This window comes from Electrophorus electricus, chromosome 10 (genome assembly GCF_041902795.1).
Source record: "Electrophorus electricus isolate QZ-2024a chromosome 10, ASM4190279v1, whole genome shotgun sequence".
In the NCBI taxonomy this organism is placed as follows: domain Eukaryota; kingdom Metazoa; phylum Chordata; class Actinopteri; order Gymnotiformes; family Gymnotidae; genus Electrophorus; species Electrophorus electricus.
Window position 1 is genome coordinate 10,888,477 of NC_137506.1, and position 144,179 is coordinate 11,032,655.

A 144,179-nucleotide genomic window follows, 5' to 3' on the forward strand; every position below is an offset into this window, starting at 1 on the left:
GCTGGGTAGCTGATCTCCTCACACATGTAGGAGCAAGACACATACAAGCATGTGAGCAGCACGGCCTGCAGCTCCTCCTTGGTGGCCACCTCAGCTGAAATGATGTCACGGCACAGCATGAAGAGAAAGACCACGGTGCCTGGAATGAGGAAGCTTTGCTCCTGCCATTCTGTCAGTGTCACGTAGCGGTCCACAATGCGCAGCCACTGCACGGACTCGTCAGCAGTCAGGTCCTTCAGCAGGCAGCAACGCCGGCACAAGAACGCACCCAGGCATGTGAGCAGCTCGCTGGTGGAGGACTGCATGAGCAGTCTAGGCATGCTTTCAGTGCTGGCCTGGCCCAGCCTTTCAGGCTTACTCGCAGTGGCGGACTGGGTTAAAGAAACATCACTAAAGACAGTTCACAACTGGAACCGGATTATGAGTGATAACAGTGGGCTCAACACCTTCCTGTCTTTTGTCCTCATGTTGGTTGATAACGGTACTCACAGTAACTCCATCCATGCCTTCGCCAGAGGCAAGCTTCATGGACCGCTTTGTCTTGGGTGACAGAGCTTTGCCAGAATGTCCTCGGAAGAGCAGGGTAAAGAACTGGCATTTCTTGACTCTGGTTTTCTTTTTCTTTTCTATCTGAGATGCTGTCAAATCCAAGACGCCATAATCCTTAACACAGATTGGTATGGACAATGCACTACCCATATTGTATGGACTATTTCGGATCAAGTGGAATGTGAACAGAAGAGAGTAAGGTGGAATTAGTATTTGAGGAGAAAAACGGTATATCGATATTAGTACATCCATGGCTTATTAAATTCCATTTAATTAAATTCCATTACATCCATGGCTTATTAAATTCCATTTAATTAAATTCCATTTAAATTCCATTATGTATTCAACACTGGCTACAGATGTTATGTAACAGTCACCCCAAACGCAATCCACACGCTGTCTTTTCCCCTTTACCGGCACGTGCGCACTTAAACGTTCCAGTGGAGCAAGGAGTAAGCATAGTTTAGAACATGCGATGCTGATCCTTGCATTCCGTGGATCAATGCCTTTGGGACAAATATGTTAAATATGTCATACATGACAATGTGTGTGCTGGTTTTCTAATCAAACAGCAGGCTCCAATGGATAGCAATGCTGACCACTTTAAAATGCACCCATTCTCTTGTTTGACGGCACTTGTTAAAAGGGTTGAACTAACAGAACAAATGAGGGCTGACGTTCAGGTAGTCTGCCACATTAATGTCTAAAGAGCCAGTCACAAAATGCGACAAAATCTGTTCCTCTTTGGCTAAATTGACTGACACTGAACTTTAATTTTTCTGTTGAGTTATCGTTAGCTAGCTATCTTTGCGAATGAACCTAGCTTGACTATCATGTTAGTGTTTTATTTTCTTTATTTACTATAATTTTTTAACCAACTAATTGTTGCCAGCTTGCTGTGAGACACCAGATCTAAAATAATGGACTTGCTGCGTTGTATTTGTAGAAGCAATGGCAGATATGACGGAAAACTCGCTAGTGCACCCGGGTTACCTTGCCTACTGATGAAAGTACAATCGACCATGGCAGAGACAGAAAACTAGCAATCTAGTTAGTTATCTGATAATATAACTTTACCCCTCTAATATTAAGGGATTACCATCACAGATGCCTGTATGTTCAGAAAACCCATCCCCAATTAGATAGTTTTAAGATTAAATATTTCAATAGAAAATAAAGATGCAGACTCCAGAATTAGTTGAAGTGAATAGCTGGTCCTGTCCTTTATTGCAACTTAAATATAAACATGCTTTTGAGGGACCCTCCGGAGACTGTCTGAGGGGGAAACAAGAGTTTAATTCTTATAAATTTTTTCAAGGGCAATTATGGAAACAACCCTCCTTTTTTTCCATATTGTTCTTTGTAGTTTCTACCATTATGCTCAAATTACACATGACATTATAAAAGCTAGTCACCTATTAACCTGCGGGCTTATATAGAAGGGAAAATAAACTATGGACTATTCCTGCTCTGCATTCTTGCGTATTTATTTATGCTAGGCTGTACATAACGCAGCCTTAAAAACATGGGATAAAAATCCCGATGTAACACAATTCAGGTTCTGTCTAAATACATGGCTAGCTAGCTAGTTATTTTACAATCCCATTTAGCACATATATCGTCGCGAATGTCCTGAACAAAACGCGCTGTACCTAATCCCCATAAATGACATATCTCTCACTGAATAAAAACGTGTATGGTTCAACAGTATACAGTGGGAGAAATGGCGATCACCTTTAAAAGGATTTCTTACTGTAGGCCTATTATAAACAACATGGAGGAAATAAAAATAAAAATACTTGAGTCAGACCGTGGGCACAGGCTGCTAATAAATCAGGGAAATGAAACTGGATGGACTGCTTAATTTTGTAACAACACAACATTTATGGTGACAAGGATGTTTCACACATACACTCTTAAGTGATGCTGACCTCAATATCCATATTTCACATTGTTACTGTAACACTATAGATGAACCTAAACCTCACATTCTCGTCACCTTGATAAGCTTTTTGAAAGTTCCGCTCTGCACGTCTCTGAAAGGCAGGTGAGTTAATCTCCTGGAAACATAAAAGCATGACCCTAAATCTTTCACTTTGTTCTCATATGCGAGTTGTCAATAAGTCAAAATTCTTGTTAAAACTCTGGAACTCTGTTGCAGCTCACTCTCTCTGTTTTGCATTGCCAGATCGCTGGACAGGAGTATGTCCAGCTTTGACACACGTGCCCTGCGCTGACCAGTACCGCCAGCAACCACAACACGTGGAGACGTAATCCTCTTTAACTACTTGTCCTTCCTCCACGTATATACACTCAAAACTCCAGTTTAGAGTGGTTAATGGCACTAACAGCAGCACACTGTACCGGTTTGTTCACCTGTAGTCAGAGATGCACGGACCCGTTGGTGCGTATGCGTAACTCGGAGCAGGTGCTGCTCTACAAGGTTATGCTGCTGCTTATTGTCACTCTCTCACCAGCACAAGCCCTCATCTACTTTAACAAGGCTAAGTCACTGATAATCTAATAACAAACATGTTTGACAAAATACTAGGTCATGGTTTGCAGTCTGAAGTACTTCTGACCTGCTGAGAGTTAGCCTGATTTGATTTAGCTTGTTCTTAACCTTTGTTTAGTATGTTACGTAAAAGCTCATGGAATTATTTCAGATGTAACATACATGTACCTGACCATTTTCACTGAAAGAGACTGGTAGCTACAGGATTACATGAAGCTACAACCAAAAATGATTTCTAGTCACCGAGCATTATTGGTGTGAATAATTAGAATTTAAATTAATTAATATTTTGTTAATTATGTAAATATGTTGCAATCTTGGAAGACAGTTTGTATTCTGTTTCTATATGACAGTTATATATTTTTTTGTTTGTTTGTTTTCTTAATGTAATTGACAATCATGATCTTATAGTTTGTTTTTTAAGTGTGTTTCCACATTACCTTTGACTGTTGTATGCCTTGTATGACTGTTGCATTTAGCCCCTCATTCCATCTCTAATTTTTGACATGTACTCTTGACATAAGTCTTGCATAAGTGGAAAGTCGATCAGCCCCCGTTTAAAAATGGTGAGCTTTTACTGTCACGTTAATAACATCACGCACGCGCACACATAATGCTTCGACTGTCCAGCACATTAAATATCTTCTGAACATTATGGAGGGTGTGCATAGTTACCAGTTCCCTTCGTGCAAAAGGGTTGTCTTAGGTTATTGTAAAGACTAATGCATATTTGGAATCCTATCTTTTGCTGAGATGTTACTAGCTCACACGATACTCAAAAATGAGCACAATCATTGAAATGCGGATATCATTGGGTACAGGGGTGCCTAGCCATAGTCATGAATAACTGAATATAAAAGGCTGAACAATCTACTATAAGCAATTGCATATTTCATTAGGGTTTTTTTTAATAAGCTGTAGTAATTTCAGGAGCTCAGGCAGGGGCATATTTATACTTATGAGTGGCTATGCAACGCCCACTGAAATAAAAGCTGAGGATGTCATTGCAGAGGTAGGAGGAGCCAGAGCAGAATATTACATTGCTTGAATAGTGGCTCTGTCTGCCCTGGGGGTATTATTGAAACCCAAAGGATGGAGAGAGAGAGAGAGAGAGAGAGAGAGAGAGAGAGAGAGAGAGAGAGAGAGAGAGCATGTGTGAACACAGTACGACCCCCCCCAAACGTCTCCCCGTGTGTGTGTTTGCTTGTGTGTGTGTTCCGTGTGGCCACGCTCCCTTGTGTTTCATGCCTGCTCTTCGTTGTGTTGTTATTGTTTGCACATATAAGTCATTTGTGTAAACGTTAACATTGTCAGTGTTTGATCCCACGATAGCCTTAGTGCTACGTTGTCTTCCATGTCTCTAAATAAACATCGTTGTATGCATCACGGCTCCTTTTTTGTATCCTGCCAAGCCTCCCTGCGTTACAATTATGATAAAATTTGATAAAATACTAGGTCATAGATTGCAGTCTGAAGTACTTTTGACCTGCTGAGAGTTAGCAGAGTTTAGCCTGTTCCTAACCTTTGTTTAGTATGTTGCGTAAAAGCTCATGGGAATATTTCAGATGTAACATACATGTAACTGACCTAGTAGAGCAAAATTACAGAATTGTAAGGAGGAAGTGACGTTCTTGGGGCATATCATTAAGGGAAATACACACAGGCTGTCTCAAAACCGAGCACAAGCCATAATTTCGCTAACTAAACCATAGTGGCATACTCCCCTCTTACTGTTTTAGTCCCACACGCAGTACACCGAATACTGCAGGACCAAAGAGTGTCACACTTATCAGCCCAGTGGTAGCTGAGATACCACACCACCCTCTTAGATATGCCTAATATAACTGTCAAAAGGTGTATAACACTGAACTCAGCTGCACTCCTTCCTACGGAGGAGGATGGAGATCCACAAGACTGCACAGCAGTCTTAGCTGAAGTATATATACCGCGGATTGATCTCTTTGAAGAAGCCATAAGTAACTCAGACCTATGCCTCTATGTGGATGGGTCAGCAAGCAGGGATGACACAGGGGTCAATAGGGCAGCATACGCGGTAGTAACAGATCATGAAATACTTAAAACAGAAGTATTACCATCCTCCTATTCAGCGCAGGCTGCTGAACTAGTAGCACTGACGGAAGCATGCAAACTAGCTGCAGACAAAACTGTTAATGATTTTGGAGCCATATGGAAACATAGGCAATTCCTGACAAGCTCGGGTAAATATATTAGACATCACCATCTTGCTAGAAGCCATTTCGCTGCCAAAGACAATTGCAGTTGTTAAGTGTGCAGCTCACAGGACTACAGAAGACCAAATCAGCAAGGGGAATAATTTTGCAGATAGAGTAGCAAAGGCAGCTGCAACTAAAACCGCTGTGTAAGCAATACAGGAAACCGCTGCTACCCCGCAGGCCACATTACGGGAGATTCAGTCAGGGGCCACAGAACTGGACTGGTTGTTGTTATCCAGCTGTAGTGCGCCCAAGGACGCAGGTGTATACACTTCCCCATGCCAAGCAGCACAGGGTGAGGAGAGACATAACCAGCACAGACTATTGTGGTAGAATTCTGAGGGACCCATGGACCACTCCGGGTGAAACCATTGGTTGGTCCCTTTTCCTGGGCGGTGGCACAGTAGCAGACCTGCAAAAGATCAATGGCTTAGCTTATCAGTTACTGCAAGTAGTTAATGACACCTTAGCAGCAATAGGTGCCTTAAAGATAGAACAACAAGTGATAAGGGCAGTAGTGCTTCAACATAGAATGGTATTAAATCTCCTAACCATGAAGGAAGGAGGAGTGTGCAAAATGATTAACACTTCCTGCTGTTTTTACATTCCAGATCTCAGCGCTAATATTACTGATTATATGAATCATATGCGATCTGCCTTCACTCCGCAGCCTACAGTTCCAGGTGGTTTCTGGGACTGGCTGACGGCCTGGTTGGGCAGTTGGGCAGCGAACCTAGCAGCTGTAGCGTTGCCCATTCTGCTACCCATTCTTCTTCTTCTTCTGTGGTTACCTCCTTTTTTGTCATTGCGTGTCAGACGTATTTCTAGTGATTTCACCATGCCAGCGCTCAGCGGTCAAGCCAATGACCAACCCCAGCTCTGTGAAGACATTCCGCTCCCCAAGATGGGCGGTGCTGGTGATCCACATGAAGACATCGTAGTACTATTTGCTGAATAAATGTGTGATAATGTGTGATATAGAATAAAAGGGGGAAATGTTGTGGAAATTTACTTTGTTTCATTTTGTGGAAATTTACTTTGCTTTATTTAACTTTGCTTTATGTTTCTATAGTCACAGCATAACAGTCTGCAGATAAGCATGTGAGTCAGGGACACCAGCTGCTCACATACCGTTCTAACCATAGAGATAGAAGAAGCCTTCAGCGCTCAGGCTAACCAAAACATGAACTAGCAGATACTCTGTAGGAGTCGTTTTTCTTTTTTTCTCTTTCTTCTGTTCTGTGTATAAGGGGAGGGGGACCGTACTGCGGGTCAGTTCTCTTACTCTGTTATACAGGGGACAGAACCCAATAAACTTTTACTCTTTACTACTCAATGCATAAAGCTGTCTGTGTTTGATATGCTCTCATTTTCCCACCACATCCATTTAGCAGTACTTCTGAATAACCAAAATGGCTTAAAAGAGCTGAGGGGATGTTTGAAACTGAGTGATAAGATGTTCAGCAATTTATATATAATACAAGGCAGTAAATTAAATTGGGCTGAACTGGACAATAGTACCTGGCATGAAAAGTATGTCGTAGAGAGAGTAACAAAAAACTCAACCTCTCACCTCGCGCTCTGAGATGTCTCTGTCACTGTCTGTAGTGTCCTCTAGGATACTGCTGCCCTCACTAAAGTGTGTCACCCTGACCGGGTCAAACATCTCTTGAACATAATAACTACACAATGGAAAATCAGCTTCAAGTGCTGCATTGAGCTAGAGTGCACTGTAAATGGCCAGATACAAATGGCAATGTCAGTAGTAAATGTATATATGCAGTCATGGAACAGGACCTAGCTGTAGAGCACAGCTTTAAGGTGCATATTATGATTTGCTCTTACCAATCATCCTCCTGGCTGTGTCTTGCTCTTTTGGCCAAATGTTTCTCTTCCAAAGCAGACAGACCAGACTTGCTGCATATTACTCCGTGCACTATAAATAAACCACATGTATAATGCCTTGTAAACAATGGAAGAAGGGAAATTTGAATTGTGACTACTCTGTTAAAGGAGCGGATAAGGCAACCCACCCAAACCCCCCGAAAGCTGTATCCTTAATTGCTATGCAATAGTCCTGTGATTAACTCAAAGGCTGGAGAAGTTTCACCTTTCTCTACTTGAATCCTGAAGGCTGTTCGGTTCCGTCGCCCACAATCCATCCTGTGTAATTAAACATTCACATCATAACTTGACCCCGTGTAATAGGGCAAACTCACTCGGATGGGGGAAAGGATTACAGACGACCTGTACTGCTGCCGCAACTCTGCGGCCATTTCAACAACATCCACATACATTCCAGCAACATCCTATTATAGGACACAGTGGGCTTAAGTACACCCATTTAATAGCATGTTGGACCTTCTTTGGCCTCCAGAACTGCAGCAATTCTTTCTGGCATAGTTTCCACTATGTGCTGAAAATACTCGGCAGGAATCTTGGTCCAATCTTCATAGGATATTTTCTCTCAAATTACATGGAGGGACTGACATGTTCTAAACTGCCTGTTATACTCTTACAGCTGCTTTGAAATACAAAAAAACATATTTATCTTCCACTCCACTCAAGAATGGCCACACTTGGAATTTCCCTTGGCACATTTAAAACATTGTGTGAGCCAGATAGCTTCTGTTTTCAACCTTCCAATGCTCTGAGTAGTAGTGTTCCATGCATATGAGATGCTTCAACACGTCCATGCGTGTTGCAAAGAAACACAGTGTAAGCAGTATTAATGAAAGTGCATCTCTACCTCAAACTCACCAGTGTAACAATTACAGTGTGTGGAATCTAATTTTAAATGGCGATCAGCCTTCTTAACAAATATCCAATAACAAATAAGCAGAACTCACCTTGTTGAGTGTTTGTGTTTGTTTGTGTGTGTGTGTGTGTGTGTGTGTGTGTGTAGTTTTAAGCATAGCAAGGCACTTCAGGGTTGCCAGGTGGAGCCTTCCTGAAGACCCTGATACTGAAACAGCATTAAAAGCTGCAATGGCACTGTAGTTGTATTTATCTGCACTAATACAGCTTTGAACTATTGCACTCTTACATACAATAAGTTTCTGTGTACCTATGTACATTTCTGTTTACCTTTAGTAAATAAAGGGATTCTATTCTAATATTAAAAGTGCTAGAAGTGCTGAAACTCCAAACAGTGAAGAAACCAGTGGAGCTTAATGACTGGACAGATGAAGAGAGTGAAGTGAGGAGTTTCCTTCAGTGTCTGCCATGTCCCAGCTGAGGTGAGTGTGAAGCTTTTATTAGTACTATAGGAGTTGTGTTTAACTTTGAAACTGATGGTGTCACAGCCATTTGTGGCCGGGAGTCTAAAAGAGCATAATTGGCTGTACTCTTAGGGAGAGAGGCAGTGGCAGACGCTCTCTCCCTTGTTAATTACAGAGACACCGTGCAATCAAGGGCGTCTATTAGTTCACGCATCAGAAGGGGGAGGAAAAGACTATTTTCCGAGTACTTAGAATAACATTCCGTACTTTTTGGAGAAAATTTTCTAGAGTGTTTTCATGTAGAGAGAGAAATGAGTGGCTAAAATTTCAGAAACATTAAGGAGACAAATGGGGAATATATAACAGCTCTTTCCATGTGTTAGTGACACCAGCGTTCCCTCTTTTCGCAGATGGTAGAAAAGAGCCCTGACTCTTGCAAACTTCATTTTTTTGAAGAACAAAGAGAAAGATGAATAACTCGCTTTATGGCCTTTTTCCACTCATGCATACCAATTCCAGTATGCATCCAAACACTGTCAGAATAGTAGGAGTGCAGACTTTGAAAAATGGTAGTGTCAGGTAATCTCTGCGGCTTTGTCCCTGGTTGTCTAGTGGTTAGGATTCGGCGCTTTATCAAAAAATCTCTTTTTTTTGCTCATATAAAATGACAGATTCTGCATTAAAACATAAAGTTTGTGGGTGTCGGAGTTGAACCGACAGCCTAAGGATGACAGTTTTAACTTCTACTCTACCAACTGAGCTATTGAAAGTGACGTGCAAGTAATCCCACATGTCCAAACACCAGTATGTTGGCAAGAAACACAGCCAGTTTTGGATGTTTCAATTGTTAAGTTCATTTGACACAAAGAAGAAAGATCGCATTGTATAAGTTGTTCAGCTACAAACAGATATATCTTTTGATGACATATGGAATCATACTGGACTTTGTGTACATGAATGGAGAAAGGCCATAAATGGTTAGAATAACATTCAGTGCTTTTGGAGAAAAGTTTCGAGAGTTTTGTCATGTAGTGAGAGAAATGAGTGGCTGAAATATCAGGCATTAAAAGTGCAATTTGCAATCATGGAAAGAAAATTGCTTTCATGTGGACTGCATTGAGATATCGAACTGCCCGTGGAACATAACACCTCTTAAGAGGCTAGATTTGTGCTCTCAAGCTGCGATGGTGGTTTTATCATGGCTTCTAAAAGAAGAGGCTGTGGTCAGGGTGGAGTGAGTCTTTGATAACCAAGATTGTTGTTGTTTTGGCCTTCGAATAGACAACGGCATTACCCAGTGTCAGGTCTTTCTCAGTAAACTGCAGAGAATGATATAGAGGGCAAGAAATGGTCAAGCACAGTTTAATTGGCTGTGTTTCTCTAAAAAACACTACAGCTCTCTGATACATTTTTGGTTCAAGATTTAATCATTATGCAAATGATTGTAATTGACGCTTTGTCTGTTTAATTCAAATATTATACTATAAACCTAATATTTTAATAGGGTTGGCAACTTTCTAGATCCGATTACTACATGTGTGTGAAGTATAGGTGCTGTAGCTATACGGTATTCAATTGTTCACAGTAGCCTAATTATAATATATACAACCAAAAATGCATCTAAAATAAACACCAGAAACCTGGACTAAGGGTGATGTAAATAAGTGCATTAATTCTAGATAGGACTGCTCAATAGGTAGGATAACAGCAGAACAATTGTCCTGCCATATAAGCAAAATGAGAGCCTGCTAAGGCCACCAAGAGGGTGCCAAAGACCATGTATTTATTTCTATTTGTTTTTTTACCTATGTTATGTCAGTGGCAGCTCAGATTTCTTCATAGGGCCCCACACAGGCTTGGGCCAGCCCTGGTATCACAGTGTCGTGCACTGGAAAACCATCAAGCCTGTTGACTATGCTACCAGTGTTGTTCATGTAACTGTGCAAATAACCTGCAAACAGAATTACTTTTAGAAGTATCATCCAGTTTGTTTTCGCAATTGCCAAAATGTAATGAATCACAGTCAGTGTTCTAAAACAGACCTGGAATGTATTCCTGGCTGACGTGCCCTGTTTCTGGTTACAAAAAAAATAATAATAATAATAATTGGTGGATGAATTTTCAATGAAAGTGCTTCACTCTGCAGCCATTAATGATTCTTCTGTCCAGTATGAATAAATTGGAATTCCTATCCTTGTATCGGGTGTGGCAATTATGTGTAACAATTGTGAAGCAAAAAAACAATAGTGAAATTTTAATATAACAATATAGGTACTATAGAACATGATCTGCATGCATATTAATTAGGCTATGCAAATAACACAACTACTTCTGTAGCACATCATTCATGCCTGTTGAATAGGCAGTTTTCTGCTTTGCAGATACTTGAAATCTTTTACTAATCTTTCCCCAAATCCACTAGGAGCTGCCTTTTACATTAACATGCCAGGAAACACACTGACTGGATTTTTAATCTTTCTAATGGGTAAGATATATTCGTATAGTCAAGAAATATATTTTTTTAATTATTAATCAGTTAAGGAAGTCAAGCTATTGCATTTTGCTGAGATGAAGAAATATTACATAACCCTGTATTGGCCAAATAATTAGATTTGATGTGCTATTTTGTGGATTAATCCCATAACTGAATTATTCACATGGTTTTATAGCCATGGTTAATACTTGCTGTCAAAATGCTGAGGTTCATAAGAACCTCTTTCCTTCATAAAGAAGCTTCCTGTTTTTGAAACTGTTTCAGCATACTAGCTCTTACTGTTCTCTATCTGTTTAACAAATTTTTCGTTGGATTTAATTACTTTCTACCTGGAAACTGGCAACTTCCATGGAAAACTACATTATCATCACAAACTATATCTAAGGAACTACCACAAACATAAGTAATGTTAACATTTTGCTTTTTCATCATGACTTATGTTCTGCTTCAGAGCACTGAATGGAGCATGTCTATTCTTCGTCATTAGTGGCAGTTTTATCTGTGAGAAGTGTAGATGAATTGCTAGTCTGACAGAGAAGACTTTAGCACTAGAAGTACGCATCCAGACAGCAAGGCAAATGGGTGACGTTACGGCAAAGTAGACGAGCTTCGACCAGCTCATGGGAGCACTACACATCCCCAACATTAAGTAGCAAAACCCCAGAGACCTTCTGCCTGTACTGGCCAGACTTCAGATCAGAAGGTGAGAGAATACAGTCATGTGTTGTGTGGCTCAGATTGTTCACACAGTTAGTAACAGTCCAAACACTTTAATTATACTGTACAGCATGAGACCTGGAAATGTGTGTCTGTGTCTGTGTGTGTGTGTCTTCTCCCCAGGCTGAGCTCCAGCTTTGTACTGTCCATCAACCGAGAGATCTATCAGACTGGCTCTGCTCACTGTGTGTCCAGCTTGTTGAGTTCAGCAGAGAACTGCATCAGCCTGAACAGCAGAGGGCTGGACTCTGTCCACTGTGCTGCCCTGCGCTTCACCCTCCAGCACTGCACAACAGTCTCTCTCAGCCTGCTGTTCACCTCCATACCAAAGGCAGAGCTGTAGAGCATTGAGCCACTGCTCAAATACGTCTCCCGTCTCAGGCTTGAACTTTTCTCACAATCTGAATTTTAACACAGAACTGGTCTGTTTAGGGAGTGTTATATAAACGTTTATGTACGTTTATGTGTTTTTCACGAGTTTCCTCAAAAGTCATTTTGTGCCAGCATCATTTAGGTTTTATTGAGACTCCTGTCAGGTAATCAGCAATATCCATGGATATTTACCTAGAATAAAATGACTTTCTGGAGGAAATTGTTAAATTTAGGTGAAATATTTATATTAATCCGAAATTAACTGCCCTGCCACTGTCTGTGTGTGTTTTGTTTTCTCCTTGTTGACAGGCTGCTGTTGCTGAGGCTGCTCCACTGCTACAGTGTCTCTGAACTACAGCAAGGGGCAGCAGCAGCAGATCTGCTCTTCGCTCTGCAGCACAGACTGGATTTCTCCTGCTGCTCTGCTCTGGAACTCACAGCAGACAAACAGACACACACACTGACTCTAAGCACTGAGGACTGCAGAGTCGTCTCCATGGTCATCCAGAGAGCGAGCTCACACACACACACACACACACACACACACACACACACACACACACACACACACACACACACACACACACACACACACACACACACACACAGCTCACTCTACACAGCTGTGATGGCAACTCTTCCCCATTTTACACACAGTCACCCTTCAATAAACCACTGACTCAACACCACACAAACTAGGGAAACATTCTGGAAAAGGGAAAATAATTTTATCATTTGAAACAAAATGTGTGTAAATAGCATTAATGTTAGTAGCTATGTGAGTGTGTTAGTGTTTTGTGACTCTACATGTTGGTGAACGTTGAGTGTGTTCAGCTGCAATAAAGCCATGCTGCTCCAGTTCCTGTCTCTTCTCTGTGTGGGGACTGATATGGAGTGTGTGAGACGCACTGTGGCTCTCTCCCGGGCTCTGGGTAAGATGGTGGACCTCAATCAGACCCGGCTGGACCAGCAGGCCTGTAGGTCACTGGCGCTGTTTCTGGAACATTCTGAAGGGCTGTCAGAACTGGACCTTAGCCACTGTCAGCTCACTGACCACTGCCCGCAGCTGCTGTTCCCACACCAGCACAAAGCCCACATCCTGGAGTGAGTGGACAAGCGGGAGGAGGGATGTGTAGAGAGTCTTGATTGTTGAGTCCACAGTGAACACTAACATAGATATAACACATTTTACTCTTTTTCTCACAATTTAACACAAAATCCGGCATGTGACTGAACATAGAAGCTGTGTGTGTTCATTGTAAATCATTGTATGTTCCTTGAAAGGCTCTATATAAATGTAACTTTGCTCATTCAGTCATATCCTGTGTTCCTTCAAGGACTTAATTTTTTCAAAAGCAAACAGCAAAAAGCTTGATTTTCTTGGTGATTTTATTTGGAAATGATGACCTCTCTCACTGGCTGCCTGGTTCACTGATCACTGCCTGTACTTGGCAGGATGGACCTCTGTGGTCTACAGCATATCCAGACTGCTTGTAGAAACACATGTTCTCATTAAAAAGAGAAATAAGGCATAACAGACTCTTTATGATTTACAGTTTCATGCCTGATAGATAACAAGTCATGTGTACAAGAACTGAAAGAAATGATATTTTGTTTAAAATGTCAAAATGCATAATTATCTGGCCATTAATGACACAAATTTACTATTTATTTATTTGCTTATTCATTCATTTGCTAATTCAGTCATTCGTTTATTCATTCATTCGTTCATTAATTGAATTCATTGATATATAAATCTACAGGTGTTTGTACTACTACACGGTGATTTAGTAGAGGGAGGTGTGTTTGGCAATCCTGAACAATGTGGTAATTATAATCCATCTAATTTCAGCCTCAGTCACAATGACATCACTGATGTGTCAGCAAAGAGGATCTATGATACTGTCTCCACCAACAACAATATTCACACTGTGAGGTAACTGTGTGTGTGTGTGTGTTTAGGCATTTAAAATAAGGCTGTATTTATTTGAGTTTAAAATTTCAAATTTAAAAGCCTGTTTTGATTTTATAGGCTCTTCAACAACAGAATTACAGGCATACAAATCTTCCTCTCAGACAAGTGCTTTGAAGTCTGGTGATGTTGATGTGTTGTTGGCACTGTAATGATGAGATTTGATTGTACTAGATTATTGGGACTCTCCAAATTATATTTTTATTTTACGTGAAAAAAATGTAATGATTAAAAAACAAATTTTAGTTATCTTATGAATTTTAAGATTACATATAAAAATCAAATACTCAAAATTTATTTATAAAGTGCTTTTTAAATTTTTATTTTATTTTATTTTATTTACAACAGGTGTTGTTACAAAGCAGCTTTTCAAATGTCCAAGTCCAAGCCCCCAGTAAGCAAGCCAAGGGTGACAGTGGCAAGGAAAAGCTCCCTAGAGCATGAGGAAGAAACGTTGAGAGGAACCAAGACTCAAAGGGGGCCCATCCTCCTCTGGCTGTTAAAGAGAGACATAAATTAAAAAATTAAATAAGCATTTAATGTTTAGTCGAACTTTCTGGAGGTTCTAGTCTTGTCCCGATAGTGTGCATGTGTCCGAGACCCAAGTCGCAAGAGAACGTCCATTAAGGTCAACAGAGAGTAGCTGGTTGGGGTGGAGGTGGTGTGGGCTACAACAGGGGACATCAGGGGATGATGGGAGTAGCCAAGGCATCTGAGACAGGATGAGGCTCAGTAACATCACGACATCAGGGGTAGGCATACCTCGGCAGAGTCCACTATCAGTCCAGTGTATTAGTGCGATGATGTTTGATTCCTACTCAAAGAACATGTGATACTTTCAACATTCACATTAGGTATCAATGAAGTTGTGACATCAAGCAAAGGAGGACAGTGAGACATGAGTAGACAAGCACAAGTTGGACTTATTAGGGACAATGAAACAAAACCTGAAGACAAGAAAACAGAAATGAAAGTCTGAGTGAGCTGAACTGAACTGAATCAAACTCCTACCGCTATATGGACCTAGCTCTGTAATATAGTTGAAACTGTAAGTTGCTATAGATAAGCGTGTCTGCCAGATGTAAACAGGAGATCACATTAAGCAGTGAAGTTGTACAGTGTGAACATGACATCTGTCTTTTACAGCAAAATCAGATTATTTTATTATTCTTTAAATGTCTTTAAATGTCTTCATGGTCTAGCAACTCATAATGGCATTAGCACTTGAAAGCAAAAACAAAAAAAAACAAAAAAAACAAACCAACAGCAAAACAAAAACATCTCAAAACACACTTATTGCATTGAGTTCTGTTTAGACGACTTTTGATTTTATATTAACACATCTACTGTTATCTATTTACCTTTTCCTTTTATCATTATATATGTCATTTTATTTTTTATCCTTTGGGCAATTAGTCTCTTCTCAATGCGTTTTATTTTTTGTGTGCAGAGAGAAGGGGTAAGAAGATGCATACAGAGGTCTGGAAAAGCTGTGCTGTCAAAGGTTAGGGGAAATTAAATAAATAAATAAATGTTCCAAAATGTTTTTTAAATAGTTTAGTAACCAACATTGTAAATTCTAACATTTATGGTTGCCCCCAGCAGTGATCAGTGGTAGCTCAGTGGTTAAGGTACTTGACATGTAGTCAGAAGCTTACCAGTTCCAGCCCTACTGCTGCCAAGTTGCCACTGTTGGTTCTCTGAGCAAGGCCCTTAACCCTCAATTGCTCAAGATATACTCACTCGTAAGTCACTTTGGATATAAGTATCAGGTAAATGTATGATTGTGTTTTTTATAATCTTGTACACATAAATGTCATATTCAACCAGAATATGTAAAACACACTGTCAAATCGTGTTTATAAAAATACGTTTTAGTTTTCTATAACTTGAATTTGTAGTTTTCTATAACTTGAATTTCTATAACTTCATGTCACTTATGTTGATATGGTTGTTGGCTAAGACAACAATGGCCACAAGAGGGAGACAAAGAGCTTCCCTAGTAATCAATGAAAACAGGCATACCCTGTAACTGTATGCTATACTATTCTTTTATTTTATATTTTTCCTTGATGTCCACTTACAATGTTTGCATGGCTTTATGTTCCAAAAATAATCATAATCTATTTTACACAAATATTTTCCAACCTGTTTATCTTGTAGAATTAAATAGGACATGTATTACATTACAAATAAAGAATTCTGCGCTGCATACACTTAGACATCGGTAATATAACTTGCAGTTATATAACTTCTAGTGAAAATCCTTGAAGCAGTCAACACCATCATCTGAGCGAGCTCCATTTAACCCTCTGAAGTTAAACAAAGAATTGCAGCTAAATTCTACTGTCTTTGTTTTGATTTACTCCCTTGTTGTGGTTCCATTCCTTCGTTTCGTTTTCTGCACCCCTCATAATTTGCACTTGTGTCTGGTTTAATGCTCATTTGACCATGTTTTTAAGCCCTGTTTTAGTTTAGTCTTGTTGCTATTTATTTTAAGTCCAGCTGCTGTTTGTTAATCGAGGCTTTCGTGCATGTGAATATAAGCCTGAATGTTTATCCTCGCCCCTTTATTATAGCCTGCATCCCTAGTTTGTCTTCGTGCACTGCACTTTACTTTAGTTTATCATGAGTTCTCGGACTCTCCATGTTAATAATTTGACCCTGGACTTTGGATTTGCCCCCTAATAAATCTCACTCTTTTCCACACACTGCGTCCGCCTCCTTACCGCTCATCGTTACACTTCCCCAACCTACTATATTTACAGGTTTTTTTGAGGTTTTTTTCAATCTGTGTAAAATTACATAATTTCTACTGTTTCAGAAGTGAAGGATTTGCGTGCTCTAAATTTTCATCATGCCAATGCACAGAGGTTTTGGTATGGAGATTTTATCCCGATCTATAGGAGCAGGTGTAATGGACTATAGAGTTGACGAGAAAGAAACCATCCGTTTCGCCGCCGTTTATGTCCATAGATGCTGCTATTACCAAAAATACTACTACGCTGATTCTTAGAGGACAGTTGATTTGACCGGATGTCGCAGCAGTACGGCCGACTACTCCTGATCATAACGCATTCATGACAACTCAGCCCTTTTTACGACTGAGGTGCTCACACGACAACGCGTGATCTTGCACCTTTTATGTGTTTTAAGAAAAACGCTCAGTGTTTTAAAGAGCAGCAGCGAATTTTCCTCTAACGCGTTACTAAGCTCTGTGAGCTGAGTAATTTCTCCCTTTGTGTTGAAATGAACAGGTGTCTGTTAAACTCATTCATGAGCGTATTTTAACGCGCGTTCAATATCGTCCGAGCTGTAATCTTTTGAATTCTGTAACCATGCGGCGTCATACGTATAACATTCTAGTCGCGTGGTGTGATAGCAACTGCTAGTCAGAATAAACAGAAGACAAGCAGTAGTACAAACATTTCAAAAAGATAAGATTACAAAAGTGAGATGCATTTTTGGCAGAACAGCGTTCATCCTTTTGAAGTTAGTTGCAGCAATTCACACAATTCTCCGACCTACATTGTAAGACATCCTCCTGTTGAGCTGGATATCAGTGTGTTAAGCAGGTTTCTGTTTTGTAGGAGGACGGTAAGCAGCTGGAAGACTCCACCGTGTCCGCGCATCGTAGAGTGAGTTATCAACACAGCTGGCGACTGTTACAACTAACACACCACTTTAAATTTTGATATGAGGCCCTTTTTAGATAGAGATTGTTAGGGATTAGAATGAGGCTCTGCAGCATCTCAGATTGAAAAATATATATATAGAATCTTTGATGGCCGAAGATCTCTAGGGACCGAATACACATTGCTGGGTCATATGTCTGCATGTTTCAAATGGGAAACCATAAGGTGGAGGAGGAAGAGACCCTGGGTGAATGTCGGAGGAAGACAAGGGAGGACAACCGACGGAAGGCTGCACGTGTGGGGCGGTGTCTTGGAGGTCTAGACCTCGAGCTAGCAGTGCGAGAACTGCAGAGGGAGAATGTGGAGATCAAAGCTGAACTGAGAAGGCTGAGAGCACAGCTTGAGAAAGTAGGAAAAGTGAAACACTTAGTTACACTGCAGTGCACATCCAATGAAGCAATGTTCTGCTATACACAGGAGATGATTTTAGATTGAAATAAGGAACTATAATTAAAATCCAGGTAAATAGTGAGCATAAATGTGTTAGGGCAAATCAACAAATGGATTGCCTATGACACTACAATATCACAGTCTAACTTATATTATATTTTTGATAGTATATCAAAGTGTGTGCACATGCATGTATTTAATAGTGATGCTAAATTAAATGCTTTTTTCACAGTTGGAAAGCGCAAGGCCCAGTTTCCCCCTGGAGTCTCCCAAACCACGAGACAACAGGTTTCCCTCACTCTCCCTCAGACAGCCTACCAGATTTGCTCCTGGTGAGCCCCACTGGCTCCAAGAAGCCCCATCATCCAGACCCTACAGGCCTTGCCGTCCACTACTGCCTCCCCTGTCCTTTCACTCAGATGTGAGGGCAACACCAAATGCACAGGAGAAGCTGTTCAAGGAGACACATGAGAAGACACATGAGAAGAAGAAACTGAAACATCAGCAAAAAGACATAGAACAGACAACGAAAGAAGCAAATGGAGCCACGGAAGCAAGAAAATGTGAGAAGAAGAGATTTCGTATTACGATTGTATGGAAAGGATTTAAAGGAGTTAAGTCTTTCTTTCAAAAATAGCTGTGTGGTTTAGAATTTCATGTCCTTTCCATATTAACATAACTTTACTCTTTTCCTTTATGCAATAAGCCTGCCAAAAATCATTTTCCAGGCATTTTTCATAGATTTTGAATTGATTTAAATATGAACGTCTAATTTCTCATTTCAAAATGTGCTTATTAGTTTATGTCTGTTTTATAATATAAATAAAGATATTTTATTAAATAAGTGAAAAGTCTGGCATCAGCTTAATAGGTACAGTTGGACCATTTAAGTCCATTTAAGTGTTCCAAGTAAGATCATGTCATGATTTATTGACAAAATATTAAAAATGTATAATTTTGAAAGAATTAACCGCCCTACATTTATTCATTAAGAGGTTCAGGAGTAGAAAAAATGTTAAGAAGCCCCCTAGTCCCCCAGTCCCAGAGTCACATGCGAGGTTTAACCATCAAATATTAAAACCCTGAGAAATGTTCAGTCTGAGATCTGAGTGAATAGTTTAAGGAAGAGATTTGTCCAACCATCCATGTTCTGTTACAAAAATGGGGTTGCGGTCTGGACCACCTTGACACCAAGAATTGTACAACCGTTTCCCTTTGTAGATGATGAATCTGCCCAACAACATTCCCAGTGATGTGGACTGTTATCTGTTCCCTCCCACTTCCACCTGTAGTCTGGTACATAATCTTACAGGATTTGTCATGGACCAGTGACAAATCCTGTCTCATCTACATTGTAGATATTCTGGGATTTTGTTGTGAAATCTGTGAGATAAGCATATCAAAGCAGTGGGTGAATATTCCAGTATCAGCTGAGGTCCTCACTGTAGCCACAGGAAACTGTTCTGATTTGTGAATGGTCTGCTCAGGATGAGCTCACATAAAACAATAAAATCATTTTCTCCCATTGGGGAAAGGGCTCTGAATTCCACTAGCCAGATTATAATCCAGAACAAGATGTAAAACATTTGTTTCAGTGAAGCTCAAACCCCAGTCACACATGACCTGCCAGGATTGTAAGAACACATGGACACATTAGCCTAAGCCATTTTATGATCACATCGTAAATTCATATTTGTCATTCATTTATTCCATCAAACAGCATTTATTTTGCGCATCATAATTTCTTACTTGCAGCCAGTACAGTGAAAACTGATGCAAGTTTGTACTTGAAGGAACTCCTCATTAAAACACTCTAAGGTCATCTTAAATGGAGTGTAGTGGGCTTAAATGGTTTCAAAGTGACTAGTGGTGAAAAAAGACAATGTGTTCATTTTTAAATAAAAGATATATTTACATACATGGAGCCTAAATATAACATGGACTAAGAATCATATTATTATTTTGCCCACGTACAGAAATATTAAGTTATTCTAATTCAAGGATTGCTTGTTGCCTATGGTTGTCGTGCTTTTTGTAGTGCTGTATCATTTAAACCCACCTTTTAAAGAATCTAATTTTTGAAAATATTCAGATGTCCAGAAACTAGATGTCTGCTTATTTGTTAATATGTAAATGTAATTAGAAAACTGTGTACATACGTGGTAATGCTTAAATATAGTTGTATCTGCCAGTGCAGTTTATGCTTTGACCTTTAGATTAGCTGTAATGCTGAGACAGGCAGGGCAAGACACAAGCGTGTTGTCGAACTTTGTTTATTAGGAGGAGCAGAAACATTATCCAAGAGCAGGTTACCAGAATACATGATAAACAAAAAACAAAGTGAGGCTAACCAGGAAGAAGAAAACACAGAGGTAAAAGTAAGATAACACAGATATTAAGAACACGGGAACGGAGAACAATATGGAAAATGAACAGGCAGAGCAAGAATACATATGGTAGAACTCCACTGTAGTGATGGGATGTTAGATACTGAGGCATCAAAGCTCACTATTGCAAAGCACATTGATTCAACACTGTATTGAAGATTGTACCAAAGATACTATTAGCATATGACTAATGAGGTCTAAGCATCAAACCTCATCTAAACACTGGATGAAGTGGCACTGTTTCACAGGTCTGACACTGTCCTATAACTTGCAAGCTATAAGAGAGTGTAAAATCTCCAGACATCTTTTTCCCACAAAATTTGAAATATGGAAAATATGGAAGCAAATCTTTCCATATGAGGATAAATAACATAAATTGATCAAGCACCATTTCTTAATACACAGAAATTAAAGCATTAAAATCTCATTTGACATAATATAAATGCAGTTACCAAAAAGTGGCTGAAAATAAGCAGGAAGCCCAGTGAATTTAAATGAAAGAAGTTACACCGAGTTGAGATTTTATTTTATTTTTTTTATGTAACACTAAACAAGTTTGATAATTAAACAAGTTTGCCGTGTTGTCCATTTGGTTGGAAACCAAAACACTGTCTAACTGGCATATTGATCCCCTTTTTCTGATCAAGCTCGTCCATTCTCACTGTCTACTGGAGAGGAGGTCACTGGTACCAGAGTCTCTGCTTCATCTGCACAGACTGCAGCATGCTTTGCCAGACTGAAAAATCTGTTATGTCTTTAAGTTTCTTTTTAAGAAATGTATCAATTTTGTGTTGGTGTGGGCTATATTCAAATGCAATCTTTTCTACCGTATACATGTTAACTAGCCACAGATGAAAAAGCTTGTACAAGAAAATGATTAAATAAAAGCAAAATCTTTAAAAAGTGGTCTTGATATGTGACACAAATCAACAGAACAATCATTTGCATTATATTGTCACAAATTTAAAAATTATGACAATATTCAATAATGTCATTTATCAGCCCAAGTTAAATTGGTGACCAGGTGAATTAATTTACTTTATCTAGCAGATAGTTAACACAGTGATAATCATGTAGTGTAAGCAGGATAGGTAACATGAATTTGATGTGATGAAACTATATTGAGGTTTCTGTAGCTTGTCACCCCTGAATAATGATAAATCGGCTTATAGAAGGAAAGTGATTGTTGTTTGGTGCTGCACACTTAAGATGAGTTAAAACTTTTTGTTTTGTTTTAGCCATTTGACAGTTTTTCAGTGTCAGGTCTGCCCTCATTCATCAACCTGGATGCACCACCAGCTATAACCGCCAAAGATCCTCTGAATTCTAACCGTTTCCAGAACTGGTTCAGAGGTGAGTCTACCTATTAGTCTACAGTCATTACCCAGGCCTAAACCCCTATCTTTGTGGAGTCTTGCCATCCTTTCATTGTGGGCATTTCTGAAACTTTTTTTCCCGGTGTTTTGTTTGCTACCTGTTTTTTTTTTTGTCTCTGTCTGCTTTTGATTTTAGACTTGCTTTATTTTAGTACTGTTGCTGTCTCCAATTATTTCCTGACCCTTTTGGTCTGTGCCTCTGATGGCGTTTTGCTGAGGGTTTGTATTAATCATAGGTTCTATACCATTAGGTCTAGTGGGTTTGTATTAATAATAGGTTCTGTACCATTAGGTCTAGTGGGTTTGTATTAATAATAGGTTCTGTACCATTAGGTCTAGTGAGTTTGTATTATCTACATAAGGGATAATGTTTGTCTCTGAAAATGTATTATCAGTATGTGCCTAACGCTCCTCTCTATTCCAAAGATGATCCGATTTCCATAATTCTCGTATTGCATAAGACATTTATTTCCATTAAATGTTTTAGCATTCAGGTGGTTGTTTTTCTTAGCAACAGTTATTGGCATGAAATCTACTGTGCCATATACTCAAGATCCAAAGTCAAACGAGTCCGCACATCAGGTGTTGAACCCATTCATAGTATTGTTCTGCTTATCTAATATGCCAGTATTTTCTCGTAACCATCCCACCAAGTCCTAAAAACACCCAAACCTAAATGCTTAGTAACTACAGTAAAGCTTGTGTCACTGTCTTAATTTACATTCTGCATTAGTTCATCAAATGGTTATTTATTGAGAGTGAGTCTGTATTTTTTAATTGAAAAAAATTATACTTTGTCAGCATTAAACAGGTTTGTTGTCTGGTTTGAAGGCTGTGGTTGTGCTATTTTTCTGGCCTTACTGGTCAACTAGTTTCTGTACCCAGTCATTCCATCAAGGGAGGTGTGTTGCTATTGAAATGTCTAATTTCCTTTATCTATTGAATTCATGACATACATTAGAATTACATTTATTATAGCTGCAGGTAGCAATTAAGGGGTCCAATCATTTTATCACAGCTGCACAACTTGGTTGCTGAGGTTTTGTTCCCAGGAATGTTGTATTTTAAATTTAATCTCTCAATATATATATATATATATATATATATATATATATATATATATTATTTGTTCTGATTTGACATGAGTAAGAAATATAGTTCCCCCAGAAGGTCAGTTCACCCCAAATATATTTGCATTCACAGTATGTTCATATACGCCATTGAAGTTTGGTGATAATCTAACACTCTATGGCTAAGTTTTATGCTATTAATTAAGAAAAATCCTGCTCTTGCGGATTGACAGTTAAATACACATATTTTTGATCATTATTTACAAGATCTGCATTTTTTACATTTAAAAGGTCTCTCTAGATCAAAAGGCCACTGACTTGTTTAAAAGGTACATTTGACCAACCAATTTAGCTATCAAAAAACAGGCTAAAAGGGTTTACGAAACATATTGAACTTATTTGTGGAATAGTCACAAAGTATTGCACCACATTTCTCATGCACAATTTGAACACAATGGGATTGACTAATTTTTCTGTTTTTAAATACCTTTTCATATGTCAGAGGGGCTCTATTGGCAAAAATGTCCTATAATTGCCATGCTAGCTCAAAGTCCATAAATTGGTACTCATGTCAAGTTTCATAAGAATTACTCAAAGAAGTCTTAATTTTTTTCAGCTGTTTTGAATGAATCAGTGCACTATGGAAGGATTGATAGGTATGTAGGGGCCATATACCATACAAATATCAACATGTTTCAGTCTCATCAACATTTTGATACCAAATTTGTGAAGATTGGAGAAAGGTCCTACGACTAGTGTGTTACTGTTCATCAGCAACATAAAAAGCAGTAGGATATTTAAATTCAAAGTAATTTCTACAAGAATCAATGTTATAGCAGTCCACTGAAGCCAGTTCTATGATTAGCCAATTACCTGAAAAACATTAGCCAATGTTTGAGTCATCCTTAGGAATCCTCCAGCTTGCTTACAGAAGCAGTATGCAAAGTTTCATCTTGATCAGAAGAGCAGTTGTTGAGAAACAGTTATTTGCATATTATAATGCCCCATATTGACAAAACTGCTACATTTGGTAAGCTACCTCAAAGTCAATACTGGTATAAGTCTTTTAAATTTCATGAAATCTGAACATGTCCTTCAGGAGTGACAGCTAGTTAAAGTTAAAGTTAAAGCCTGACCTTTGTACTACTACTTTGTACTACAAATATTAGACTGGAATAGGACAGCTGTATTTTTTATGTCAGGTTTTTGTTTAAATAATTATTGAGATTCAGACTCTTGCAAATATTTTGACACCAATTTCACTCAGAATGTGTGAAAATCCTAGGACTGGTTTGAAATTAGCAAAAACAAACAAAAAAAGGTGAAATCTAATGGGCAGAGCCTATCTGAATTTAGGAGAAGCTAAGGAAGAATAAAATAAAAATAAATAATATTATTTCTATATTCACCTCTGCCTTTTGTTTGGAACATCTGCAAATGTTAAATATAGTTTTATCTGCAGTTCATAAAGGAAAAAACAAAAATACATTAGAGTCAGAACTTTTGTTTCTTTGTCACACAGTTTTATTATTGTTTTGAATTATTATATTGTCTTTTAGCAATTGTCAATTGTCCTTGGACTTGTCCTCGGCCTCGCACAGCCAGGTGAAAAAGGCTGTCACGGATATGAGGGCCACACCTTTGCCTCTTGTTTTGCTTGGCCAGCAGCTGCTGGTGCACCTTCCTCTGCTCCTCGTGCTCCTCAAGTTTGGCCTCCTTATGGATTTGCTCGATGGTCTTGGGCCAGTGGTCAGCTTGCTGCGACACCCAGTTATGCTAGAAAAGCAAAATCAGCAGATGCATACTTTTGCATCACCATGCGCTGGAATGGCAAACACAAACACACAAACACAGGCAGAGTCTCTAACCAGTCACAGGTCGATGACGTCCTGGAGCAGGAACCGAATGCGTGAGGAACTGCTCCTCTCCTTCACTGTCTTTTCTATATATTTAAAGTAGTGATCCATTTTTGGCTGAGAGAGAGAGAGAGAGAGAGAGAGAGAGAGAGAGAGAGAGAGAGAGAGTGTAAGAGAAACGTAGAAAAAGTTCAGGTATTCTACCCCTTTCGATTCGATCAGGTGTGCTCTCAGCTGAACTCATGTCGCAAGACGTTTATGACTCTTATGTAAACCCTGCTGCCTTGCACGTTGGTCAGTGCTGTAAAGCAGTTCACTGCCACTGTGGGTGTAGCTGTGCTGTCATCAGCTGCACTTGGCTTTGGGGAATCCAGGGTGCAGCAGCAGGAGGCGGCAAACGTGGAGGAGGCTGTGAGAGCAAAACCTTCTAACAGCTGACCAGTCCTGAATAAAAGCCTTTCATTTTGTCAGCTGCAGTAGGAGCAGAGCTAACAACCACACTGACAACTTCACTAAACAACATGAACTTGGACACTTTTAAAATCATTGCCAAGGCCTAATAATACACTGATATCAGCACAGCATGCTAGTCGCACTATAGATGATGATCCTAATTAGTTGGCTACCCTGTAGTCAGAGTGCAGGCAACAGGCAAGCAACAGAAAACGCTGACAGCAAAACTTTTATAGACAACATTTCAACATGCTTGTTTTTTGGTTAAAAGCGTGCATGGAGAAAAAAATATACAATAAAAAAGACCAGGAAAATTAAACACAAATAACTGTCACACTAGGTGGTGACTGAACTGTCAACATTACAACTGTTGTTCCTACCAGAGACAAAATGGACAGTCAAGATACAATATTCAAAACATCTTCATTCAGTTTTGTTGTGTAAAGTACTTGCTGTGAAAAACACATCATGGACAAAATCCGGAAAAATGTGCACAGTCGCTGCACTGCACACTAGCACTCATCTACACATGCACCGTAAACCTTTACATGACATATTAAAGATAAACCGATGCAAGTGCTGAGCATCTGCTGAGAATATTAAATCAACCCAGACCAGGCCCGCGGCCTGCTTACCCTGGCCTTCTCCAAGTCCAGGTCTTTGCCGATGGCTGTGAGGAGGTGGCACAGACGCTCCAGGCTCTCCTCGTTGTGGTTCATGAATAATTTGACCACGCAGTCGTGCATGATGGCCTCCGACAGCATGCGCAGCTTGAACAGCTCCCCGATGAACTTGATGTTGCCGATGGACCTCCTGTGGGCCTTGTCCTTCGCCTCCTCCAGATCCTCCTCCAGCCTCTCCCGCTCGCTGGCCTTGCGAGGAATAACCAGAACAAAGACAAAAGCAAGAAACAGCGCGTTTGGACCCGATAACGACCTGTCCGCCTCCCAGCACTGCTGCTGATTTCAGTCCCCTTTCTCCTGATCTGTGGGTTGGTGAGTCGGGTAAACTAGACAGGAGTGCTGCTTACTGAAGTGGCCGCTTCCAGCTGGTGCCGCAGCTTCTCCAAAACATCATTGTTGACCTTGTCCTTCTCAAACTCCTTCTGACAGCGGTTCAGCAGCAGCTTTTGGAAACTCACAGTGCTGGTGGGCTTGTCTGCCATGGGCACTTTTAACTACACAGGAAAGACATGTAGGAGAAACACTTGGGTATAAGACAGTGTTAAGAGTTCTGTTACTAAATAGAAACTGATTAAAGCTCCATGTCAGTTTAGAGTGGTTCGAACAAAGTTCACTTCTGTGTGGCATTTGCTTTTGTATGGAACTTCAGCAGCAATGTATGGGAACATGTTACTCACCATAGCCAGGCAGCTGCACATATTGCCATAGGCCATAGAGAAGCTGGGCTCATCGATGGCTTTTACAATTCCTGCCATCATATTACATTAATAATTTCATTTTATTACCTCACTTGAGTACACCTCTGGCTGGATATTGAACCACTTGGTTGTAATCCTAAATGAATCATGAATGATGCAATCAAAGGATCACTGCTTGAAGCCAAGCAAAAAAGTTTGATTTTTCACATTCACAGACATGAAGAACCAGCAGGACGAACCAAGACTCATGTGAACTGTGTGGGAAAGTAGACTTTGCACATACTGTAGAACAAAACCGCTTTGATGAAGTTGTAAGCAAAGAGCTATTAAGAACATAAGCCTGTGTAAATCCTGATAAGCAATTGTAGTTCAGAAGTGTTTGAATATGTGTATTGTTTGTTTCTATTTTCACAGGCCAAATACAAGTACTGATTAGCAAGATTTACTACCTCCCAGTACACCATTTCTTTTTACTGCCTGAGTAGATGTTGATGGAAGTCAAAAGGCCAATAGAAGCAACAGCCATCTGGTGGTTGCTTCCAGACTACCAGATCAGCTTGATATTCTCTATTGCCTCTCTCTGGCAGAATACCCACCAGGTCATTCCACATTTGCATAGTTTTGGTGATGCTCTTTGCTTTGGCTTCAATGTCACTTTGGTGGGCTTCTTTGGGTGGGATGATTCCCCCGCTGAGAGTGTGCGGGCTGTTGTGGAGAGAGGATGTGTCTCCAGAGTCACATCCAGACCCACATATGGCCACCGCAACCAGAAAAGCACAGGTGAGGAAGGCAAGGCTTCTGAAAGCTACCAGCCAAGCAGGTGTGGACAGAAAAGAGGTGCTCTGTAGCAAAGAGAAAGGAAGCTGATTGCTTGGTATGTAAAAGGAGAGAAACCTGGAAGCTGGTGTGGATAGTATGAAACCCATCAAAAACGAAAACAACAGCTTCATTTGGAAAAAAAACAAAAAAACAAAACACCCCGCAAAATGCAGCAAGAGAGAACAGGTCTTTGCTTATTTTAGATAAATCAATGTTTGAGATAATCAATGCCTAAAAAAGCATGGTAGCCAGGAACAAAAAAGTAACCAAAAGTATTCAAGGTGAAATGTGCAGTGTATTGGCTCAGTCATTTCAACTGTTACCCATTTTTTTTTATATCAATTTTCATCTCTGACAAGGAAGATGTGGAGGGGAACCTGGGAGCTTGTTGGACAGGGTAATGAACTGGATTGCAGGCTCAAACACTGTATGCACTTATATGCACTTGAAGGACAGTGTTCAATACCAGTTCCGAGTACGCCTTTTTTTCTATCGTCACTTTGTATCAACCGGGAAGGAGCAACTGTCATTCACACCGAACAGGAATGCAGCTTGTTGTGACCTTGAGAATTCTTGGCTATGGAATCGCCAAAAAGTATCTTAAGCACTTCAGCACCATTCTAAGACAACCATTGACAATAATTACTCACCTTAATGAATGCTTTGTCCGCATCTTGGCTGCATCTGAGCTGGTGGTTGAAAAGCAGGGCCCGCAGCTGTCGATTCTGGTGCTGGATGTCATACTGCTCAGCGGTCTGACAGGCACGCACAACTCATAGGTCTGTTCAAGGTGGCGCTTGTACACCTCAATTTCCATTGTAATTGTCCTGTACAACCATTAAAAATTTGACAGAAGTTAAAAAACAGCAGAACGGTTTGTTACAACTGGAAAAAAAATAAATAAGAAAAGATTGTTTGTTGTTGTACATGAAAGTCAGTGAGCCATGAGGATAAGCCCTCTTGTCCAAAGTTCTGATCAGCAGTTATGACCTCCTAACACTGCAATCAAAATGCACGGGCAAAAGATGCATTACTGAAAAAAACACTCTGCAGATCTGGAATTCATGTCACCACAGTCAAGGTTGAAGGCTTTGTTCAGTGAAAAGAAAACAAATGCATCAAAGTTGGCGTTAAACTCAGTAAGAACTCAGTACAGTAAGAAACTGCAAAATACTCAGAAAACTCTGTGCATGAGTCAGTGGCTCAATAGTCCAACTAAAATCAGCCAGGACCACAGTTTAGTTGGGCTAAACATGAGTCAACTAAATCCTTAGTCAGAGAATGATATTCTGTCTTTGCTGCTTACATGATCAGCTTCTTTCAAATAGCCATGTAAACTTAGTCAACTTAGTTATTTAGGAATAATATCAAACTACATGTGGGCCATCAGATCCTGTTTGCCCTTGAAGACCCACTCACAGTCTCTGCCCAAGTCAGAGACTATTTACAGCTATGATCTTAATTCCAGCACTGGACATGCATTACCTTGCATAGTTTCACAACTCTGGCACTGCAATCAACCCTGCATATGTCTTAACTAAGAAGGCAACAGTTCAAATGGAAAACCTACTTCCTTTCTGGGAGTGAAGGAAGCCAGCTGCTTGATCTTCAGTGTCTGGTTGAGTCTTGGATGCATCAAGCACAGGGACACCAGCTGATACCCCATGGTTGAGGTGCTCCATATATTGTGCAAGGATCGGTTCGTTATAATCACCATTCTGCATTTTTTAACAGCAGCAACAACAAAAAATGGTTCAGTTAAGGGTGCATCATTGGAAGACTTTCACTAAAATATGTCCTCACCATGTCTCAAATACAGCAATACCTCTTAGAAGCCATTGTACTCCACACAGAATGGACAGTCCCAGCAGTTTCTGTTCCCATATGGAACCTCAGTGTTTTGATTACAGAACCAGCAATTCACAATGACATGAACTGGAAAGTGACAAATGTATGTGACAAATAAACCAAACTTGAAACTTTATATAAATAGCTTCATGTTAAATATACACAGTTAATCAGTCATTAAAAAAACACATTCTATTAATTAAGAATGTTTATGAAAGTTAATTTAATCTAACTAACAATAAATGAACAGTCGAATATTGTAGTTCAAACAGTCCGATAGCTGTAGTAATGGCTTAACTCATTTTGCTTATTTAGAGAGAACGATAAATTTGAAAACCCACAGGTTTGTGAATTTGGGTCTCTAAATCAGACAAAAGTAGGTTTTCTATTTCTGAACAGCTAGCTAGCTAACAAACTACCAGCACCTAAACGATCAAAGTTGAAAGATGAACAATGAAATGGTTCCACAAGGAATGGTTTATAGCCCCGAGTTAGACACTCGCTGACCTCAACTATTAGCTAGCTAACTAGCTTATCGCTGCGATAAAGCGATACAATTTTTAACAATGAGCACATGAATAAAGTATCCTTTACAATTTTCACAATATTGTTAACGTAACTGTAATATCTGAAAACGGACCACACAGGAAGGTGTAAAAATGAACAACTGCAAACACCCCGTTCCTTATCTTACCTCGTTAGGTAGCTAAGATAGCTAACCTAGGTTAGACCCTTTAACCATTTAAAGGTCTGAAATGTCAAACTGCGTTTCCGTTAGGCAGATAAATAGTTTGACGCCGTTTGGTGAAACTTATGCAGCCATAAGAATGATTTGATCGCCGATACCTTTAGACATCATGGAATAAAAGAGGCTTATTTTAGCTGATGTGTACGTGGAGTTGTTTGGGGGCAGCTATGAGCTGGAAGCTAAGCGTTGGTTCAGTGGCTTCTAGCATGGACTAGCTACGATCATAATTCTGCTACAAAATGTATAAACGAGGAAATATACAATTATTTACAGTATTACAGCATTTACAGTATTAAAAGCGTGATTTAATGGGATGAATAGTTAACTAGCTAACGTTAGCTATCCTAGCTTGATGGCTAGCTTTGCTCACTAACGGTTACTGCATCTTAGGGCTAACTTTATGCTGCACTTCGCCCCCTAGCGGGCCCGCGGGAGAACTCACACTGGCATACTCAAATAAATCACTTTATAACGTCCAATATTCTTAAAGTGCAGTACATTTTTCGAGATAACATTTCTTAGGAATAAAACAATTACCTGCTTACCGATTTTCAGATGTCTACATGCAGCCTAATTTGGTCTTTTACACTTCCTGCCATCATATTATTACATAAATAATATCATTTTGTTACCTCAGTGTCAGGAATTCTGTCACTGAGCCACAGTTCTGTGAAAACTAAAGCACAACAGTCTCTACACTCGCGTTGGGTGCTATGCTAGAGTTGACCTGTTGACCAGGGAACAGACATTGGAGAGCAGGATGGACAGTAGAGCTGGTCTGCTAGGGTTAGCTTTTTTTTTTCCAGTGGTAGCTCAGTGGTTAAGGTATCAGAAGGCTGCTGCTTCAAGCCCCCCCACTGCCAACTTACCACTGCTGGGCCCCTGAGTAAGGCTCTTAACCCTCAATTGCTCAAGTTGTACTCAGTCATAATTGTAAGTTGCTTTGGATAAAAATGTGTCAGCTAAATGCCATAAATGTAAATCCAGCATGAACTCATGCCCTCTATGGTTTGCTTTTATTCAGCAGTGACTCCTGCCTCTAGGGTTTCTGATTTTTCATTTGTTAACTGTTCTATGTCGTATGAATTATGTGAAGCAACCTCGAGTATGAGAGAAACATTATATATATATATATATATATATATGGTTATGTGCAAGTACATGTATGTTGGATTGTATATGTACATGTATTAGAGTGTGATATTTATCGTTTATGGATTGGCTCTGTATGGATTTTATCAAAGGTGTCCAGTCTAGATTATTGGTTCTGTTATTGATTAATTCTGAGAATTATTCTATTGATATATAGTCTATCAATAGATTTTTCTATTGGGTGACACTAATATTATTTTTTGTTTTCCAGTTCATGAGTATGTTTTTTTTGTTTGTTGTTTTTTTTGCAATAATATTTTTATTATATCAATATAATAATGTTATACATAGTATCCTGTCATATTGGTTGATGATATGTCTCCTAGGAGACATAAAGATGGTGTTGGATGGATATTGTTATTTATTTAAAGCATGGGATATGTAATAACATATACCACACGACAGCTGTCCTGCTCTTCCAGGTCAAACAGCTCAGGCGTCCTCACACTCAGTTCATCCAGGTCAAGTAAGAGGGCTCTACTGTTAGCTTCATCCAGGAAGGTCCGAGATTTGGCTGGCTCAGAAGGACGAACATCGTGTGGCAGAAAGTCCAAAGCAGAGGGCAAGAGAGCAGCTCTGCGTCCAGCCGAAGGCGCAGATGCACACTTGCGGCTTTGTGGATTTGTGTCCATTTTAAGATCAGGTGAGCAACTTCTAGCTTTGTCCCGGACAGTCAAAGTGTGGTCCAGCTCATAAATGGGCACACTAGGTAGGTCAAAACACATCAGTGAAGAAGTAGGGCTGTTTCTAGTTGAAAATGAACACTTGGAACTTCGTGGAGTGGCAAATAGGGTGCCCAGATTCAAACAGATTTCCTCAACAGGCGTTATCATAAGGCTTCTTGGTGTAGTCATTGCTGAATTTCTTGATTGCCATGTCGGGAATCTCTGGGTTTGGGAAATAGCTGTCCAGGAGTCACGCTCATTTTCAGTAACCAGATTCTGCACTTTTTTAGCTAGTCCACTGTGCTTTCTTTGGCTGGTTGAGTGAGTCTCCACATGTTCAGCACTCTTGCTGAAATCGATAACCGTATTCACAGGACAGTTTTCCATGGTTCGGGACGTCGGTCGCAAAGAAGCTGATCCAGGCCTCTGAGTGCTCTTGCATGAAGACTGCCTGCTACAGCTGACTGAGCAGACATCCTCTGCAACGGAGACGCTTCCCTTGACGCTGCACAGCAGGGCAGCTATCCTGAAGTAGATGGCTGGCAGAGAGAGTTCCTTTTTCTTCTTCCTCTGCTGCTCTGACTTATTTTGTTCAGTTGGCAGAGGGCTGATTTTCATCTCGCTATGTTTTTGTCCCATAGCGATACAGTATGCATTTAATTGTTCTTTATAAATTAAATGTGGTATCACAGACCAAGAAGTGTCAAATGCACTAAAACAGACAGATCTTGTTTCTTAGTGGTTCTCTGGACTTGTGATGTCAGCAAGGGTGTCACTGCAGAACAGTTCTCACAGTTCTAGATTTCAGCTGGATAGCTACATCACTGCGCACTGCTGAAGCAGCTGGCTGGAAGTATAAAAAGGCATAGAGAGATCTGGCCTTAAAATCTGATTGGCTGAGCTGAGTTGCCAAGTTGATATACATACAGTATCAATTTAAATGCTATGACACTATGCTTCACAACAACAGGATTCTGTATTAATACAACCCTCCATTTACATTTACATTTTTGGCATTTATCAGATGCTTTTATCCAGAGTGACTTACAAAAATACTTTGTCATCTACTGTATCCTAGCAAGTACAGTAGGTTAGAGACAAAGATACTGCTGAACTAGAATACTGCTAAAATACCTAGAAGAGATGCAAAATAAGCATAAGTTTGAGGTAATAAAAAGAGTGTTAACTGGGAAAAGAGGCATAACATTGCATTAGACATATTAATACCATAAAACATAAGGGAGTATAGGGAGTCTTTGTCCTTTCCGAATAATTTGCGTACAGGGCAGAGGCCTCTGCAGGCTTCAGCAAAGGATCCTGAGTAGACTTTGGTGGAGCTCAGGGTAAGATGTATTACCTCTCCACTAGGCTCAGGACCATATAGACAAACAATCTTCTTTAGGACAAGCTTAAGAGAAAAGAGTATAAATAGAGCATAAAATAATAGTAGATTGGTTTGTGACAAAGTCAAAAAAGGGGGGAAATGAAGTAATAGAGTGTTAGCAGGGAAAACAGGCCTATTATTTGTATTAGACATTTTACATTTACATTTACGGCATTTAGCAGACGCTCTTATCCAGAGTGGTTTACAAATGTTCTTTGTCATTTACTCATAGAATATCCTAGTGCAGTACAGTAGGTTAGAGTCCAACATACCAATGAACTAGAATGCTGTAGAATACAGGGATCAATGCTGATACTTAGAAGTACAAAATACATAAGGTCTATCTTAAACAATGATGAGTGCAATAAACAATAAGTGCTAGAGTGTGTTAAACAACATCAGTGTAATAAACAATACCCTACAATAAGTACTAATTTAGTCAGTCAATATGGGAGCAGTGTCAGTTGTCCTTTAAATATTCTGCAAATAGATGGGTCTTCAGTCTGCTTTTGAAGACTGCAAAGGACTCTGCTGTCCGGACAGCAAGTGAGAATTCATTCCACCATCTTGGAGCCAGGACAGAAAATAGTCTCGAAGCTTGTCGTCCATGAAGTATTTCAAGCCGAGCAGTACTTGAGGTTCGAAGTACTCAAGGTACGGATCGGAATTTGACCATTGACCTCATGTATGAAGGGGCTGGTCCATTTTTGGTTTTGTAGGCAAGTATCAAGGTTTTAAATCTGATGCTTGCAGCTACTTGTTGCCAATGAACGGAGCGCAGCAGAGTAACAAGTGTAAACTATGTGACATATTAATAACATAAAACATAAGGGAGTATAGAGATTCTTTGCCCTTTCAGAATGATTTGCGTACAAGGCAGAGGCCTCTGTAAAGGCCTCTGAAGGCTTCAGCAAAGGATCCTGGGTAGGCTTTGGTGGACCTCAGGGTAGGATGACCTCTCCACTAGGCTCAGGACCGTATAGAAAAACAATCTTATTTAGGACAAGGTTAAGAGAAGGGAGAGGAGAGTGAGTTCTAACAGCAGGAAAGAAGCGCAGTCGGGAGAGAGAAAAGTAAGCTCTTTCAGACACACCCACACAACGCCTCCCAGCTGAGGAACAGGGATCACCTTACACTCACGCATACAGCCCCTCCCAACTGACAGAAGAGACAGTCACACACGCACAGCTCCATCCAACTGACAGTACAACTGTAACGGCCTGAGTGCCACAGGGCGTGGAACAGGATGCACAGACTCCCTGGACTTTGTGCAACATTTAATGACATTATACTAATGACGATTAACATGGGCGAGACAAACAAATACAATGGCTACACAAACCTGGACACAAACATACTATGTCAGATGCTAACAAACAGTGACCAACACCGAGGCACGCACCGACGGGGTTTTACATAGACTGACAAAGACTAACAATTAGCCCCATACAGGTGCGTGCCACGGGGGTGTGGCCACAAACAAGAGTGAACCCCCACTGCACGCGGCAAGCCGTACCAAGTGACTTGTGGGGGGGGAGCGTCCCGTGACAGAACCCCCTCCCAAGGGGTGCGGCTCCCCACGCATCCTCTCTGGGATTGCGAGCTATGGCTTGAGACATACACAGGTTAACTAAGATTTTGTCCAATGCAAAAACAGACAAGCAAACATATAAATAAATATTTTTCTTATGTATGTTTGTGCACTGAATCCAAATAGGTTTTTTTTTTGTTCTAGTATACTGGAATATCATGTATGATATGGAAAAGAGGTAGCGAAGACAGGGGCAACACTCACACACCTGTCCATTATAGAAAGTAATCTTGTATATATTTAAGTGTAATAACACTTATTTATGAATATGTAATATATACTTATTGGAAAATTGAATTCCTCTCACTTAAAAACCTTGCATGACAGAACAATTCTAAAAACGTGCAAATTTTGTTGCCCGTTGACATTGGGATGACTTAATATGTCAGTTCTTACTTTGCCATGGTTTCGGTTATTCAGCTGACATTTCTGCAATGGGAAAAGTTATAATGGCAGGAAGGAAGAGTGTTCCAGTACAACAGCCTTCATGCAACACCTTGTTTTGAAATGATTAAGATTGAATCATACAGTGTGGCAAATGTCTGATTTGGATTTGGACATTTTAAGATTAGTTTATCCACAGTCAATTAGGTAACAGTTATCTGTTTTATACTTTTCAATTTCTAAATGTAAATCTTAGATAATTAAAATATGTACCACTATGAGAAAATGACAGAGCACTTTTTTAAGCCCCTCTGGATAAGAGAGTCTGCCAAATGCCAGAAATATAAATGTAATTTTAAATGCTTTTTGACTATGTGGAATTACCTGTCAATAAACAAAGTACAGAATAGAAAAGCAAAACTATTCTGTTGCATCGTCTTTGAAATGACTCTGCAAGGAAAATGTTGATATGAATAAATGCTTGCATTCCTTTCTGATACAAGTCAAAAAATATCTTTAAAGTGGCTCAAACATAAGAACTATGTGCATTCCTTCACAAACATATACAAACCAATGGAAAAAATCTCCCCTAATATGTGTATATACACAAGTGTCTGTGGGAGCGCCAAAGCTATATTATGCATTCAAATAACAAAATATATATCACAGTCCCTACAAAAAATGAAAGTAAAAAAGCAAACAAACAACAAAAAGGGGAAAAATCATAAATGAAAATATCCCAAAAATAATTTACTAATGTCATGTTTGTAAGCAGCCGTGCTTTCCTGCTTCCTAAAATGGTGATATTTTAGGTACTCAGGCCACTGGAAACAAAAATATACACAGCAGTTCTTCCACACATTTAGAGGAACCTGATTTTTTTGTTAGATAAATATGTGTCGGTTATGACTGTTAAAAAGACCTGAACCAAAAAAATGTTTGGATTTTTATTCGCTGTCACCTTTCATCACAGGCAACATAAAAATTCACACTACTGCAATATCACTAACATGTTACTGGCATGCGAATAAGACACCTGAGCACAGAGAGAAACCCAGTGTTATGATTACAGTTGACATTGGAACTAGCTAGATAGCTCATATTAAGACACTTCTTTGGAGAACATGTGCTAAAGTGTTTTCCCCACAATCTATATGCATAATTTATTTGCCAATTGTGACCAGTGAGAGAACATAGCTAGCTACCTTACTCACAGCCTAGGACATGAATGGATTTTGATGAGGACTGCATATGCCTGGGATCAATTCAAACACGTCATGACGATGATATAAAACCTGATGAAACAAGCTTGACAAGCAGCAGTTCCGTTTTTCCGTGAAAGTATCAAGCACAGATGAAGACGTTTCTATGGTTATCTCGGTTTTATAAATATTAGCCTATAGAGTTGGGCTTAGTACGTGAATAAAAGATGGAATTAAACATGCATAAATTACAGTGTCCTGGAAAACCCATCATGCTGCAAATACACAAAGCATATTCATCAAAGTGGTAACACACTTTAGAAATGCGGTGCAAATTTAGAAAACGTATACAAGTTCAGGAACAAATCCTGTCACAACACAACGGAAGTGCTGTTTCCGGAGGACACGGAAAGGGGTGGACTTCTATGAGATTAACGCGAAGTCTATTGGAAGTAGTGACAACTGAGTAAAAAGGGTTGTTTTTTTTTCCAGTTACCACGGTGTTATCAAGGGTAGGTATGTGATACAGAATGGAAGACCGACCTATTCATGCTCTGCATTCTTGCATATTTATTTATACATAAGGCAGCCTTAAAAACATGGGATGGAAATCCCATTTAACACAATATGTACTGTTTTACAGTCAGAGTGAAATAAGTAACATTCTCCTTTTAATATATATATTTTAAATGTTAAAATTCTTAACTATGTCAGTTAAGCTGCCAAAAATGCCCCTTTTGAAATTTGTATTTCTAATGTCACAAGAACACTTTATTTACCTATCTCTGCCTATTCAGCCTATAGAGGTTTAGCACACCCACTTAAATTGCCTTTCTCAGGCATTTCAGCTCTGAGTACCTTTTGAATGAAGCACAATACAGGGCAGCCAATCATAAAGGAGCTCATTTATCTTACATCCGTCTTAAAGGTGCAGTAGCAACAGGTGTCTGTTGAATTCCAAGCGATATCTATAGAGGTTGGAAATTGGTTGTGTAAAAAAAAAAAAACAGGCTGAAAACGAGTCGTTTCCGCTCTGTGAATTGGGAGAAAGGGACAGTGTGTGGAAGCCCAACCCCAGTCATATAGGTTTGCTTCTAACAGTACCATTACCATCACCCACTCTGGTGCACTAGTTTGAGTGTATTAGAACTAGTAGCAATGCTGAAGCATTACATGTATCTATAACAAATATTCTGACCATGATGATGTGATAGGTTTGTTAAGGCAAACTGTGTATGCAATACATGTTGCTTAGGTCACTTGCTCTAATTGTACACAACTCTAAAGCTACACAACTGTACATTAGTTAAAGTCTACACAGTGTCAGTCATGTGAAGTACCACTGAAAGTTCCCCTGTTGTATTCTTCCACCAATCAAGTTCTGCGTAAGTGGGGGCAAAATAATATGAGCTTCACATCAATGAACATTTTAAACAAATGGACTGTATGTACATCTTTTTTCAAATGTTACAATTGGAGTCTAAAGTTATATATCTTATCAGTGGAGGATGCACTTGCTCAAACCTTTCCTTTAGATTCCTTTTGTACACACTACAGACTGTGACCTCGAGATGCTTGAATGAATGTTGAACATTCACACTTGTGTATGAGTGCCGACTGTTAGCTAATGCATCATGATGAGCCTATCCTTTTTGAGTTACTTACTGAGATCATTCTCATAGCAAGTTCATTACACCTTGTGTACTCGATGTAGTGCGGTGAGCAGTTTCAATCTTAGTTACAATCTTAGTTATCAAAGACTCACTCCACCGACCAAAGCCTCTTCTCTTAGACAACATGACAAAACCATCGCAGCTTGAGAGCAAAAATCGAGCCTTGTAAGAGGTGTTATGTTCCATAGGCAGATTGACATCTTAATGCGATACACATGAACTCAATCATGTATTCTTTGCATACATGTACATTGCACTTGGAATGTTTCTGATATTGCTTCTATCCTGAATAGCTCAGTCAGTAGAGCATCAGACTTTTAATCTGAGGTCCCTGTTCAAGTGAAAATATTGTTCTTTGCCACTAAAATGTGCTTGAGAAGTTTCTTGAAATACCTCTAGATCAACCTCAGTCAAGGGACAGGACCCTATTGCCTTGAGCCTTGCCGATTAAACTGACATTTCACATCCGTTTCCCCCAGCTGTGATGCTGTGCATTGGCTGTCATCCCAGGTTAGGCTAGCTAGTTCTGCTGGCAAGCTTGAAATATCAAAATCCTTCCGACTTTAAAAAAAATCAACACTTCTGAGCCTATCATTTTTGAGTTAATTACTGAGATCATTCTCACAGCAAGTTCATTACACCTTGTTCAGTTATTGTAGTTCGGTGAGCAATTTCTATATTGGATGAGAGAAGGAGCAGACTTGTTCAAGTCACAGAATCTATTTACACTTAAACAACAGGAGCTTGTCAGTGGAGGGTGTACTTGCTCACACCTTTATTTTCGATTCCTGTTGCATAAGGGAATAAGGGATAAGGGAAGTCATTTTGGAACAAACCTGTGAGGCAACTGTCTTTGAGGCAAAGTGTCTGTATCCAGGCAAGAACATGTGCATGTTCAAGTGCTTGCCCTGTACTTCATTCTCTGAAGTTTACTGAGAAAGACCTGACAGTAGTTGAACACCTTTGGTTGTTGTCTGCTACCTTGTCTCTGTCTCTCTCTGTGTTCGCATGATAGGCACCACTGCATGCCATGCACCAGGCCTCCTTTCTTGTGAGGCTGTCCCTCATGACATCTATGGAGTGCATAATTGAAGACTAAGTAAAAGGATTCCCTTAAGATCTGAATACCTTTGGTTGTTGTCGTACATCGTCTCTGTCTCTCTCTATGTGTTAAATGCAGTCTGCTCAGGTCATGGTGTTGACAGCTTCTAGTATTTTCACTAGATCCAAAGCAGTGTCAAACCTGTTTTTACATTTAAATGTTTTCACTTGGTTTTACATTTTAATGTTAACAATATAAGAAAAAACACACATTATAAATGTTAGGTAGCTACATATTTGTACTTCTTGTACAAACTAAGAAAATAATAGAACACTAATTTAGTTGTGTGACATATTGACACCTGAGCAAGACATGAGTGAGGGATAAAAAGGCAGGATATTAGTCACACAAAGCACTGGCAAAAAGTTTTAAAAACACAAATGTGGGGAAGCTCATGAAGACAGGCTCAGCTTTACTCCACAGTATGCTAAATGGGAAACACTGGAGGATGGTACGTGAGGGGTTTAAATAGGGAGAGAGTTAATTAGTAGCAGGTGATCGTGATGGTTGATAAGTGTGTGATTGTCAACCGAGCAGTGGTCGTGGTAGGTGATTTGTGCGGATATGTGTGTACGTGTCTGTGTGTGCGTTCCTGGTTGGGTGCGGACCAGAACCTGACAACTTGTTTCCACTTGATATCAGAATTAGTTGAAGAGAATAGCTGGTCCCGTCCTTTATTGCAACTTAAATAGAAACATGCTTTTGAGGGACCCTCCGGAGAATGTCGGAGGGGTATACAAGAGTTTAATTCTTATAAACCTTTTCAAGGGCAATTATGTAAACAACCCTCCTTTTTTTCCATATTGTTCTTTGAAGTTTCCACCATTATGCTCAAATTACACATGAAATTATAAAAGCTAGTCACCTATGAACCTGCGGGCTTATATAGAAGGGAAAATAAACTATGGACTATTTGTGCTCTGCATTCTTGCGTATTTATTTATGCTAGGCTGTACAAAATGCAGCCTTAAATACATAGGATAAAAATCCCCATGTAACACAATTCAGGTCTGTCTAAATACATGGCTAGCTAGCTAGTTATTTTACAATCCCATTTAGAACATATATCGTCGTGAATGTCCTGAACAAAACACGCTGTACCTAATCCCCACAAATGACATATCTCTCACTGAATAAAAACTTGTATGCTTCAGCAGTATACAGTGGTAGAAATGGCGATCACCTTTAAAAGGATTTCTTACTGTAGGCCTATTATAAACAACATGGAGGAAATTAAAATAAAAATACTTGAGTCAGGTGTCTGTTGAATTCCGAGTGATATATATAGAATTGGAAATTGGTTGTGTAAAAATGAATTGTGATTGTTAAGCCACATAGATGTAAGTGGACATGTAGGGAAAAAATAGTGTGGGTGCCAAGTATGGTGATTGTATCTTAAAAGCTGTAGGAAATGTTACATTCAGAATGTTTGTGAGACAAAAAAAATAAGATATAATTACTATCCATGGTTTAATTGACTGTGTTGCAGACAACATAGGCAGGAATTAGACTGAAAAATGAGTATTTTTAATGCTGTTTATTGCTGTCATCAGAGGTTATGCAGCCATATCCTCCCGAGCAAGTACGGCTTCTAATCCTAACAGTTTGGCCACCTGCAGACACAAATACCGTGTTGAGCAATATTTAATTACATCTACTTGAAATGCATATTTAATTACATTGTTACTATTTATGGAAAACAAGTGTTAGGACTGCTCTGCTGCATTGCAGACTTTCTCACTCTAGCAATCATGGCTTCCAGGTCCTCAATACATTTATCCCTCTCATTGACATTCATATCTTTAGGTTCCACCTGTAGATATGAGTAGAAATATTGTTGAACAGTATTTAAATACATTTAATTGAAATATGACTTTAATTACATTTTGATACATTTGTAATGTATAATTTGTATTGGACTGGAAAGGAAACAAATACAATTTTTATTGCATAGCCGTTATCACATAGCCTGCAGGCCTAATGATGTAAAAATGTGCCCCCAAACATCAAATGTTCAACAGAAATAACAGGACCTGACGCACTAAGGAACCGTAGACCCATTCAAATTGTGCTATTGGAATAATAAATTCCAATGCATTCAGTCATTTTAGCTAGTGTTGATTTTAATTCTTGCCACAATTATACTAATAATCAGTGTTACAACTCAGCATGCAAAGTCACCGAACAGTCGACTGTTAATTCTATAGTAAGGAGAATGTAAAACAAACAAACAAAAAACCCACCAACAGTATTTTTTTTTCCTGTAACTGAAAAAGATTGCATATGCTAAATGTATGTGTCCTAAATATATTCTGAATACATTTACATTAGTGTTTTTAATTAATTTCTCAAACATTTGTTGAAATGCATTTGTAATTTATATTCAGAGACATTTCAGTGTACTTAAGTACAAGCATTCAATTAGCATCACTGTTCACCATAGCTGTTTTTCCATTTTTTTGTGGCTTTTGTCCATTGCCACAGTATGGCTTTAAATCATTTGTCTTGGTTCTACTTTACTTACTATGGCTGATTGAGTTCTCTCAATAGTGAAGTCATTCTTCATTAAACACTTTGTTCTAGTATCTGATTAAAAAGTAACAGAAAATGTCTTATTAGCGTTGTATAGATACTTAGAACACTTCTATGTAGATCTCTCTCTCTCAGACAAACACACACACACACATTTCATCCAAGTGGTGGCTGTGGTCAGAACTTACCCTTAAAGAAGTCATCCTCTATTCTAGCAGGGATCTGGGCTCGTGTTTTTTCGTTTTTCTTTTTCCCATATTTAGCAAATATCCCGTGCTTTTCCTTTTCATATTTTTCAGAAGGAACATGTTCCTTGCGTCTTGGATTGCAATCGTAACTACCGGACTGACCCATAATAAATTTAGTTTTGAAAATCCAGGTGTAACCGTTATCTGTGATCTGTAGACCAAAAATGGTTCACAGAAATTGTTCATTTGAAAAATCTGTTCTTTGACTACATCATAATCGCTTAATTGATGCGGCTGCATTATGACTTCACACGTCACGTCTGCAATAGTTTTCAATTTACACCAACCTTAAAGAGAAAATGATTAGCAAATGTAGTTGCTAGTGATTGTGTAGTGATTGCAAGCAACGACTATTCGTGCTCTGTATTCTTGCGTATTTATTCATGCTAAGTATTTTTTGCATTATGCTTACTACAGAATTAACAGTCAACTGTTCAGTGACTTTGCATGTAGAGTTGTAACACTGCTTATTACTAGAACTGTGGCTAGAATCAAAATCAACGCTAGTGTCGTTCCTAAATCCCCAATCAGCTAGTCGTAAAGTTAACATTCAAATAGAAAATAAAGATGCAGACTTCAGAATTAGTTAAAGAGAATAGCTGAGAGAATACAATAAATTATCCGTTACTACCCCTGTCTTTTATCATCCCTCCATCCCTCCATCCCATGCCATCTTCCTCTATTATTTGCTTTTCTATTTTTTTCTGGTATCTCCTTATCTCTTTTAAAAAAAAACATTGGCCAAAAGACTAACTAAAACAATAAAAGGAGAATGTTACTTATTTCACCCTGACTGCCCACTTATATATCTGTTTTGAGTATGATTTTCCTTGTTCAAGTGAAAACAGTAACAAATGTAGCATGTCACAAATATATACATGACTATGTATGAAAAATGAAAGACATCAACATGAAACACTAGAGCTGATTTCAGTTAAGCACCTAGTTATGGAAACTATAAAGACTAACATTGTCATAAAAATGTTGTGAATGTTAATGCTTAGAAGATTACAAGTGGCTAAGACATACCTTGTTATAGGCTGTGCTTACTGATGTACACCAGGTGGACATAGTGTCAAAGCAGAGGGTCTGATGGAGCAGGTGGAACATCAACATTTAAAACAAAAATTAACTGCTTGTATTTAGTGAACTAAATAAAGCATAAGCATCCTATGCATGGCATACAGATCCATATAAGCTTTGATAAAATCCATCCTCATGTAAAAGATATATTGTCCCAATCATAGTAAGTGAAAACTATGACATAAAAAACTTTGCTTACCTAATATAAGCAGGCAATTACCTTTTAATTTGACCTACCCCAGTAAATCACGGTACCTAAGTTGATGAATAACAGGAATAATCACAAGCGTCTAATGAAGCAAAGTAATATATAATTACAATTATAAAGGGCTAATTTGGTTCGTCTCCCCCAAAGCCATTAGAATGTTCTTTATATAACAGGTGAAAACGACCTACACCAATGTGATATACAAACCAATCCTGCTTTTATTACACAGAAGAGCTGAGCAATTATGGGGAGGCACCCTAAAAAGTTGAGGGTGGAATTACCTGTCAATAAACAAAGTACAGAATAGAAAAGCAAAACTATTCTGTTGCATCGTCTTTGAAATGACTCTGCAAGGAAAATGTTGATATGAATAAATGCTTGCATTCCTTTCTGATACAAGTCAAAAAATATCTTTAAAGTGGCTCAAACATAAGAACTATGTGCATTCCTTCACAAACATATACAAACCAATGAAAAAATCTCCCCTAATATGTGTATATACACAAGTGTCTGTGGGAGCCCCAAAGCTATATTATGCATTCAAATAACAAAATATATATCACAGTCCCTACAAAAAATGAAAGTAAAAAAGCAAACAAACAACAAAAAGGGGAAAATCATAAATGAAAATATCCCAAAAATAATTTACTAATGTCATGTTTGTAAGCAGCCGTGCTTTCCTGCTTCCTAAAATGGTGACATATATTAGGTACTCAGGCCACTGGAAACAAAAATATACACAGCAGTTCTTCCACACATTTAGAGGAACCTGATTTTTTTGTTAGATAAATATGTGTCGGTTATGACCGTTAAAAAGACCTGAACAAAAAAAATGTTTGGATTTTTATTCGCTGTCACCTTTCATCACGGGCAACATAAAAATTCTCACTACTGCAATATCGCTAACATGTTACTGGCATGCGAATAAGACACCTGAGCACAGAGAGAAACCCAGTGTTATGATTACAGTTGACATTGGAACTAGCTAGATAGCTCATATTAAGACACTTCTTTGGAGAACACGTGCTAAAGTGTTTTTCCCACAATCTATATGCATAATTTATTTGCCAACTGTGACCAGAGAGAGAACATAGCTAGCTACCTTACTCACAGCCTAGGACATGCATGGATTTTGATGAGGACTGCATATGCCTGGGATCAATTCAAACACGTCATGACGACGATATAAAACCTGATGAAACAAGCTTGACAAGCAGCAGTTCCGTTTTTCCGTGAAAGTATCAGGCACAGATGAAGACGTTTCTATGGTTATCTCGGTTTTATAAATATTAGCCTATAGAGTTGGGCTTAGTACGTGAATAAAAGATGGAATTAAACATGCATAAATTACAGTGTCCTGGAAAACCCATCGTGCTGCAAATACACAAAGCATATTCATCAAAGTGGTAACACACTTTAGAAATGCGGTGCAAATTTAGAAAACGCATACAACTTCAGGAACAAATCCTGTCACAACACAACGGAAGTGCTGTTTCCGGAGGACACGGAAAGGGGTGGACTTCTATGAGATTAACGCGAAGTCTATTGGAAGAAGTGACAACTGAGTAAAAAGGGTTGTTTTTTTTCCCCAGTTACCACGGTGTTATCAAGGGTAGGTATGTGATACAGAATGGAAGACTGACCTATTCATGCTCTGCATTCTTGCATATTTATTTATACATAAGGCAGCCTTAAAAACATGGGATGGAAATCCCATTTAACACAATAAGCACTGTTTTACAGTCAGAGTGAAATAAGTAACATTCTCCTTTTAATATATATATTTTAAATGTTAAAATTCTTAACTATGTCAGTTAAGCTGCCAAAAATGCCCCTTTTGAAATTTGTATTTCTAATGTCACAAGAACACTTTATTTACCTATCTCTGCCTATTCAGCCTATAGAGGTTTAGCACATCCACTTAAATTGCCTTTCTCAGGCATTTCAGCTCTGAGTACCTTTTGAATGAAGCACAATACAGGGCAGCCAATCATAAAGGAGCTCATTTATCTTACATCCGTCTTAAAGGTGCAGTAGCAACAGGTGTCTGTTGAATTCCGAGCGATATATAAGTTGGAAATTGGTTGTGTAAAAATGAATTGTGATTGTTACGCCACACAGATGTAAGTGGACATCAAGGGAAAAAATAGTGTGGGTGCCAAGTATGGTGATTGTATCTTAAAAGCTGTAGGAAATGTTACATTCAGAATGTTTCTGAGACAAAAAAAATAACATATAATTACTATCCATGGTATAATTGATTGTGTTGCAGACAACATAGGTAGGGATTAGACTGAAACATGTCAGAGTATTTTTAATGCTGTTTATTGCTGTTGTCAGAGGTTATGCAGCCATATCCTCCCTAGCAAGTATGACTTCTTCTTCTAACAGTTTGGCCACCTGCAGACACAAGTACCGTGTTGAGCAATATTTAATTACATCTACTTGAAATGCATATTTAATTGCATTGTTAGTATTTATGGAAAACAAGTGTTAGGATTGCTCTGCTCCATTGCAGACTTTCTCACTCTAGCAAATGTGGATTCCACCTCCTCAATCAGTTGGTCCATATCATTTTCACAGGAAACATGTTGCATCTTTCTGTAAGAATCCAGTTTCACCTCCAACTATGAGTAGAAACAGTGTTAAGCAATATTTAATTACATCTACTTGAAATGTATAGTTCATAGCATTGTGAGAATTTATGGAAAACAAGCGTTAGGATTGCTCTGCTCCACTGCAGACTTTCTCACTTTAGCAAACATGGCTTCCAGGTCCTCAATACATTCATCCCAGTCATTGTCATCGTAAATCTGATTCAAAGGAGTCTTTTCAGGAAACATCATCTTGAAATTCATATCTGGAGGTTCTATCTTCTTGAAAGACTTCAGTTCCACCTGTAGATATAAGTAGAAATATTGTTGAACAGTATTTAAATACATTTAATTGAAATATGACTTTAATTACATTTTGATGCATTTGGAATTTATAGTTTGTATTGGACTGGAAAGGAAACAAATACAATTTTTATCGCATAGCCGTTATCACATAGCCTGCAGGCCTAATGATGTAAAAATGTGCCCCCAAACATCAAATGTTCAACAGAAATAACAGGACCTGACACACTAAGGTACCGTAGACCCATTCAAATTGTGCTATTGGAATAATAAATTCCAATGCATTCAGTCATTTTAGCTAGTGTTGATTTTGATTCTAGCCACAATTATACTAATAATCAGTGTTACAACTCAGCATGCAAAGTCACCGAACAGTCGACTGTTAATTCTATAGTAAGGAGAATGTAAAACAAACAAACAAAAAACCCACCAACAGTATTTTTTTTCCTGTAATTGACAAAGATTGCATATGCTAAATGTATGTGTCCTAAATATATTCTAAATAAATTGACATTAGTGTTTTTAATTAATTTCTCCAACATTTGTTGAAATGCATTTGTAATTTATATTCAAAGACATTTCAGTGTACTTAAATACAAGCATTAAATTAGCATCACTGTTCACCATAGCTGTTTTTCCATTTTTTGTGGCTTTTGTCCCTTGCCTCAGTATGGCTTTAAATCATTTGTCTTGGTTCTACTTTACTTACCATGGCTGATTCAGTTCTCTCAGTAGGCAAGTCATTCTTCAATAAGTACTTTGGTCTAGTATCTGTTTAAAAAGTAACAGAAAATGTCTTATTAGCGTTGTATAGATACTTAGAACATTACTACGTAGATCTCTCTCTCTCTCAGACACACACACACACACACACACACACACACACACACGCACACACAGTTCATCCAAGTGGTGGCTGTGGTCAGAACTTACCCTTAAAGAAGTCATCCTCTGAGGTAGTGTTCCTTCTCTTAACACCCTTCCGACAACAGCAAGTGAACAATAGCACAAGCTGCGTGAATATTCTGGCAGGGATCTGGGCTCGTGTCTTTTCGTTCTTCTTTTTTCTATATTTACCAAATATCCCGTGCTTTTCCTTTTTATACTTGTCAGAAAGAACAGGTTCCTTGCGTCTTGGATCGCAATCGTAACTACCAGACTGACCCATAATAAATTTAGTTTTGAAAATCCAAGTGTAACCGTTATCTGTGATCTGTAGACCAAAAATGGTTCACAGAAATTGTTCATTTGAAAAATCTGTTCTTTGACTACATCATAATCGCTTAATTGATGCGGCTGCATTATGACTTCACACGTCACGTCTGCAATAGTTTTCAATTTACACCAACCTTAAAGAGAAAATGATTAGCAAATGTAGTTGCTAGTGATTGTGTAGTGATTGCAAGCAACGACTATTCGTGCTCTGTATTCTTGCGTATTTATTCATGCTAAGTATTTTTTGCATTATGCTTACTACAGAATTAACAGTCAACTGTTCAGTGACTTTGCATGTAGAGTTGTAACACTGCTTATTACTAGAACTGTGGCTAGAATCAAAATCAACGCTAGTGTCGTTCCTAAATCCCCAATCAGCTAGTCGTAAAGTTAACATTCAAATAGAAAATAAAGATGCAGACTTCAGAATTAGTTAAAGAGAATAGCTGAGAGAATACAATAAATTATCCGTTACTACCCCTGTCTTTTATCATCCCTCCATCCCTCCATCCCATGCCATCTTCCTCTATTATTTGCTTTTCTATTTTTTTCTGGTATCTCCTTATCTCTTTTAAAAAAAAACATTGGCCAAAAGACTAACTAAAACAATAAAAGGAGAATGTTACTTATTTCACCCTGACTGCCCACTTATATATCTGTTTTGAGTATGATTTTCCTTGTTCAAGTGAAAACAGTAACAAATGTAGCATGTCACAAATATATACATGACTATGTATGAAAAATGAAAGACATCAACATGAAACACTGGAGCTGATTTCAGTTAAGCACCTAGTTATGGAAACTATAAAGACTAACATTGTCATAAAAATGTTGTGAATGTTAATGCTTAGAAGATTACAAGTGGCTAAGACATACCTTGTTATAGGCTGTGCTTACTGATGTACACCAGGTGGACATAGTGTCAAAGCAGAGGGTCTGATGGAGCAGGTGGAACATCAACATTTAAAACAAAAATTAACTGCTTGTATTTAGTGAACTAAATAAAGCATAAGCATCCTATGCATGGCATACAGATCCATATAAGCTTTGATAAAATCCATCCTCATGTAAAAGATATATTGTCCCAATCATAGTAAGTGAAAACTATGACATAAAAAACTTTGCTTACCTAATATAAGCAGGCAATTACCTTTTAATTTGACCTACCCCAGTAAATCACGGTACCTAAGTTGATGAATAACAGGAATAATCACAAACGTCTAATGAAGCAAAGTAATATATAATTACAATTATAAAGGACTAATTTGGTTCGTCTCCCCCAAAGCCATTAGAATGTTCTTTATATAACAGGTGAAAACGACCTACACCAATGTGATATACAAACCAATCCTGCTTTTATTACACAGAAGAGCTGAGCAATTATGGGGAGGCACCCTAAAAAGTTGAGGGTGGAATTACCTGTCAATAAACAAAGTACAGAATAGAAAAGCAAAACTATTCTGTTGCATCGTCTTTGAAATGACTCTGCAAGGAAAATGTTGATATGAATAAATGCTTGCATTCCTTTCTGATACAAGTCAAAAAATATCTTTAAAGTGGCTCAAACATAAGAACTATGTGCATTCCTTCACAAACATATACAAACCAATGAAAAAATCTCCCCTAATATGTGTATATACACAAGTGTCTGTGGGAGCCCCAAAGCTATATTATGCATTCAAATAACAAAATATATATCACAGTCCCTACAAAAAATGAAAGTAAAAAAGCAAACAAACAACAAAAAGGGGAAAATCATAAATGAAAATATCCCAAAAATAATTTACTAATGTCATGTTTGTAAGCAGCCGTGCTTTCCTGCTTCCTAAAATGGTGACATATATTAGGTACTCAGGCCACTGGAAACAAAAATATACACAGCAGTTCTTCCACACATTTAGAGGAACCTGATTTTTTTGTTAGATAAATATGTGTCGGTTATGACCGTTAAAAAGACCTGAACAAAAAAAATGTTTGGATTTTTATTCGCTGTCACCTTTCATCACGGGCAACATAAAAATTCTCACTACTGCAATATCGCTAACATGTTACTGGCATGCGAATAAGACACCTGAGCACAGAGAGAAACCCAGTGTTATGATTACAGTTGACATTGGAACTAGCTAGATAGCTCATATTAAGACACTTCTTTGGAGAACACGTGCTAAAGTGTTTTTCCCACAATCTATATGCATAATTTATTTGCCAACTGTGACCAGAGAGAGAACATAGCTAGCTACCTTACTCACAGCCTAGGACATGCATGGATTTTGATGAGGACTGCATATGCCTGGGATCAATTCAAACACGTCATGACGACGATATAAAACCTGATGAAACAAGCTTGACAAGCAGCAGTTCCGTTTTTCCGTGAAAGTATCAGGCACAGATGAAGACGTTTCTATGGTTATCTCGGTTTTATAAATATTAGCCTATAGAGTTGGGCTTAGTACGTGAATAAAAGATGGAATTAAACATGCATAAATTACAGTGTCCTGGAAAACCCATCGTGCTGCAAATACACAAAGCATATTCATCAAAGTGGTAACACACTTTAGAAATGCGGTGCAAATTTAGAAAACGCATACAACTTCAGGAACAAATCCTGTCACAACACAACGGAAGTGCTGTTTCCGGAGGACACGGAAAGGGGTGGACTTCTATGAGATTAACGCGAAGTCTATTGGAAGAAGTGACAACTGAGTAAAAAGGGTTGTTTTTTTTCCCCAGTTACCACGGTGTTATCAAGGGTAGGTATGTGATACAGAATGGAAGACTGACCTATTCATGCTCTGCATTCTTGCATATTTATTTATACATAAGGCAGCCTTAAAAACATGGGATGGAAATCCCATTTAACACAATAAGCACTGTTTTACAGTCAGAGTGAAATAAGTAACATTCTCCTTTTAATATATATATTTTAAATGTTAAAATTCTTAACTATGTCAGTTAAGCTGCCAAAAATGCCCCTTTTGAAATTTGTATTTCTAATGTCACAAGAACACTTTATTTACCTATCTCTGCCTATTCAGCCTATAGAGGTTTAGCACATCCACTTAAATTGCCTTTCTCAGGCATTTCAGCTCTGAGTACCTTTTGAATGAAGCACAATACAGGGCAGCCAATCATAAAGGAGCTCATTTATCTTACATCCGTCTTAAAGGTGCAGTAGCAACAGGTGTCTGTTGAATTCCGAGCGATATATAAGTTGGAAATTGGTTGTGTAAAAATGAATTGTGATTGTTACGCCACACAGATGTAAGTGGACATCAAGGGAAAAAATAGTGTGGGTGCCAAGTATGGTGATTGTATCTTAAAAGCTGTAGGAAATGTTACATTCAGAATGTTTCTGAGACAAAAAAAATAACATATAATTACTATCCATGGTATAATTGACTGTGTTGCAGACAACATAGGTAGGGATTAGACTGAAACATGTCAGAGTATTTTTAATGCTGTTTATTGCTGCTGTCAGAGGTTATGCAGCCATATCCTCCCTAGCAAGTATGACTTCTTCTTCTAACAGTTTGGCCACCTGCAGACACAAGTACCGTGTTGAGCAATATTTAATTACATCTACTTGAAATGCATATTTAATTGCATTGTTAGTATTTATGGAAAACAAGTGTTAGGATTGCTCTGCTCCATTGCAGACTTTCTCACTCTAGCAAATGTGGATTCCACCTCCTCAATCAGTTGGTCCATATCATTTTCACAGGAAACATGTTGCATCTTTCTGTAAGAATCCAGTTTCACCTCCAACTATGAGTAGAAACAGTGTTAAGCAATATTTAATTACATCTACTTGAAATGTATAGTTCATAGCATTGTGAGAATTTATGGAAAACAAGCGTTAGGATTGCTCTGCTCCACTGCAGACTTTCTCACTTTAGCAAACATGGCTTCCAGGTCCTCAATACATTCATCCCAGTCATTGTCATCGTAAATCTGATTCAAAGGAGTCTTTTCAGGAAACATCATCTTGAAATTCATATCTGGAGGTTCTATCTTCTTGAAAGACTTCAGTTCCACCTGTAGATATAAGTAGAAATATTGTTGAACAGTATTTAAATACATTTAATTGAAATATGACTTTAATTACATTTTGATGCATTTGGAATTTATAGTTTGTATTGGACTGGAAAGGAAACAAATACAATTTTTATCGCATAGCCGTTATCACATAGCCTGCAGGCCTAATGATGTAAAAATGTGCCCCCAAACATCAAATGTTCAACAGAAATAACAGGACCTGACACACTAAGGTACCGTAGACCCATTCAAATTGTGCTATTGGAATAATAAATTCCAATGCATTCAGTCATTTTAGCTAGTGTTGATTTTGATTCTAGCCACAATTATACTAATAATCAGTGTTACAACTCAGCATGCAAAGTCACCGAACAGTCGACTGTTAATTCTATAGTAAGGAGAATGTAAAACAAACAAACAAAAAACCCACCAACAGTATTTTTTTTCCTGTAATTGACAAAGATTGCATATGCTAAATGTATGTGTCCTAAATATATTCTAAATAAATTGACATTAGTGTTTTTAATTAATTTCTCCAACATTTGTTGAAATGCATTTGTAATTTATATTCAAAGACATTTCAGTGTACTTAAATACAAGCATTAAATTAGCATCACTGTTCACCATAGCTGTTTTTCCATTTTTTGTGGCTTTTGTCCCTTGCCTCAGTATGGCTTTAAATCATTTGTCTTGGTTCTACTTTACTTACCATGGCTGATTCAGTTCTCTCAGTAGGCAAGTCATTCTTCAATAAGTACTTTGGTCTAGTATCTGTTTAAAAAGTAACAGAAAATGTCTTATTAGCGTTGTATAGATACTTAGAACATTACTACGTAGATCTCTCTCTCTCTCAGACACACACACACACACACACACACACACACACACACACACGCACACACAGTTCATCCAAGTGGTGGCTGTGGTCAGAACTTACCCTTAAAGAAGTCATCCTCTGAGGTAGTGTTCCTTCTCTTAACACCCTTCCGACAACAGCAAGTGAACAATAGCACAAGCTGCGTGAATATTCTGGCAGGGATCTGGGCTCGTGTCTTTTCGTTCTTCTTTTTTCTATATTTACCAAATATCCCGTGCTTTTCCTTTTTATACTTGTCAGAAAGAACAGGTTCCTTGCGTCTTGGATCGCAATCGTAACTACCAGACTGACCCATAATAAATTTAGTTTTGAAAATCCAAGTGTAACCGTTATCTGTGATCTGTAGACCAAAAATGGTTCACAGAAATTGTTCATTTGAAAAATCTGTTCTTTGACTACATCATAATCGCTTAATTGATGCGGCTGCATTATGACTTCACACGTCACGTCTGCAATAGTTTTCAATTTACACCAACCTTAAAGAGAAAATGATTAGCAAATGTAGTTGCTAGTGATTGTGTAGTGATTGCAAGCAACGACTATTCGTGCTCTGTATTCTTGCGTATTTATTCATGCTAAGTATTTTTTGCATTATGCTTACTACAGAATTAACAGTCAACTGTTCAGTGACTTTGCATGTAGAGTTGTAACACTGCTTATTACTAGAACTGTGGCTAGAATCAAAATCAACGCTAGTGTCGTTCCTAAATCCCCAATCAGCTAGTCGTAAAGTTAACATTCAAATAGAAAATAAAGATGCAGACTTCAGAATTAGTTAAAGAGAATAGCTGAGAGAATACAATAAATTATCCGTTACTACCCCTGTCTTTTATCATCCCTCCATCCCTCCATCCCATGCCATCTTCCTCTATTATTTGCTTTTCTATTTTTTTCTGGTATCTCCTTATCTCTTTTAAAAAAAAACATTGGCCAAAAGACTAACTAAAACAATAAAAGGAGAATGTTACTTATTTCACCCTGACTGCCCACTTATATATCTGTTTTGAGTATGATTTTCCTTGTTCAAGTGAAAACAGTAACAAATGTAGCATGTCACAAATATATACATGACTATGTATGAAAAATGAAAGACATCAACATGAAACACTGGAGCTGATTTCAGTTAAGCACCTAGTTATGGAAACTATAAAGACTAACATTGTCATAAAAATGTTGTGAATGTTAATGCTTAGAAGATTACAAGTGGCTAAGACATACCTTGTTATAGGCTGTGCTTACTGATGTACACCAGGTGGACATAGTGTCAAAGCAGAGGGTCTGATGGAGCAGGTGGAACATCAACATTTAAAACAAAAATTAACTGCTTGTATTTAGTGAACTAAATAAAGCATAAGCATCCTATGCATGGCATACAGATCCATATAAGCTTTGATAAAATCCATCCTCATGTAAAAGATATATTGTCCCAATCATAGTAAGTGAAAACTATGACATAAAAAACTTTGCTTACCTAATATAAGCAGGCAATTACCTTTTAATTTGACCTACCCCAGTAAATCACGGTACCTAAGTTGATGAATAACAGGAATAATCACAAACGTCTAATGAAGCAAAGTAATATATAATTACAATTATAAAGGGCTAATTTGGTTCGTCTCCCCCAAAGCCATTAGAATGTTCTTTATATAACAGGTGAAAACGACCTACACCAATGTGATATACAAACCAATCCTGCTTTTATTACACAGAAGAGCTGAGCAATTATGGGGAGGCACCCTAAAAAGTTGAGGGTGGAATTACCTGTCAATAAACAAAGTACAGAATAGAAAAGCAAAACTATTCTGTTGCATCGTCTTTGAAATGACTCTGCAAGGAAAATGTTGATATGAATAAATGCTTGCATTCCTTTCTGATACAAGTCAAAAAATATCTTTAAAGTGGCTCAAACATAAGAACTATGTGCATTCCTTCACAAACATATACAAACCAATGAAAAAATCTCCCCTAATATGTGTATATACACAAGTGTCTGTGGGAGCCCCAAAGCTATATTATGCATTCAAATAACAAAATATATATCACAGTCCCTACAAAAAATGAAAGTAAAAAAGCAAACAAACAACAAAAAGGGGAAAATCATAAATGAAAATATCCCAAAAATAATTTACTAATGTCATGTTTGTAAGCAGCCGTGCTTTCCTGCTTCCTAAAATGGTGACATATATTAGGTACTCAGGCCACTGGAAACAAAAATATACACAGCAGTTCTTCCACACATTTAGAGGAACCTGATTTTTTTGTTAGATAAATATGTGTCGGTTATGACCGTTAAAAAGACCTGAACAAAAAAAATGTTTGGATTTTTATTCGCTGTCACCTTTCATCACGGGCAACATAAAAATTCTCACTACTGCAATATCGCTAACATGTTACTGGCATGCGAATAAGACACCTGAGCACAGAGAGAAACCCAGTGTTATGATTACAGTTGACATTGGAACTAGCTAGATAGCTCATATTAAGACACTTCTTTGGAGAACACGTGCTAAAGTGTTTTTCCCACAATCTATATGCATAATTTATTTGCCAACTGTGACCAGAGAGAGAACATAGCTAGCTACCTTACTCACAGCCTAGGACATGCATGGATTTTGATGAGGACTGCATATGCCTGGGATCAATTCAAACACGTCATGACGACGATATAAAACCTGATGAAACAAGCTTGACAAGCAGCAGTTCCGTTTTTCCGTGAAAGTATCAGGCACAGATGAAGACGTTTCTATGGTTATCTCGGTTTTATAAATATTAGCCTATAGAGTTGGGCTTAGTACGTGAATAAAAGATGGAATTAAACATGCATAAATTACAGTGTCCTGGAAAACCCATCGTGCTGCAAATACACAAAGCATATTCATCAAAGTGGTAACACACTTTAGAAATGCGGTGCAAATTTAGAAAACGCATACAACTTCAGGAACAAATCCTGTCACAACACAACGGAAGTGCTGTTTCCGGAGGACACGGAAAGGGGTGGACTTCTATGAGATTAACGCGAAGTCTATTGGAAGAAGTGACAACTGAGTAAAAAGGGTTGTTTTTTTTCCCCAGTTACCACGGTGTTATCAAGGGTAGGTATGTGATACAGAATGGAAGACTGACCTATTCATGCTCTGCATTCTTGCATATTTATTTATACATAAGGCAGCCTTAAAAACATGGGATGGAAATCCCATTTAACACAATAAGCACTGTTTTACAGTCAGAGTGAAATAAGTAACATTCTCCTTTTAATATATATATTTTAAATGTTAAAATTCTTAACTATGTCAGTTAAGCTGCCAAAAATGCCCCTTTTGAAATTTGTATTTCTAATGTCACAAGAACACTTTATTTACCTATCTCTGCCTATTCAGCCTATAGAGGTTTAGCACATCCACTTAAATTGCCTTTCTCAGGCATTTCAGCTCTGAGTACCTTTTGAATGAAGCACAATACAGGGCAGCCAATCATAAAGGAGCTCATTTATCTTACATCCGTCTTAAAGGTGCAGTAGCAACAGGTGTCTGTTGAATTCCGAGCGATATATAAGTTGGAAATTGGTTGTGTAAAAATGAATTGTGATTGTTACGCCACACAGATGTAAGTGGACATCAAGGGAAAAAATAGTGTGGGTGCCAAGTATGGTGATTGTATCTTAAAAGCTGTAGGAAATGTTACATTCAGAATGTTTCTGAGACAAAAAAAATAACATATAATTACTATCCATGGTATAATTGACTGTGTTGCAGACAACATAGGTAGGGATTAGACTGAAACATGTCAGAGTATTTTTAATGCTGTTTATTGCTGCTGTCAGAGGTTATGCAGCCATATCCTCCCTAGCAAGTATGACTTCTTCTTCTAACAGTTTGGCCACCTGCAGACACAAGTACCGTGTTGAGCAATATTTAATTACATCTACTTGAAATGCATATTTAATTGCATTGTTAGTATTTATGGAAAACAAGTGTTAGGATTGCTCTGCTCCATTGCAGACTTTCTCACTCTAGCAAATGTGGATTCCACCTCCTCAATCAGTTGGTCCATATCATTTTCACAGGAAACATGTTGCATCTTTCTGTAAGAATCCAGTTTCACCTCCAACTATGAGTAGAAACAGTGTTAAGCAATATTTAATTACATCTACTTGAAATGTATAGTTCATAGCATTGTGAGAATTTATGGAAAACAAGCGTTAGGATTGCTCTGCTCCACTGCAGACTTTCTCACTTTAGCAAACATGGCTTCCAGGTCCTCAATACATTCATCCCAGTCATTGTCATCGTAAATCTGATTCAAAGGAGTCTTTTCAGGAAACATCATCTTGAAATTCATATCTGGAGGTTCTATCTTTTTGAAAGACTTCAGTTCCACCTGTAGATATAAGTAGAAATATTGTTGAACAGTATTTAAATACATTTAATTGAAATATGACTTTAATTACATTTTGATGCATTTGGAATTTATAGTTTGTATTGGACTGGAAAGGAAACAAATACAATTTTTATCGCATAGTCGTTATCACATAGCCTGCAGGCCTAATGATGTAAAAATGTGCCCCCAAACATCAAATGTTCAACAGAAATAACAGGACCTGACACACTAAGGTACCGTAGACCCATTCAAATTGTGCTATTGGAATAATAAATTCCAGTGCATTCAGTCATTTTAGCTAGTGTTGATTTTGATTCTAGCCACAATTATACTAATAATCAGTGTTACAACTCAGCATGCAAAGTCACCGAACAGTCGACTGTTAATTCTATAGTAAGGAGAATGTAAAACAAACAAACAAAAAACCCACCAACAGTATTTTTTTCCTGTAATTGACAAAGATTGCATATGCTAAATGTATGTGTCCTAAATATATTCTAAATAAATTGACATTAGTGTTTTTAATTAATTTCTCCAACATTTGTTGAAATGCATTTGTAATTTATATTCAAAGACATTTCAGTGTACTTAAATACAAGCATTAAATTAGCATCACTGTTCACCATAGCTGTTTTTCCATTTTTTGTGGCTTTTGTCCCTTGCCTCAGTATGGCTTTAAATCATTTGTCTTGGTTCTACTTTACTTACCATGGCTGATTCAGTTCTCTCAGTAGGCAAGTCATTCTTCAATAAGTACTTTGGTCTAGTATCTGTTTAAAAAGTAACAGAAAATGTCTTATTAGCGTTGTATAGATACTTAGAACATTACTACGTAGATCTCTCTCTCTCTCAGACACACACACACACACACACACACACACACACACACACACACACACACACACACAGTTCATCCAAGTGGTGGCTGTGGTCAGAACTTACCCTTAAAGAAGTCATTCTCTGAGGTAGTGTTCCTTCTCTTAACACCCTTCCGACAACAGCAAGTGAACAATAGCACAAGCTGCGTGAATATTCTGGCAGGGATCTGGGCTCGTGTCTTTTCGTTCTTCTTTTTTCTATATTTACCAAATATCCCGTGCTTTTCCTTTTCATACTTGTCAGAAAGAACAGGTTCCTTGCGTCTTGGATCGCAATCGTAACTACCAGACTGACCCATAATAAATTTAGTTTTGAAAATCCAAGTGTAACCGTTATCTGTGATCTGTAGACCAAAAATGGTTCACAGAAATTGTTCATTTGAAAAATCTGTTCTTTGACTACATCATAATCGCTTAATTGATGCGGCTGCATTATGACTTCACACGTCACGTCTGCAATAGTTTTCAATTTACACCAACCTTAAAGAGAAAATGATTAGCAAATGTAGTTGCTAGTGATTGTGTAGTGATTGCAAGCAACGACTATTCGTGCTCTGCATTCTTGCGTATTTATTTATGCTAGGTATTTTTTGCATTATGCTTACTACAGAATTAACAGTCAACTGTTCAGTGACTTTGCATGCAGAGTTGTAACACTGCTTATTACTAGAACTGTGGCTAGAATCAAAATCAACGCTAGTGTCGTTCCTAAATCCCCAATCAGCTAGTCGTAAAGTTAACATTCAAATAGAAAATAAAGATGCAGACTTCAGAATTAGTTAAAGAGAATAGCTGAGAGAATAGAATAAATTATCCATTACTACCCCTGTCTTTTATCATCCCTCCATCCCTCCATCCCATGCCATCTTCCTCTATTATTTGCTTTTCTATTTTTTTCTGGTATCTCCTTATCTCTTTAAAAAAAAAACATTGGCCAAAAGACTAACTAAAACAATAAAAGGAGAATGTTACTTTTTTCACCCTGACTGTCCACTTATATATCTGTTTTGAGTATGATTTTCCTTGTTCAAGTGAAAACAGTAACAAATGTAGCATGTCACCCATAAAGGACATATCTCTCACTGAATAAAAACTTGTATGCTTCAACAGTGTACAGTGGGAGAAATGGCGATCACCTTTAAAATGATTTCTTATTGTAGGCCTATTATAAACAACATGGAGGAAATTAAAATAAAAATACTTGAGTTAGACAGTGGACACAGGTTGCTAATAAATCAAGTAAATGAAACTGGATGGACTGCTTAATTATGTAACAACACAACATTTATGGCGACGAAGATGTTTCACACATATACACTCTTACGTGATGCTAACCTCAATATCCATATTTCACATTGATACTGTAACACTATAGATGAACCTAAACCTCACATTCTCGTCACGTTGATAAGCTTTTTGAAAGTTTGATCATGATCAAAGATCATGATCTTTGTTTTCTAAGTGTGTTTCCAAATAGCCTTTGACTGCTTTATGCCTAATTGCAGCATTTAGCACCTCATTTCATCTCTAATTTTTGACATGTACTCTTGACATAAGTCTTGCATAAATGGAAAGTCCATCAGCCCCCGTTTAAAAATGGTGAGCTTTTACTGTCATGTTAATAACATCATGCACACGCACACATAATGCTTCGACTGTCCTACACTTTAAATATCTTTTGCACATTATGGAGGGTGAGCATAGTTACCAGTTCCCTTCATGCAAAAGGGTTGTCTTAGGTTACTGTAAAGTCTAATGCACATTTGGAATTATTAAAAGTAGTTTAAAATCAATACGAAATTTTACTGGGAGCCAAAGTAAAGTAGCTAAGATATGATTGATGTGATCAAATTTTCTAGCTCTATTAAGAACTATGGCTGCTGCATTTTGAACTCGCTAGGCACTTTAGGCACTTAATAGCACAGCTAGATAGTAAGGGATTACAGTAGTCCAATATTGAAGTAATAAATGCATGGACTACCTTTTCTGCATTATGTATGGAGAGCATGTTCCTAATCTTTGAAATGTTTCTAAGGTGGAGAAAGGGGGTCCTAGAAACATTATTTATTTACGTGAGCTTCGAACGAGAGACTGGGATCCATAACTCCAAGATCTTTAACTGTTAGAGAAGATGTGATTGGGAGACCATTGAGGTTCATTGAGTAATTAGAGAGTGGAGACCTAGCTGACTCTAGGCCTAATAGAAACACCTCTGAATGTCTCTGAATGTTAGAAATTAATTAAAAATACTAATGTCAATGTATTTACAACGCATGCATTTAGGACGTAATTTTTTCAATCACAACAAAATATGTTGTTGTATTTTTTGCATTATGCTTACTACAGAATTAACAGTCAACTGTTCAGTGACTTTGCATGTAGAGTTGTAACACTGCTTATTACTAGAAATGTGGCTAGAATCAAAATCAACGCTAGTGTCGTTCCTAAATCCCCAATCAGCTAGTCGTAAAGTTAACATTCAAATAGAAAATAAAGATGCAGACTTCAGAATTAGTTAAAGAGAATAGCTGAGAGAATAGAATAAATTATCCGTTACTACCCCTGTCTTTTATCATCCCTCCATCCCTCCATCCCATGCCATCTTCCTCTATTATTTGCTTTTCTATTTTTTTCTGGTATCTCCTTATCTCTTTTTAAAAAAAACATTGGCCAAAAGACTAACTAAAACAATAAAAGGAGAATGTTACTTATTTCACCCTGACTGCCCACTTATATATCTGTTTTGAGTATGATTTTCCTTGTTCAAGTGAAAACAGTAACAAATGTAGCATGTCACAAATATATACATGACTATGTATGAAAAATGAAAGACATCAACATGAAACACTGGAGCTGATTTCAGTTAAGCACCTAGTTATGGAAACTATAAAGACTAACATTGTCATAAAAATGTTGTGAATGTTAATGCTTAGAAGATTACAAGTGGCTAAGACATACCTTGTTATAGGCTGTGCTTACTGATGTACACCAGGTGGACATAGTGTCAAAGCAGAGGGTCTGATGGAGCAGGTGGAACATCAACATTTAAAACAAAAATTAACTGCTTGTATTTAGTGAACTAAATAAAGCATAAGCATCCTATGCATGGCATACAGATCCATATAAGCTTTGATAAAATCCATCCTCATGTAAAAGATATATTGTCCCAATCATAGTAAGTGAAAACTATGACATAAAAAACTTTGCTTACCTAATATAAGCAGGCAATTACCTTTTAATTTGACCTACCCCAGTAAATCACAGTACCTAAGTTGATGAATAACAGGAATAATCACAAACGTCTAATGAAGCAAAGTAATATATAATTACAATTATAAAGGACTAATTTGGTTCGTCTCCCCCAAAGCCATTAGAATGTTCTTTATATAACAAGTGAAAACGACCTACACCAATGTGATATACAAACCAATCCTGCTTTTATTACACAGAAGAGCTGAGCAATTATGGGGAGGCACCCTAAAAAGTTGAGGGTGGAATTACCTGTCAATAAACAAAGTACAGAATAGAAAAGCAAAACTATTCTGTTGCATCGTCTTTGAAATGACTCTGCAAGGAAAATGTTGATATGAATAAATGCTTGCATTCCTTTCTGATACAAGTCAAAAAATATCTTTAAAGTGGCTCAAACATACGAACTATGTGCATTCCTTCACAAACATATACAAACCAATGAAAAAATCTCCCCTAATATGTGTATATTGTGGTGGAAATTCAGCAAACAAGGAGTCAGATGTGGATAAGAAGATTTTATTGAGTTATTAGTTTCAAAAAATGAGCGTGCCTATTTGCTTCGCTTCCCTTTGGGTGATTTCCCTCCCCTTATATAATAGCCGTAGCGTTCGAGAGAACGAGGGAGGGTTTGCTTCTGCTGAGACCAGATAACTCCTTGGAAGGAGTGTATTTCTTCAAGGACGTTCTCTAGGGAACGTCCTGTTCTTCTAATCTTATGCTAAGCTTTCTCACGGTTTACAATGATAGAGAAAGAAACACAACATTTCCTTCACACTTCCCCCCTTTGATTCTTTGTCAATCATCAACATCATCTAGACTTTAATTTTCAATGAATAGTGCCTGGAGGTCATTAAATTCCTCAGAATCCTCATCCACCCCCTTTGGCAGTTCTTGCAACAGTTGATACTGTACACGAGTAAGATTGGTCACCCAGGTGACACAACAATTCATAATACATGGCAGGAAACACATTACCATCAATACGACAATGAGCACAGGAAAAAGCACCGTCACTGTCCAGTGTCCCCACGGGCCCAGGGCTGAGGTGAACCATGAGAACCATGAATTGTCTGCTGGGGACGGCTCCTGGATGTCCTGTTTCATATGTGTAATCAGGTCTGTTATATTATCATAATAATCTGGGATGTGAAAACAACATGATACATTTATCTTCTTACACACCCCACCTTCCTCGGCTAGGAGCAAATCTAAGGCCATTCTATTCTGCAGGACTACTTGGCGAATCTGGTGCAATTCTTGGTTTAGGAGTGTAAAAATTGTCTCAGTCCTATTGGCCAGAGTTAGGACTCGCCACGCTAAACCGTTAATCTTATTCAAGGCTGCAGTGGTGCCTCCTCCCAGAAATATAGACCAACCTATTGCCGATGCAGGGGTGGTCCATGGGTCGGCCAGGGTATAGCCATTGTATTTAGCGGGGTGCTGCTTGCCAGTGCCTCGTTTATGTATGGTGTGTGCATGTGCCCCACGTAGTTTGAAAATAGACACTGGCGGGGTTAGGAGTACTGGTGTGCAACATCCTGACCACTGGAACTCATAGTTCTTTCCAGTTTTCTTCCAATTACTGGCCTTGGTAATGGGGAGGGCAGAGTAGGTTTTTGCCCCACATGCCCACATCATTGCCCCTTGTGTAATAGGGTTGACTATACTGTTGCATCTCCCACTAAAGGTTTGTGTGGCATTCCTTAATTCATTTCTTCCCTGAATGGTACAGTTGTGCCCATCCTTATCTAATGCTATATAATTCACCTTACACTCGGTATGTCCTAGATAAGGGTCAGTGGGTTCCCCCCCTTTTGAACACAAGCACCAGTCCCCTTGAATATTAGTTGTATCAAAAGTCATATCAGCTAAATGCATCTTTGTCGTAGTCTCGCAGTCATTATTTCGATGTGCCACTTCTGCCCTCCCATTACCCGCCCAGCCGGGTATTTTCATCGAGCTTATGATTTCTCTAGATAAATTATAGAGCTGTCCTGTTAGCCTATTTAGTTCACATGTAGTCTTATTGGTCATCTGGGTCGCCATGTCGTGGGTGATGGGTATGGGCGTCCATGGCACCTGAAAGGGGTGACACACTAGGCAAGACTGGTTTGGCTTGGCAGTGGTTGCCATCACCAATGCCATTGCACAAGTGATATTGCCTTTGCATCTTTCCTCTGGCAGGAGTTGTCGTCCCGCGATCGGGGCGAGAGTAGTGAGTAGGATAGTGACAAACAGAGAATTCATCATGAGTCCTCAGGTCGTTCTGGCGCCTTCTTGCAATGAGTGTGGTGTATCCACGTTGCTCGTCCGTCGGTTTTGACGGCGGTGTTAGTCGTCAGCAGCACTTGGAATGGTCCTCTCCACCTGGGCTGGTTCCACCGCTTCCTTCTGAAGTCCTTTATCAGCACCCAATCACCTGGTTGGTGGGTGTGGAGTGGAGTATCCGTCACCTCGGGAAGAACTGCCTTCACCTGCTTAGACACATGGGAGAGAGATTTGTGCAGAGACACACAATACTGCAAAAGTGATTCATTGATCAGGTTAGTATCCCAGTCGGGCGGTCCTATCCCCGTGTTGGGAGGCCGTCCAAACACTATCTCAAAAGCTGATAAGCCTGTTCGTGCCTGCGGTCTGGTTCGGCATTGCCACAGGACGAGGGGAAGGCATTTTACCCAATTCATGCCTGTTTCCTGCGTTACTTTAGCTAGACCTCCTTTAATGGTGCCGTTTGTCCGTTCTACTGCCCCTGCACTAGCAGGGTGGTAACTGCAGTGTTTTCTCATATCTACCCCTAGGTATTTAGTCAAAGCTTTTAGTCCTTCGTGTACGAAGGGTGTCCCATTGTCACTGGACACTTGTTGTGGTAACCCCCACCGGGAAATAATTTCTCTCAATAGCGCTTTTGCTACTGCCTCACTATCTTGTTTTCCCGTTGGGAAGGCCTCCACCCACTTACTAAACATGCACACACACACAAGCATGTACCTCTTTCCTTCAGCTGGTGTTAGTTCTACAAAATCTATTTGCCAATGTTGAAATGGCTCACTAGGCGGCGGGTGTCCGGCGGGTGCGTGTTTGGTATGATTGTCCCCGTGTGGTGTGTTTTGTGCACATACCAAGCATCGGGAACAAAATTTACTGGTGTGTGTGTTTATTCCTGGTGCATACCAATATTTTGTTATACTTTCCACTATCCCCCCTGTGCTCATGTGACTCCTCCCATGAGCAATCTCAATTAGTCCTTTCATGTAACCCGTGGGGAGACAGGGTTTGTTTATCTCTGGGTGTACCCATATCCCGCCTATTTGTTTGCACCCCCCTTTTTTCCATTTCACATAATCTTGTGGAGTAGCTTGTTTTTGGATATCTTTGGTTGTTATCCTGGTTCCATTATCTATTTGTGCCATTTGTGTATGGACTGGTTGTGTGGCTGTGAGTTGAGCTACTTTGTCTGCATAAGCGTTTCCTCTCGACACAGGGTCCCCTGCTTTTGTGTGTGCTGCACATTTTATGATGGCCACTTTCTTTGGTAGTTGGATTGCTTCCAACAGTTCTGCTACTAGGCAATGGTTCTTTATCTTTGCTCCTAAGCTCGTAAGGAAGTTACGATGTCTCCAAATAGCCCCAAAGTCATGTGCCACTCCCCACGCGTACCGGGAATCGGTCCAGACGTTCACGGTCTTATCTTGTGCTAGTTTACACGCCTGTATGAGTGCAGCAAGTTCAGCTGCCTGCGCTGAGTAATTAGATGGGAGTGATTCTGCTTTCACCACTTCTGTGTGTGACACAACAGCATATGCTGCTCGATTAGTGCCTTGAGAGTCACGTTTAGCTGAACCGTCCACAAACAATTCCAGGTCCGCATTAAATATTGGTTCCTCCTTTAAATCTATTCTGGGAGATGTTGCAATTTCTAACACCTGTTGGCAGTCATGGGGCTCTCCCTCCTCCCCTGTAGGCAATAGAGTGGAGGGGTTTAGAGTTGTGCATCGTTTCACAGTAACATTTGGCATGTCTAGTAAGGCAGTGTGGTATCTAAGCCATCGCTGAGTGGACAAATGTGCCACCTTTTGATCTTGCAGTATTCTTGACACTGCATGAGGCACATATAGGGTAAGCTTGGCGTAGCCTACTATGTCTCTGGAAGCCACTAGTGCCTTCTCGGCGGCTGCCACAGCTCTTACACATAAAGGTAGGCCTGCTGCGACTGTATCTAATTTTCCTGAGAAGTAGGCCACCGGCCTTTGTTTGTCCCCATGTTTCTGTGTCAATACACTTGTCATATATTGCCCTTTAACGTCTACTGTTTGTTCAAATGATTTGTTTGGGTCTGGAATGCCCAACGCTGGCATGACTTGTAACAGCTGTTTCAGTGTTGTGAAGGCCGCCTCAGCTTCCGGCGTCCATTCCGGCTGTGAGGAATTTGACCCTTTGGTCGGTATTATATCTCTGAGTGGTCCCTCATGTTCTGCATAGGATGGTATGAATGTCCTACAATAGGAACACATTCCTAAAAAGGACAACAGTTGTTTTTTCGTCATGGGCTTTGGTATAGTCAAAATGGCATTCACTCGGTCTTTAGTCAGCATGCGCGTTTGTTCAGTGATGTCATGTCCTAAAAAATGCACTTGCTTCTTACAAAACTGTAATTTGGATTTGGATGCCTTGTGGCCCTCCCCTGCTAAATGATGTAGCAGTGCCACCGTGGCTTGTTTACACGCTTCTCGTGTTTTTCCACAAATCAAAAGATCATCAACGTATTGCAGCAAGGCTGTTCCTTCAGGGAGTTCTAAAGCCTCTAGGCTTCGATGTAAGGCGGCATTGTAAATAGTTGGTGATTCACAATACCCCTGACACAATCTCGTGAATGTGTATGGCTTTCCTTCAAAGGTAAAAGCAAACCAAAATTGGCTATCCTTGTGCACAGGTACGCTAAAGAAAGCGTTGGCCAAATCAACTACACTGAACCACTTACTGTCTGGTGGGATCTGAGAGAGAATGGTGTGCGGGTTTGGAACTTCTGGGGCTCTAGGGTGTACTGCCGTGTTGACAGCCTGCAAATCCTGCACAAATCTCCATTCATCTCTCCCTGGCTTTTTAACTGGGAAAATTGGAGTACGTACTGGTGAGTCTGGGCATGGTACGATAACTCCTGCTTGTTTTAATGATTGGAACACAGGCCTGATGCCCTCCACTGCCTCTAGTTTTAGAGGGTATTGGTGCTGGCGTGGTCTGTAATCAGATTTTGGGGTGATGTGGACAGGCTCACATCCTTTTATTAAGCCCACATCATTTTTTCCCTGTGCCCATAATCCTGCAGGAACTGTTTTCAATTCCTCCTCCTCTTCCTCTGAGAGGGTAACAGAGGCTGCCATAATTACTATATTAGGACTTACAAGCTCAACCCCCCTTTTACAAATTAGCCTATACGGGGTTGGCATTTTCCACACATCTATGCTTGGGCTGTACATGACTTTACACTGGGGTCCTTTTATCCAATCAGTTGTGCTCAACATGCGTTTTGTCCACAACCCTACTCTCTGCCAGTCTGGGTCAACATGTGCGCTAGCCAGCGACACATGAGGTGCTGCATGTGAGATTGAATATAAAGATTTCTGTTTAGCTGAGAGCTGCACCACTCCCGCAGCCCACTCGCAGTCCCACGCTATAGCTGTGATAATCAGACTGTCACTGCCCCCTAAGTCAAATTTTTGTTCAAAATCAACATCAGATCCCTCATGGACCTTCATTGTACAGTGAATAGAATCACTTTGTTTAACTGTCAGCTCACCAGGTAGCGTGTTAGTAACTTCAGTCATAAAATGTGTTAGTACTTCCCCAGCAGTGCACTGCAATTCATACACGTACAAAGGGACTCCTGCCTCTAGCTGGACTCCCTGTGTAGGTGTTTCCCACATAACAAATAACCCCTCTGGGTTGCTGCTAATTGTGCACCCGAGTTTACACATTAAATCTCTAGCTAACAAATTAATTGGACAGGTTTCTGACACCAAAAAGCTGTGTTTGAATTGGCTGCTTCCTAAACTACATTGGAGAGGCTCGGACATCCTTTCATCAATGGGATGACCCCCTACTCCGATTACTGTTATCCCATATCCTGTTCTCATTTTACATTCTATTAAACCTTCTTTTAACACTGAGTGGGTGGCACCACTGTCAACCAAAAACCTAACATTTTTTCCCTCTACTTTCACAGTTACCTCGGGGAGGCCTCTTGGCCCTTTACTAATCTGCTGTAATAGTTGGTAATTTAAATTTGTTACTTCCCTTTTGCCGTCTTCACTCAGTGGTCCGCTGCTGTCCTGCCTCTCCACCGCCCGTCATTCGTGGATAGTGGGATCCAGGTCTGTGCCCCCGTCATATGAGTTATCCTCCTCCGGACAGTTTCTGGCAAAATGTCCAAGCTTTCCACAGTTGTAGCATTCCTGCTTTTCCATCCACTCGTTTTTCCCTCCTCTTCCTTTGCCTCTGCCTCGTCCATGGCCACGTCCCCTTCCACGATTGTTTTCTCGTCCGCGACCTTTCCCTTGGTCTCCCACCGTCTGGACTAGCGTTAGCATTGCCTGGTGCGTGGTATCTGCTTGTTGACGCTCTCGTTTGGCGTCTTTCTTTCCCAGGATCGTCTCATGATGCTTGGCGTGCTCCTCAATAGTAGATAGGGGAGCTCTACTATAGCCTATGCAGTTTTTTCTAATGAGATCGCTGATGTCTTTTCTCATATTCATTAGGAAGCTGTTTCTCAGATGAGCTTCCCACGCACCTACTTCTCCGGGTCCTGCTGCTCGTTGTGCTGGTGTGTCAATGCCACAATGGTCAGTGTGGACACGTGTCAGACGGACGAGAAAGTCAGCGATGGGTTCGTCATCTTTCTGTTTGCATGATGCGATCACGTCGGTGTTGATGGTGGTAGGATAGGCTGTTTCCACCCTTTCGATGAGTCCTCTTATCATCTCTCTGTATGGGCCATTTAGGTCAGGTTGGCCTTGGGGCGGTGCATTCCACTCCGGCAGATGGAGACGGACATCTCCATTCCCCCAGTTTCTGTCAATGCGATTATACTGTGGTCCGAGTCGAATCATCAACAACCGTCTCAGTTCAACCTGTGTTGGTCTGCAGGACTGCACGAATGCCATCAGTTCTTGTCCGAAGCGTCGTCCACCGATATCACCAGGCTTGCTCAGGCCGTCGGCCGCTTTCATGATGTCGTCTGTAGTCCAGTGACGGTGGACCATAATCACTCCCTCAGGTCCTGACACTTCCACCATCGGGAACTGTGGGGCATAGCCTACCTCAGGCTCTGTGGAGGTCTCTGCAGGGGTGTGGCTTCGGGTACGATGAGCCACTGGTGAGGTTATTGCCTCCAGTTGTCGTCTTAATTCGTCATATGGAGACGGCTTTGGTGTTGATGAAGTTCCTGGTTGGGGATAAGGAGGTGGATTTGCTAGCGCTTGTGGTTGCTGAATCAGCTGGGGGGCTCTCGGCGGGGCGGCATCGAGGTCAGGATCAGCTAAGGAAACACACTGAGACACTTCATTATTACATTTCTTTTGCCCTTCCTGTTTCTTCTGCCTTTTCTCAGCTTCTTCTAACCACATTTTTGCCTTTTCTAGCATATCCTCACTGTTTTTGTCAAAATATTTCCGTGCTTTCTTATCAGCTTCTCTAGGTTTGACCTCGACTCTCTTAATTAATTTTAACAGGTATGCAACACTCAGCGTCCCTGAGGTATTAAACCCATAATGTTTAATCCAAAACGGGACATGTTTGTTTACATGTTCCCCATAATCTTTACTCATTTGAAAGAATAGGCTACTGGAGAGCTTGTCCTTACCGAACTCATACTCCTTACTATTGCCCGCACCCATTTTTTTTTTTTTTTTTTTTTTACTTTTGGATTCAGGCAACAAACGAACAAAGGAAACTTACCTACTCTCTACAATTTTCCTATTTTTTATCTTATTATCCACACCATCTACCCCCGATATGGATTAGTTCCGCTCCAGCAAATCGTGCTAGTATACTGAGTCCACTCCTTTCCCTGCGGGGTGTTCTGTCGGCCCGGGCCTATTTCTTACACTAGTACGTCTACTCAGTGTGCCTATTCTCTTAGGCTGGCGGAGTCCCAGACTCCGGAGTCCTCTAGACCCTATTTTTAAGCCCTAGTATCTCATATACTATGCTACTTTACAGACCCACCCCAGGGTAGACTCAGGCGGATCACTATGTCACTTTCTTCTAGGATTAAATTACTGAACTTCACCACTTACTTTCTGTTCGTTAGATCAGGCGGAGCACACCACCGGAGTCAAGCGGGACGTCACTCCCTGGTTAGGTACTTTCCCGTATTCTTGTGGGTTTCCCTCTTTCTCCAGCTCAGTTCTCTCTCTGAGGAGCGTCCTCGAAGTTTAGTCACCGCTGCTCCGCATGGTGCCTCTCGCTGATCCTGCCGACAATGCCAAATTCTGTGGTGGAAATTCAGCAAACAAGGAGTCAGATGTGGATAAGAAGATTTTATTGAGTTATTAGTTTCAAAAAATGAGCGTGCCTATTTGCTTCGCTCCCCTTTGGGTGATTTCCCTCCCCTTATATAATAGCCGTAGCGTTCGAGAGAACGAGGGAGGGTTTGCTTCTGCTGAGACCAGATAACTCCTTGGAAGGAGTGTATTTCTTCAAGGACGTTCTCTAGGGAACGTCCTGTTCTTCTAATCTTATGCTAAGCTTTCTCATGCTTTACAATGATAGAGAAAGAAACACAACAATATTTTCTTCACAATATACACAAGTGTCTGTGGGAGCCCCAAAGCTATATTATGCATTCAAATAACAAAATATATATCACAGTCCCTACAAAAAATGAAAGTAAAAAAGCAAACAAACAACAAAAAGGGGAAAATTACAAATGAAAATATCCCAAAAATAATTTACTAATGTCATGTTTGTAAGCAGCCGTGCTTTCCTGCTTCCTAAAATGGTGACATATATTAGGTACTCAGGCCACTGGAAACAAAAATATACACAGCAGTTCTTCCACACATTTAGAGGAACCTGATTTTTTTGTTAGATAAATATGTGTCGGTTATGACCGTTAAAAAGACCTGAACCAAAAAAATGTTTGGATTTTTATTCGCTGTCACCTTTCATCACGGGCAACATAAAAATTCTCACTACTGCAATATCGCTAACATGTTACTGGCATGCGAATAAGACACCTGAGCACAGAGAGAAACCCAGTGTTATGATTACAGTTGACATTGGAACTAGCTAGATAGCTCATATTAAGACACTTCTTTGGAGAACACGTGCTAAAGTGTTTTCCCCACAATCTATATGCATAATTTATTTGCCAACTGTGACCAGAGAGAGAACATAGCTAGCTACCTTACTCACAGCCTAGGACATGCATGGATTTTGATGAGGACTGCATATGCCTGGGATCAATTCAAACACGTCATGACGATGATATAAAACCTGATGAAACAAGCTTGACAAGCAGCAGTTCCGTTTTTCCGTGAAAGTATCAGGCACAGATGAAGACGTTTCTATGGTTATCTCGGTTTTATAAATATTAGCCTATAGACTTGGGCTTAGTACGTGAATAAAAGATGGAATTAAACATGCATAAATTACAGTGTCCTGGAAAACCCATCATGCTGCAAATACACAAAGCATATTCATCAAAGTGGTAACACACTTTAGAAATGCGGTGCAAATTTAGAAAACGTATACAAGTTCAGGAACAAATCCTGTCACAACACAACGGAAGTGCTGTTTCCGGAGGACACGGAAAGGGGTGGACTTCTATGAGATTAGAGTGAAGTCTATTGGAAGTAGTGACAACTGAGTAAAAAGGGTTGTTTTTTTTTCCAGTCACCACGGTGTTATCAAGGGTAGGTATGTGATACAGAATGGAAGACCGACCTATTCATGCTCTGCATTCTTGCATATTTATTTATACATAAGGCAGCCTTAAAAACATGGGATGGAAATCCCATTTAACACAATATGTACTGTTTTACAGTCAGAGTGAAATAAGTAACATTCTCCTTTTAATATATATATATTTTAAATGTTAAAATTCTTAACTATGTCAGTTAAGCTGCCAAAAATGCCCCTTTTGAAATTTGTATTTCTAATGTCACAAGAACACTTTATTTACCTATCTCTGCCTATTCAGCCTATAGAGGTTTAGCACACCCACTTAAATTGCCTTTCTCAGGCATTTCAGCTCTGAGTACCTTTTGAATGAAGCACAATACAGGGGAGCCAATCATAAAGGAGCTCATTTATCTTACATCCGTCTTAAAAGGTGCAGTAGCAACAGGTGCCTGTTGAATTCCAAGCGATATCTATAGAGGTTGGAAATTGGTTGTGTAAAAAAAAACAAAACAGGCTGAAAACGAGTCGTTTCCGCTCTGTGAATTGGGAGAAAGGGACAGTGTGTGGAAGCCCAACCCCAGTCATATAGGTTTGCTTCTAACAGTACCATTACCATCACCCACTCTGGTGCACTAGTTTGAGTGTATTAGAACTAGTAGCAATGCTGAAGCATTACATGTGTCTATAACAAATATTCTGACCATGATGATGTGATAGGTTTGTTAAGGCAAACTGTGTATGCAATACATGTTGCTTAGGTCACTTGCTCTAATTGTACACAACTCTAAAGCTACACAACTGTACATTAGTTAAAGTCTACACAGTGTCAGTCATGTGAAGTACCACTGAAAGTTCCCCTGTTGTATTCTTCCACCAATCAAGTTCTGCGTAAGTGGGGGCAAAATAATATGAGCTTCACATCAATGAACATTTTAAACAAATGGACTGTATGTACATCTTTTTTCAAATGTTACAATTGGAGTCTAAAGTTATATATCTTATCAGTGGAGGATGCACTTGCTCAAACCTTTCCTTTAGATTCCTTTTGTACACACTACAGACTGTGACCTCGAGATGCTTGAATGAATGTTGAACATTCACACTTGTGTATGAGTGCCGACTGTTAGCTAATGCATCATGATGAGCCTATCCTTTTTGAGTTACTTACTGAGATCATTCTCATAGCAAGTTCATTACACCTTGTGTACTCGATGTAGTGCGGTGAGCAGTTTCAATCTTAGTTACAATCTTAGTTATCAAAGACTCACTCCACCGACCAAAGCCTCTTCTCTTAGACAACATGACAAAACCATCGCAGCTTGAGAGCAAAAATCGAGTCTCGTAAGAGGTGTTATGTTCCATAGGCAGATTGACATCTTAATGCGATACACATGAACTCAATCATGTATTCTTTGCATACATGTACATTGCACTTGGAATGTTTCTGATATTGCTTCTATCCTGAATAGCTCAGTCAGTAGAGCATCAGACTTTTAATCTGAGGTCCCTGTTCAAGTGAAAATATTGTTCTTTGCCACTAAAGTGTGCTTGAGAAGTTTCTTGAAATACCTCTAGATCAACCTCAGTCAAGGGACAGGACCCTATTGCCTTGAGCCTTGCCGATTAAACTGACATTTCACATCCGTTTCCCCCAGCTGTGATGCTGTGCATTGGCTGTCATCCCAGGTTAGGCTAGCTAGTTCTGCTGGCAAGCTTGAAATATCAAAATCCTTCCGACTTTAAAAAAAATCAACACTTCTGAGCCTATCATTTTTGAGTTAATTACTGAGATCATTCTTACAGCAAGTTCATTACACCTTGTTCACTTATTGTAGTTCGGTGAGCAATTTCTATATTGGATGAGAGAAGGAGCAGACTTGTTCAAGTCACAGAATCTATTTACACTTAAACAACAGGAGCTTGTCAGTGGAGGGTGTACTTGCTCACACCTTTCTTTTCGATTCCTGTTGCATAAGGGAATAAGGGATAAGGGAAGTCATTTTGGAACAAACCTGTGAGGCAACTGTCTTTGAGGCAAAGTGTCTGTATCCAGGCAAGAACATGTGCATGTTCAAGTGCTTGCCCTGTACTTCATTCTCTGAAGTTTACTGAGAAAGACCTGACAGTAGTTGAACACCTTTGGTTGTTGTCTGCTACCTTGTCTCTGTCTCTCTCTGTGTTCGCATGATAGGCACCACTGCATGCCATGCACCAGGCCTCCTTTCTTGTGAGGCTGTCCCTCATGACATCTATGGAGTGCATAATTGAAGACTAAGTAAAAGGATTCCCTTAAGATCTGAATACCTTTGGTTGTTGTCTTACATCGTCTCTGTCTCTCTCTATGTGTTAAATGCAGTCTGCTCAGGTCATGGTGTTGACAGCTTCTAGTATTTTCACTAGATCCAAAGCAGTGTCAAACCTGTTTTTACATTTAAATGTTTTCACTTGGTTTTACATTTTAATGTTAACAATATAAGAAAAAACACACATTATAAATGTTAGGTAGCTACATAGTTGTACTTCTTGTACAAACTAAGAAAATAATAGAACACTAATTTAGTTGTGTGACATATTGACACCTGAGCAAGACATGAGTGAGGGATAAAAAGGCAGGATATTAGTCACACAAAGCACTGGCAAAAAGTTTTAAAAACACAGATGTGGGGAAGCTCATGAAGACAGGCTCAGCTTTACTCCACAGTATGCTAAATGGGAAACACTGGAGGATGGTACGTGAGGGGTTTAAATAGGGAGAGAGTTAATTAGTAGCAGGTGATCGTGATGGTTGATAAGTGTGTGATTGTCAACCGAGCAGTGGTCGTGGTAGGTGATTTGTGCGGATATGTGTGTACGTGTCTGTGTGTGCGTTCCTGGTTGGGTGCGGACCAGAACCTGACAACTTGTTTCCACTTGATATCAGAATTAGTTGAAGAGAATAGCTGGTCCCGTCCTTTATTGCAACTTAAATAGAAACATGCTTTTGAGGGACCCTCCGGAGAATGTCGGAGGGGTACACAAGAGTTTAATTCTTATAAACCTTTTCAAGGGCAATTATGTAAACAACCCTCCTTTTTTTTCCATATTGTTCTTTGAAGTTTCCACCATTATGCTCAAATTACACATGAAATTATAAAAGCTAGTCACCTATGAACCTGCGGGCTTATATAGAAGGGAAAATAAACTATGGACTATTTGTGCTCTGCATTCTTGCGTATTTATTTATGCTAGGCTGTACATAATGCAGCCTTAAATACATAGGATAAAAATCCCCATGTAACACAATTCAGGTTCTGTCTAAATACATGGCTAGCTAGCTAGTTATTTTACAGTCCCATTTAGAAAATATATCGTCGTGAATGTCCTGAACAAAACATGCTGTACCTAATCCCCACAAATGACATATCTCTCACTAAATAAAAACTTGTATGCTTCAGCAGAATACAGTGGTAGAAATGGCGATCACCTTTAAAAGGATTTCTTACTGTAGGCCTATTATAAACAACATGGAGGAAATTAAAATAAAAATACTTGAGTCAGGTGTCTGTTGAATTCCGAGCGATATATATAGAATTGGAAATTGGTTGTGTAAAAATGAATTGTGATTGTTAAGCCACATAGATGTAAGTGGACATGAAGGGAAAAAATAGTGTGGGTGCCAAGTATGGTGATTGTATCTTAAAAGCTGTAGGAAATGTTACATTCAGAATGTTTGTGAGACAAAAAAAATAAGATATAATTACTATCCATGGTTTAATTGACTGTGTTGCAGACAACATAGGCAGGGATTAGACTGAAAAATGAGTATTTTTAATGCTGTTTATTGCTGTCATCAGAGGTTATGCAGCCATATCCTCCCGAGCAAGTACGGCTTCTAATCCTAACAGTTTGGCCACCTGCAGACACAAATACCGTGTTGAGCAATATTTAATTACATCTACTTGAAATGCATATTTAATTACATTGTTAGTATTTATGGAAAACAAGTGTTAGGACTGCTCTGCTGCATTGCAGACTTTCTCACTCTAGCAATCATGGCTTCCAGGTCCTCAATACATTTATCCCTCTCATTGACATTCATATCTTTAGGTTCCACCTGTAGATATGAGTAGAAATATTGTTGAACAGTATTTAAATACATTTAATTGAAATATGACTTTAATTACATTTTGATACATTTGTAATGTATAATTTGTATTGGACTGGAAAGGAAACAAATACAATTTTTATCGCATAGCCGTAATCACATAGCCTGCAGGCCTAATGATGTAAAAATGTGCCCGCAAACATCAAATGTTCAACAGAAATAACAGGACCTGACACACTAAGGTACCGTAGACCCATTCAAATTGTGCTATTGGAATAATAAATTCCAATGCATTCAGTCATTTTAGCTAGTGTTGATTTTAATTCTTGCCACAATTATACTAATAATCAGTGTTACAACTCAGCATGCAAAGTCACCGAACAGTCGACTGTTAATTCTATAGTAAGGAGAATGTAAAACAAACAAACAAAAAACCCACCAACAGTATTTTTTTTTCCTGTAACTGACAAAGATTGCATATGCTAAATGTATGTGTCCTAAATATATTCTGAATACATTTACATTAGTGTTTTTAATTAATTTCTCAAACATTTGTTGAAATGCATTTGTAATTTATATTCAGAGACATTTCAGTGTACTTAAGTACAAGCATTCAATTAGCATCACTGTTCACCATAGCTGTTTTTCCATTTTTTTGTGGCTTTTGTCCATTGCCACAGTATGGCTTTAAATCATTTGTCTTGGTTCTACTTTACTTACTATGGCTGATTGAGTTCTCTCAATAGTGAAGTCATTCTTCATTAAACACTTTGTTCTAGTATCTGTTTAAAAAGTAACAGAAAATGTCTTATTAGTGTTGTAAAGATACTTAGAACACTTCTATGTAGATCTCTCTCTCTCAGACAAACACACACACACACAGTTCATCCAAGTGGTGGCTGTGGTCAGAACTTACCCTTAAAGAAGTCATCCTCTATTCTAGCAGGGATCTGGGCTCGTGTTTTTTCGTTTTTCTTTTTCCCATATTTAGCAAATATCCCGTGCTTTTCCTTTTCATATTTCTCAGAAGGAACATGTTCCTTGCGTCTTGGATTGCAATCATAACTACCGGACTGACCCATAATAAATTTAGTTTGAAAATCCAGGTGTAACCGTTATCTGTGATCTGTAGACTAAAAATGGTTCACAGAAATTGTTCATTTGAAAAATCTGTTCTTTGACTACATCATAATCGCTTAATTGATGCGGCTGCATTATGACATCACACGTCACGTCTGCAATAGTTTCCAATTTACACCAACTTTAAAGAGAAAATGATTAGCAAATGTAGTTGCTAGTGATTGTCTAGTGATTGCAAGCAATGACTATTCGTGCTCTGCATTCTTGCGTATTTATTTATGCTAGGCTGTACATAACGCAGCCTTAAAAACATGGGATAAAAATACCCATGTAACACAATTCAGGTTCTGTCTAAATACATGGCTAGCTAGCTATTTATTTTACAATCCCATTTAGCACATATATCGTCGTGAATGTCCTGAACAAAACGCGCTGTACCTAATCCCCATAAATGACATATCTCTCACTGAATAAAATCTTGTATGCTTCAACAGTATACGGTGGGAGAAATGGCGATCACCTTTAAAAGGATTTCTTACTGTAGGCCTATTATAAACAACATGGAGGAAATTAAAATAAAGATACTTGAGTCAGACCGTGGGCACAGGCTGCTAATAAATCAGGTAAATGAAACTGGATGGACTGCTTAATTTTGTAACAACACAACATTTATGGTTACAAGGATGTTTCACACATACACTCTTAAGTGATGCTGACCTCAATATCCATATTTCACATTGTTACTGTAACACTATAGATGAACCTAAACCTCACATTCTTGTCACGTTGATAAGCTTTTTGAAAGTTCCGCTCTGCACGTCTCTGAAAGGCAGGTGAGTTAATCTCCTGGAAACATAAAAGCATGATCCTAAATCTTTCACTTTGTTCTTATATGCGAGTTGTCAATAATTCAAAATTCTTGTTAAAACTCTGGAACTCTGTTGCAGCTCACTCTCTCTGTTTTGCATTGCCAGATCGCTGGACAGGAGTATGTCCAGCTTTGCCACACGTGCCCTGCGCTGACCAGTACCGCCAGCAACCACAACACGTGGAGACGTAATCCTCTTTAACTACTTGTCCTTCCTCCACGTATATACACTCAAAACTCCAGTTTAGAGTGGTTAATGGCACTTACGCCAGCACACTGTACCGGTTTGTTCACCTGTAGTCAGAGATACACGGACCCGTTGGTGCGTATGCGTAACTCGGAGCAGGTGCTGCTCTACAAGGTTATGCTGCTGCTTATTGTCACTCTCTCACGAGCACAAGCCCTCATCTACTTTAACAAGGCTAAGTCACTGATAATGTAATAACAAACATGTTTGACAAAATACTAGGTCATGGTTTGCAGTCTGAAGTACTTCTGACCTGCTGAGAGTTAGCCTGATTTGATTTAGCTTGTTCTTAACCTTTGTTTAGTATGTTACGTAAAAGCTCATTCATTAGGGTTTTTTTTAATAGGCTGTAGTAATTTCAGGAGCTCAGGCAGGGGCATATTTATATTTATGAGTGGCTATGCAACACCCACTGAAATAAAAGCTGAGGATGTCATTGCAGAGGTAGGAGGAGCCAGAGCAGAATATTACAGAATATTACATTGCTTGAATAGTGGCTCTGTCTGCCCTGGGGGTATTATTGAAACCCAAAGGCTGAAAGGATGGGGAGAGAGAGAGAGAGAGAGAGAGAGAGAGAGAGAGGGAGAGAGAGAGAGAGCGTGAGCGAGTGAGCATGTGTGAACATATTCTTGTCACGGTACGGCCCCTCCGCCCAAACGTCTCCCCTTGTGTGTGTGTGTGTGTGTGTGTGTGTGTGTGTGTGTGTGTGTGTGTGTTCATCCGTGTGGCCACGCTCCCTTGTGTTTCACGCCTGCTCTTCGATGTGTTGTTAATGTTTGCGTATATAAGTCCTTTGTGTAAACGTTAACGTTGTCAGTGTTTGATCCCACGATAGCCTTAGTGCTACGTTGTCTTCCATGTCAGTAAATAAACATCGTTGTATGCATCACTGCTCCTCTTTTGTATCCTGCCAAGCCTCCCTGCGTTACAATTATGATAAAATTTGATAAAATACTAGATCATAGTTTGCAGTCTGAAGTACTTTTGACCTGCTGAGAGTTAGCCTGATTTGATTTAGCCTGTTCCTAACCTTTGTTTAGTATGTTGCGTAAAAGCTCATGGAAATATTTCAGATGTAACATACATGTAACTAACCTAGTAGAGCAAAATTACAGAATTGTAAGGAGGAAGTGTCGTTCTTGGGGCATATCATTAAGGGAAATACACACAAGCTGTCTCAAAACCGACCACAAGCCATAATTTCGCTACCTAAACCATAGTGGCATACTCCCCTCTTACTGTTTTAGTCCCACACGCAGTACACCGAATACTGCAGGACCAAAGAGTGTCACACTTATCAGCCCAGTGGTAGCTGAGATACCACACCACCCTCTTAGATATGCCTAATATAACTGTCAAAAGGTGTATAACACTGAACCCAGCTACACTCCTTCCTACGGAGGAGGATGGAGATCCACAAGACTGCACAGCAGTCTTAGCTGAAGTATATATACCGCGGGTTGATCTCTTTGAAGAAGCCATAAGTAACCCAGACCTATGCCTCTATGTGGATGGGTCAGCAAGCAGGGACGACACAGGGGTCAATAGGGCAGCATACGCGGTAGTAACAGATCATGAAATACTTAAAACAGAAGTATTACCATCCTCCTATTCAGCGCAGGCTGCTGAACTAGTAGCACTGACGGAAGCATGCAAACTAGCTGCAGACAAAACTGTTAATGATTTTGGAGCAATATGGAAACATAGGCAATTCCTGACAAGCTCGGGTAAATATGTTAGACATCACCATCTTGCTAGAAGCCATTTCGCTGCCAAAGACAATTGCAGTTGTTAAGTGTGCAGCTCACAGGACTACAGAAGACCAAATCAGCAAGGGGAATAATTTTGCAGATAGAGTAGCAAAGGCAGCTGCAACTAAAACCGCTGTGCAAGCAATACAGGAAACCGCTGCTACCCCGCAGGCCACATTACGGGAAATTCAGTCAGGGGCTACCGCCACCGAGCGCACCAGGTGGAGATAACTAGAACCTCCTGTTAACAACCCACACTGCTGTCAAAATAGAAGGACAAGGAACCTGGGTACATCACACACACTGTAAGAAGGCTCCGACACCAGCCCCAACTCCAAGCAGCAGCACCCAAACAGACTAGGTCGGAACTGTGTTGAGTAGGGTGTTAAAGCCAAGGCCTACCCTTTCGACACTCGGAACCGTCAAGAGACGGTAGAGAAAATCAGACACAGCTAACACAGTCAGAACATAGACTGCATATTAATATGGATGAAGAATCCCATGACTTATTAGAAGACTTGTTACCATTTCAGGGTCCCAACGCCACTGAGGCAGAAGGATTAGCAGCTAAATGCCAACAAAATACAGCGTGTATGTCAGCCATTGTGCATGCCCAACATATCAAGCAAGAGTGCCTGGTGTGCCAGCACACCAGTGTTCCAAGGACTGTAATCCCTCTGAAAAACGCAGACGTAGGAGAAGTGAATATGACAATCTCTATGTGCCAGGTTATTAACCAGACCTCAAACTGTCCCAGTCCCACTAACCCCGCACCACCGAAAATGATGCTGCATGTGGCAGCTAGTAAGGGTGAGATATTTGTGTAGCAGATGAAGCAGCAGGTGCCGGAAGGCTGGTCCAGATGCGTCAACTATGTGCAGGTGCACAGCAATGGCACTTGCAGTGACTCCAATAGCAGTTCCCTGTGGAATTGCTCCATGACAACCCTGCAGGGGTATTGGAATGTAATGTGGGTCGGTGGTTCGGTGGTCTATGGTGAATTGCCACAGAACTGGACTGGTTGTTGTTATCCAGCTGTAGTGCGCCCAAGGACGCAGGTGTATACACTTCCCCATGCCAAGCAGCACAGGGTGAGGAGAGACATAACCAGCACAGACTATTGTGGTAGAATTCTGAGGGACCCATGGACCACTCCGGGTGAAACCATTGGTTGGTCCCTTTTCCTGGGCGGTGGCACAGTAGCAGACCTGCAAAAGATCAATGGCTTAGCTTATCAGTTACTGCAAGTAGTTAATGACACCTTAAAGATAGAACAACAAGTGATAAGGGCAGTAGTGCTTCAACATAGAATGGTTTTAGATCTCCTAACCATGAAGGAAGGAGGAGTGTGCAAAATGATTAACACTTCCTGCTGTTTTTACATTCCAGATCTCAGCGCTAATATTACTGATTATATGAATCATATGTGATCTGCCTTCACTCCGCAGCCTACAGTTCCAGTAGCGGCTGTAGCGTTGCCCATTCTGCTACCCATTCTTCTTCTTTTTCTTCTTCTTCTGTGTTTACCTCCTTTTTTGTCATTGCGTGTCAGACGTCTTTCTAGTGTGTTCACCATGCCAGCGCTCAGCGGCCATGCCAATGACCAACCCCAGCTCTGTGAAGACATTCTGCTCCCCAAGATGGGCGGTGCTGGTGATCCACATGAAGACTTCGTAGTGCTATTTGCTGAATAAATGTGTGATAATGTGTGATATAGAATAAAGGGGGGAAATGTTGTGGAAATTTCCCTTACTTCATTTTGTGGAAATTTACTTTGCTTTATTTTACTTTGCTTTATGTTTCTATAGTCACAGCATAACAGTCTGCAGATAAGCATGTGAGTCAGGGACACCAGCTGCTCACATACCGTTCTAACCATAGAGATAGAAGAAGCCTTCAGCGCTCAGGCTAACCAAAACATGAATTATCAGATACTCTGTAGGAGTCGTTTTTCTTTTTTTCCTCTTTCTTCTGTTCTCTGTATAAGGGGAGGGGGACCATACTGCGCGTCAGTCCTCTTACTCTGTTATACAGGGGACAGAACTCAATAAACTTTTACTCTTTACTACTCAATGCATAAAGCTGTCTGTGTTTGATGTGCTCTCATTTTCCCACCACATCCATTTAGCAGTACTTCTGAATAACCGAAATGGCTTAAAACAGCTGAGGGGATGTTTGAAACTGAGTGATAAGCTGTTCAGCAATTTATATATGATAATACAAGGCAGTAAATTAAATTGGGCTGAACTGGACAATAGTACCTGGCATGAAAAGTATGTCGTAGAGAGAGTAACAAAAAACTCAACCTCTCACCTCGCACTCTGAGATGTCTCCGTCACTGTCTGTAGTGTCCTCTAGGATACTGCTGCCCTCACTAAAGTGTGTTACCCTGACCGGGTCAAACATCTCTTGAACATATAACTACACAATGGAAAATCAGCTTCAAGTGCTGTATTGAGCTAGAGTGCACTGTAAAGGGCCAGATACAAATGGCAATGTCAGTAGTAAATGTATATATGCAGTCATGAAACAGGACCTAGCTGTAGAGCACAGCTTTAAGGTGTATATTATGATGTGCTCTTACCAATCATCCTCCTGGCTGTGTCTTGCTCTTTTGGCCAAATGTTTCTCTTCCAAAGCAGACAGACCAGACTTGCTGCTTATTACTCCGTGCACTATAAATAAACCACATATATAATGCCTTGTAAACAATGGAACAAGGGAAATTTGAATTGTGACTACTCTGCTAAAGGAGCGGATAAGGCAACCCACCCAAACCCCCCGAAAGCTGTTCTGTTATCCCTAATTGCTATGCAATAGTCCTGTGATTAACTCAAAGGCTGGAGAAGTTTCACCTTTCTCTATTTGAATCCTGAAGGCTGTTCGGTTCCGTCGCCCACAATCCATCCTGTGTAATTAAACATACACATCATAACTCGACCCCGTGTAATAGGGCAAACTCACTCGGATGGGGGAAAGGATTACAGACTACCTGTACTGCTGCCGCAACTCTGCGGCCATTCCAACAACATCCACATACATTCCAGCAACATCCTATTATAGGACACAGTGGGCTTAAGTACACCCATTTAGTAGCATGTTGGACCTTCTTTGGCCTCCAGAACAGCGGCAATTCTTTCTGGCATAGCTTCCACTATGTGCTGAAAATACTCTGCAGGAATCTTGGTCCAATCTTCATAGGATATTTTCTCTCAAATTACATGGAGGGACTGACATGTATAAACTGCCTGTTATACTCTTACAGCTGCTTTGAAATACAAAAAAACATATTTATCTTCCACTCCACTCAAGAATGGCCACACTTGGAATTTCTCTTGGCACATTTAAAGCATTGTGTGAGCCTGATAGCTTCTGTTTTCAACGTTCCAATGCTCTGAGTAGTAGTGTTCCATGCATATGACATGCTTCAACACATCCATGCATGTTGTAAAGAAACACAGTGTAAGCAGTATTAATGAAAGTGCATCTCTACCTCAAACTCACCAGTGTAACAATTACAGTGTGTGAAATCTAATTTTAAATGGCGATCAGCCTTCTTAACAAATCTCCAATAACAAATAAGCAGAACTCACCTTGTTGAGTGTTTGTGTTTGTTTGTGTGTGTGTGTGTGTGTGTGTGTGTGTGTGTGTGTGTGTGTGTGTGTGTGTGTGTGTGTCTAGTTTTAAGCATAGTAAGGCACTTCAGGGTTGCCTGGTGGAGCCTTCCTGAAGACCCTGATACTGAAACAGCATTAAAAGCTGCAATGACACTGTAGTTGTATTTATCTGCACTAATACAGCTTTGAACTATTGCACTCTTACATACAATAAGTTTCTGTGTACCTGTGTACATTTCTGTGTACATTTAGTAAATAAAGGGATTCTATTCTAATATTACAAGTGCTAGAAGTACTGAAACTCCAAACAGTGAAGAAACCGGTGGAGCTTCATGACTGGTCAGATGAAGAGAGTGAAGTGAGGAGTTTCCTTCAGTGTCTGCCATGTCCCAGCTGAGGTGAGTGTGAAGCTTTTATTAGTACTATAGGAGTTGTGTTTAACTTTGAAACTGATGGTGTCACAGCCATTTGTGGCCGGGAGTCTAAAAGAGCATAATTGGCTGTACTCTTAGGGAGAGAGAGAGAGTGGCATACGCTCTCTCCCTTGTTAATTACAGAGACACCGTGCAATCAAGGGCGTCTATAAGTTCACGCGTCAGAAGGGGGAGGAAAAGACTATTTTCCGAGTACTTAGAATAACATTCCGTACTTTTTGGAGAAAATTTTCTAGAGTGTTTTCATCTAGAGAGAGAAATGAGTGGCTAAAATGTCAGAAACATTAAGGGGACAAATGGGGAATACTATAACAGCTCTTTCCATGTGTTAGTGACACCAGCATTCCCTCTTTTCCCAGATGGTAAAAAAGAGCCCTGACTCTTGCAAACTTCATTTTTTTGTAGAACAAAGAGAAAGATGAATAACTCGCTTTATGGCCTTTTTCCACTCATGCATACCAATTCCAGTATGCATCCAAACATTGTCAGAATAGTAGGAGTGCAGACTCTACAGCTTTGTCCCTGGTTGTCTAGTGGTTAGGATTCGGCGCTCTCACCGCCGCGGCCCGAGTTCGATTCTGCATTAAAACATAAAGTTTGTGGGAGTCGGAGTTGAACCGACAGCCTAAGGATGACAGTTTTAACTACTACTCTACCAATTGAGCTATTGAAAGTGACGTGCAAGTAATCCTACATGTCCAAACACCAGTATGTTGGCAAGAAACACCAACCAGTTTTGGATGTTTCAATTGTTAAGTTCATTTGACACAAAGAAGAAAGATCGCATCGTATAAGTTCTTCAGCTACAAACAGATATATCTTTTGATGACATTTGGAATCATACTGGACTTTGTGTACATGAATGGAGAAAGGCCATAAATGGTTAGAATAACATTCAGTGCTTTTGGAGAAAAGTTTCGAGAGTTTTGTCATGTAGTGAGAGAAATGAGTGGCTGAAATATCAGGCATTAAAAGTGCAATCTGCACTCATGGAAAGAAAATTGCTTTCATGTGGACCGCATTGAGATATCGAACTGCCTGTGGAACATAACACCTCTTAAGAGGCTAGATTTGTGCTCTCAAGCTGCGATGGTGGTTTTCTCATGGCTTCTAAAAGAAGAGGCTGTGGTCAGGGTGGAGTGAGTCTTTGATAACCAAGATTGTTGTTGTTTTGGCCTTCGAATAGACAACGGCATTACCCAGTGTCAGGTCTTTCTCTGTAAACTGCAGAGAATGATATAGAGGGCAAGAAATGGTCAAGCACAGTTTTATTGGGTGTGTGTCTCTAAAAAACACTAGAGCTCTCTGATACATTTTTGGTTCAAGATTTAATCATCATGCAAATGATTGTGATTAACGCTTTGTCTGTTTAATTCAAATATTATACTATAAACCTAATATTTTAATAGGGTTGGCAACTTTCTAGATCCGATTACTACATGTGTGTGAAGTACAGCTGCTGTAGCTATACGGTATATAATTGTTCACAGTAGCCTAATTATAATATATACAACCAAAAATGCATCTAAAATAAACACCAGAAACCTGGACTAAGGGTAATGTACATAAGTGCATTAAATCTAGGTAGGACTGCTCGATAGATAGGATAACAGCAGAACAATTGTCCCGCCATATAAGCAAAATGAGAGCCTGCTAAGGCCACCAAGAGGATGCCAAAGACCATGTATTTATTTCTATTTGTTTGTTTACCTATGTTATGTCAGTGGCAGCTCAGATTTCTTCATAGGGCCCCACACAGGCTTGGGCCAGCCCTGGTATCACAGTGTCGTGCACTGGAAAACCATCAAGCCTGTTGACTATGCTACCAGTGTTGTTCATGTAACTGTGCAAATAAACTGCAAACACAATTACTTTTAGAAGTATCATCCAGTTTGTTTTCACAATTGCCAAAATGTAATGAATCACAGCCAGTGTTCTAAAACAGAGCTGGAATGTATTCCTGGCTGACGTGCCCTGTTTCTGGTTACAAAAAAAAAATAAAAAATTAATAGGATGAATTTTCAATGAAAGTGCTTCACTCAGCAGCCATTAATGATTCTTCTGTCCAGTATGAATAAATTGGAATTCCTATCCTTGTATCGGGTGTGGCAATTATGTGTAACAATCGTTTTCTGCACCCCTCATAATTTGCACTTGTGTCTGGTTTAATGCTCATTTGACCATGTTTTTAAGCCCTGTTTTAGTTTAGTCTTGTTGCTATTTATTGTAAGTCCAGCTGCTGTTTGTTAATCGAGGCTTCCGTGCATGTGAATATAAGCCTGAATGTTTATCCTCGCCCCAATGTTATAGCCGGCATACCTGGTTTGTCTTCGTGCGCTTTTCTTTACTTTAGTTTATCATGAATTCTCGGACTCTCCAAGTTAATAATTTGACCCTGGACTTTGAGGTTTTTTTCAATCTGTGTAAAATTACATAATTTCTACTGTTTCAGAAGTGAAGGATTTGCGTGCTCTAAATTTTCATCATGCCAATGCACAGAGGTTTTGATATGGAGATTTTATCCCGATCTATAGGAGCAGGTGTAATGGACTATAAAGTTGACGAGAAAGAAACCATCCGTTTCGCCGCCGTTTATGTCCATAGATGCTGCTATTACCAAAACTAGTACTGCGCTGATTCTTTAGAGGACAGTTGATTTGACCGGATGTCGCAGCAGTACGGCCGACTTCTCCTGATCATAACGCATTCATGACAACTCAGCCCTTTTTACGACTGAGGTGCTCACACGACAACGCGTGATCTTGCACCTTTTATGTGTTTTAAGAAAAACGCTCAGTGTTTTAAAGTGCAGCAGCGAATTTTCCTCTAACGCGTTACTAAGCTCTGTGAGCTGAGTAATTTCTCCCATTGTGTTGAAATGAACAGGTGTCTGTTAAACTCATTCATGAGCGTATTTTAACGCGCGTTCAATATCGTCCGAGCTGTAATCTTTTGAATTCTGTAACCATGCGGCGTCATACGTATAACATTCTAGTCGCGTGGTGTGATAGCAACTGCTAGTCAGAATAAACAGAAGACAAGCAGTAGTACAAACATTTAAAAAAGATAAGATTACAAAAGTGAGATGCATTTTTGGCAGAACAGCGTTCATCCTTTTGAAGTTAGTTGCAGCAATTCTCCCACTTTAGATCCGACCTACATTATAAGACATCCTCCTGTTGAGCGGGATATCAGTGTTTTAAGCAGGTTTCTGTTTTGTAGGAGGACGGTAAGCAGCTGGAAGATTCCACCGTGTCAGCGCATCGTAGAGTGAGTTATCAACACAGCTGGCGACTGTTACAACTAACACACCACTTTAAATTTTGATATGAGGCCCTTTTTAGATAGAGATTGCCTGTTAGGGATTAGAATGAGGCTCTGCAGCATCTCAGATTGAAAAAGAAAAAAAGAACGCAGAGAAGAACAGAATAACTATATATATATATATATATATATATATATATATATATATATATATATATATATATATATATATATATATATATATATATATATATATAATATAATCTTTGATGGCCGAAGATCTCTAGGGACCGAATACACATTGCTGGGTCATATGTCTCTGCATGTTTCAAATGGGAAACCATAAGGTGGAGGAGGAAGAGACCCTGGGTGAATGTCGGAGGAAGACAAGGGAGGACAACCGACAGAAGGCTGCACGTGTGGGGCGCTATCTTGGAGGTCTAGACCTCGAGCTAGCAGTGCGAGAACTGCAGAGGGAGAATGTGATGATCAAAGCTGAATTGAGCAGGCTGAGAGCACAGCTTGAGAAAGTAGGAAAAGTGAAACACTTAGTTACACTGCAGTGCACATCCAGTGAAGCAATGTTCTGCTATACGCAGGAGATGATTTTAGATTGAAATAAGGAACTATAATTAAAATCCAGGTAAATAGTGAGCATAAATGTGTTAGGGCAAATCAACAAATGGATTGCCCATGACACTACAATATCAAAGTCTAACTTATATTATATTTTTGATAGTATATCAAAGTGTGTGCACATGCATGTATTTAATAGTGATGCTAAATTAAATGCTTTTTCACAGTTGGAAAGCCCAAGGCCCAGTTTCCCCCTGGAGTCTCCCAAACCACGAGACAACAGGTTTCCCTCACTCTCCCTCAGACAGCCTACCAGTTTTGCACCTGGTGAGCCCCACTGGCTCCAAGAAGCCCCATCATCCAGACCCTACAGGCCTTGCCGTCCACTACTGCCTCCCCTGTCCTATCACTCAGATGTGAGGGCAACACCAAATGCAGAGAAGAAGCTGTTCAAGGAGACACATGAGAAGACACATGAGAAGAAGAAACTGAAACGTCAGCAAAAAGACATAGAGCAGATAACGAAAGAAGCGAATGGAGCCATGGAAGCAAGAAAATGTGAGAAGAAGAGATTTCGTATTACGATTGTATGGAAAGGATTTAAAGGAATTAAGTCTTTCTTTCAAAAATAGCTGTGTGGTTTAGAATTTCATGTCCTTTCCATATTAACACAACTTTATTCTTTTCCTTTATGCAATAAGCCTGCCAAAATCATTTTCCAGGCATTTTTCATAGATTTTGAATTGATTTAAATATGAACGTCTAATTTCTCATTTCAAAATGTGCTTATTAGTTTATGTCTGTTTTATAATATAAATAAAGATATTTTATTAAATAAGTGAAAAGTCTGGCATCAGCTTAATAGGTACAGTTGGACCATTTAAGTCCATTTAAGTGTTCCAAGTAAGATCATGTCATGATTTATTGACAAAATATTAAAAATGTATAATTTTGAAAGAATTAACCACCCTACATTTATTCAGTAAGAGGTTCAGGAGTAGAAAAAATGTTAAGAAGCCCCCTAGTCCCCCAGTCCCAGAGTCACATGCGAGGTTTAACCATCAAATATTAAAACCCTGAGAAATGTTCAGTCTGAGATCTGAGTGAATAGTTTAAGGAAGAGATTTGTCCAACCATCCATGTTCTGTTACAAAAATGGGGTTGCGGTCTGGACCTCCTTGACACCAAGAATTGTACATCCGTTTCCCTTTGTAGATGATGAATCTGCCCAACAACATTCCCAGTGATGTGGACTGTTATCTGTTCCCTCCCACTTCCACCTGTAGTCTGGTACATAATCTTACAGGATTTGTCATGGACCAGTGACAAATCCTGTCTCATCTACATTGTAGATATTCTGGGATTTTGTTGTGAAATCTGTGAGATAAGCATATCAAAGCAGTGGGTGAATATTCCAGTATCAGCTGAGGTCCTCACTGTAGCCACAGGAAACTGTTCTGATTTGTGAATGGTCTGCTCAGGATGATCTCACATAAAACAATAAAATCATTTTCTCCCATTGGGGAAAGGGCTCTGAATTCCACTAGCCAGATTATAATCCAGAACAAGATGTAAAACATCTGTTTCAGTGAAGCTCCAACCCCAGTCACACATGACCTGCCAGGATTGTAAGAACACATGGACACATTAGCCTAAGCCATTTATGATCACAGCGTAACTTCATATTTGTCATTCATTTATTCCATCAAACAGCATTTATTTTGCATATCATAATTTCTTACTTGCAGCCAGTACAGTGAAAACTGATGCAAGTTTGTACTTGAAGGAACTCCTCATTAAAACACTCTAAGGTCATCTTAAATGGAGTGTAGTGACTAGTGGTGAAAAAAGACAATTTGTTCATTTTTAAATAAAAGATATATTTACATGCATGGAGCCTAAATATAACTTGGACTAAGAATCATATTATTATTTTGCCCACGTACAGAAATATTAACTTATTCTAACTCAAGGATTGCTTGTTGCCTATGGTTGGCGTGCTGTGTACACGAAAACTGTGTACATACATGGTAATGCTTAAAAATAGGTGTATCTGCCAGTGAAGTTTATGCTTTGACCTTTAGATTAGCTGTGATGCTGAGACAGGCAGGGCAGGACACAAGCGTGTTGTCGAACTTTGTTTATTAGGAGGAGCAGAAACATTATCCAAGAGCAGGTTACCAGAATACATGCGCAACAAAAAACAAAGTGAGGCTAACCAGGAAGAAGAAAACACAGAGGTAAAAGTAAGATAACACAGATATTAAGAACACAGGAACGGAGAACAATATGGAAAACGAACAGGCAGAGCAAGAATACATATGGTAGAACTCCAAAATAGTGATGGGATGTTAGATACTGAGGCATCAAAGCTCACTATTGCAAAGCACAGTGATTCAACACTGTATTGAAGATTGTATCAAAGTTACTATTAGCATATGACTAATGAGGTCTAAGCATCAAACATCATCTAAACACTGGATGAAGTGGCACTGTTTCACAGGTCTGGCACTGTCCTATAACTTGCAATCTATAAGAGAGTGTAAAATCTCCAGACATCTTTTTCCCACAAAATTTGAAATATGGAAAATATGGAAGCAAATCTTTCCATATGAGGATAAATAACATAAATTGACCATTTCTTAATGCACAGAAATTAAAGCATTAAAATCTCATTTGACATAATATAAATGCAGTTACCAAAAAGTGGCTGAAAATAAGCAGGAAACTGGGCATAGTATAAAAACTTATATACATTTACATACACTTATATATACATTTATGTGTGTTTTGGAAAGTTTCCAAGATGTCATTTTGTGCCAGCATTGTTTAGGTTTTATTGAGACTCCTGTGTCAGGTAATCAACATATTACAGTCCATGGTAATTGGTAAATTCAGGTGAAATATTTATATTAATCTGAAATTAACTGCCCTGCCACTGTGTGTGTGTGTGTGTGTGTGTGTGTGTTTTTTTTCTCAGTGTTGACAGGCTGCTGCTGAGGCTGCTCCACTGCTACAGTGTCTCTGACCTCCAGCAGGGGGCAGCAGCAACAGATCTGCTCTCTGCTCTGCAGCACAGACTGGACTTCTCCTGCAGCTCTGCTCTGGACCTGACAGCAAACACACAGACACACACTCTGACTCTGAGCAATGAGGACTGCACAGTCGTCTCCATGGTCAACCAGAGAGCTGACACACACATACATACATACATACACACACACACACACACACACACACACACACACACACACACACACACACACAGTTCACTCTGCATGACTGTGAGATAGAGGAGGCTGGAGTGGAGCAACTCTTCCCCATTTTACACACAGTCACCCTGCAGTAAGCCACTGATTAACAATTTAACACAATATTCGGCATGTGACTGAATGTAGAAGCTGTGTGTGTTCATTGGAAAGCATTGTATGTTCTTTGAAAGGCTCTATATAAATGTAACTTTGCTCATTCAGTCATATCTTGTGTTCTGTCAAGGACATTTTTTTGAAAACAAACAGCAAAAAGCCTGACTTTCTTGGTGATTTTATTTCTCTTACTGGCTGCCTGGTTCACTGATCACTGCCTGTCCTTGGCAGAATGGATATTGAGTGTCTCTGAAAATGTATTAATATTATTAGTATGTGCCTAACGCTCCTCTCTATTCCAAAGCTGACCCGATTTCCATAATTCTCGTATTGCATAAGACATTTATTTCCATTATATGTTTTAGCATTCAGGTGGTCATTTTTCTTTTCAACAGTTATTGGCGTGATCCAATAGATCCAAAGTCAAACGAATACGCACATCATGTGTTGAACCCATCCATAGTATTTTTCTGCTTATCTAATATGCCAATATTTTCTCGTAACCATCCCACCAAGTCCTAAAAACACCCAAACCTAAATGCTTAGTAACTACAGTAAAGCTTTTGTCACTGTCTTAATTTTTATTCTGCATTACTTCATCAAATGGTTATTTATTGAGAGTGAGTCTGTATTTTGTATTTGAAAAAAAATAAAACTTTGTCAGCATTAAGCAGGTTTGTTGTCTGGTTTGAAGGCTGTGGTTGTGCTATTTTTCTGGCCTTTCTGGTCAACTAGTTTCTGTACCCAGTCATTCCATCAAGGGAGGTGTGTTGCTATTGAAATGTCTAACTTCCTTCATCTAGGGAATTCATGACATACATTAGAATTACATTTATTATAGCTGCAGGTGGCAATTAAGGGGTCCAATCATTTTATCACATCTGCACAGCTTGGTTGCTGATGACATCCCATATTAAGTTCACCAGCCTTTGTGGTTGGTTTTGAGGTTTTGTTTCCAGGAATGTTGTATTTTGAAACCAATCTCTCAATTTTCTCTGCTGAATTGCTTTATATAAATATTATTTTTCTGATTCGACATGACTAAGAAATATAGTTCCCCCAGAAGATCAGTTCACCCCAAATGTACTTGCATTCACAGTATGTTCATATACACCATTGAAGTTTGGTGATAATCTAACACTCTATGGCTAAGTTTTAGCCTATTAATAAAAATCCTGCTCTTGGGGATTGATAGTTAAATACACATATTTTTGATAATTATTTACAAGAAGATCTGCATTTTTTACATTTAAAAGGTATCTCTAGATCAAAAAGTTACTGACTTGTTTGAAAGGTGCATTTGCCCAACTAATTTAGGTATCAAAAATCAGGCTAAAAAAAGGTTTACGAAACGTATTGAACTTTTTTATGGAATAGTCACAAAGTATTGCACTGTATAAACTGCATTTCTCATGCACAGTTGGTACACAATGGGATTGACTTTTTTTTTTAATACCATTTCATATGTCAGAGGGGCTCTGTTGGCAAAAATGTCCTATAATTGCCATGCTAGCTTAAAGTCCATAAATCAATACTCATGTCAAGTTTCATAAGAATTACTCAAAGAAGTCTTCATTTTTTTTCAGCTGTTTTGAATGAATCAGTACACCTTGGAAGGATTGATAGGTATGTAGGGGCCATACTCCATACAAATATCAACATGTTTCAGTCTCATCAATATTTTGATACCAAATTTGTGAAGATTGGAGAAAGGTCCTACGACTAGTGTGTTACAGTTCATCAGCAACATAAAAAGCAGTAGGATATTTAAATTCAAAGTAATTTCTACAAGAATCAACGTTGTAGCAGTCCACTGAAGCCAGTTCTTACTAAATTACATTACATCCTTTGAAGCCCACGGAAAAATGATTAGCCAATTACCTGAAAAACATTAGCCAATGTTTGACTCAGCCTTAGCAATCCTCCAGCTTGCTTAAAGAAGCAGTATGCAAAATTTCATCTTGATCAGAAGAGCAGTTGTTGAGAAACAGTTATTTGCATATTATTATATGCCCCATATTGACAAAACTGCTACATTTGGTAAGCTACCTCAAAGTCAATACTGGTATAAGTCTTTTAAATTTCATGAAATCTGAACATGTCGTTCAGGAGTTACAGCTAGTTTAAGTTAAAGTTAAAACCTAACCTTTGTACTACTACTTTGTACTACTAATATTAGACTGCAATAGGACAGCTGTATTTTTATGTCAGGTTTTTGTTTAAATAATTATTGAGATTCAGACTCTTGCAAATATTTTGACACCAATTTCACTCAGATTGGTGTGAAAATCATAGGAAAAACCCAAACAAACAAAAAAAGTGAAATCTAGTGGGCAGAGCCTATTCGAATTAAGGAGAAGCCAAGGAAGAATGACATAAAAATAAATAATACTATTTCTATATTCACCTCTGCCTTTTGTTTTGAACATCTGAAAATGTTAAATATAGTTTTATCTGCAGTTCATAAAGGAAAAAACAAAAATACATTAGAGTCAGAACGTTTGTTTCTTTGTCACAATTTTATTATTGTTTTGAATTATTATATTGTCTTTTAGCAATTGTCAATTGTCCTTGGACTTGTCCTCGGCCTCACACAGCCAGGTGAAAAAGGCTGTCACGGATTTGAGGGCCACACCTTTGCCTCTTGTTGTGTTTGGACAGCAGCTGCTGGTGCACCTTCCTCTGCTCCTCAAGTTTGGCCTACTGATGGATCTGTTCAATGGTCTTGGGCCCGTGGTCAGCTCGCTGCGACACCCAGTTATGCTAGAAAAGCAAAATCAGCAGATGCATACTTTTGCATCACCATGCGCTGGAATGGCAAACACAAACACACAAACACAGGCAGAGTCTCTAACCAGTCGCAGGTCGATGACGTCCTGGAGCAGGAACCGAATGCGTGAGGAACCCCTCCTCTCCTTCACTGTCTTTTCTATATATTTAAAGTAGTGATCCATTTTTGGCTGAGAGAGAGAGAGAGAGGGAGAGAGAGAGAGAGAGAGAGAGAGTGTAAGAGAAACGTAGAAAAATTTCAGGTATTCTACCCCTTTCGATTCGATCAGGTGTGCTCTCAGCTGAACTCATGTCGCAAGACGTTTATGACTTTTATGTAAACCCTGCTGCCTTGCACGTTGGTCAGTGCTGTAAAGCAGTTCACTGCCACTGTGGGTGTAGCTGTGCTGTCATCAGCTGCACTTGGCTTTGGGGAATCCAGGGTGCAGCAGCAGGAGGCGGCAAACGTGGAGGAGGCTGTGAGAGCAAAACCTTCTAACAGCTGACCAGTCCTGAATAAAAGCCTTTCATTTTGTCAGCTGCAGTAGGAGCAGAGCTAACAACCACACTGACAACTTCACTAAACAACATGAACTTGGACACTTTTAAAATCATTGCCAAGGCCTAATAATACACTGATATCAGCGCAGCATGCTAGTCGCACTATAGATGATGATCCTAATTAGTTGGCTACCCTGTAGTCAGAGTGCAGGCAACAGGCAAGCAACAGAAAACACTGACAGCAAAACTTTTATAGACAACATTTCAACATGCTTGTTTTTTGGTTAAAAGCGTGCATGGAGAAAAAAATACACAATAAAAAAGACCAGGAAAATTGAACACATATAACTGTCAAACTAGTTGGTGACTGAACTGTCAACATCACAACTGCTGTTCCTACTAGAGAAAAAACTGACAGTCAAGATACAATATCCAAAACTTCTTCATCCAGTTTCGATGTGTAAAGTACTTGTTGTGAAAAACGCAACACAGACCAAATCTGGACAAAATAGGCACAGTCGCTGCACTGCACACTAGCACTCATCTACACATGCCCCGTAAACCTTTACATGACATACTAAAGATAAACCGATGCAAGTGCTGAGCATCTGCTGAGAATATTAAATCAACCCAGGCCAGGCCCGCGGCCTGCTTACCCTGGCCTTCTCCAAGTCCAGGTCTTTGCCGATGGCTGTGAGGAGGTGGCACAGACGCTCCAGGCTCTCCTCGTTGTGGGTCATGAATAATTTGACCACGCAGTCGTGCATGATGGCCTCCGACAGCATGCGCAGCTTGAACAGCTCCCCGATGAACTTGATGTTGCCGATGGACCTCCTGTGGGCCTTGTCCTTCGCCTCCTCCAGATCCTCCTCCAGCCTCTCCCGCTCGCTGGCCTTGCGAGGAGTAACCAGAACAAAGACAAAAGCAAGAAACAGCGCGTTTGGACCCGATAACGACCTGGCCGCCTCCCAGCACTGCTGCCGATTTCAGTCCCCTTTCTCCTGATCTGTGGGTTGGTGAGTCGGGTAAACTAGACAGGAGTGCTGCTTACTGAAGTGGCCGCTTCCAGCTGGTGCCGCAGCTTCTCCAAAACATCATCGTTGACCTTGTCCTTCTCAAACTCCTTCTGACAGCGGTTCAGCAGCAGCTTTTGGAAACTCACAGTGCTGGTGGGCTTGTTTGCCATGGGCACTTTTAACTACACAGGAAAGACATGTAGGAGAAACACTTGGGTATAAAACAGTGTTGAGAGTTGTTACTAAATAGAAGCTGATTAAAGCTCCATGTCAGTTTAAAGTGGTTCAAACAGAGTTCACTTCTGTGTGGCATTTGCTTTTGTATGGAACTTCAGCAGCAATGTATGGGAACATGTTACTCACCATAGCCAGGCAGCTGCACATATTGCCATAGGCCATAGAGAAGCTGGGCTCATCGATGGCTTTTTCAAAAACCAGGTCAACCACGTCTTTGAGGCGCTCCTCCGTGTCGATGGTGAGGTCCATCACCTGCTTCATCAGCTGGTTAAACATCTGCGGAGGAAGCTCTGATTTCTCAGGGGGATAAGAGTCTGGGGTGGGGGCAGGAGTGGGAGCTGGAGCTGGGACGGGTTCATGTGCAGAGACAGGGGCAGGAGCAAAAGCAGGACTGCCGGGCTCTCGTCTCTGCACAGGAGGCTCGACTGGCCGTAGTGCTGGTGATGAAGACTTCAGCATTGCACACTCAAGCTTTGGCTCGTCATCTACAGCCAATCACAGATGAGGGTTGGGAAAGTTGAACCACCAAAAAGGGGGGAAAAAATTCAAATAAAATAATAATCAGTGGAGTCAAAAGCAAATCATCCACAAAACTAGTACTAGTTTCATAAGGAAGTTCATGCATGTGCTAGCTAGCCCTAAACCAGCTGTGTGTATGTGATGTAGTTAGAGGGTTGAAAGGGACAGTGAGGCCTGACCTGGTTTCAAGTCCACAGGAGCAGGAAGGACCTGAGCACTGTCCACGTTATACATGACATTCCCCTGCTCTGCTACCTGGCTGTTCAGCTGCTGGGATTTGAGGTAGAAAATGTGAGAATAATGAGGGTGTGGACATAAAAACTAGCAAAAGACAGAAAAGATGGAGAGAGAGAGAGAGAGAGAGAGAGAGAGAGAGAGAGAGACTGCACACATGCAGAAGAAGGGGAATGGCAACGAGGGTGGGGGGTGAGCACAGCACAGCACAGCACAGCATAATTAAAGTTTACAGAGAGGCCTTTCCTCAGAGAAGCTGAGGTGCTCAGGATTTGGCTGAATCGTTCTTATAGGGCCTTTATGTGGGCTGTCTGTATAGTGGGAACACGAGGGAAGATCAGGAGGATTCGAGTGGCTGTGAGGGTGAACTAAGATGGAGGCAGATGAAAGAATAGGCACGGCAAGTCGGAACATCAAAACACATCTGAGAAGCCTTCTTAAGTCAGAACAGCCACAATCACACAAGCTACTGGAACAAGTCAAATATGACGGAGGAGGGTCAACGGTGCGACCGAATCACTGAAGGAGGAAGAGAGAATGGCTGGAAATCAAACTACACCATCAACTTTTGTTGCTGATTGTATGATGCTTTTAATAGGACAAGACAATGAAAGCCAGCCAAACAACCAAACAACCAAACAACCAGCTCAGAGCTTATTATGAGGGAGGACTAGATGAGAGAGTACTTTGACCTGTCGAGCTGATTTCAGTTAAGCACCTAGTTATGGAAACTATAAAGACTAACATTGTCATAAAAATGTGCTAGGGTTAGAATACATTCTTTGCTCGCTTCAAGGCTACATCTAGCAGCGCTAATGCTAACAGCGTTAATGCTAACGGCGCTAGTGCTAACAGCGCTAGTCCAAATGGCACTATCGGCGCAGCCAATGGCACATGCGCGGGGCCCACCATAGAACAGCGCCCTCTCATCATCACGGAGAGTGACGTGAGGAGAGTGTTTAAAAGGGTGAATACCAGGAAGGCGATGGGACCAGACGGTATCTGCGGGAGGGTCCTCAAAGCCTGCGCAGATCAGCTAGCCCCGGTATTCACCGACATCTTCAATCTCTCCCTGACGCTCGGTATCGTCCCGTCCAGCTTCAAGCAGTCCACCATCGTCCCCGTCCCAAAGAAACCTCGACCCTCCGACCTCAATGACTACCGCCCTGTCGCCCTCACATCAGTCGTGATGAAGTGCTTTGAAAAGCTAGTCAGAGACTTCATCACATCTTCACTGCCAGCCTCCATGGACCACTGCAGTTTGCATACCGCCACAACCGCTCCACTGACGATGCAATTGCACATCTGCTCCACACTACACTGACTCACGTGGACGAAGGGAGGGGAAATTATGTTAAAATGCTATTTGTCGACTACAGTTCAGCATTTAACACTATCATCCCCTCCCTACTCACTACTAAGTTGGGGGATCTAGGACTGCATACATCCCTGTGCGACTGGATCTCCAACTTCCTAACAGACAGACCACAATCAGTACGGGTGGGCAACTGCGCCTCATCCACCCTCATCCTCAGCACTGGAGCTCCTCAGGGTTGTGTCCTAAGCCCCCTGCTCTACTCACTGTACACCTACGACTGCACAGCCACTTCCAGCTCTAACATCATTGTCAAGTTTGCTGACGACACCGTTGTCATGGGTCTGATCTCGGACAACGACGAGAGGGCCTGCCGGGAGGAGATTAAACACCTGGAAAACTGGTGCCAGGAAAATAATCTCCTCCTAAACGTCAGTAAGACAAAGGAGCTGATCGTGGATTGCAGCAAGAAGCAGGAGCGGCACTACCAACCAGTGAGGATCGGTGGAACCACGGTGGAGAGAGTAGATAGTTTCCGGTACCTTGGAGTTCACATCTCGCAGGACCTGTCCTGGTCCCGCCATACCAACTCCCTGGCAAAGAAGGCTCGTCAGCGTCTTTACCACCTCAGACGCCTAAGAGACTTCAGACTGCCCTCCAAAGTACTGTGGAACTTCTACACCTGCACTATCGAGAGCATCCTCACGGGGAACATCACAGTCTGGTTTGGGAATAGCACCAAGCAGGACAGACAAGCACTCCAAAGGGTAGTGCGTTCAGCAGAGCGCATCACACACACGGAACTTCCTGACCTGCAGACCATCTACTACAAGCGGTGCCAGACCAAGGCCAGGAAAATTGTGAAGGACCCCACCCATACCAACAATAGACTCTTCTCTCTGTTGAGGTCAGGGAGGTCAGGACGCTTCCGCTCCCTGAAGACCAAGACAGAGAGGCTGAAGAGGAGCTTCTTCCCACAGGCCATTCGGGCCCTGAATCAGGGAAACTGATAAACTGTGGGGACCACCACCACCATGTAACATAACTGTTTATCTGTACATCTGTATATATAGATTTATACTCAATTACCTTGTTACACAACAACTGTAGATATGTTATTATACAAAATGGAGCTGTACATTCTGTAGATTGTGTACATATATACCCAACCATATACATTGTACATTGTGTATATAATCATAATATACATATACTGTACATACATTGTTAATATATTTTTGTACATAGAATATATATATTTATCTTGCATATATATATTTTTCTCTATGCACCCCTGTTTCTTTTCCTCAGTTTGGACAGAGCACTCTCCACCATTTCACTGTGAGTTATACTGTGTATGACTATGTATGTGACGAATAAACCGAACTTGAACTTGAATTTGAGATCTGGCTACAGAGGACAGAGGGCAGAGGGTAACTTGGAGGAGATCGAAACTGAAGGACTTGTCACTTTGAACCAGTTCCTAACAAGAAGTACGAAATACATAAGATCTACCTTAAACATTGATAAGTGCAATAAACAATAAGTACTAGAGTACTACTAGACCAGCAAGTAGTAAGTTGCAGTAGTTTAGCTTTGAGATCACAAGAGACCGCACAAGCACCTGGGTAGCTTCCTGCGAATCCTTCGTATGTTACAAAGGAGAAATCTGAAACATGAGTTGAGAATGACAACTGGTTGTCCAAAGTTATGATCGTGATACCAGGGAGTTCTCAAAGGGAACTGTGAGGTCCTGATAAGGGCTGGGAGTACCCGGGATGTACAGAAGGTTGCATGTTAGCTAGGACAGCTAGCTGGCTCATTCGCTTTCTATCCATCTTAAAACTGCCAAAGTCTCGAAGTAAACATCACTAGTGAGTTATTCTACACACCTGGCATTAGCAGAATGTTACAATAATAACTGTTCACCGCAGCAGTAAAGCAATAAACACTTGTCTTATGTAGCCGACAAGGTCGCAAAATACACCAAGCCCGTTGTCATAGCAACCAGCACTTCGCTTGCTCGAACTAGCCTAGCTAAGATAGCCTTAATGGGCTAAAAAAGACTCATTTCTACGCCAGGCACACATACTACAAATGCATATTAGCTACATAACTGTTTCAATAAATGCGTGTATTGCCATGCTATTCATTAATTTTCCTGTATGTGCACAACTGTAGACCGGGGGTTCATTAACGTAATCCTCTTCGCCATTAGCTTAGCTAGCTAATAAAGCTAAGCTAGTTAGCCAGCCTAGCTAACTAACTGATATGTTTCAATGTGGAGACGCAGTAAGAGTGTCTCTAATAATTTGAGTTTGTTTTCAGTCGGTACGTACACTCAAACGGTGTCATACAGTTATTGAATAAATCAGCAGAAGCTGTTGTTAAAATAATTTTCTGCGTCCTTTTGAGGTCTTACCTTGACAGTGGTGAAGCTTAGCAGTGGTAACATACATACGATTCGCATTCAAGAAATTAAATACAAAAAAAAACATCTTTCTACGGTCAACTGAGAAATCCATATCTTTGCGAAATTTATTCTATGAGAATAATTTAAAACTACTTGCTTTGGAAAAAGCAAACACTTCATGCCAAACTTAAAGTGTGCACGGCACAGTAATTGCTGTAGAAGACACATACATGTATTTTCACAATACACAGGCTGTTCATGTCTGTTCAGTACATATACATCATAAAATCAAACACAATGGGTCGTGTGTTGTTTGATATTTGTTTATTTTTTAAAGAACTGTACATGCGGGCGTTTTCATAATCTTCATGGAGAGGTGTCCGTTTTAAAATCAGGTGCGGGACTCGAATTTCCTCCGTTGTTCCAGGCGACCAGGGTGCGGTTCTGCTCACAAATCACTGCACCAGGTAGGTACCAGTCAAAATACGTGGTTGCAGATACCGTGAAGTTGTTGGTTTTTGACGGTACTGATGGAAAGGTCAACATGGCACCCGGAATAATGGCGTTTTCCTCCACAGGTGTTCTTATTAGGCCTCTTGGAGAATTAATTGTAGAAGTGCCTGATCTTCGTGCTGCGAACCTCCAGCTTTGGACACGTTCTGCCCAGAAATCTATCCGCTTCAAGATTGGTCTAATGGGCCAGTCATTGCTCATCCTCCGCCGCTCTTGTTCAGTCGGCAGAGGGTGGATTTTCGTCCTGCTCTGTCTCTGTCCCATTGTCAAATGCGCTAACATTTGCTGAACTTGAATGTTATTAATTCGGATGTCAGTAGGGGTAACATTTCAGAACTGTTGTCAGTGTAGATCATTTGAATAAACGACTGTCCTGTTTGTCTGCTACGAGCTGCCATAGCTGCAGGTGTTTGGTGACTAGACCAGTCAGGATGCAGGAGTCTGCCTATGTTCAGTTAGAACAGGCATCAGTAAGACAAGACTCGCTGTACTCACTCATTATCTTACTAATGAGTGCCCAAAAGAAAGGCGAGAGGCAGACAGAGCTCAAACACAAGTTTGAGCTTGATAAAGCTCATGCATTATTTCCCCTTGCTCCTCTGTTTCAAAACCCATCCACTGCATTCATGAGACTGCTGAACACGTAGGCCATACCTTCGAAACTGAGGCACAAAGGACGAGCCCTCAGACAAATCATTTGTTCTGGCCATACATCAAGGGATACGTGGACCTAGGCTGCCACAAGGAGCTCAAGCCAGTACCGCGGCAGTGCCTGCCTTTGGTCATCCCAGTGTACACCCAGGATCCTACCCGTCCTCGGTCACGTTTTCCTCGGCTGACCATCGTCACTCATCACTCAGGCGATGTCAGTCCGGTGCCTAGATCTTCCATACCAGTTTGCCCACCAAGAAAGCGCTCTCCCTTCCAGTCCATCCACCAGTCACTAATGACATGCACCCATCCAGTCTCCTTGACCCAATCATTAAACCTGCAGTCTGTCATATGCAATGTGGAACAAGGTGGTAAACATATGAACCATATCAAGTGAAGAAGGGAAATCATCAAAACTAAAACACAAAGGATAATACTAAATGTCTGATTATAAAAAGCATAATTCTTAGTACAAAGTGGGTCAAAATTACACAGTCATCAAGGGTATCAAGATCTCTGCCAATCTGAAACAGATATTCAGATGCAGGTGTGATGTAGCAGGGTATCTGTGTATCATAAACTGGTGGCATCACTAGACCTTGATGAACAACAAACATCTGAGGTGATACTGATTTATCAACTGCTTTCCCCATTAGACCGCTGATACACGGAATAACACACCAACTGCATAATGCAAGTAGAGCTATCCCTATCACTACACTGGACAAAAAATTTGTATGTTTCCATTTTCCAAACATTGAATGAAACCATCTGATAATGCTGATATCAACACCAGAGCTCTTGGCTAATTCATTGTGTAATGACTCTACCTTGGACAATGCTCTTGCAATAGAACCATCAGGAACAGTATTATTTGGAATAAATGTACAACATAATTCACCAAACACAAACACCACCTCAAACATATCCAAAGCCACACGATTTAGCCAAGTCATTAATGAGCAGGCTTGTAATTGTTCAGCAATAGCTGACAAAGCATCATGGCTGTACTTAATAAATTGTTGTTGATTGTAATAAATATAGTTAATCCAGTTAACATTCTTATTTACCAAACAAAACAAGCAAGACTCAAAACCTGCTTCAATTTGATTTCTGGCTTTAAATTGATCTGGTACTCCCCTAGCAACCCCAGTGGCATGTATGTATACCTTATCATCAAAGCTACCCAATACTGTAGCATGCTTATAAATAGGATGAATATTGTGTCCTTTTAATGCAAACTCAGGGACAGAAACCACAGAAAAGGGAATCAATAATCAATATCCATCCCACTACCAAAGTTACATGCAGCTCGTGATGACCACATACCCAAACATCATCTGGTACTCTCACCCCATCACCCCTCAATGCAGTATGAGGATGGTCAGGTTGTTGTATAACTAATAGTTACCACTAGTATTAAAATAACAAGAAGCCCAAACCGTTCGACTAGCAGGATTCACCACCCCTGTGAAATCTGTGAAATGTTTTCTAGTTAGACCAGATCCTCCTGTAGACAAAATACTCAGGAAATACAGTTGAGTTGGCTCATACTGCCCTCACATCAGTTTGATTTCCATCAATGATGTGGTATGGCTCTGGGCAAAGAATGGTGTTATATTGTTCAATAATCTTTTGACAGGATGACATATTTTTCATGGTTTTAACAAAGTGTTAGCTACCTCTATACAATAAACACCAGAATCGACAAGGATTACATTCATTATAGTCAGTAGAATTAAAGGGACGAGGCCATATAAAAGGCTGGGACCTACGTTTAGCGGACTCAACACTGTGATTTTCCCCACATTCCAATAATTTTATTAAGTACACTTTAAACAGAAAATAAAGCTGCAGACTCAAGAATTAATAGAGGTGGCCCAAAGACCACTGCTGCAGGAAGGACAACCAATCAATATAAAGGACCAAATGTGACAGGCATATGGTCAATGCCCACCCCGACGCCCCCTATAAATCATGTCATGCTCCATATCACCACCTTGTTTCAATACAAGCTGATATGAGTATCTGATGGAAATGTCTACCATTGAGGTTTCAGTGCAGTGTTGAACACATCCACCTTTCTCACACTGAACCTCTTAGGTCTGGAAATCAGAGAGAACAGAGAAACTGGACAAGCACCGTTTCGGCCGCTTGGCTTAAGAATCATTTGCATCTATATAGGAACCAAAAATTATAAACCTCATGATTGCACATTTGATATTCCTACATTTTATTTCCTGCTTGGAAATGTGCTATATTGTAGAGACAAGGGTTTCTTCAGCAATAATGAGGCACTTCCAAAAGGCTCCACAACATTCAGAGGAAGGACAGCAGCCTTAAATCAATGATCTATGCGATTCAGCATTTTATTTATTTATGCTAGCATATATGACTGTTAGAATAAAGGCCTATTGAAACAAAGAAAAACGGATGCGACTTTTAACGTCGTAGAATGCTCACATCATATTTGAAACATTTTCTCTTATTTTTTATATGGCAAATATGTGGCAGAGATGTTTTTAACATCATCAACTAAACAAAACAAACAGGCAACCAAAGAAAAATATAAATATTCTGGCTTTAAGCAATGAAAGCTAGATAACTAATGCTTTGCGGTTGTTCCCAGGCATAAACAGACTAGGGTACATTTAGATAAACAAAAACGACTACAAACACTGACCATGTGTTATGAATGTACTCACTCTTAATGAGCCCTCCAAGCCCTCCATGTGTTTTCTTACATTTCTACATTTTTATAGTCAGTGATTTGCTTTTTATAGCCAGTCCTTTTCAAACAGTACTGAAATGTAGATATCAGGAAGGTGGAGCTTGACATTGTGGGCCTAAAAAAATTAGCCCAAGAAGATCTAATCAGTGGAGTATTTCACTGATTTCAGTGTGTGTAATATGTCAGAATGTGCTTGCTAGATAGGCTGTGTGAATCTGCAGCTTGTGGCTAGATCAAATCAGTCCATCTTAGCCAGTTTGTATTTTTATTATGACCTTTAAGTGATGCTATTGTTCTTGGGTCCACAGAAGTCTAAAATAATCTGCTTCAATGCATTTCTTAACTACATATAAGAAGGTTTGAATGGTAAGAACATGGTATTGATGATTCTGATTAGGAATTAGCCCCACTAGCCCATTTATAACAGCTGCCCCTGTGTATGTATATGTCCTACAGTAACCATAAGGCTTGCTGTGATTTTATTCATGCTTTTTTTGAAATATCATAAGATATTGGGATATTATTGCGATATCAGGCTAACTGAAATGTTCAGTCAAGGTTAAGGCTGGTTTTCAGCATTGCACAAGGGCTGTCTTCAGACCACGGATGTGCAGGCCAGGAGGCTACACTGCCACAACAGCTGTCCTGCTCTTCCAGGTCAAACGGCTCAGGTGTCCTCACACTCAGTTCATCCAGGTCAAGTAAGAGGGCTGTACTGTTAGCTTCATCCAGGAAGGTCCGAGATTGGGCTGGCTCAGAAGGAGGAACATCGTGTGGCAGAAAGTCCAAAGCAGAGGGCAAGAGAGCAGCTCCGCGTCCAGCCGAAGGCGCAGATGCACACTTGCGGCTTTGTGGATTTGTGTCCATTTTAAGATCAGGCGAGCAACTTCTAGCTTTGTCCCGGACAGTCAAAGTGTGGTCCAGCTCATAAATGGGCACACCAGGTAGGTCAAAACACATCAGTGAAGAAGTAGGGCTGTTTCTAGTTGAAAATGAACACTTGGAACCTCGTGGAGTGGCAAATAGGGTGTCCAGATTCAAACAGATTTCCTCAACAGGCGTTATCATAAGGCTTCTTGGTGTAGTCATTGCTGAATTTCTTGATTGCCATATCGGGAATCTCTGAGTTTGGGAAATAGCTGTCCAGGAATCGCGCTCATTTTCAGTAACCAGATTCTGCACTTTTTTAGCTAGTCCACTGTGCTTTCTTTGGCTGGTTGAGTGAGTCTCCACATGTTCAGCACTCTTGCTGAAATCGATAACCGTATTCATAGGACAGTTTTCCATGGTTCGGGATGTCGGTTTCAAAGAAGCTGATCCAGGCCTCTGAGTGCTCCTGCGTGAAGACTGCCTGCTACAGCTGACTGAGCAGACATCCTCTGCAACGGAGACGCTTCCCTGGACTTTGTGCAACAGCACTGCGCACTGCTGAAGCAGCTGGCTGGAAGTATAAAAAGCCATAGAGAGATCTGGCCTTAAAATCTGATTGGCTGAGCTGAGCTGCCAAGTTGATATACATACAGTATCAATTTAAATGCTATGACAGTATGCTTCACAACAACAGGATTCTGTATTAATACAACCCTCCATTTACATTTACATTTTTGGCATTTAGCAGATGCTTTTATCCAGAGTGACTTACAAAAATACTTTGTCATCTACTGTATCCTAGCAAGTACAGTAGGTTAGAGACAAAGATACCACTGAACTAGAAAACTGCTAAAATACCTAGAAGAGATGCAAAATAAGCATAAGTTTGAGGTAATAAACATTTGATGAACTTGAATCTTTTTAATTCTGTGGAATTCTGATGTCAGCAGGGGTAACATAACTGTTGTCAATGTAAATCATTTGAATAAATGACTGTTCTGTTTGCCTGCTAGAAGCTGCCATAGCTGCAGGTGTTTGGTGACTAGACCAGTCAGCATGCAGGCGTCTGCCTATGTTCAGTTAGAACAGGCATCAGTAAGATGAGACTCGCTGTGCTCACTCGTTCTCTGAAGATTGAAAATGTTTACATTTTCTATTACAGAACACGACGCCTGTTGCGTTTTATATCAAGTAACTTAATTGTATTTTTTTTTCAACAATCAGCATGTATTCTGTATTGCAACAAGCTAACGTAATTATTATTTGTGAACTAGCTAGGAAAGGTTATTGTGAAAAGCTGTTAAATGTCTTTATTCTGATGATTATTGGTAAATCTCTGATATGACCGCTGTAACATAAAGTTGCGGTTATAAGTACGTGAAACATTTTGATCGACTGAAATGTAGATGTATGTACAAGTAATATATTTGTGATTATGTAAATCATACAGCTATTCTTATTCTTATGGATAGCTAAATAGATTGCAATTTCGTGGTCTTCAAGGCATGGCATGGTGTTTATTCATTCTTTGGCATACAAAATGACGCCTTTTCACGTTGTGGAACTACAAATATGGCGGGCTTTTTTCTTTAGCGTTTTAATGAAGTAAAAGCAGAGTCTCACCGTAAAGTCGGGCAGGAGGATCTGGACTCATTTATTTCTTCGTATCTTCCACCATCTAGCGGTCAATAACGGGTAGTCTTGAATTGATTTCTATCGCGTAATACTTTGGATATAAATGTTTAAATTTCCTGTTGCAGAACAGACAAAGTATAGTCAACCAGTTCTAACCTTTTGATAAAAACTTGAACTTCAAAGTAGGTGAATCTATTTACTTAAACCAATCAGATCACAGTTCATTTACATAACATCAATGCTTTGAGTGCTTTAGATATGAGAACATCACAGTGATCTTTCTGCTCACACATCAGTCAGTGTATAATTCTGTATTATGTGTTTCTATAGCTTCCAAATTTCATGAGTTCCTTGAATCTGTGGAGAAAAGTTTATACATTTTATGTAATTTATTTATCATTTAAATGTTTTATTACTTTTAATTTATAGACATAAGGACACAGAAAACAGTTCATATACTGAATGAATTGTTACAAGGTAATATTTTCTATACTGTGTCTACCATATGTTTTTATTTCTAAACGTTAATGCAGTGTGTTAATCTGTCACACCGAGGCAGAAGGGGTGAATCTGATATACCCCTCTTCCATTGTCAACTATTCAGAGTCCTCCAGTGGAGCTCATACAACTAAAGAAACACATACAGAGGTCACTGGAGGTTCTAAGTTACATCTAAAGTGGTCTAGTTGTGACGTTGCGAGGATAAGCAGGATGCGGGGACGAGGCACGATGAAACGCACTTTTATTTTTGCAAACATGCAAAACATACAACAAAGCTCAAACACTATGCACATCTCAAACACCAACACACGTACTATGACACACGAGACATATATACACCCAAGCCGATTACATATAACAGAGAACAGGTGAACGACACGAGAGAGGGTGTGGCAACACAGACGAACACACACACACCAAGATGTTTGAGGAGGGGACGGGGCCACAACATGACACTAAGCCTGTACACACTGTTCCAACACTACCCTGTAGGGCACCATCTCCATGGAAGTATATTTTTAAAAGCATGTTTGATAACCATATTTATACTGGAACAATTTAATCAAATGTGTTGTGTTTTTTGTTCCTCTCTAAGACCTTTCGGACGCCGATATTCAGATTTGAATCTGAGCAAGTTGAGAAACCCAATATGAGGGTTTCTGGGTGCTCTGGAGGAGCATCCAGAAGTTGTACACCTGCACCAAGCCTGAGACCCCTCTACCCCTGACACAATTGCCCAGGAATGTGGGCATGTACCTAGACTATGAGAATAGGCAGCTGTCTTTCTATTACATACTAACATATCTACATATTTATCGGAAACCTCCGGGAGAAGAAGCTGTATCTCCTCTTTGCACTGCTGGACAGACACACTCATGACACTGTACTCATCAAAAGCTGCACCAGAGATGCACTGAGTCATATCCGGCGACACACCTCTCCAGCCAGCTTGTTTGCACATTTTGTCATAAAACCTAAGATGTCAGTTGTTGCTGTTATTATCTAAGATACACAAAATAATAGTGAAATCAAATCTCACAGTTACTCTCCCATCGAGACAATGGGAGGAAGATTTATTACTAGCCCCCGACGCCGCAGTTTGGATTAAAATGTGTAATAATCATTACGACATGACAGCAACACTAACCTACAATGCATTCAGTACAAAATAATACAGAGTACATTATACTACACATTGGTTGTTTAAAATTGGTTTCACAAGCTCAGCAATCTGTACATACTTTACTCAAAACACAGCTGACGATTACATTCACGCCACATGGCAGAGCACACCTATCAAGCAATTTTGGCAAGTCGTCATCACCAACATATCCCATGCTTTAAATAAATAACAATATCCATCCAACACCATCTTTATGTCTCCTAGGAGACATATCATCAACCAATATGACAGGATACTATGTATAACATTATTATATAGAAAAATCTATTGATAGACTATATATCAATAGAATAATTCTCAGAATTAATCAATAACAGAACCAATAATCTAGACTGGACACCTTTGATAAAATCCATACAGAGCCAATCCATAAACGATAAATATCACACTCTAATACATGTACATATACAATCCAACATACATGTACTTGCACATAACCATATATATATATATATATATATATATATATATATATATATATATATATATATATATATATATATATATATATAATGTTTCTCTCATACTCGAGGTTGCTTCACATAATTCATACGACATAGAACAGTTAACAAATGATATATATATATATATATATATATATATATATATATATATATATATATATATATATATATATATATATATACACATACATACATACATACACACACGCACGCACACACACACACACACACACACACACACACACACCATTCCTGTAATGGTGCAGATGGCGAATACTTAAAAATATTCTATATACATTTTGCGTTTGTCTGTTCATCTGTCTGTCTTATTTTTAATAATAAAGCTCTAAAGGTCCTCTGATGGGGGGTAGTAAATTAATATATTTATTTCTCCAGATTTCTAACTCTGAGAGAAAATAAATGTCCTTTTACAAATTGCACCTCGTTGTGGACCTCGGCTAGGTTTACATTCCAGGTTATTATTTTAGAATTCAAGGGGAGGAGCTGCAGAAGTTGGAAGAATTAATTTGGAAAAAAGAAGTTATCAGTGCAATACAGGAATTAAACACACGCAAGACTCCAGGAGCCGATGGTTTACCTGCTAAATTTCATAAGGTGTGCGTTAGTGAAATTGCTGATCTTCTAGCTGATGTTTTTAATGAAGCATTAGATGGGGGGCAATTGCATGATTCATTTTATCATAGTGTGATATCATTAATATATAAAAAAGGAGATCCTTGTAAGTTGGATAATTGGAGACAGGTTAACCCTATTGAACTTGGAGTACAAAATTTGTGCAAAAATAATTGTTAATAGGATGTCAGAAATATTGAATGATATCATAGAGTTGGAACAGATATGTGCGATAAGAGGCAGATACATGTGGGATATTTTAGGAGTAATAAGGAGTTTGGTTACTGAAGGGTCTGAGAGGGATTTTTATATAATAGTAAAGGATCAGAAAAAGGCCTTCGATTATATTTCTAGAGACTACTTATGGTGTACATTGGAACATTATGGTTTTCCAGAGAGGTTTGTAAATATGATTAAATTATTGTATAGTAAATCAAAAGTACAAATTAATGTTAATGGTGTGTTAACTGAAGATTTTGAAATACATAGCGGGGTTAAACAAGCATGCCCATTGAGTGCTGCATTATATGTCATCGCTATTAGCCCACTATTATATAAAATTAAAAATGATCAGCGATTACAAGGTGTTCAAATGTTAGTTATGGAAAGATGGAAAATATCTGCATACGCAGATGATGTGATGGCTTATGTCAAGAATCAAAATGAGTTTCATATAGTTAAGAGACACTTTGAAATGTATAAAGTTGTGGCTGGAGGGAAATTAAATGAAAGTAAAAGTGAAGGGGTATGGATAGGAGATGGGCAACCTGTACCAATAGATGTAGAAATAAAAAATGAAATTAAAATATTAGGTTTGATGGTAGTAAATGGTAGATGTAGCGAACGGAATTGGGAGAAGAAGGAGTGTGAAATGAAACTAGAATTGGGAAAATGGAGGGTGTCAAACTATAAGACTAGAATACAGGAGGTTAAGACCTTTGTTTTGTCGAAATTGTTGTTTTTGGCTATGGTTTTCCCTCCGAATGAGAAATGTATTAAGAGGTTGAATAAAATGTGTGTTCGTTTTATTTGGGGAAAAAACAGAGAAGTGACAGAACGGGAAATTATGTACAAGTCGAAAGATAAAGGCGCATTAGGGGGAGTTGAGTTAACTCGGAAATTAGAAAATGCCTTTTGCAAAAATGTAACGAAAGCTATATTTCGGAAAGCAATTTGGGTAGGAGATGTAAATCAGTGGAAAGAAAAGAGGCAAGTCAAGGAAACATGCTCCTTATTTTAAATTAGTATATGGAGATTTTTTGTTTAAATATAGGCAGCTTAATATTGATTGGAATAAGTCCCCAAATAAAATGATAGATAAAACAATACAAGACTGATTTTGGGGGAATGTCAATTATAAGGGTCTGACAGTGACAGAATGTGAAACCTGTGTTAAAATTGTGCAGTCTAAAAGTATCTCGGAAAATGTTCGAGATACTGCATGGCTTATATCTGTTGGAAGACTGCCCGTATGATATATTGTCAAATGGAGTTGTTTTGTTACAACAAAGGAATGTCCGATGTATAATTGCATAGCCGATGAAACGATAGAACATTTATTACTGCAGTGCACAAGGACTATTGGAATTTGGGAGAAAATGAAAAGTATTGGGTTTAAATGGGATTGTAACAGGAAAAGTATTAGGTATGGAGTGTTTAATGAGAATTTGACTGAGAATGTGAAGGACCTTTGTTGGATGATTGTTTGTGTGACAAATTCGAAGATTTGGAAAACACGATGTAAGATGATTATTGAGCAATGTATAATACCTGCAGAAATAGTTTTTAAACAGATTGTGTGTGAGTTAAAAAGGTTGAAGACGTTTGATATGAGAGGAAAAATTCCCTGGACTCTTTTGGACATATAAATGGATGATGTATACCTAATTTACAGATGTAAATTGTGTTGTTAATTATTAATGTATAGAGTGAAGGTAGTCTGTATCCTCTGGTAGATATTGTTTGTGAGGTTTTTGTGATGGAGTGTTTGTATTGAATTGAACTGAATTTTCTTAATAAAGTCAATTTAAAAATGGAGAAAGGCAGTCCTAGAAACATAATTTATTTCCGTGAGTTTCGAACGAGAGGGTGGGATCCATAACTCCAAGATCTTTAACCGTTAGATAAGATGTGATTGGGAGACCATTGAGGTTCATTGAGTAATTAGAGAGTGGGGACCTAGCTGACTCTGGGCCTAATAGAAACACCTCTGAATGTCTCCGAATGTTAGAAATTAATTAAAAATACTAATGTCAATGTATTTACGACACATGCATTTAGGACATGTAACTACCTTCACTGAAAGTTAATGCTTAGAAGATTACAAGTGGCTAAGACATACCTTGTTAAAGGCTGTGCTTACTGATGTACACCAGGTGGACATAGTGTCAAAGCAGAGGGTCTGATGGAGCAGGTGGAACATCAACATTTAAAACAAAAATGAACTGCTTGTATTTAGCGAACTAAATAAAGCATAAGCATCCTATGCATGGCATACAGATCCATATAAGCTTTGATAAAATCCATCCTCATGTAAAAGATATATTGTCCCAATCATAGTAAGTGAAAACTATGACATAAAAAACTTTGCTTACCTAATATAAGCAGGCAATTACCTTTTAATTTGACCTACCCCAGTAAATCACGGTACCTAAGTTGATGAATAACAGGAATAATCACAAGCGTCTAATGAAGCAAAGTAATATATAATTACAATTATAAAGGGCTAATTTGGTTCGTCTCCCCCAAAGCCATTAGAATGTTCTTTATATAACAGGTGAAAACGACCTACACCAATGTGATATACAAACCAATCCTGCTTTTATTACACAGAAGAGCTGAGCAATTATGGGGAGGCACCCTAAAAAGTTGAGGGTGGAATTACCTGTCAATAAACAAAGTACAGAATAGAAAAGCAAAACTATTCTGTTGCATCGTCTTTGAAATGACTCTGCAAGGAAAATGTTGATATGAATAAATGCTTGCATTCCTTTCTGATACAAGTCAAAAAATATCTTTAAAGTGGCTCAAACATAAGAACTATGTGCATTCCTTCACAAACATATACAAACCAATGAAAAAATCTCCCCTAATATGTGTATATACACAAGTGTCTGTGGGAGCCCCAAAGCTATATTATGCATTCAAACAACAAAATATATATCACAGTCCCTACAAAAAATGAAAGTAAAAAAGCAAACAAACAACAAAAAGGGGAAAATCATAAATGAAAATATCCCAAAAATAATTTACTAATGTCATGTTTGTAAGCAGCCGTGCTTTCCTGCTTCCTAAAATGGTGACATATATTAGGTACTCAGGCCACTGGAAACAAAAATATACACAGCAGTTCTTCCACACATTTAGAGGAACCTGATTTTTTTGTTAGATAAATATGTGTCGGTTATGACCGTTAAAAAGACCTGAACAAAAAAAATGTTTGGATTTTTATTCGCTGTCACCTTTCATCACGGGCAACATAAACATTCTCACTACTGCAATATCGCTAACATGTTACTGGCATGCGAATAAGACACCTGAGCACAGAGAGAAACCCAGTGTTATGATTACAGTTGACATTGGAACTAGCTAGATAGCTCATATTAAGACACTTCTTTGGAGAACACGTGCTAAACTGTTTTCCCCACAATCTATATGCATAATTTATTTGCCAACTGTGACCAGAGAGAGAACATAGCTAGCTACCTTACTCACAGCCTAGGACATGCATGGATTTTGATGAGGACTGCATATGCCTGGGATCAATTCAAACACGTCATGACGACGATATAAAACCTGATGAAACAAGCTTGACAAGCAGCAGTTCCGTTTTTCCGTGAAAGTATCAGGCACAGATGAAGACGTTTCTATGGTTATCTCGGTTTTATAATTATTAGCCTATAGATGGGCTTAGTACGTGAATAAAAGATGGAATTAAACATGCATAAATTACAGTGTCCTGGAAAACCCATCGTGCTGCAAATACACAAAGCATATTCATCAAAGTGGTAACACACTTTAGAAATGCGGTGCAAATTTAGAAAACGCATACAACTTCAGGAACAAATCCTGTCACAACACAACGGAAGTGCTGTTTCCGGAGGACACGGAAAGGGGTGGACTTCTATGAGATTAACGCGAAGTCTATTGGAAGAAGTGACAACTGAGTAAAAAGGGTTGTTTTTTTTCCCCAGTTACCACGGTGTTATCAAGGGTAGGTATGTGATACAGAATGGAAGACTGACCTATTCATGCTCTGCATTCTTGCATATTTATTTATACATAAGGCAGCCTTAAAAACATGGGATGGAAATCCCATTTAACACAATATGCACTGTTTTACAGTCAGAGTGAAATAAGTAACATTCTCCTTTTAATATATATATTTTAAATGTTAAAATTCTTAACTATGTCAGTTAAGCTGCCAAAAATGCCCCTTTTGAAATTTGTATTTCTAATGTCACAAGAACACTTTATTTACCTATCTCTGCCTATTCAGCCTATATAGGTTTAGCACATCCACTTAAATTGCCTTTCTCAGGCATTTCAGCTCTGAGTACCTTTTGAATGAAGCACAATACAGGGCAGCCAATCATAAAGGAGCTCATTTATCTTACATCCGTCTTAAAGGTGCAGTAGCAACAGGTGTCTGTTGAATTCCGAGCGATATATAAGTTGGAAATTGGTTGTGTAAAAATGAATTGTGATTGTTACGCCACACAGATGTAAGTGGACATCAAGGGAAAAAATAGTGTGGGTGCCAAGTATGGTGATTGTATCTTAAAAGCTGTAGGAAATGTTACATTCAGAATGTTTCTGAGACAAAAAAAATAACATATAATTACTATCCATGGTATAATTGACTGTGTTGCAGACAACATAGGTAGGGATTAGACTGAAACATGTCAGAGTATTTTTAATGCTGTTTATTGCTGTTGTCAGAGGTTATGCAGCCATATCCTCCCTAGCAAGTATGACTTCTTCTTCTAACAGTTTGGCCACCTGCAGACACAAGTACCGTGTTGAGCAATATTTAATTACATCTACTTGAAATGCATATTTAATTGCATTGTTAGTATTTATGGAAAACAAGTGTTAGGATTGCTCTGCTCCATTGCAGACTTTCTCACTCTAGCAAATGTGGATTCCACCTCCTCAATCAGTTGGTCCATATCATTTTCACAGGAAACATGTTGCATCTTTCTGTAAGAATCCAGTTTCACCTCCAACTATGAGTAGAAACAGTGTTAAGCAATATTTAATTACATCTACTTGAAATGTATAGTTCATAGCATTGTGAGAATTTATGGAAAACAAGCGTTAGGATTGCTCTGCTCCACTGCAGACTTTCTCACTTTAGCAAACATGGCTTCCAGGTCCTCAATACATTCATCCCAGTCATTGTCATCGTAAATCTGATTCAAAGGAGTCTTTTCAGGAAACATCATCTTGAAATTCATATCTGGAGGTTCTATCTTTTTGAAAGACTTCAGTTCCACCTGTAGATATAAGTAGAAATATTGTTGAACAGTATTTAAATACATTTAATTGAAATATGACTTTAATTACATTTTGATGCATTTGGAATTTATAGTTTGTATTGGACTGGAAAGGAAACAAATACAATTTTTATCGCATAGCCGTTATCACATAGCCTGCAGGCCTAATGATGTAAAAATGTGCCCCCAAACATCAAATGTTCAACAGAAATAACAGGACCTGACACACTAAGGTACCGTAGACCCATTCAAATTGTGCTATTGGAATAATAAATTCCAATGCATTCAGTCATTTTAGCTAGTGTTGATTTTGATTCTAGCCACAATTATACTAATAATCAGTGTTACAACTCAGCATGCAAAGTCACCGAACAGTCGACTGTTAATTCTATAGTAAGGAGAATGTAAAACAAACAAACAAAAAACCCACCAACAGTATTTTTTTTCCTGTAATTGACAAAGATTGCATATGCTAAATGTATGTGTCCTAAATATATTCTAAATAAATTGACATTAGTGTTTTTAATTAATTTCTCCAACATTTGTTGAAATGCATTTGTAATTTATATTCAAAGACATTTCAGTGTACTTAAGTACAAGCATTAAATTAGCATTACTGTTCACCATAGCTGTTTTTCCATTTTTTGTGGCTTTTGTCCTTTGCCTCAGTATGGCTTTAAATCATTTGTCTTGGTTCTACTTTACTTACCATGGCTGATTCAGTTCTCTCAGTAGGCAAGTCATTCTTCAATAAATACTTTGGTCTAGTATCTGTTTAAAAAGTAACAGAAAATGTCTTATTCGCGTTGTATAGATACTTAGAACATTACTACGTAAATCTCTCTCTCTCTCAGACACACACACACACACACACACACACACACACACACACACACACACACACACACACACAGTTCATCCAAGTGGTGGCTGTGGTCAGAACTTACCCTTAAAGAAGTCATCCTCTGAGGTAGTGTTCCTTCTCTTAACACCCTTCCGACAACAGCAAGTGAACAATAGCACAAGCTGCGTGAATATTCTGGCAGGGATCTGGGCTCGTGTCTTTTCGTTCTTCTTTTTTCTATATTTACCAAATATCCCGTGCTTTTCCTTTTCATACTTGTCAGAAAGAACAGGTTCCTTGCGTCTTGGATCGCAATCGTAACTACCAGACTGACCCATAATAAATTTAGTTTTGAAAATCCAAGTGTAACCGTTATCTGTGATCTGTAGACTAAAAATGGTTCAGAGAAATTGTTCATTTGAAAAATCTGTTCTTTGACTACATCATAATCGCTTAATTGATGCGGCTGCATTATGACTTCACACGTCACGTCTGCAATAGTTTTCAATTTACACCAACCTTAAAGAGAAAATGATTAGCAAATGTAGTTGCTAGTGATTGTCTAGTGATTGCAAGCAACGACTATTCGTGCTCTGCATTCTTGCGTATTTATTTATGCTAGGTATTTTTTGCATTATGCTTACTACAGAATTAACAGTCAACTGTTCAGTGACTTTGCATGCAGAGTTGTAACACTGCTTATTACTAGAACTGTGGCTAGAATCAAAATCAACGCTAGTGTCGTTCCTAAATCCCCAATCAGCTAGTCGTAAAGTTAACATTCAAATAGAAAATAAAGATGCAGACTTCAGAATTAGTTAAAGAGAATAGCTGAGAGAATAGAATAAATTATCCGTTACTACCCCTGTCTTTTATCATCCCTCCATCCCTCCATCCCATGCCATCTTCCTCTATTATTTGCTTTTCTATTTTTTTCTGGTATCTCCTTATCTCTTTTTAAAAAAAACATTGGCCAAAAGACTAACTAAAACAATAAAAGGAGAATGTTACTTATTTCACCCTGACTGTCCACTTATATATCTGTTTTGAGTATGATTTTCCTTGTTCAAGTGAAAACAGTAACAAATGTAGCATGTCACCCATAAAGGACATATCTCTCACTGAATAAAAACTTGTATGCTTCAACAGTGTACAGTGGGAGAAATGGCGATCACCTTTAAAATGATTTCTTACTGTAGGCCTATTATAAACAACATGGAGGAAATTAAAATAAAAATACTTGAGTTAGACAGTGGACACAGGTTGCTAATAAATCAAGTAAATGAAACTGGATGGACTGCTTAATTATGTAACAACACAACATTTATGGCGACGAAGATGTTTCACACATATACACTCTTACGTGATGCTAACCTCAATATCCATATTTCACATTGATACTGTAACACTATAGATGAACCTAAACCTCACATTCTCGTCACGTTGATAAGCTTTTTGAAAGTTTGATCATGATCAAAGATCATGATCTTTGTTTTCTAAGTGTGTTTCCAAATAGCCTTTGACTGCTTTATGCCTAATTGCAGCATTTAGCACCTCATTTCATCTCTAATTTTTGACATGTACTCTTGACATAAGTCTTGCATAAATGGAAAGTCCATCAGCCCCCGTTTAAAAATGGTGAGCTTTTACTGTCATGTTAATAACATCACGCACACGCACACATAATGCTTCGACTGTCCTACACTTTAAATATCTTTTGCACATTATGGAGGGGTGAGCATAGTTACCAGTTCCCTTCATGCAAAAGGGTTGTCTTAGGTTACTGTAAAGTCTAATGCACATTTGGAATTATTAAAAGTAGTTTAAAATCAATACGAAATTTTACTGGGAGCCAAAGTAAAGTAGCTAAGATATGATTGATGTGATCAAATTTTCTAGCTCTATTAAGAACTATGGCTGCTGCATTTTGAACTCGCTAGGCACTTTAGGCACTTAATAGCACAGCTAGATAGTAAGGGATTACAGTAGTCCAATATTGAAGTAATAAATGCATGGACTACCTTTTCTGCATTATGTGTGGAGAGCATGTTCCTAATCTTTGAAATGTTTCTAAGGTGGAGAAAGGGGGTCCTAGAAACATTATTTATTTACGTGAGCTTCGAACGAGAGACTGGGATCCATAACTCCAAGATCTTTAACTGTTAGAGAAGATGTGATTGGGAGACCATTGAGGTTCATTGAGTAATTAGAGAGTGGAGACCTAGCTGACTCTGGGCCTAATAGAAACACCTCTGAATGTCTCTGAATGTTAGAAATTAATTAAAAATACTAATGTCAATGTATTTACAACGCATGCATTTAGGACGTAATTTTTTCAATCACAACAAAATATGTTGTTGTATTTTTTGCATTATGCTTACTACAGAATTAACAGTCAACTGTTCAGTGACTTTGCATGTAGAGTTGTAACACTGCTTATTACTAGAAATGTGGCTAGAATCAAAATCAACGCTAGTGTCGTTCCTAAATCCCCAATCAGCTAGTCGTAAAGTTAACATTCAAATAGAAAATAAAGATGCAGACTTCAGAATTAGTTAAAGAGAATAGCTGAGAGAATAGAATAAATTATCCGTTACTACCCCTGTCTTTTATCATCCCTCCATCCCATGCCATCTTCCTCTATTATTTGCTTTTCTATTTTTTTCTGGTATCTCCTTATCTCTTTTTAAAAAAAAACATTGGCCAAAAGACTAACTAAAACAATAAAAGGAGAATGTTACTTATTTCACCCTGACTGTCCACTTATATATCTGTTTTGAGTATGATTTTCCTTGTTCAAGTGAAAACAGTAACAAATGTAGCATGTCACCCATAAAGGACATATCTCTCACTGAATAAAAACTTGTATGCTTCAACAGTGTACAGTGGGAGAAATGGCGATCACCTTTAAAATGATTTCTTACTGTAGGCCTATTATAAACAACATGGAGGAAATTAAAATAAAAATACTTGAGTTAGACAGTGGACACAGGTTGCTAATAAATCAAGTAAATGAAACTGGATGGACTGCTTAATTATGTAACAACACAACATTTATGGCGACGAAGATGTTTCACACATATACACTCTTACGTGATGCTAACCTCAATATCCATATTTCACATTGATACTGTAACACTATAGATGAACCTAAACCTCACATTCTCGTCACGTTGATAAGCTTTTTGAAAGTTTGATCATGATCAAAGATCATGATCTTTGTTTTCTAAGTGTGTTTCCAAATAGCCTTTGACTGCTTTATGCCTAATTGCAGCATTTAGCACCTCATTTCATCTCTAATTTTTGACATGTACTCTTGACATAAGTCTTGCATAAATGGAAAGTCCATCAGCCCCCGTTTAAAAATGGTGAGCTTTTACTGTCATGTTAATAACATCACGCACACGCACACATAATGCTTCGACTGTCCTACACTTTAAATATCTTTTGCACATTATGGAGGGTGAGCATAGTTACCAGTTCCCTTCATGCAAAAGGGTTGTCTTAGGTTACTGTAAAGTCTAATGCACATTTGGAATTATTAAAAGTAGTTTAAAATCAATACGAAATTTTACTGGGAGCCAAAGTAAAGTAGCTAAGATATGATTGATGTGATCAAATTTTCTAGCTCTATTAAGAACTATGGCTGCTGCATTTTGAACTCGCTAGGCACTTTAGGCACTTAATAGCACAGCTAGATAGTAAGGGATTACAGTAGTCCAATATTGAAGTAATAAATGCATGGACTACCTTTTCTGCATTATGTGTGGAGAGCATGTTCCTAATCTTTGAAATGTTTCTAAGGTGGAGAAAGGGGGTCCTAGAAACATTATTTATTTACGTGAGCTTCGAACGAGAGACTGGGATCCATAACTCCAAGATCTTTAACTGTTAGAGAAGATGTGATTGGGAGACCATTGAGGTTCATTGAGTAATTAGAGAGTGGAGACCTAGCTGACTCTGGGCCTAATAGAAACACCTCTGAATGTCTCTGAATGTTAGAAATTAATTAAAAATACTAATGTCAATGTATTTACAACGCATGCATTTAGGACGTAATTTTTTCAATCACAACAAAATATGTTGTTGTATTTTTTGCATTATGCTTACTACAGAATTAACAGTCAACTGTTCAGTGACTTTGCATGCAGAGTTGTAACACTGCTTATTACTAGAACTGTGGCTAGAATCAAAATCAACGCTAGTGTCGTTCCTAAATCCCCAATCAGCTAGTCGTAAAGTTAACATTCAAATAGAAAATAAAGATGCAGACTTCAGAATTAGTTAAAGAGAATAGCTGAGAGAATAGAATAAATTATCCGTTACTACCCCTGTCTTTTATCATCCCTCCATCCCTCCATCCCATGCCATCTTCCTCTATTATTTGCTTTTCTATTTTTTTCTGGTATCTCCTTATCTCTTTTTAAAAAAAACATTGGCCAAAAGACTAACTAAAACAATAAAAGGAGAATGTTACTTATTTCACCCTGACTGTCCACTTATATATCTGTTTTGAGTATGATTTTCCTTGTTCAAGTGAAAACAGTAACAAATGTAGCATGTCACCCATAAAGGACATATCTCTCACTGAATAAAAACTTGTATGCTTCAACAGTGTACAGTGGGAGAAATGGCGATCACCTTTAAAATGATTTCTTACTGTAGGCCTATTATAAACAACATGGAGGAAATTAAAATAAAAATACTTGAGTTAGACAGTGGACACAGGTTGCTAATAAATCAAGTAAATGAAACTGGATGGACTGCTTAATTATGTAACAACACAACATTTATGGCGACGAAGATGTTTCACACATATACACTCTTACGTGATGCTAACCTCAATATCCATATTTCACATTGTTACTGTAACACTATAGATGAACCTAAACCTCACATTCTCGACACGTTGATAAGCTTTTTGAAAGTTCCGCTCTGCACGTCTCTGAAAGGCAGGTGAGTTAATCTCCTGGAAACATAAAAGCATGATCCTAAATCTTTCACTTTGTTCTTATATGCGAGTTGTCAATAATTCAAAATTCTTGTTAAAACTCTGGAACTCTGTTGCAGCTCACTCTCTCTGTTTTGCATTGCCAGATCGCTGGACAGGAGTATGTCCAGCTTTGCCACACGTGCCCTGCGCTGACCAGTACCGCCAGCAACCACAACACGTGGAGACGTAATCCTCTTTAACTACTTGTCCTTCCTCCACGTATATACACTCAAAACTCCAGTTTAGAGTGGTTAATGGCACTTACGCCAGCACACTGTACCGGTTTGTTCACCTGTAGTCAGAGATACACGGACCCGTTGGTGCGTATGCGTAACTCGGAGCAGGTGCTGCTCTACAAGGTTATGCTGCTGCTTATTGTCACTCTCTCACGAGCACAAGCCCTCATCTACTTTAACAAGGCTAAGTCACTGATAATGTAATAACAAACATGTTTGACAAAATACTAGGTCATGGTTTGCAGTCTGAAGTACTTCTGACCTGCTGAGAGTTAGCCTGATTTGATTTAGCTTGTTCTTAACCTTTGTTTAGTATGTTACGTAAAAGCTCATTCATTAGGGTTTTTTTAATAGGCTGTAGTAATTTCAGGAGCTCAGGCAGGGGCATATTTATATTTATGAGTGGCTATGCAACACCCACTGAAATAAAAGCTGAGGATGTCATTGCAGAGGTAGGAGGAGCCAGAGCAGAATATTACATTGCTTGAATAGTGGCTCTGTCTGCCCTGGGGGTATTATTGAAACCCAAAGGCTGAAAGGATGGGGAGAGAGAGAGAGAGAGAGAGAGAGAGAGAGAGAGAGAGAGAGAGAGAGAGCATGTGTGAACATATTCTTGTCACGGTACGGCCCCTCCGCCCAAACGTCTCCCCGTGTGTATTTGCTTGTGTGTGTGTGTGTGTGTGTGTGTTCATCCGTGTGGCCACGCTCCCTTGTGTTTCACGCCTGCTCTTCGTTGTGTTGTTAATGTTTGCGTATATAAGTCCTTTGTGTAAACGTTAACGTTGTCAGTGTTTGATCCCACGATAGCCTTAGTGCTACGTTGTCTTCCATGTCAATAAATAAACATCGTTGTATGCATCACTGCTCCTCTTTTGTATCCTGCCAAGCCTCCCTGCGTTACAATTATGATAAAATTTGATAAAATACTAGATCATAGTTTGCAGTCTGAAGTACTTTTGACCTGCTGAGAGTTAGCCTGATTTGATTTAGCCTGTTCCTAACCTTTGTTTAGTATGTTGCGTAAAAGCTCATGGAAATATTTCAGATGTAACATACATGTAACTAACCTAGTAGAGCAAAATTACAGAATTGTAAGGAGGAAGTGACGTTCTTGGGGCATATCATTAAGGGAAATACACACAAGCTGTCTCAAAACCGACCACAAGCCATAATTTCGCTACCTAAACCATAGTGGCATACTCCCCTCTTACTGTTTTAGTCCCACACGCAGTACACCGAATACTGCAGGACCAAAGAGTGTCACACTTATCAGCCCAGTGGTAGCTGAGATACCACACCACCCTCTTAGATATGCCTAATATAACTGTCAAAAGGTGTATAACACTGAACCCAGCTACACTCCTTCCTACGGATGAGGATGGAGATCCACAAGACTGCACAGCAGTCTTAGCTGAAGTATATATACCGCGGGTTGATCTCTTTGAAGAAGCCATAAGTAACTCAGACCTATGCCTCTATGTGGATGGGTCAGCAAGCAGGGACGACACAGGGGTCAATAGGTCAGCATACGCGGTAGTAACAGATCATGAAATATCTAAAACAGAAGTATTACCATCCTCCTATTCAGCGCAGGCTGCTGAACTAGTAGCACTGATGGAAGCATGCAAACTAGCTGCAGACAAAACTGTTAATGATTTTGGAGCCATATGGAAACATAGGCAATTCCTGACAAGCTCGGGTAAATATATTAGACATCACCATCTTGCTAGAAGCCATTTCGCTGCCAAAGACAATTGCAGTTGTAAAGTGTGCAGCTCACAGGACTACAGAAGACCAAATCAGCAAGGGGAATAATTTTGCAGATAGAGTAGCAAAGGCAGCTGCAACTAAAACCGCTGTGCAAGCAATACAGGAAACCGCTGCTACCCCACAGGCCACATTACGGGAGATTCAATCAGGGGCTACCGCCACCGAGCGCTGCAGGTGGAGACAACTAGAACCTCCTGTTAACAACCCACACTGCTGTCAAAATAGAAGAACGAGGAACCTGGGTACATCACACACACTGTAAGAAGGCTCCGACACCAGCCCCAACTCCAAGCAGCAGCACCCCAACAGACTAGGTCGGAACTGTGTTGAGTAGGGTGTTAAAGCCAAGGCCTACCCTTTCGACACTCGGAACCGTCAAGAGACGGTAGAGAAAATCAGACACAACTAACACAGTCAGAACATAGACTGCATATTAATATGGATGAAGAATCCCATGACTTATCAGAAGACTTGTTACCATTTCAGGGTCCCAACGCCACTGAGGCAGAATGATTAGCAGCTAAATGCCAACAAAATATAGCGTGTATGTCAGCCATTGTGCATGCCCAACATATCGAGCAAGAGTGCCTGGTGTGCCAGCACACCAGTGTTCCAAGGACTGTAATCCCTCTGAAAAACGCAGACGTAGGAGAAGTGAATATGACAATCTCTATGTGCCAGGTTATTAACCAGACCTCAAACTGTCCCAGTCCCACTAACCCCGCACCACTGAAAATGATGCTACATGTGGCAGCTAGAAAGGGTGAGATATTTGTATAGCAGATGAAGCAGCAGGTGCCGGTAGGCTGGTCCAGATACGTCGACTATGTGCAGGTGCACAGCAATGGCACTTGCAGTGACTACAATAGCAGTTCCCTGTGGAATTGCTCCATGACAACCCTGCAGGGGTATTGGAATGTAATGTGGGTCGGTGGTTCGGTGGTCTATGGTGAATTGCCACAGAACTGGACTGGTTGTTGTTATCCAGCTGTAGTGCGCCCAAGGACGCAGGTGTATACACTTCCCCATGCCAAGCAGCACAGGGTGAGGAGAGACATAACCAGCACAGACTATTGTGGTAGAATTCTGAGGGACCCATGGACCATTCCGGGTGAAACCATTGGTTGGTCCCTTTTCCTGGGCGGTGGCACAGTAGCAGACCTGCAAAAGATCAATGGCTTAGCTTATCAGTTACTGCAAGTAGTTAATGACACCTCAGCAGCAATAGGTGCCTTAAAGATAGAACAACAAGTGATAAGGGCAGCAGTGCTTCAACATAGAATGGTACTAGATCTCCTAACCATGAAGGAAGGAGGAGTGTGATTAACACTTCCTGCTGTTTTTACATTCCAGATCTCAGTGCTAATATTACTGATTATATGAATCATATGCGATCTGCCTTCACTCCGCAGCCTACAGTTCCAGGTGGATTCTGGGACTGGCTGACGGCCTGGTTGGGCAGTTGGGCAGCGAACCTAGCAGCTGTTGCGTTGCCCATTCTGCTACCCATTCTTCTTCTTCTTCTGTGTTTACCTCCTTTTTTGTCATAGCGTGTCAGACGTCTTTCTAGTGTGTTCACCATGCCAGCGCTCAGCGGCCATGCCAGTGACCAACACCAGCTCTTTGAAGATATTCTGCTCCCCAAGATGGGCGGTGCTGGTGATCCACATGAAGACATCATAGTGCTATTTGCTGAATTAATGTGTGATAATGTGTGATATAGAATAAAGGGGGGAAATGTTGTGGAAATTTACTTTGCTTCATTTTGTGGAAATTTACTTTGCTTTATTTTACTTTGCTTTATGTTTCTATAGTCACAGCATAACAGTCTGCAGATAAGCGTGTGAGTCAGGGACACCAGCTGCTCACACACCGTTCTAACCATAGAGATAGAAGAAGCCTTCAGCGCTCAGGCTAACCAAAACATGAATTAGCAGATACTCTGTAGGAGTTGTTTTTCTTTTTTTTCTCTTTCTTCTGTTCTGTGTATAAGGGGAGGGGGACCGTACTGCGGGTCAGTCCTCTTACTCTGTTATACAGGGGACAGAACTCAATAAACTTTTACTCTTTACTACTCAATGCATAAAGCTGTCTGTGTTTGATGTGCTCTCATTTTCCCACCACATCCATTTAGCAGTACTTCTGAATAACCGAAATGGCTTAAAACAGCTGAGGGGATGTTTGAAACTGAGTGATAAGATGTTTAGCAATTTATATATAATAATACAAGGCAGTAAATTAAATTTGGCTGAACTGGACAATAGTACCTGGCATGAAAAGTATGTCGTAGAGAGAGTAACAAAAAACTCAACCTCTCACCTCGCGCTCTGAGATGTCTCCGTCACTGTCTGTAGTGTCCTCTAGGATACTGCTGCCCTCACTAAAGTGTGTCACCCTGACCGGGTCAAACATCTCTTGAACATAATAACTACACAATGGAAAATCAGCTTCAAGTGCTGCATTGAGCAAGAGTGCACTGTAAATGGCCAGATATAAATGGCAATGTCAGTAGTAAATTTATATATGCAGTCATGAAACAGGACCTAGCTGTAGAGCACAGCTTTAAGGTGCATATATTAATCTGCTCTTACCAATCATCCTCCTGGCTGTGTCTTGCTCTTTTGGCCAAATGTTTCTCTTCCAAAGCAGACAGACCAGACTTGTTGCTTATTACTCCATGCACTATAAATAATGTATAATGCCTTGTAAACAATGGAACAAGGGAAATTTGAATTGTGACTACTCTGTTAAAGGGGCAGATAAGGCACACCACCCAAACCCCCCAAAAGCTGTCCTGTTATCCCTAATTGCTATGCAATAGTCCTGTGATTAACTCAAAGGCTGGAAAAGTTTCACCTTTCTCTATTTGAATCCTGAAGGCTGTTCGGTTCCGTCGCCCACAATCCATCCTGTGTAATTAAACATTCACATCATAACTCGACCCCGTGTAATAGGGCAAACTCACTCGGATGGGGGAAAGGATTACAGACTACCTGTACTGCTGCCGCAACTCTGCGGCCATTCCAACAACATCCACATACATTCCAGCAACATCCTATTATAGGACACAGTGGGTTTAAGTACACCCATTTAGTAGCATGTTGGACCTTCTTTGGCCTCCAGAACTGCGGCAATTCTTTCTGGCATAGTTTCCACTATGTGCTGAAAATACTCTGCAGGAATCTTGGTCCAATCTTCATAGGATATTTTCTCTCAAATTACATGGAGGGACTGACATGTTCTAAACTGCCTGTTATACTCTTACAGCTGCTTTGAAATACAAAAAAACATATTTATCTTCCACTCCACTCAAGAATGGCCACACTTGGAATTTCCCTTGGCACATTTAAAACATTGTGTGAGCCAGATAGCTTCTGTTTTCAACCTTCCAATGCTCTGAGTAGTAGTGTTCCATGCATATGAGATGCTTCAACACGTCCATGCGTGTTGTAAAGAAACACAGTGTAAGCAGTATTAATGAAAGTGCATCTCTACCTCAAACTCACCAGTGTAACAATTACAGTGTTTGAAATCTAATTTTAAATGGCGATCAGCCTTCTTAACAAATCTCCAAAAACAAATAAGCAGAACTCACCTTGTTGAGTGTTTGTGTTTGTTTGTGTGTGTGTGCGTGTGTGTGTGTGTGTGTGTGTGTGTGTGTGTGTGTGTGTGTAGTTTTAAGCATAGCAAGGCACTTCAGGGTTGCCAGGTGGAGCCTTCCTGAAGACCCTGATACTGAAACAGCATTAAAAGCTACAATGGCACTGTAGTTGTATTTATCTGCACTAATACAGCTTTGAACAATTGCACTCTTACATACAGTAAGTTTCTGTGTACCTGTGTACATTTCTGTGTACCTTTAGTAAATAAAGGGATTCTATTCTAATATTACAAGTGCTAGAAGTACTGAAACTCCAAACAGTGAAGAAACCAGTGGAGCTTAATGACTGGTCAGATGAAGAGAGTGAAGTGAGGAGTTTCCTTCAGTGTCTGCCATGTCCCAGCTGAGGTGAGTGTGAAGCTTTTATTAGTACTATAGGAGTTGTGTTTAACTTTGAAACTGATGGTGTCACAGCCATTTGTGCCTGGGAGTCTAAAAGAGCATAATTGGCTGTACTCTTAGGGAGAGAGAGAGTGGCATACGCTCTCTCCCTTGTTAATTACAGAGACACCGTGCAATCAAGGGCGTCTATAAGTTCACGCGTCAGAAGGGGGAGGAAAAGACTATTTTCCGAGTACTTAGAATAACATTCCGTACTTTTTGGAGAAAATTATCTAGAGTGTTTTCATGTAGACAGAGAAATGAGTGGCTAAAATGTCAGAAACATTAAGGGGACAAATGGGGAATACTATAACAGCTCTTTTCATGTGTTAGTGACACCAGCGTTCCCTCTTTTCCCAGATGGTAAAAAAGAGCCCTGACTCTTGCAAACTTCATTTTTTTGTAGAACAAAGAGAAAGATAAATAACTCGCTTTATGGCCTTTTTCCACTCATGCATACCAAGTCCAGTATGCATCCAAACATCAGAATAGTAGGAGTGCAGAAGTTGAAAATTGGTTGTCTAGTGGTTAGTAGTCAGTGCTTTCACTGCCGTGGCCCAGGTTCGATTCCCAGTCAGAGAAAAATCTTTTTTTTGCTCATATAAAATGACAGATTCTGCATTAAAACATAAAGTTGGTGGGAGTCAGAGTTGAACCGACAGCCTAAGAATGACAGTTTTAACTTCTACTCTACCAACTGAACTATTGAAAGCGACATGCAAGTAATCCCACATGTCCAAACACCAGTAGGTTGGCAAGAAACACAGCCAGTTTTGGATGTTTCAATTGTTAAGTTCATTTTACTCAAAGAAGAAAGATCGCATTGTATAAGTTGTTCAGCTACAAACAGATATATCTTTTGATGACATTTGGAATCATACTGGACTTTGTGTACATGAATGGAGAAAGGCCATAAATGGTGAGAATAACATTCAGTGCTTTTCGAGAAAAGTTTCGAGAGTTTTGTCATGTAGTGAGAGAAATGAGTGGCTGAAATATCAGGCATTAAAAGTGCAAATTGCAATCATGGAAAGAAAATTGCTTTCATGTGGACCGCATTGAGATATCAAACTGCCTGTGGAACATAACACCTCTTAAGAGGCTAGATTTGTGCTCTCAAGCTGCGATGGTGGTTTTCTCATGGCTTCTAAAAGAAGAGGCTGTCGTCAGGGTGGAGTGAGTCTTTGATAACCAAGATTGTTGTTGTTTTGGCCTTCGAATAGACAACGGCATTACCCAGTGTCAGGTCTTTCTCTGTAAACTGCAGAGAATGATATAGAAGGCAAGAAATGGTCAAGCACAGTTTTATTGGGTGTGTGTCTCTAAAAAACACTAGAGCTCTCTGATACATTTTTGGTTCAAGATTTAATCATCATGCAAATGATTGTGATTAACGCTTTGTCTGTTTAATTCAAATATTATACTATAAACCTAATATTGTAATAGGGTTGGCAACTTTCTAGATCCGATTACTACATGTGTGTGAAGTACAGGTGCTGTAGCTATATGGTATACAATTGTTCACAGTAGCCTAATTATAATATATACAACCAAAAATGCATCTAAAATAAACACCAGAAACCTGGACTAAGGGTGATGTACATAAGTGCATTAAATCTAGGTAGGACTGCTCGATAGATAGGATAACAGCAGAACAATTGTCCTGCCATATAAGCAAAATGAGAGCCTGCTAGGGCCACCAAGAGGGTGCCAAAGACCATGTATTTATTTATATTTGTTTTTTTACCTATGTTATGTCATAGGGTCCCACACAGGCTTGGGCCAGCCCTGGTATAACAGTGTCGTGCACTGGAAAACCATCAAGCCTGTTGACTATGCTACCAGTGTTGTTCATGTAACTGTGCAAATAAACTGCAAACACAATTACTTTTAGAAGTATAATCCAGTTTGTTTTCACAATTGCCAAAATGTAATGAATCACAGTCAGTGTTCTAAAACAGACCTGGAATGTATTCCTGGCTGACGTTAAAAATAATTAATTGGTTGAATTTTCAATGAAAGTGCTTCACTCAGCAGCCATTAATGATTCTTCTGTCCAGTATGAATAAATTGGAATTCCTATCCTTGTATCGGGTGTGGCAATTATGTGTAACAATTGTGAAGCACAAAAGCAATAGTGAAATTTTAATATAACAATATAGGTACTATAGAACATGATCTGCATCCATATTAATTAGGCTATGCAAATAACACAACTACTTCTGTAGCACATCATTCATGCCTGTTGAATAGGCAGTTTTCTGCTTTGCAGATACTTGAAATCTTTTACTAATCTTTCCCCAAATCCACTAGGAGCTGCCTTTTACATTAACATGCCAGGACACACACTGACTGGATGTTTAATCTTTCTAATGGGTAAGCTATATTCTTATAGTCAAGAAAGATATTTTTTTAATTATGAATCAGTTAAGGAAGTCAAGCTATTGCATTTTGCTGAGATGAAGAAATATTACATAACCCTGTACTGGCCAAATAATTAGATTCGATGTGCTATTTTGTGGATTAATCCCATAACTGAATTATTCACATGGTTTTATAGCCATGGCTAATACTTGCTGTCAAAATGCTGAGGTTCATAAGAACCTCTTTCCTTCATAAAGAAGCTTCCTGTTTTTGAAACTGTTTCAGCATACTAGCTCTTACTGCTCTCTATCTGTTTAACAAATTTTTCGTTGGATTTAATTACTTTCTACCTGGAAACTGGCAACTTCCATGGAAAACTACTTTATCATCACAAACTATATCTAAGGAACTACCACAAACATAAGTAATGTTAACATTTTGCTTTTTCATCATGACTTATGTTCTGCTTCAGAGCACTGAATGCAGAATGTTTATTCTTCGTCATTAGTGGCAGTTTTATCTGTGAGAAGTGTAGATGAATTGCTAGTCTGACAGAGAAGACTAGCACCAGAAGTGCGCATCCAGACAGCAAGGCAAATGGGTGACGTTACGGCAAAGTAGACGAGCTTCGACCAGCTCATGGGAGTACTACACATTTCCAACATTAAGTAGCAAAACCCCAGAGACCTTCTGCCTGTACTGGCCAGACTTCAGATCAGAAGGTGAGAGAATACAGTCATGTGTTGTGTGGCTCAGATTGTTCACACAGTTTGTAACAGTCCAGACACTTAAATTATACTGTACAGCATGAGACCTGGAAATGTGTGTCTGTGTGTGTGTGTGTGTGTCTTCTCCCCAGGCTGAGCTCCAGCTTTGTACTGTCCATCATCAGAGAGATCTATCAGACTGGCTCAAGCTCACTGTGTGTCCAGCTTGTTAAATTCAGCAGAGAACTGCATCAACCTGAACAGCAGAGAGCTGGACTCTGTCCACTGTGCTGCCCTGTGTTTCACCCTCCAGCACTGCACAGCAGTCTCTCTCAGCCTGCTGTTCACCTCCATACCAAAGGCGGAGCTGGAGAGCATTGAGCCTCTGCTCTAACACGTCTGCCGTCTCAGGCTTGAACTTTTCTTACAATCAGAATTTTAACACAGAACTGGTCTGTTTAGGGAGTGTTATATAAACGTTTATGTATGTTTATGTGTTTTTCACGAGTTTCCTCAAAAGTCATTTTGTGCCAGTATCATTTAGGTTTTATTGAGACTCCTGTCAGGTAATCAGCAATATCCATGGATATTTACCTCAGGTGTGTTAGAACAGAATAAACTGACTTTCTGGAGGAAATTGGTCAATTTAGGTGAAATATTTATATTAATCTGAAATTAAATGCCCTGCCACTGTCTGTGTGTGTTTTGTTTCCTCCTTGTTGACAGGCTGCTGTTGCTGAGGCTGCTCCACTGCTACAGTGTCTCTGAACTACAGCAAGGGGCAGCAGCAGCAGATCTGCTCTTCGCTCTGCAGCACAGACTGGATTTCTCCTGCTGCTCTGCTCTGGAACTCACAGCAGACAAACAGACACACACACTGACTCTGAGCACTGAGGACTGCAGAGTCGTCTCCATGGTCATCCAGAGAGCGAGCTCACACACACACACACACACACACACACACACACACACACACACACACACACACACACACACACACACACACACACACACACACACACACACACACACAGCTCACTCTACACGGCTGTGAGGGCAACTCTTCCCCATTTTACACACAGTCACCCTTCAGTAAGCCACTGACTCAACACCACACAAACTAGGGAAACATTCTGGAAAAGGGGAAATAATTTTATCATTTGAAACAAAATGTGTGTAAATAGCATTAATGTTAGTAGTTATGTGAGTGTGTTAGTGTTTTGTGACTCTACATGTTGGTGAATGTTGAGTGTGTTCAGCTGCAGTAAAGCCATGCTCTGGGTAAGATGGTGGACCACAGTCAGACCCGGCTGGAGCAGCAGGCCTGTAGGTCACTGGCGCTGTTTCTGGAACATTTTGAAGGGCTGTCAGAACTGGACCTTAGCCACTGTCAGCTCACTGACCACTGCCTGCAGCTGCTGTTCCCACACCAGCACAAAGCTCACATCCTGGAGTGAACACATTTTACTCTTTTTCTGACAATTTAATACAAAATCCGGCATGTGACTGAACATAGAAGCTGTGTGTGTTCATTGTAAAGCATTGTATGTTCCTTGAAAGGCTCTATATAAATGTAACTTTGTTCATTCATATCCTGTGTTCCTTCAAGGACTTATTTTTTTCAAAAGCAAACAGCAAAAAGCCTGATTTTCTTGGTGATTTTATTTGGAAATGATCACTGGCTGCCTGGTTCACTGATCACTTCCTGTACTTGGCAGGGTGGACCTCTGTGGTCTACAGAATATCCAGACTGCTTGTAGAAACACATGTTCTCATTAAAAAGAGAAATAAGGCATAACAGACTCTTTATGATTTACAGTTTCATGCCTGATAGATAACAAGTCATGTGTACAAGAACTGAAAGAAATGATATTTTGTTTAAAATGTCAAAATGCATAATTATCTGGCCATTAATGACTCAGGTCCACTGACACAAATATACTATTTATTTATTTGCTTATTCATTCATTTGCTAGTTCAGTCATTCATTTATTAATTCAATCGTTCATTAATTTAATTCATTGATATATAAATCTACAGGTGTTTGTACTACTACACGGTGATTTAGTAGAGGGAGGTGTGTTTGGGAATCCTGAACAATGTGGTAATTATAATCCATCTAATTTCAGCCTCAGTCACAATGACATCACTGATGTGTCAGCAAAGAGGATCTATGATACTGTCTCCACCAACAACAATATTCACACTGTGAGGTAACTGTGTGTGTGTGTGTGTTTAGGCATTTAAAATAAGGCTGTATTTATTTGAGTTTAAAATTTCAAATTTAAAAGCCTATTTTGATTTTATAGGCTCTTCAACAACAGAATTACAGGCATACAAATCTTCCTTTCAGACAAGTGCTTTGTTTTACGTGAAAAATTTTTAGTTATCTTATGAACTTTAAGATTACATATAAAAATCAAATACTCAAAATGTATTTATAAAGTGCTTTCTAAAATTTTATTTTATTTTATTTTATTTACAACAGGTGTTGTTACAAAGCAGCTTTTCAAATGTCCAAGTCCAAGCCCCCAGTAAGCAAGCCAAGGGTGACAGTGGCAAGGAAAAGCTCCCTAGAGCATGAGGAAGAAACGTTGAGAGGAACCAAGACTCAAAGGGGGCCCATCCTCCTCTGGCTGTTAAAGAGAGACATAAATAAAAAAATTAAATAAGCATTTAATGTTTAGTCCAACTTTCTGGAGGTTCTAGTCTTGTCCCGTTAGTGTGCATGTGTCCGAGACCCAAGTCACAAGAGAACGTCCATTAAGGTCAACAGAGAGTAGTTGGTTGGGGTGGAGGTGGTGTGGGCTACAACAGGGGACATCAGGGGATGATGGGAGTAGCCAAGGCATCTGAGACAGGATGAGGCTCAGTAACATCACGACATCAGGGGTAGGCATACCTCGGCAGAGTCCACTATCAGTCCAGTGTATTAGTGCAATGATGTTTGATTCCTACTCAAAGAACATGTGACATTTCCAACATTTACTTTAGGTATCAATGAAGTTGTGACATCAAGCAAAGGAGGACAGTGAGACATGAGTAGACGAGCACAAGTTGGACTTATTAGGGACAATGAAACAAAACCTGAAGACAACAAAACAGAAATGAAGCCTGAGTGAGCTGAACTGAACTGAATCAAACTCCTACCGCTATATGGACCTAGCTCTGTAATATAGTTGAAACTGTAAGTTGCTATAGATAAGCGTGTCTGCCAGATGTGAGCAGGAGATCACATTAAGCAGTGCAGTTGTGCAGTGTGAACACGACATCTGTCTTTTACAGCAAAATCAGGGTCAAAGACCTTTATAGGCTTTATAACTTTAAAAACATTTTAAGATTATTTTATTATTCTTTAAATGTCTTCAAGGCCTAGCAACCCATGATGGCATTAGCACTTGAAAGGAAAAAAAACCCAAACAAACAACAAAACAAAAACATCTCAAAACACATTTATTGCATTGAGTTCTCTTTAGATGACTTTTGATTTTATATTAACACATCTACTGTTATCTATTTACTTTTTCCTTTTATCATTATATATGTCATTTTATTTTTTATCCTTTGGGCAATTAGTCTCTTCTCAATGCGTCTTATTTTTTGTGTGCAGAGAGAAGGGGTAAGAAGATGCATACAGAGGTCTGGACTAGCCGTGCTGTCAAAGGTTAGGGGAAATTAAATAAATAAATGTTTCAAAATGTTTTTTAAATAGTTTAGTATCCAACATTGTAAATTCTTGATGTCTACTTACAATGTTTGCATGGCTTTATGTTCCAAAAATAATCCTAATCTATTTTACACAAATATTTTCCAACCTGTTTATCTTCTAGAATTAAATAGGACATGTATTACATTACGAATAAAGAATTCTGCGCTGCATACACTTAGTCATTGGTAATATAACTTGCAGTTATATAACTTCTAGTGAAAATCCTTGAAGCAGTCAGCACCATCATCTGAGCGAGCTCCATTTAACCCTCTGAGGTTAAACAAATAATTGCAGCTAAATGTGTGAACATTATCACGTGTCACTTCATAACAAGTTAAGTTTCATAATAGGTCACGAAGTCAAGAAAATTCATACCTAAGCATTATTTTGTTTGATGTGTTTATTTGATGTATTTGGGTATAACCAGGTCATTTGCCTGTTTTTATGTATTGATCTTTATTGCTCCAAAATACTACTCACATCTTCCAATGTTCTGGATCCCCACTTCTAAGAAATAGTAAATAGTAAATCCTAGTTGTGGATAAGTATAAGACTAAACAGCTGTGAACTAATTCCACATGAGGGGAGGCATCACTGGAAACGTGTCCTGGTGTGAGGCGTGCAGTGGTCCCTGTCCTGCGAACACAGTGAGACACAGAGGCGAGATATTAGTTAAAAAGGTTTGAGAAAGTACATCCTCCACTGACAAGATTCTGCTGTTAAAATGTAAATGGATCTGTGACTTGAACAGGTCTGCTCCTTCCCTCAGCCAATATTGAAACAGTTATGAGAATGATCTCAGTAAGTAACTCAAAAAGGATAGGAGCTTCTCCTTCCTGTTTTCTTTGTTCTCTTCTTGTTAGTGTTTGCTATTTCAAAACACTCCTGCACTCATTCCTCATACTAAAACATGAACCTGGTGTTGTTTACACAGTGACCTGGTGTGAGGTATCTGATCCATGATTTCCCCCTGGGGTCAGAGGTCTCGTTTGTTGCCTTTTTTTTCTCCTTAAGACAAAAACAAATTAAAATAAGAGCAGAAAAACTGAGCAGAAATAAACAGCTATTAAAATTCTAGATGCACTGTGGAATGTTCAGAGAAAAACAAGACACTCCAGTCTCTAATGTATTTAATATGTGATATTTAACTGTCAATATGGGGACATTACGAGAAGGGAGTGGACTCAGCTGACCTGTCTATGATTTTATTATTATTATTATTATTTTAATCCTAGTCTTTGATTAAGTTAAGGCATTTTCCTTTCAAAAAGAAAAAAGAAAAGGAATGAAACATCTGAAACACAAACATAAAAATAGGTATGCATTTATCTAATAAACTGATGACTACGATTAGGTGAGACAAGTTTTAGGATATAATAATACGTGTATAATTTCCATCACACTTTTCACCTGAGTCTCCCGTGTTTCTGAATAAAAGAAAGTAATATAACACACGCAGTTATACAATTTCCGAAAGGCATATTATTTAGAAATAAAGAAGAACTTGGTTATTAGGACACATGAGGAAAGCATTTTAGTTGCATTCATTTTGCCAAAGACATCCATGACTGAAACAAGCTTCCTGTCACCACTGACCACCCTCCTAGCGTCCATGTCTCCACGGTTTCCCTGTCTAGTGTCAGGTTTTTTTGAGGTTTTTTTCAATCTGTGTAAAATTACATAATTTCTACTGTTTCAGAAGTGAAGGATTTGCGTGCTCTAAATTTTCATCATGCCAATGCACAGAGGTTTTGGTATGGAGATTTTATCCCGATCTATAGGAGCAGGTGTAATGGACTATAAAGTTGACGAGAAAGAAACCATCCGTTTCGCCGCCGTTTATGTCCATAGATGCTGCTATTACCAAAAAATACTACTGCGCTGATTCTTAGAGGACAGTTGATTTGACCGGATGTCGCAGCAGTATGGCCGACTACTCCTGATCATAACGCATTCATGACAACTCAGCCCTTTTTACGACTGAGGTGCTCACACGACAACGCGTGATCTTGCACCTTTTATGTGTTTTAAGAAAAACGCTCAGTGTTTTAAAGAGCAGCAGCGAATTTTCCTCTAACGCGTTACTGAGCTCTGTGAGCAGAGTAATTTCTCCCTTTGTGTTGAAATGAACAGGTGTCTGTTAAACTCATTCATGAGCGTATTTTAACGCGCGTTCAATATCGTCCGAGCTGTAATCTTTTGAATTCTGTAACCATGCGGCGTCATACGTATAACATTCTAGTCGCGTGGTGTGATAGCAACTGCTAGTCAGAATAAACAGAAGACAAGTAGTACAAACATTTAAAAAAGATTCGATTACAAAAGTGAGATGCATTTTTGGCAGAACAGCGTTCATCCTTTTGAAATTAGTTGCAGCAATTCACACAATTCTCCGACCTACATTGTAAGACATCCTCCTGTTGAGCTGGATATCAGTGTGTTAAGCAGGTTTCTGTTTTGTAGGAGGACGGTAAGCAGCTGGAAGATTCCACCGTGTCCGCGCATCGTAGAGTGAGTTATCAACACAGCTGGCGACTGTTACAACTAACACACCACTTTAAATTTTGATATGAGGCCCTTTTTAGATAGAGATTGCCTGTTAGGGATTAGAATGAGGCTCTGCAGCATCTCAGATTGAAAAATATATATATAGAATCTTTGATGGCCGAAGATCTCTAGGGACCGAATACACATTGCTGGGTCATATGTCTCTGCATGTTTCAAATGGGAAACCATAAGGTGGAGGAGGAAGAGACCCTGGGTGAATGTCGGAGGAAGACAAGGGAGGACAACCGACGGAAGGCTGCACGTGTGGGGCGGTATCTTGGAGGTCTAGACCTCGAGCTAGCAGTGCGAGAACTGCAGAGGGAGAATGTGATGATCAAAGCTGAATTGAGCAGGCTGAGAGCACAGCTTGAGAAAGTAGGAAAAGTGAAACACTTAGTTACACTGTAGTGCACATCCAATGAAGCAATGTTCTGCTATACACAGGAGATGATTTTAGATTGAAATAAGGAACTATAATTAAAATCCAGGTAAATAGTGAGCATAAATGTGTTAGGGCAAATCAACAAATGGATTGCCTATGACACTACAATATCACAGTCTAACTTATATTATATTTTTGATAGTATATCAAAGTGTGTGCACATGCATGTATTTAATAGTGATGCTAAATGAAATGCTTTTTCACAGTTGGAAAGCCCAAGGCCCAGTTTCCCCCTGGAGTCTCCCAAACCACGAGACAACAGGTTTCCCTCACTCTCCCTCAGACAGCCTACCAGATTTGCACCTGGTGAGCCCCACTGGCTCCAAGAAGCCCCATCATCCAGACCCTACAGGCCTTGCCGTCCACTACTGCCTCCCCTGTCCTTTCACTCAGATGTGAGGGCAACACCAAATGCACAGGAGAAGCTGTTCAAGGAGACACATGAGAAGACACATGAGAAGAAGAAACTGAAACATCAGCAAAAAGACATAGAACAGACAACGAAAGAAGCAAATGGAGCCACGGAAGCAAGAAAATGTAAGAAGAAGAGATTTCGTATTACGATTGTATGGAAAGGATTTAAAGGAGTTAAGTCTTTCTTTCAAAAATAGCTGTGTGGTTTAGAATTTCATGTCCTTTCCATATTAACATAACTTTACTCTTTTCCTTTATGCAATAAGCCTGCCAAAAATCATTTTCCAGGCATTTTTCATAGATTTTGAATTGATTTAAATATGAACGTCTAATTTCTCATTTCAAAATGTGCTTATTAGTTTATGTCTGTTTTATAATATAAATAAAGATATTTTATTAAATAAGTGAAAAGTCTGGCATCAGCTTAATAGGTACAGTTGGACCATTTAAGTCCATTTAAGTGTTCCAAGTAAGATCATGTCATGATTTATTGACAAAATATTAAAAATGTATAATTTTGAAAGAATTAACCGCCCTACATTTATTCATTAAGAGGTTCAGGAGTAGAAAAAATGTTAAGAAGCCCCCTAGTCCCCCAGTCCCAGAGTCACATGCGAGGTTTAACCATCAAATATTAAAACCCTGAGAAATGTTCAGTCTGAGATCTGAGTGAATAGTTTAAGGAAGAGATTTGTCCAACCATCCATGTTCTGTTACAAAAATGGGGTTGCGGTCTGGACCTCCTTGACACCAAGAATTGTACAACCGTTTCCCTTTGTAGATGATGAATCTGCCCAACAACATTCCCAGTGATGTGGACTGTTATCTGTTCCCTCCCACTTCCACCTGTAGTCTGGTACATAATCTTACAGGATTTGTCATGGACCAGTGACAAATCCTGTCTCATCTACATTGTAGATATTCTGGGATTTTGTTGTGAAATCTGTGAGATAAGCATATCAAAGCAGTGGGTGAATATTCCAGTATCATCTGAGGTCCTCACTGTAGCCACAGGAAACTGTTCTGATTTGTGAATGGTCTGCTCAGGATGATCTCACATAAAACAATAAAATCATTTTCTCCCATTGGGGAAAGGGCTCTGAATTCCACTAGCCAGATTCTAATCCAGAACAAGATGTAAAACATCTGTTTCAGTGAAGCTCCAACCACAAGTCACACATCACCTGCCAGGATTGTAAGAACACATGGACACATTAGCCTAAGCCATTTTATGATCACATTGTAACTTCATATTTGTTATTCATTTATTCCATCAAACAGCATTTATTTTGCATATCATAATTTCTTACTTGCAGCCAGTACAGTGAAAACTGATGCAAGTTTGTACTTGAAGGAACTCCTCATTAAAACACTCTAAGGTCATCTTAAATGGAGTGTAGTGGGCTTAAATGGTTTCAAAGTGACTAGTGGTGAAAAAAGACAATGTGTTCATTTTTAAATAAAAGATATATTTACGTGCATGGAGCCTAAATATAACGTGGACTAAGAATCATATTATTATTTTGCCCACGTACAGAAATATTAAGTTATTCTAATTCAAGGATTGCTTGTTGCCTATGGTTGGCGTGCTTTTTGTAGTGCTGTATCATTTAAACCCACCTTTTAAAGAATCTAATTTTTGAAAATATTCAGATGTCCAGAAGCTAGATGTCTGCTTATTTGTTAATATGTAAATGTATTTAGAAAACTGTGTACATACGTGGTAATGCTTAAAAATAGGTGTATCTGCCAGTGAAGTTTATCCTTTGACCTTTAGATTAGCTGTAATGCTGAGACAGGCAGGGCAAGACACAAGCGTGTTGTCGAACTTTGTTTATTAGGAGGAGCAGAAACATTATCCAAGAGCAGGTTACCAGAATACATGAGAAACAAAAACAAAGAGAGGCTAACCAGGAAGAAGAAAACACAGAGGTAAAAGTCAGATAACACAGATATTAAGAACACGGGAACGGAGAACAATATGGAAAACGAACAGGCAGAGCAAGAATACATATGGTAGAACTCCAATGTAGTGATGGGATGTTAGATACTGAGGCATCAAAGCTCACTATTGCAAAGCACATTGATTCAACACTGTATTGAAGATTGTATCAAAGTTACTATTAGCATATGACTAATGAGGTCTAAGCATCAAACGTCATCTAAACACTGGATGAAGTGGCACTGTTTCACAGGTCTGGCACTGTCCTATAACTTGCAAGCTATAAGAGAGTGTAAAATCTCCAGACATCTTTTTCCCACAAAATTTGAAATATGGAAAATATGGAAGCAAATCTTTCCATATGAGGATAAATAACATAAATTGATCAAGTACCATTTCTTAATACACAGAAATTAAAGCATTAAAATCTCATTTGACATAATATAAATGCAGTTACCAAAAAGTGGCTGAAAATAAGCAAGAAACTGGGCATGTTATAAAAACTTATATACATTTACATACACTTATATATACATTTATGTGTGTTTTGGAAAGTTTCCAAGATGTCATTTTGTGCCAGCATTGTTTAGGTTTTATTGAGACTCCTGTGTCAGGTAATCAACATATTACAGTCCATGGTAATTGGTAAATTCAGGTGAAATATTTATATTAATCTGAAATTAACTGCCCTGCCACTGTGTGTGTGTGTGTGTGTGTGTGTGTGTGTGTGTTTTGTTTTCTCAGTGTTGACAGGCTGCTGCTGAGGCTGCTCCACTGCTACAGTGTCTCTGACCTCCAGCAGGGGGCAGCAGCAACAGATCTGCTCTCTGCTCTGCAGCACAGACTGGACTTCTCCTGCAGCTCTGCTCTGGACCTGACAGCAAACACACAGACACACACTCTGACTCTGAGCAATGAGGACTGCACAGTCGTCTCCATGGTCAACCAGAGAGCTCACATACATACATACATACATACATACATACACACACACACACACACACACACACACACACACACAGCTCACTCTGCATGACTGTGAGATAGAGGAGGCCGGAGTGGAGCTACTCTTCCCCATTTTACACACAGTCACCCTGCAGTAAGCCACTGACTAACAATTTAACACAATATTCGGCATGTGACTGAATGTAGAAGCTGTGTGTGTTCATTGGAAAGCATTGTATGTTCTTTGAAAGGCTTTATATAAATGTAACTTTGCTCATTCAGTCATATCTTGTGTTCTGTCAAGGACATTTTTTTGAAAACAAACAGCAAAAAGCCTGACTTTCTTGGTGATTTTATTTCTCTTACTGGCTGCCTGGTTCACTGATCACTGCCTGTCCTTGGCAGAATGGATATTGAGTGTCTCTGAAAATGTATTAATATTATTAGTATGTGCCTAACGCTCCTCTCTATTCCAAAACTGACCCGATTTCCATAATTCTCGTATTGCATAACACATTTATTTCCATTATATGTTTTAGCATTCAGGTGGTCATTTTTCTTTTCAAGTTATTGGCGTGATCCAATAGATCCAAAGTCAAACGAATACGCACATCATGTGTTGAACCCATCCATAGTATTTTTCTGCTTATCTAATATGCCAATATTTTCTCGTAACCATCCCACCAAGTCCTAAAAACACCCAAACCTAAATGCTTAGTAACTACAGTAAAGCTTTTGTCACTGTCTTAATTTTTATTCTGCATTAGTTCATCAAATGGTTATTTATTGAGAGTGAGTCTGTATTTTGTATTTGAAAAAAAATAAAACTTTGTCAGCATTAAGCAGGTTTGTTGTCTGGTTTGAAGGCTGTGGTTGTGCTATTTTTCTGGCCTTTCTGGTCAACTAGTTTCTGTACCCAGTCATTCCATCAAGGGAGGTGTGTTGCTATTGAAATGTCTAACTTCCTTCATCTAGGGAATTCATGACATACATTAGAATTACATTTATTATAGCTGCAGGTGGCAATTAAGGGGTCCAATCATTTTATCACATCTGCACAACTTGGTTGCTGATGACATCCCATATTAAGTTCACCAGCCTTTGTGGTTGGTTTTGAGGTTTTGTTTCCAGGAATGTTGTATTTTGAAACCAATCTCTCAATTTTCTCTGCTGAATTGCTTTATATAAATATTTTTTTCTGATTCGACATGACTAAGAAATATAGTTCCCCCAGAAGGTCAGTTCACCCCAAATGTACTTGCATTCACAGTATGTTCATATACACCATTGAAGTTTGGTAATAATCTAACACTCTATGGCTAAGTTTTAGCCTATTAATAAAAATCCTGCTCTTGGGGATTGATAGTTAAATACACATATTTTTGATAATTATTTACAAGAAGATCTGCATTTTTTACATTTAAAAGGTATCTCTAGATCAAAAGGTCACTGACTTGTTTGAAAGGTGCATTTGCCCAACTAATTTAGGTATCAAAAATCAGGCTAAAAAAAGGTTTACGAAACGTATTGAACTTTTTTATGGAATAGTCACAAAGTATTGCACTGTATAAACTGCATTTCTCATGCACAACTGGTACACAATGGGATTGAATTTTTTTTTTTTTAAACACCTTTTCATATGTCAGAGGGGCTCTGTTGGCAAAAATGTCCTATAATTGCCATGCTAGCTTAAAGTCCATAAATCAATACTCATGTCAAGTTTCATAAGAATTACTCAAAGAAGTCTTAATTTTTTTTTTCTGCTGTTTTGAATGAATCAGTACACCTTGGAAGGATTGATAGGTATGTAGGGGCCATACTCTATACAAATATCAACATGTTTCAGTCTCATCAATATTTTGATACCAAATTTGTGAAGATTGGAGAAAGGTCCTATGACTAGTGTGTTACAGTTCATCAGCAACATAAAAAGCAGTAGGATATTTAAATTCAAAGTAATTTCTACAAGAATCAACGTTGTAGCAGTCCACTGAAGCCATTTCTTACTAAATTACATTACATCCTTTGAAGCCCACTGAAAAATGATTAGCCAATTACCTGAAAAACATTAGCCAATGTTTGACTCAGCCTTAGCAATCCTCCAGCTTGCTTACAGAAGCAGTATGCAAAATTTCATCTTGATCAGAAGAGCAGTTGTTGAGAAACAGTTATTTGCATATTATTATATGCCCCATATTGACAAAACTGCTACATTTGGTAAGCTACCTCAAAGTCAACAATGGTATAAGTCTTTTAAATTTCATGAAATCTGAACATGTCGTTTAGGAGTTACAGCTAGTTAAAGTTAAGGTTAAAGCCTAACCTTTGTACTACTACTTTGTACTACTAATATTAGACTGCAATAGGACAGCTGTATTTTTATGTCAGGTTTTTGTTTAAATAATTATTGAGATTCAGACTCTTGCAAATATTTTGACACCAATTTCACTCAGATTGGTGTGAAAATCCTAGGAAAAACCCAAACAAACAAAAAAAGTGAAATCTAGTGGGCAGAGCCTATCTGAATTCAGAAGAAACCAAGGAAGAATAAAATAAAAATAAATAATATTATTTCTATATTCACCTCTGCCTTTTGTTTTGAACATCTGCAAATGTTAAATATAGTTTTATCTGCAGTTCATAAAGGAAAAAACAAAAATACATCAGAGTCAGAACGTTTGTTTCTTTGTCACACAGTTTTATTATTGTTTTGAATTATTATATTGTCTTTTAGCAATTGTCAATTGTCCTTGGACTTGTCCTCGGCCTCACACAGCCAGGTGAAAAAAGGCTGTCACGGATTTGAGGGCCACACCTTTGCCTCTTGTTGTGTTTGGACAGCAGCTGCTGGTGCACCTGCCTCTGCTCCTCAAGTTTGGCCTACTGATGGATCTGTTCAATGGTCTTGGGCCCGTGGTCAGCTCGCTGCGACACCCAGTTATGCTAGAAAAGCAAAATCAGCAGATGCATACTTTTGCATCACCATGCGCTGGAATGGCAAACACAAACACACAAACACAGGCAGAGTCTCTAACCAGTCGCAGGTCGATGACGTCCTGGAGCAGGAACCGAATGCGTGAGGAACCCCTCCTCTCCTTCACTGCCTTTTCTATATATTTAAAGTAGTGATCCATTTTTGGCTGAGAGAGAGAGAGAGAGAGTGTAAGAGAAACGTAGAATAATTTCAGGTATTATACCCCTTTCGATTCGATCAGGTGTGCTCTCAGCTGAACTCATGTCGCAAGACGTTTATGACTTTTATGTAAACCCTGCTGCCTTGCACGTTGGTCAGTGCTGTAAAGCAGTTCACTGCCACTGTGGGTGTAGCTGTGCTGTCATCAGCTGCACTTGGCTTTGGGGAATCCAGGGTGCAGCAGCAGGAGGCGGCAAACGTGGAGGAGGCTGTGAGAGCAAAACCTTCTAACAGCTGACCAGTCCTGAATAAAAGCCTTTCATTTTGTCAGCTGCAGTAGGAGCAGAGCTAACAACCACACTGACAACTTCACTAAACAACATGAACTTGGACACTTTTAAAATCATTGCCAAGGCCTAATAATACACTGATATCAGCGCAGCATGCTAGTCGCACTATAGATGATGATCCTAATTAGTTGGCTACCCTGTAGTCAGAGTGCAGGCAACAGGCAAGCAACAGAAAACACTGACAGCAAAACTTTTATAGACAACATTTCAACATGCTTGTTTTTTGGTTAAAAGCGTGCATGGAGAAAAAAATACACAATAAAAAAGACCAGGAAAATTGAACACATATAACTATCAAACTAGTTGGTGACTGAACTGTCAACATCACAACTGCTGTTCCTACTAGAGACAAAACTGACAGTCAAGATACAATATCCAAAACTTCTTCATCCAGTTTCGATGTGTAAAGTACTTGTTGTGAAAAACGCAACACAGACCAAATCTGGACAAAATAGGCACAGTCGCTGCACTGCACACTAGCACTCATCTACACATGCCCCGTAAACCTTTACATGACATACTAAAGATAAACCGATGCAAGTGCTGAGCATCTGCTGAGAATATTAAATCAACCCAGACCAGGCCCGCGGCCTGCTTACCCTGGCCTTCTCCAAGTCCAGGTCTTTGCCGATGGCTGTGAGGAGGTGGCACAGACGCTCCAGGCTCTCCTCGTTGTGGTTCATGAATAATTTGACCACGCAGTCGTGCATGATGGCCTCCGACAGCATGTGCAGCTTGAACAGCTCCCCGATGAACTTGATGTTGCCGATGGACCTCCTGTGGGCCTTGTCCTTCGCCTCCTCCAGATCCTCCTCCAGCCTCTCCCGCTCGCTGGCCTTGCGAGGAGTAACCAGAACAAAGACAAAAGCAAGAAACAGCGCGTTTGGACCCGATAACGACCTGGTTGGCTCCCAGCACTGCTGCCGATTTCAGTCCCTTTCTCCTGATCTGTGGGTTGGTGAGTCGGGTAAACTAGACAGGAGTGCTGCTTACTGAAGTGGCCGCTTCCAGCTGGTGCCGCAGCTTCTCCAAAACATCATTGTTGACCTTGTCCTTCTCAAACTCCTTCTGACAGCGGTTCAGCAGCAGCTTTTGGAAACTCACAGTGCTGGTGGGCTTGTCTGCCATGGGCACTTTTAACTACACAGGAAAGACATGTAGGAGAAACACTTGGGTATAAGATAGTGTTGAGAGTTCTGTTACTAAATAGAAGCTGATTAAAGCTCCATGTCCGTTTAGAGTGGTTCAAACAGAGTTCACTTCTGTGTGGCATTTGCTTTTGTATGGAACTTCAGCAGCAATGTATGGGAACATGTTACTCACCATAGCCAGGCAGCTGCACATATTGCCATAGGCCATAGAGAAGCTGGGCTCATCGATGGCTTTTTCAAAAACCAGGTCAACCACGCCTTTGAGGCGCTCCTCCGTGTCGATGGTGAGGTCCATCACCTGCTTCATCAGCTGGTTAAACATCTGCGGAGGAAGCTCTGATTTCTCAGGGGGATAAGAGTCTGGGGTGGGGGCAGGAGTGGGAGCTGGAGCTGGGACGGGTCCATGTGCAGAGACAGGGGCAGGAGCAAAAGCAGGACTGCCGGGCTCTCGTCTCTGCGCAGGAGGCTCGACTGGCCGTAGTGCTGGTGATGAAGACTTCAGCATTGCACACTCAAGCTTTGGCTCGTCATCTACAGCCAATCACAGATGAGGGTTGGGAAAGTTGAACCACCAAAAAGGGGGAAAAAAATTCAAATAAAATAATAATCAGTGGAGTCAAAAGCAAATCATCCACAAAACTAGTACTAGTTTCATAAGGAAGTTCATGCATGTGCTAGCTAGCCCTAAACCAGCTGTTTGTATGTGATGTAGTTAGAGGGTTGAAAGGGACAGTGAGGCCTGACCTGGTTTCAAGTCCACAGGAGCAGGAAGGACCTGAGCACTGTCCACGTTATACATGACATTCCCCTGCTCTGCTACCTGGCTGTTCAGCTGCTGGGATTTGAGGTAGAAAATGTGAGAATAATGA